Below are 144,179 nucleotides of genomic sequence, written 5' to 3'. Positions count from 1 at the left end.
AAAGTTGTCAGCTCATACCAAATCCGAATCCGACAATAATTATTAAAAAACCCAAAAGATTAGAATACGAATTTAACTTTAACTTGGTATGTTAGGACGAATTTATCTATATTATCTTTTCCTTTTTGCCAAATTGCACCTTAAAATTTAGTAATTTTGGATAACTTATATTAAATCAAATAAACAAAATTATCAACATCCAAAATCTAAAAATTGCAGCTTATTCTCCAAAACAAAATTTTCAACCAATACATCAATAAAAAATAAATTAATTCAGATAAGAAATTGATTAATTCTGTGTTAATTTTCTCAGTATAAATAAAAAGATATACACTTTTTGAGTTTTTTTTTCCAGTAAAAGATGTAACAATTATGTGAGCCTATAATTACAAATGGATATGGGTTTTATAGCTACCGGATGCTATCCAATTTTAATGACACTACTTAAATTCTATAAGTTGGTTATATATATAATTACATTTGAATTAATTATATATTATGTTTTCTATTAGAATTTAAAGTGTTTGAACTTTGGATTTATTTGTTAAATTTATATATAGTTTATTAATTTATAAAATATTAAACTTATGTATAGTTTGACTTGTTAATTTTAAAATTAATTTTTTAATTGATGTGCTTGCACATATATTTAGATGGGACGAAAAAGAAATTTAAGTTTCTTTAAGCAGACAGGGAGAGTAGCGACATCTAAGAGCGTGTTGGAGGCCGCCCGAGTTGGATTGGGTGAAAATCAATTCAAATGGAGCAAGTAGGGATAATTCGGGATATGCGAGCATGGGTGGGCTCATCCGAGACAAAGCAGGACAATGGAGAGGTTTTTTTTTTTTTTTTGACAAATTTAGGGATCTGCACTGCTGTGCTAGCGAAAATTTGGGATATGTATTTCAGGCTTGAAAAAGCTTGGCAGCTTGGGTTCAGGCAGATTATTATGGAAATCGATTCACATGTGGTGATTAGGCTACTACAACATAAGGAATCCCGACATCGGTACTTTTGGTTTATTAGGAAATGCAAAGAGCTCCTGGTTCGGAATTGGATTGTCATACTTCAGCACGTCTACAGAGAAGGAAATCGGACAGCTGATTGGATGGCGAACTTCGCGAGGACAGTGATTTTGGGTCATCATGAGTGTCGTATGCCACCTGTAGAGATCCAGAACATTCTTGTTAGTGACAGTTCGGGGATCTCATATCCTCAGTTAGTTAGTAGGTAGTTTTTTTTAGGGTCAGCCCACCATTCTGATTAAAAAAATTAAGATATATTTTTAAAAATAAAGGTAAGAATATGATTAGTTTTGTGTATAGTTATTTACCAAAAGATTGGGCAAATCACACTAATATCCCCCTAACTTTACATTTACTTTTATTATAGAGATAGTGTGCAAAAATACTTTTTCGTTACAGTTAGAAGTAATTTTATTCATAAAGTTAACAATCAAGAGTAATTTTACTTTTAAAATTGACAAGTTAAGTTGATTTTAGATATTATCATAAAATATGAATATTTTGTTTCTTATACTGCACCAATTGCAAAAAAAAAAAAAGATTTCATACTTTTATAGTTTAGTAATAGAACTGGAGATTAATATTTATAAATTTGGTAAGATATTTGAATTTTTTTATCTAACTGGTACAAAAGTAATTTATTTTCTTCATGTCTAATCATATGTTTGTGACCTGTTACTAATAAGTAATAAATTGACGTACGTGTGAAGGGTAGATGACAAGATTCATGATTAGAAAGACAATTTGATGAATTATTTCTCAAATTGACTCAACTTATCAACATTAGGAGGAAAACTTGCTTTTGGATGCCAACATTAGAGGTAAAATCGTATCATTTTAAATGTTAGAAATAAAATTGCTCATGACTGTAAATGTTAAAGATATCTTTGCACCCCATCCCTTTATTATTATGACAACTGAACTCCCTAAATTTTACACATTACTAATATAATAATTATTTTTAATTTGATAATGTCTAAATGATTAATGACAACTTCAAAAATGAAAAATTCCAATTAAAGTTGGCTATCATCATATTTCTTATGAAATTATTATTATCCATTTTTTTAAATCACAAGTTTTCTCTTTCTAAACAATTAATTCTCTCATAGCTAAACAACAAACACATAACTTCAAAATTTAAAATCTAAGAATTAAATTTACTTGAATATCATTTTTATTATTGTAAAGTGATTATTGTTTTTGAAGTGATCAGATGGGTAACAAGATCATTATGGTGAAAAGTTCCTATCCATACTATCCAATCTATATATAATATAAAACAGTAACGATGGAACTGAGGTGTCACTTCCTCCTTTTTTAGTGATAAAAAATTTAATATATTAATTTTAATTTTATTATATATATTTATCTATAAAAAGATTATTTTATCCGTACTATATCTAAGAGTTCTACAGAATTTAAATTAATCCCTAAAATCTCTCTAATTCTCTACACATCTATCTATATATAATATAAAACAGTAACGATGGAACTGAAGTGTCACTTCCTCCTTTTTTAGTGATAAAAAATTTAATATATTAATTTTAATTTTATTATGTATATTTATCTATAAAAAGATTATTTTATCCCATATATCTAAGAGTACTACAGAATTTAAATTAATCCCTAAAATCTCTCTAATTCTCTACATATCTATCTATATATAATATAAAAAAGTAACGATGGAACTGAGGTGTCACTTCCTCCTTTTTTACTGATAAAAAATATAATATAATATAATATATTAGTTTTTATTTTATTATTATATTTATCTATAAAAATATTATTTAAAGTAAATGTGAAAATGAAATAATAATATTTAATTTATATAACACATTTATGTCATTAATTGTAATTATTAGATTGTATTTTTATTAATATTTATATATTAAGATGAATCCGTGCATCGCACGGGCCAAAAACTAGTTTTGAAGTATAAGGACAATGAAAATAAAGATAAAATAGAGAGGTAATAGGTGTAATTTATTCTTGTTAAGTTTTGGAGTAAAATCTCACCAAGTGGATAGTGAAATTTTCAAAGTTGTGTTAAGTGTGGATGAAATTTTAATAGAAAAGGTTGATTTGGATTTGTTTATCTAAAGAAACTAGGGGTGAATTTATAATTGGGTAAGTTTCAAAAAAAACCCATGTGGTTTCACTTTTTTGCCAAAAAAGGACTGTGGTTTTTTTCGTTTCAAATACAGGACTGTGGTTTATTCCGTTACACTATTTACGGATTTGGTGAAGATGCCGTTAATTTGCTGACGTGGCTGAAGGGCAATTATGGGTTTTTAAAAAAATTGGGATAAATTTTTTTTTAAAAAACCCTGTGGTTTCACTTTTTTGCAGAAAAAGGATTGTGGTTTTTTTCTTTTCAAATACAGGACTGTGATTTATTCCATTACACTATTTACGGATTTGGTGAAGATGTCGTTTATTTGCAGACGTGGCTGAAGGGCAAATATGAGTTTTTTTTAAAAATTGACTATAAAAGGCCTTGAACAACCATGTGAGATTGCGCTCATGTGAGATTTTATAGTCAATATTGTAGCCACAAAATAGTTATAAAAAATTCATCGGTAAATATTGTAGACCCAAAATAGTTATAAAAAATTTATTGATCAATTTTTTTAAAAATCCATATTTACTCTTCAGCCACGTTAGCAAATAAACGACATCTTCACCAAATCCGTAAATAGTGTAAAGAATAAATCACAGTCCTGTATTTGAAAAGAAAAAAAACCATAGTCCTTTTTCTGCAAAAAAGTGAAACCACAGGTTTTTTTTTTAAAATTTACCCTAATTTTTTTAAAAACCCATAATTACCCTTCAGCCACGTCAGCAAATTAACGGCATCTTCATCAAATCCGTAAATAGTGTAACAGAATAAACCACGGTCCTGTATTTGAAACGAAAAAAACCACAGTCCTTTTTTGGCAAAAAACTGAAACCACAGGAGTTTTTTTTTTGAAATTTACCCTTTATAATTTTATTAGAAAACAATTAGGAGGTAGATGTGATCACGTGAGGGGGGAAAAAGATATTTTCCTTTCAGAGGGTAATAACAGAAAAAATTTCGTGAACTGGGGTACATGTGTAATTCCAAAAAGTTTGTGAGATTGAAGTAGGAGGAAGGAACACGACAACTCATCACTGTCCTTTCAGTTCTTATATGGTGTAATTAGCTAAATAACAAATCAGTATAGATTGATAAAATTATACAGAAGCAGCTGCAACTCTTCTGTTTCTGCATCTCTGTTTGAGCTCGTCAAGCGAAATCGAATCAGATGGGGGAGGTTCGAGGAGGTTGCTGTCCGCCGATGGATCTGTTCAGGTCGGAGGCCATGCAATTGGTTCAATTGATTATCCCCATCGAGTCCGCTCATCTCACTGTTTCCTATCTCGGTGACCTCGGCCTTGTTCAATTCAAAGATGTATGTATACTTTCTCTTTCCGAAACTTCAATTATTGCTGCTTCTGTATTCTTCACAATATCCTTTTAGTCTATTTGATGCTCAGCTGTTCGCTGCGATACCCAATTTAGATTTTTTATACTGTGTAGTGATCTTTGCTGTAGTACTCAATTTTTGTTTCTGAATTACGTCGATGTTGTTTTGAATTGGGAATTCTGATTGGAAACTGAAGGCAAAAGGACAACCTAGCTGGTTCCACGTTATAGCTAGGGTTATATGGTTCTTCTTTTGATTCTCTTTGGTAATGTGAACAAGATCAATTTACTTATTTGTTAGGAATAATTGAAATTACGATAAACGAAAAAATAAGCAAACACATAAGAATTGTTAACCCAGTTCGCCACTCGATTAGAATGACTACGTCTGGGGCACTACCAAGCCAGGATATTTCACTATAATGAATGAGATACGGATTACAGAGAAAGAGGTTACATTTATACTCCTGAAACCCTAACCGTCTGAAACCCTAATCGTCCAAAAAAGCCCAGTTGGGCCATCGCTTCAGTTGGGCCTATATATTTTAGTCTCCATAAGCCCAACAACTTATTGTACCCAATAGCTCAGAGAGTCGCTTGGGAACGCTGTATTATTAGAGCTGGTGTTGGTAACAAAAACTCGCCTTTTCATGGAGTGTTTTTGATTTTTTTTTTTTTTTCCAGCTCAATACAGAGAAGAGTCCGTTTCAAAGAACTTATGCTGCCCAGGTTTGTTTATATTGTATTTGAATTGCATTTATTTTATTATTTTATTTTACTTTGCTTGCATGTGGAGGTGCTGCTTATTAATAAAAAGTGAAAATATAAGTCCATTGAAGAGTAAATAGATAGATAAGCTAATCAACTTTTATTTTATACACATTGTCTTGGAAGAAACAAGTGAAATTATCAGGCGCCATTGAGAAGTAAATAGATAACATTGTCTTGGAAGAAATAAGTGAAATTATCAGGCTCCATTGAGAAGTAAATAGATAAATAGATAAATAAGCTAATAAACTTATATTTTATACACATTGTCTTGGAATAAATACCTCTGTTATAGTAGCATTTAAGAAGAGTTATACAGATATTATAGCATTTCTGAAAACCATCTTATGATATGCACCAAAGTTTAAAAGTCTTCTAGATGATTGCATTTAGTTCCTCTTTTGTTCTTCACTTGTATGAAAGTTTGCACCCCCTCAAATCATAATCAGCTCCATTTTCATGCCATCCACTTAATAATTTAAGAAAGCAGAACAAAACACAAATAATTAAAAAAAAGCTTCAGAAATAATTAAAAGTTTGTTTGAAATCAAACTTTGAAATGAGAATAATGATATTGCAAGTAATGTAGGTTGCTTGAGATGTTTTATCTGTTTGTTTTCTGTTGTTAATATTCAGAAGCACATATGATTTTTAAGAATATTTCAATCATTCAAGCATTTATCTATTTATTTAGATAAAAAGATGTGGAGAGATGGCACGGAAATTACGCTTTTTCAAGGAGCAAATGGAGAAGGCAAACATGTCACCATCATCAAAGTCCGTGACAGGAAAGGACATCGATTTGGACAGCCTAGATGTATGTCAAGCACCTGATCTGTGGCTAGGAATGCTTTGTTGTGCTTTTCTAACTTTTTCCCCCATATTTGTGGCTGCATCAGTTAAAACTTGGAGAACTTGAGGCAGAGCTGGTTGAAATGAATGCAAATGATGACAAACTACAACGAACTTATAATGAGCTTAGAGAATGTAAGCTTGTCCTCGAAAAGGTATGGTCATGTTTTCTGCTATGTCTGAGAATAAATGATGATTGTTTGCTCTTTTAGTACATATGATATTTCCATAGAGAAGCTTGAACATCTACTATCTCTGAAATCCAGCTATATTTTGTAGTTATACAGTGAAAGGTTTTGTGTTCCTTAGATAGCAGAACAAAAGAGATGCAAGGTTAGGAAGGGTAAAGAATAAAAAAGGACAAAATTCAGTAATACTTTTATTTACATTGACACAGATAAAACATGAATGAATTTCCTAGTTGTAGATGATATTTATACCATGGGTTGTGGCACTTGCCTGGTTGCTTATGTGTTTGTGGGTTCAAATTTTCACATTTTACTGTGGCTGTAATACTTTGAGTGGAAAATTTGTATTTGAAGCTCTTAATTTTGGAGCACATTTTAATGAGCCAGTGTTCTGCTGTTTTTTCCCCTTGGTACGGAATAAGGAATTTGAATGTTTTATACCAACCATAAATTTTATAGTTCCTTCAAGCATGATTATGTACTCAGATTTTACTGGAAAGTATCATAATATATTTTATTTGATTACAATCAGTAACACTTTGTGGTAATTTTAAGCAAGTCAGCAAGATACTGATATTCTTCCATTTAGGTTGGTGAGTTTTTTTCTACGGCATTAAGCAGTGCAACTGCTCAGCATAGGGAAATAGAATCACGCCAAGTTGCTGAAGAACCACTGGAAACTCCTTTATTAGCAGACCAGGTACGAATGCCAACAATCCTTTGGTATGAAAACTATAGCTGCATCTTATTCTTATTCATTGCATTTGGACTTGGTTGAGTGTCTTAATAGGAATTATCTACCGATTCATCAAAGCAAGTTAAGTTGGGGTCTCTCACTGGCCTTGTTCCCAAAGGAAAGTCTGTGGCATTTGAAAGGATTATATTCCGTGCTACCAGAGGCAATGTGCTCGTCAGGCAGGCTGCAATTGAGGAACCTGTTACTGATCCTGTTTCTGGACAGAAGGTTAATAATCTTGCTCATTGTTCTTGTAACCATTGTGTTGTTGCTTTTGAATGATATATATTAGCCAAAATTATTTGATAAACAGGTAGCCCTGCATGCTTATGTGACTGAGAATTTCAAGAATAACACAATTAAGGATTATGTTTAGTAATATTTGATTTTAATTCTGTGCCACACCACACCAGTCTGAATTTTGGTGGGTTGAGTGCATGTAACTTTGCATACTCAAATGCTAATCTAGCATACTTGGTTTATTGCACTTGGTAAAGCTTTCTGGTCCTAATGTGATAGCCTACGAGATGCACCATTTTTTTTTTAAAATGTTGTATGATTATTTGGATATCATTTTCATACTGCAATATTCATGTCTTGCACACGCATCTTGGTTTTCTGGCCAATATTCACTATCCTCTCAACTGTTTATTTCTACTACCTTATCTTATATGCTTCTGACTTGTGAATATCAATTTACAGATTCAGAAGAATGTATTTGCTGTTTTCTATTCTGGAGAAAAAGTGAAAGCCAAAATATTGAAGATATGTGAAGCTTTTGCAGCAAATCGTTATGCTTTCTCAGAGGATATCGGAAAACAAAACCATATGATCACTGATGTATAAGATTCTCATTTTACACTTCTATGTTTTCTTCTCTGTCTCTAATAGATTAAGTTGTTTTTTTTGTAACAAGTAAAAGGAAATGTTATATTTGTGTGTCTAGTTAGTTATCTTTCTAAGTTTCTATATGGAGTTTGACATGTATTTGTATTTATTTAATTTGTTGTCCTTGTTGTATGAAAACCTTTTTGATTGCTTTGATTTCTATTGTATGCTTCATTTCAGGTCTTGGCAAGACTTGCAGAGTTAAAGACTACTATTGATGCCGGGTTAATTCAGAAGACTACTTTGTTGCGAACAATTGCAGATCAATTTCAGCAGTGGAACACTTTGGTATGTTCAAAATCTTTGCACATGCATTTGCTTAACTTAAAATGATAAAATTCATAATCTCTTCATTGCTTTCATATTTACTATTTTTTATATATTATTTTCTTAATCTGGTGTCTTAAGAATCTTGATCAACACAAACACATATGTTGGGTTTATATATTTCTCCAGCTTTATGATTGTGAAACTAGATTTGTATTTCCATAAATTAAAGGTGGAAGGTATAGGAAATAAGATGAACATACAATTGATGGTGTAATTAACTTTCCACCCCTACTCTCAGAAAGGGGATTGAAATCCTAGTTTCATGTAAAATTCTTTCCATATAAGATCCATTATTCATTTTCTGATTTTCATATTTTAATTAAGCTGCACATGAAGCTATTATGTTCAGTCAGTAATCATAGTCTCTTTGAACTTGTGAAGGTGAGGAAGGAGAAATCTATATACCACACTTTGAACATGCTTAGTCTGGATGTGACAAAAAAATGCCTTGTTGCTGAGGGGTGGAGTCCAGTTTTTGCCTCAAAGCAGGTAAATCTTCTGGTTTTAATTTAAAATGGTTTAATCAAAATTTTCAAAGAACACATGCCATCAAATATATTGATTGGGATTACAAAGAAAGAAATTTGGGCTTGATTTGTGCAGATTCAGGAAGCATTGCAGCGAGCTGCATTCGATTCCAACTCACAGGTTGGAGCCATTCTCCAAGTTTTACATACAAAGGAGTCACCACCTACATATTTCCGCACAAATAAATTTACCGCTGCTTTCCAAGATATTGTTGACGCATATGGGTGAGTCTTACGATATCAATCTCATGCCATTTTTCTTTTTGGTGAATTTCTTGGATCACCGATCTAGGTACCTTAGTCATATACCAAGTGTTGAATTCATTCGCAACACATCTGCTTAGCATTATCTAGTCACATCATGATAAATCATGCTGTCCTTTCTGCATATTATATTTGTTATGATGGAAGAGTATTTCTGTAAGAATGCCACTAGCCAGTCGTTCAATGGATAACAGCATCCAGTATGTTGATGTCATTTCATGACTGTTTATAATGATGATAAATAACGGATAAAGTCATTGAGTGTTGCTTTGCTTTTTATTTGTTTATTTTTTTTATATATATAGTGGTCTTTGTTGTTTGATCTTCATTTTCTAAACGCAATTCCATCTATAAAAATCAGATTCTGTAATTTCATGTCATTGCAGGGTGGCCAAGTATCAAGAAGCAAATCCTGGTGTATACACTGTTGTTACATTCCCTTTTCTTTTTGCTGTCATGTTTGGCGATTGGGGGCATGGAATATGCTTGTTACTTGCAACGTTAGTCTTTATAATCAGGGAAAAGAAGCTTTCCAGCCAGGTGAACTCCTTTTGACTTGTTGTCATCAGCAGAAAATTTATGTATTGATGTCTAGCTTCAGTATCATTGTTTGTAACATTTACCTTATTGAGTTATAAAATTTTAAATTCTGTTTTCACCATCAGCAATTTATAAAAATGTATATGACTTGTGCCTTTGCTTCTCTGTATTTCTAATTTGATGTGCTTGGATCAGTAATACATTCAGTTATTTAGACCTTTGAATTTAATTAAATTATGTTTCTGATGCACCACAGAAACTTGGGGATATAACTGAAATGGCCTTTGGTGGTCGTTATGTTATCTTGTTGATGTCCCTATTCTCAATTTACACCGGTTTGATCTACAATGAGTTCTTCTCGATACCCTTTGAGCTATTTGCACCCTCAGCCTATACATGTCGTGATCTTTCTTGCAGGTATTAACTTAAGTGTCTGGTACATTTTATTGTTTATTTCTTACAACCTTCATGTGATGATTATTCATGCTTACTTTCCAGGGATGCCACGACAGTAGGGTTGATTATGACAGGCCCCACTTACCCATTTGGTGTGGATCCTTCATGGCATGGCAGTCGCAGTGAGTTGCCATTTCTTAACTCTCTGAAGATGAAGATGTCAATACTTCTTGGAGTTGCTCAAATGAATCTCGGAATCGTATTGAGTTTTTTTAATGCATTATATTTTAAAAATTCCATAAATGTATGGTAAGTGCGGAAGATACTACTATCTATCTTCTTTAACACCTTTCAAGTGTTCTGGATTTATGGAAGTGGTAAAGTGTTGCTACTTGACGCTAATCCCTTTCCTCGTGGTTTTTCAGGTTTCAGTTTATTCCCCAAGTGATATTCTTGAATTCCTTGTTTGGCTATTTATCAGCTCTTATTATTGTGAAGTGGTGCACTGGTTCTCAAGCTGATTTATACCATGTGATGATATACATGTTCCTGAGCCCCACAGAAAAATTAGGTGAAAACCAACTTTTTCCAGGGCAACAAACTCTTCAGGTTTGTTTTATTCTTCAGTTCTTCTTATGTTACATCTTCTGATATTTATCCGTTACATGATGCAGTATTAATGATACCGTGCTTTGTGTTCTCAGCCTATTCTATTATTACTGGCTCTTGTTGCTGTACCCTGGATGCTGCTTCCAAAGCCTTTTCTTTTGAAGAAGCAACACCAAGAAGTATGTATAGTTCTCCAATTGGTAAAACTCGAAAATCATATAGTGTCATCTTCTCATTGGTTCTGGACATCTTTATTTTTTCAGAGGCACCAAGGACAATCATATGCACCACTTCAGAGCACTGAGGAGTCTCTTCAAGTGGAGGCGAACCATGATTCTCATGATCATGAGGAATTTGAATTCAGTGAAGTTTTTGTACATCAGCTGATACATACAATTGAGTTTGTACTTGGAGCAGTCTCAAACACAGCTTCTTACCTTCGTCTATGGGCCCTCAGGTATGTCACTGGAAGATTAAATTGGTTCACTAATCTGCATTTACATCTTAGATCAATATGGAGCCTAGGCCAGATAGAGTGTGCACATTGGTTGAAATTTGTGTCATGTAAACAATTGAGCATTAGTTTTGGATATTATGCAATTTATGCATCTAAGCCTTTTAAATTCCTGTTGACACACTCAAGGCATGTGTAAATATGGAAACTCATGCAGAGTCGCAGATTGCCTATTCTGTTTGTAAATGGTCAATGAAACCATCTTCATCTGTGTATTGCTTCTGAAACAGCTCTCATACAATCTCCTAGTCCTAGAGGTTATCTGTTATCCTATCACGAGGCCTATATATCTCAACTGTTTCACATAACTGGTTGTAATGCATTCCGCAATGTTTACCATTTTAATGGATTTGCATTTTGTCATCTTTTTCTTTCTATTTTGGTTAGTATTTGATCTTTGTAATGGGAGCTAATCCTTTATTTTCTGCAGTCTTGCCCACTCAGAGTTATCAACTGTGTTCTATGAGAAGGTTCTTCTTCTTGCTTGGGGGTACGTTTAATGTGTTTTATGCTTATTATTAGCTCAAGAATCTTATATCAAAATATTATATACGAATCATACTGGGTGATCCCATATGAAGTGTTCTCTGGATATTTAAAATGCACGGATGAATGTGTAATTGATAGTGATATTCTTGGTTTGAACATGGTACAGGTTCAACAATGTGTTCATCCTTATTGTGGGCATCATCGTGTTTATATTTGCAACAGTTGGTGTGTTATTGGTGATGGAAACTCTGAGTGCATTTCTACATGCGTTGAGACTTCATTGGGTTGAATTCCAGAACAAGTTCTACGAAGGGGATGGTTATAAGTTCTATCCTTTCGCATTTGCATTGATTAGTGAGGAAGATGATTGATTGATTGATTATTCAGAGCGGAATTAAAGTCGTGATTGGCATCGGATTGAATGGTGTTAATTGTGCATAGATAAGGACTTGTATTGTTCAATTGATTCGAAAATGATGATGAAATGGAGCAGTGTGAATTTGAGGGAGCTTTATACCATATAATCACTGCTCCTTTCATTTGCTTTCCTTTCCTTTCCCTTCCCTTCCATTTGTTATTTATGTTGGAAGGAATAAGCAGTTTGTTTGCTTGGCAGGTGGGTTTTGTATGTGATGGCAATTTCTTGCCCAAATTAATAAATGAGAAGATTTAATTTATTCAACTTTTATTTATTAATATAAATTATTATTTTATGGGATTGGATTTGCATGTGTCAATAGTACAACTTTTTCCTTCTCAATTTTTTTTTTTACTTTATATACTCCTTTCTCCCTTTATTTAATTAATCCACAACTCCTACCCACCTGCTGTTTCATCTTCTCACATGCCATGCTAATTATTTGAATTAAGGGTCAAAATGGTCCATAGAGTTTGGTAGGCAAGATCAGTTTAAATGAAGTTTATAAATTTTAGATAGCTTAGTTTTGTAGATAATGCTTGATAAATTAGTTTATATTAGCTAATCAGTTTCAATATTCAAAATTTTGTTAAATTTGGGTAATTTATTAAATTGAGTTTGATATTTAAATTTCAGTTTTGGTTAAACAGTATCATTTTTTACTTTAAGCTCTACTAGTTCCATATTGAAAATGCAACTTGAGAAATTATGGATCCGAATTTAGACTGGGGTCGGTTGTTGGCCAAAGAAGAACGGGCAATGCAATGACACATACAATAAGTCAATCAACTGATATGCAAGAAATTTAGGTTGACATGGATTTGCTTGTTTGGTTCGATTGTTGTTGTTAATGGTTTATTGTTACCTGATTACTTTTTTTTTTGATACATTGAGAAGGCTCAAGGTTCAAGGCTCGGATATGGACACAAAAATTAAGAACGGGCGGTTCTTCTAAGCATTGATATTCGATATTCTGAATGCCTGCAGAAGGCACTCCAAACTCATTATGGCTCAAAGAACAAGAACCAGTTAGCAGCACAGGTAAATTTCCATAGAACAAGTTAGGAATTGAAGGACAGCTCTAGAATCTACTTCCGTTATAATCTTTCTAACCCCTTCTCCTAAGTTAAGCAAAGACCAAAATAGAGGCAGCAAAGCTCAGCAGTTGCAGTAGCACGATACCCAATATTAGCTCCCAATAGCACGATACCCAATATTAGCTCCGAAAGCCATCTTGTAAGATTCCATTTTCATCTTTAATCAGTCACCCAACAGATGTAAGATCCGGTTCCCTTATCCAACCCTGTTGCGGTTGCTGCCAGTGGAGCCAGATCCCATTTTCATCTCTAATCAGTCCCCCAGCAGATGTAAGATCCGGTTCCCTATCCAACCCTGTTGCGGTTGCTGCCAGTGGAGCCAAATCCTGCTATATACTGCAACACGGCTTGCAGAGAGATGTTGCTGGGCATGGCTAAATTCCTCACAGAGTCCGAGAACATGATCCATATTAGTGGTAACGCGACCAGATCCATTGAAGACGAAGTCGTTGCAACTCCTCCACAGGCACCAAACCGCAAAGGCAAACAGGCCACTGTATGTTCCTCGCAACTCCCGTAAAACCCAAATTCCTCATCATCTACGTACTCAAATCCCCTGCAAAAAACACGTGCTGAGGCGGACAATATCATACTAGAAAGCTTTTGCGATGTAGCAGTCCCGCAACACATGTAACTCATTCTCTCCGCACTCGGACAACGCATACACCCGGAATCAGAAGTAAGATGACGCAGTACCCAGTTGACTTGACACAGTATCCCACTCCGAGCCAACGTTCAAAGGAAACAGATTAATAAAAATAACCTAAGTAACTAAATAAAAATTAAAAAACAAATATAATAGAGTCCGTGTTTGGTTCGTCTGTTAGTCGATAGTTGTTACCTTTTATTGTTTATTGTTACCCTTTGCTGTTTGATATTAATTGATCGAATGTAATTGTTTGGTAAAATTATAATTAAATGTCGCTTGGAGTTTATAAATTGAATATTATAAACATATTTTAAATTTATAAATGTGGGAAGGAGCACCAACTTTTCAAATATAAGTAAACTTCATAAATTTAGGAACCAGGATGATTTTTTACTTGATGGGATGATGAACTGTGAGGAAACATATGACGACCAACATTAACAACTAAAACTAATGGATTAGATGCCAATTTTGTTTCAAACAAATGTGTGTCAAAATTAAAAAATGAAAACAAATCAAAATTATATAAAAAATGAATGCAAACTATCAATATCAAAATATTTGCGATGGAGCACAGTTGAATAAATTATTGTGCCGATACGTTGGCATGAAAGAGGAATTCTGCTATTTGAGAAAAAGAAAAAATAGCCAAAGCCATCTGTGAGATTTCTTCCATCAATATTTATTTTTAACAATTTTATCAAATATCATTTAAATATATTTTCTTAAAGTGCCTCATTGAAATTTTGTCTTTGTTCCGTGATGATTTTAAAGATTCTTTAAAAAACTCTTTTTTTTTTTATTAATATAATTCTTGAAATCCTCTCTTACTTAGGGGAAGCCACGTGAAAATAGACAAAAAAAACAAAAAAAAAAAAAAATCCAAATTTAAGAGAAAATTAAGTAGAGGGAACGAACTCGCCTTTTTGAAGATAACTTTTTAGGAACGATGAAGACTATGCTTCTTCAGACGAACGATGTGTACTACAAGTGAAGTCGCGACTTTGTGATTTCTCTACTTTGTGTTTTAATTTTTTCGTTCTCTCAAAAGGAATTAAAAATAGCAAAAATTTGTTCCCAAACGACTTACGTTATGTATGTGTCAAGCTAATATTTTCATACATTAAAAATAAATAACTAATTAATTATATAATATTTATAATTTTATTAAAATATACTCCCTTCATTTTAAAATACATAGGTTTTTATAAAAAAATATTATTTCAAAATACATGATATTTTAACTTAATTTACGCACATTAATTAAATTTTAATAAATATATCTTTATTTAAATTACCTTTATAAGTGAATGGTAACAAAAAAAAAACGTTAATGTATTAAACCATTAAATTATATTTTTTAATTTTTATGCATCCTCTTAAAAACTCACATATATTGGTCTTCTTTGGCAAATAGAGTTTAACTATTAGCTAATTACTAATAACTGTTTGTGTAAAATGATAAATAATGACATTAATATTTTATAACTATTATTTTATAATTTATATTCTTAACTACCTTCTAAAAAAATGTCATATACACATGCATTTAGGTCGTTATAATACATAAAAATATATTTAAACAATAAACTTATTTTTAAATTTTTATTAATAAAAGTGAGATCTCCATCTATGATCCTAAATGTTGGATTAAAACTTTAAACTTAAATTGCTAAGAGTATATTGGATATGATATGATAACTGGTTACCTAAACTTGGTCACGTGTCTTGACCGTGATGGAGTTCCGACATCGTATTCGAGACTATAAAACAATAAGCGAGTCAAACGGGGCCGGAGTCTAGCAAACCCGCTTCGATGCCTAAATCAGTTTGTGATAAAGGATCGAATAGAGGGGAATGGACTAGTTAGATATAGTAGTTAACGTACCGAACCTTGTGTCTATACTTGTGTATTTATGGTGTATGATTAGGTTTAAAGTTTGTCACCTCTTTAGAATCCTTACAAGCTTAGGATTATATTTCCCTCAAGGATTCCGGATCCTAGGAGGAATCCTTTGTTTTGTAGGATTCTAGAAGATCATTTGACGTATTGAGGCTTGGAGCCTTTGGTGATTGGTGATGGGCCACCACGTGCTTGGGCTTGGGCCACACTAATGGATTATGCTCTATCGGGGCTGTTTTGGGCCTTGGTTATACGTGAACCTGGACCGTAAAAAAGGCAGTGATGATGTTACACGTGTGATATTGTTTAACATGATATCAGATGTCCTTCCAATTTTCTCTTTAAGACATTCTTTTAGAATTCTGTAATAAACCATTAAGTGATGGGTGCACTTTATTATTTTATCCTCCAATTTGTATTTTTTCGAAATTTTTCGAAAGCCTTTTCTATTCGTGCCGATGTGTCAAATGTGGGATGGCCCTAGGATCTTGTGTTTTGGCGGCTTCTTTAATGATTTTTGTTTACTCTTTTGATGGAAACACTTCAGTTGTCTTGAGTCTTTTGGTTTTCCATTTCTTCGCTTTATCTTCCTCTCTCTTCGTCATTTTATCTTTTGATATTTCTTGCTTTCTTTTTTATTCCCAACTTCTGGTTAGGATTTGGCTATTCTCTGTGATGCTTTGCTTTTGGTTATTGTTTCTTTGGGCTGTAACTCGCGATTGTCTTACGATCTAAGTGTTTTGTCTTTACTCTTGGAGGTTGATTACGGGTACTGTGTGACAAAAATTGTTGTCTCGTCAATTGGCTGCCAAAAAAGTGTGATAAAGAGGAGACTGAGATCACCGCTCTGCTAGCTTTAGCAGAGAAAAATGCCCGTGCGGTGTCTATACGAGTTTCCCTGGTTATTCCTTCCTCCCCTTCTTCCACCACCTTTAGTAGCTCATTGAGGGCGACAAGGTAACATTCCCTCAACTTCTCATGTGTCACTCTGAAACGGTACTTTATTGTACCTCTTAATTGCATGTGTTCTCTTAAAAGCACGCCTAAATTCAAAAGCACAATAACAATCATCTTAGAGTGACACATGACACTTATATGAGCCAATAATCATCTAACAGTGCATAACGTATATTAGCTCCCAGCCTTGGCCACTACCATCTACCCTCATTGTTCGGATCTCACATTAAATGGTTTGCTCACACCAACATGGAGGGACTAATTGATGGAGAAAGTGAGTTCATAGGGCAAGCCCATCAAACCAACCCCCCTTTACATATGTCTCTAGTAATCCACCATGGTCTATGATACATGCCTAAAGACAGGCCCAACAAACAACAAGCCCACAATGCTTGATAACCAATAATTATAGGGCATAAGAGACATTCCACCATATACTCAATCTATGCAAATATAAAAGCTCATTAATATCATTATTTCTTCGGACTGCAAGCTAGCGGTGGACGTTATATTAAGGGACAACGATGTGAGTTACATTGATATTATCATTCGCCGAATAAAGACTGTAGCATCTCTTTTTTTGAACTGTAATTTTATTCATGAGAGTCGCACTCTTAATGGGGATGCACACGAGCTTGCCCAATGAGGTCTTAGTCTTAGCTCGCCTCAACTTTTTATGGACTGCTGTCCTAATTTTATCTCAACTTGTAATTATACTGATTATGTTTATGCTTAATACAAGTGCTGCTTATCAAAAAAAAAAAAAAAACTAACTTGGTCGTCAGAGTGTATTCAGGTGACTGCTCCCGATATATATGTTGTATCTAACATCAATATAGTGAGACCCAAAATCTCAATTCTTCATTATCAAATATACCAATTATCGTTGACTTAAATGGTAAGTGCCTTAATCGCTTAAACTATGTCTTAGGTTGGATTCCTAATGTACACGTTAAAATCCTAATCCTAATTAAACAACAAAATGTTACCAAGTATAGTTGATAGATAAAAGTCCATATTTTGGATAGATAAAAAGCAATCCAACTTGGAAATAAAAGAAAGAAAATTGGAAGTTGTGATCTTTCACGTAACTGCCATCCTATGATAGGATACTCCTAGTTGTCCGAAACAGAAAACACCCAAGCAAAAGCATCTTTAACCATCCCTGACCCGAACCGACCCAACAAACTTCCCACCCTAAAATATCTTCCCGACAAATTCGGAAAACCTAATTCCACTTATCTATGCATAATAAAAATAAACAAACAAAACCCCAAAACCACCATTCAAACACTCCACTCCATTCCTTCCACGTGTTCTTCTCTCATTGGCCCTCCCTTTTCCCTTCCCTGTAAGCAAACTCTATATTGTATCAACAAGACTGGTAGCTTTAAACCCAATCTCATTCCCGTTCTTCAACTACGTATTTACATACCGTATTCATACTCTTTCCTGAACTTTTATATCTGGATAAGGTATATTTATACGTATAATTCTGTCCCCCTGCTGTGTATAAATATACCTTTCTCGACCTTCTTCTTTACCTTCACCTACCTCTCAACAATGGCTTCTCCTCTCTCCTTCTTTTTTATTTTCTCTCTCCTCTTTGTCTCCGCTGTTTTCGCGGATGAGTCGTTGACGGATTCTGATGAACCGTTGATCAGGCAGGTGGTTGATGATCATGCCGATTCATCGGTGGCCGGGGATCATCTTCTTGGGGCGGATCATCATTTCACCCTATTCAAGAGCAAATTCAAGAAATCATATGATTCTCAGGCGGAGCACGATTACCGATTTAAGGTTTTCAAGGCTAACTTGAGGCGCGCCGCTCGTCACCAAAAGTTGGACCCCTCCGCTAGCCATGGAGTCACTCAGTTTTCCGATTTGACTCCGACTGAGTTCAAGAGACAATTTTTGGGTTTGAGGAGGTTGAGATTGCCTAAGGACGCTAATCAGGCACCGATTTTGCCTACCAATGATTTGCCTGAGGATTTTGACTGGAGAGAGAAAGGAGCCGTTACCGCTGTTAAAAATCAGGTATGTATTTTTGGTCACTCGTGTTTATCTTCTATATAATTGCTTATAATTTGAGGTTAGAGTTGTTGATGATGATTTACGTCTGCTGATTTAGGGTTCATGTGGATCTTGCTGGAGCTTCAGCACCACCGGTGCCTTGGAAGGTGCTCACTACCTTGCTACTGGAGAACTTGTCAGCCTTAGCGAGCAACAGCTTGTGGATTGTGACCATGAGGTTTGACTTTTAATCATTTACTGATCGAGAAATTTCCTACTGTTTCCAATTAATTATGACTCACAATCACGATTTCATTATTCATCGTCATATGAAATTCTTGTTGTTTGTTTGTATTGCAATTTTCGAATTTACATGTCAGAGTCTCGTTAATTGTTACAGGCATGAACTCTTTTGTTTCTTTACATGATGACTTTGACATGGCAGAGTCTCATTACTTACTAGTCGCATATGCCCTTCTATGCATTTTTTAGCTGTTTGATGTTACATATTCTAGTTGTTTGATGTGGATTGGTTGTTAAAACTGAAATTGCAAGTCTTCGCTAGGAACTTGCGTACAAGGTTCAAAGCAGAGGGCTTTGTATGGCATAATCTAAAGATCTTATGGATTTCGTTTGAAAACCAGATTTCATGTCAAATATTTGCAAAAATTCTTTTGGAATTACATGTGCATTACCGCCTGAGCTGATGCTAGTTTGGGGGGTGAGGTGTTCTTGGAAAAGGTTCATCTTCTGTTATTGGAGGAATGACTGAATGGATTACATGTTATTGCTGATACACATGCATTATTGCTGGTTTAGTTGGCCTGTTAAATCATCATTTCAATTCAATGTTATGTGCTGCTATTTGTGTAAAAATGACAACTTCAATGATATAGTTCCTTAGTTTGCTTCCTCTGAATCAAACCTTGTGTGAATATGCAGTGTGATCCAGAAGAAGCAGGTTCATGTGACTCCGGTTGCAATGGTGGGCTAATGAACAGTGCTTTTGAGTACACTCTCAAATCTGGTGGACTTATGCGTGAGGAAGACTATCCTTACACTGGTACTGACCGTGGTACTTGCAAATTTGACAAGACCAAGATTGCAGCTAAAGTAGCCAACTTCAGTGTTGTATCCCTTGATGAGGAACAAATTGCTGCAAATCTTGTGAAAAATGGTCCTCTTGCAGGTAACTGGCTTAAGTTTCAAATGGAGTGAAAATTTGTCTGCTGTTAATTCGTTGATATTGCTTCTAACCTTGAATTTATTTCAAATGCAGTGGCTATAAATGCTGTGTTCATGCAGACATACGTTGGAGGAGTATCATGCCCTTATCTTTGCTCAAAGAGGCTTGATCATGGTGTTCTGTTGGTTGGATACGGATCAGCTGGATATGCTCCGATCAGGATGAAGGAGAAGCCATTCTGGGTTATCAAGAATTCGTGGGGTGAAAGCTGGGGAGAGAGTGGATTTTACAAAATCTGCAGGGGACGAAACGTTTGTGGAGTAGATTCAATGGTCTCAACTGTTGCTGCTGTTCACACCACTTCAAATTAGTCCGGTGAAAATACTGCTGCTGGTTTGATTGTATATATTTTACAGTATATTATGTTGGCTTCAAAATCTAATTTACATGTTGTGTTCAGTCGAAGCACAGGATTGAAATTTGTTGGGAAGTCCTATGCTTATGGTTGTACAACAGCCAAATTATCGGATTGAAATTTCCTGGGAATTTCTTGTTTTATCAGAACGCATATGAACCAATCTTATATTATCTGATTTGTGTTCTAATTGAATGTTTTCTCTCCTTCAATGAATGATATCTATAAGTTAATTTGCTGCAAATAGTATCATTGTTTAAAGGTGGCAATATATAATTTTAGTATTGCAAAATAAAGACTAAATAGAAAAATTAGCTGTCAACAAACAGATCTCTATTGGAATCTTTCATATCTTATAAATGAGATTATGTATGTACAAGTTGTTGATATTCTGCTCAATCCTGTTGGGATTTGCTAGCCTTTAGCTGTGTTGTTTTCTTTTGGTTTGTTTCTGTATTTGGTCAAAGTTTGTCTCTTTGAGATTTTAATTGTTCTAGGCTCTCAACTTCAATTTTTATTGAAATTGTCCCTTTCATGTATAGATCACAAATGCATTTTTACACGTGGAAGGATTAATTGTGACTATCTACTTTTTTAAAAGAAAAATAGAACAAAAAAATTTCATGAATATAATATAATTATTTGATAATAATGTACAAAAATGTTGTGAATATACTATTTTATAGAAAATGATGATTAGTTTTAAAAAATAAACGTGTATATAAAATGGTTCAATGGATTGATCAAGTGTTATCTTTTTTTAAAGTATTGTAAAATTTCTAAGGTAAAACAGAATGCACCTATAATAGTGGTTTAGCTCATCGGATAAAAAATTTACAATAAGAAGTTAAAATATATTATTTGCCGTTTGTATTAGATTTCTAATTTCTACCATTTTATTTTAATTCTTTTTCATATCTAAAGGGTAGAGACCACTCTCGAATGGGAAAAAAATATATGACAAACTATATAAAAAAAATCCTCACAAATCAATCTTGATACTGTCTTTTCTATTAGAACATTAAAAAATGACAGAAGTAATCAATTATTAATACTATAGTAATTTTCAAAACAAAGCTAGTTAAAACAAGAAAGGAGAATCAAACATATGTTTTCATTGAAAAGTAAATCACAGAAGTAATCAATTATTAATACTATAATAATTTTCAAAACAAAGCTAGTTAAATACAAGAATGGAGAATCAACGTATGTTTTGATTGAAAAGTAATTAGAAATAATGTGAACTTAAAAATCACAATGATCATAATAACAAATAATAAGGGATAAATAATTCATCACGCTTGATGGAATGAACTACTAGTATCTTCCCTAAATTAATTTTTATATAGGACCCGTTACTTTTCTGTTGGAAAAAACTGTTTTCCAAAAAGCAGAGATTCTCTACTTTTGTAAAATGTTACTTTTCTGGTGTAAAAGGCAAACATGACTGAGTCTCTAATCAAACACCTAAAACTCTCTTTTTTTGAAGTGAAAATACAAACATGAGCATGAAAATGAAAATGAGCAATCAAACACCATCATACACTCCAAACTTAGAGTCATTCAGTTTACCTACTGTTTGATGTTAAAGATGTTTCGTTTACCTACTGTTTGATGTTGTTGTTTGCTGTTGAAAAACGATGTTTTTCCAAAAAGCATGTAAATTTTAGCTATAAAAGGCAAATATGACGTATCACATACTTTTCCGGAGGTTTGGAGAAAGCTAACCAAACACTTAAAGCTCACAATTTAAAAATGAAAAGACAAATGAGAAGAGAAAAATAAGTAACTAAACACCCTCTAATAACTTGATAAAGCCCTTTGGTGGTGTTTGGTACGGTGGAATGAAACAAGTAATAAATTGAATTGAGATTGTCTCAACTTGAAATTTTCTACAAGTCTCGTTACATTATCATTTCAATCACTAATTATAAAATTAATAGTTGAGATATAATTGTTAAATTTTAAAAATTAGTTATTTATTTATTGAATAAGTAAAACTCAACTATTGATTTTAGGAAAATTACAAAACTAGATCAAATTGGAGGCCCATTTACATAATTAACCCATTTACTCAACCTACTACATATCTAGACTGATTTTGTGTGACTTTCCCATAATACCCCTAACCTTCCCACTTCCCACACATCGCGAACGGCCGCTCGCTCCCCTATCTCATTGGTTACGCGAAAAGTTGCTCCTGCATTAATGATTTGAAGACTTTTGATTTTCCTTTCTTCCTTTAAATTGCACGAAATCTGCACCATTTCGTCAAAATCACAATGAATTTCTCTTTTTTCTCTCTTCATCTCTTGATTCTGCAACTTCCTAACCCTAGAAAACGAAGCCATGATTTTTCATCTTCCTGTTCGTTGCTTGGTTTTTTTCTTCTTGTTACCATCAAAGAAATGGGTTTTCTACGTTGTTTCCTTCGTTCTTCCCATGTTATCATATTGTTATTGTCGCTTTTGGGGGTAAAAGGGGCGAAAAATGTAAGTATCTGTTGTTTTTTCTGCGTTTTTTCATGAATACACTTCGTGAATCGATGGTTTCGCGAAGCTTTGCGAAGAGAAAGAGCCTGGAAAGTGACGATCTACTTCGTGAATCGATGATTTCGCAAAGATCTGCGAAGAGAAACAGTCTGAAACGTATGGATCTACATCGTGAATCGATTAGTTCACGAAGTCTGCGAATAGATCCTCACGTTTCAGACCTCGCAGACTTCGCGAAAGCATCGATATGCGACGTAGATAGACACGTTTCAGACCTCGCAAACTTCGCAAAAAAATCGATTAGCGAAGTAAAATCACCTCTTTCCACGTACATTTACATTCGCATGCTTCGCTAATCTTCATTTCGCGAAGCCAAAATCGTCTTTTTCCCTGCCTAACACGATTAATTTTTTCTGAAGGTGGTTGAATACGTAACATCCCTTTCTGGAAGGCGACGTACTGGGCTGCAGGGGAGATGATTTTCCTTCCTGTATAGGGATTAACTTCCGTTAAGATTGACACATTCACTCCTAAAATGGTTGGTTAGGAGAGATTGTGCCAATCTTGGGGTGCACCATGGGACACGTCCATCCCATGGTGCCAATCTTCAAAGTGAACCTAACTAATCCGGTGTGCACCGTGGGACACGTTCATCCCAAAAGGTCTGGACTGCCATTTTTTAGATGAGAAATGGAAGTCCAGACCTTTTGGGATGGATGTGTCTCATGGTGCACACCAAGATTACTCATCCGTTTCAAAATTGGTACCGGATTAGTTAGGTTCACTTTGAAGTGATTTGTTAAGAGTTTATTGTAAATTTTGATAATGTTATGATTTGAATGTTGTTATTGTGGCAATCTTGTTGTAAATTTTGATAATGTTATGATTTTAATGTTAGAATCCGTTGTTGTTTGCCATTTTTTGTTATATACCACTTCGCGAATTAGCTTCAAAACATATCCGGGCTTCACATCTGCGAACTAAATTCATCAAGTAAAACAAACTTCATCTTTGCAGGTTTCGCATATGCGAACTAAATTCATCAAGTAAATCCAAACATTAGCTTCACAGGCTTCGCATAATATGGAATCTGCGAAGTCAGACGGGAGGGGGCGAGACACGCGTAAATATTAAGAGTATTATGGGAAAGTCACACAAAATCAGTCTAGATATGTAGTAGGTTGAGTAAATGGGTTAAATATGTAAATGAGCCTCCCATTTGACCCATTTTTGTAATTTTTCCTTGATTTTATAGTTAATGACTAAGATGTACTAAAGGTGATTAATTTAAGAAAAATTTAATTTGAGAGGATCTAGATCCATTCAAGAATGAATCTGAATATGAAAAACTGGATAATCCAATTATTTCTTGTAGCATAAATTACCATTGAATTATTGCAATGTGTAAAGACAAAAGGGAGGGTTCAGAGAAATTTTAAGATAATATATTAGAAAAGATAGGTATTTATACAAGAATGCACAGTTAAACCAGGAATCAAAGCTAATAATTTTAGGGTAAATTACACCCATGGCCACTTAACTATATCTGTTCATTCATTTCGTTCTGATATGGCCATTGAACTTTATACTTTTGTAACACCGGTGGCCACTGTAACCATTGACCAGTGTTTTTTTACCTTTGACTCTCTCTTTTTACCCGGATATCTCTCTCATTTTCTCATTCTAATACCTAAAATATCAATTTTACCCTTCTCTTTCTTCTCCTCCATCCCCATGATCAATTCTCTCTCTAAAACCATTTTATCTCTCTAACTCTTTCGTTCCTCTATATAAAATTAAGGATCGATTATCTCGATTAACCTTTCTTACCTGATTGCCTCAAATCTATATTGGTTGCCTAAGCTTTCTCGCCTGGAAAAATAGAAAAACCAACTGTAACTTCCATTGCAACTACAAGGGTTTATCTTTTTCTGCCATTGGATAACACTTATTCAAGCCTTTTTTTACCCAAGTCATTCGGCCATTGGTATGGCAGGAGGCTATGGAACGCTGAAAATGAGATCTGGTAAATTGATTAATTGCAGAGGCATTTTCCTGAGATTCGTGAGAAGATAAGTATAGGGTTTTGGATAAGCACGGAATAGCACCGGCTTCGGGGATGATCGAACAGCTATCGGAATCGTGTTTGGTTATGTGACGGAACTGAGTTTGCATACTAAGGAACGGGTTGTTCTACGATTAACTTCCATTAAAGCTAAATTGAGCAAGGCTTCAAATTTTGTGGATTCGAAGATGTTAAAAATGGTGTCATCAGATTATAATTTCCTGAAATTATTCAAGATTAAATGTAGTGTGCAGATATAGCAAACGGTATTTTAATGGTGTTAGAGAGAGAAAGGAGAGCTCGAGAAATGGTTTTTGAGAAAGAGATTGATCATGGAGATGGAGGAGAAGGAAGAGAAGGGTAAAATGAGTATTTTAGGTTTTAGAAGGAGGGGAGGAGAGAGAGAACCGGTAAAAAGAGAGAGTCAAAGGTAAAAAACGTTGGTCAACGGTTACAGTGGTCACCGGTGTTACAAAATGTAAAATCCAATGGCCATACCGGAAAAAAATAAAATTCAGTGGCCACAATGTGAAAATGGGTATAATTCAATAACCATAGATGTAATTTACCCAATAATTTTACATCTAAAAGTAAATGGTTGACTATTGATTATATTAAATTATTCGCTATATTATTCACACACAACTGTTCACACACATGTATTCACTTTATAATTGTAATACCCCTCAAGCTCGAGTATAGATATTTATCATATCCAACAAGTTTCTCATTGGTTTCGATGTAGGTTGTAGAAGTGATGTTATTTTCTAGCTTCTCACAAACAAAATGACATCCTCCTACAATATGCTTCGACGTTCATGGAACAAAAGGTTGGAAGCAATACGAAGAGTTGTTTGATTATCACACCATAACTTTATTGGAGTAGTGATCTTGAATCCGAGTTCGAACAAGAAATGACGAATCCACATAATCCCACAAATTGATTGAGACATTGCTCGATATTCAAATTCTGCACTAGAGCAATATACACCATGTTGCTTCTTGTTTTTCTAAGAAACTAAATTTCCTCAAACAAAAATACAGTAACCAGTATTGGATCTTCTATCATCCTTGCCTCATGCACATTATGCATCAGAAAACCATTCGATCTCAGTCAATGAATAAGAAAAATATTTGATCTAGGTATGACCATGATTCTTGTAAAGTATTCATCGTCTAGAAGTCTCTTTCAAGTAACATATGATTTGTTCAAGTGCAGTCCAGTGATCAATGGTGCGTGAGGACATAAAATGGCCAACGACACTAACAGAATAGGCTATATCAGTTCTAGTCACTCTAAGACTGTTCAATTTTCCCACCAAACACATATATATTCCATGATCTTTAAATAACTCTCCTTTAGTTGTAAGACGCAAATTGAGAGTTATAGGCGCACTGCATGACTTAGCTCCAGATTTCCTCATTTTTTACAAGAAATTGAGAACATATTTTCTCCGAGACATTAAGGTTCCTTTCTTACTTCTTCACATCTCAATTCCTAATAAGCACTTTAGAGCCCCCAAGTCCTTGGTATGAAATTAGCCATGAATAAATTGTTTTAAGGATGAGATTCTTGAAATGTCACTTCTTGTAATAATAATATCGTATACGTAGATGACAATGAGAATGATACCCGATGCAGAGTTGATAACTTGTGAAAAGATTCTTGATCGGAACACTTCCCTGTGAGGCGCCGTTGGGATCGGCCGGGGACACTCCGAGCCTAAGTCAGTAATATTTTTGAGAGAATAAACTGTAATCACAAAAGTAGGGTTAGAATAATGTGTGTATCTTTGTTGTCATGTTTCAGGGGTATTTATATAGGTTTGAGTGATAACCGTAATAACTCTCTTTCAATGCTTTTTAATGAGGTGTAATGCTCTTTTAATGCAACTTAACTCTAACCTTTAACCTCCGAGTTGTTATTGCTTTTAAGGTATCATTAATGATGGTGACCCCGTCATATAACAACTATTTGTCTTTATCATGGCGGATCGTCGTACGGGACGGACCCCGTATCCTTCTATCGTGGCAGATCGTCTTATGTAACAGACCTTGGATCTAGGATGGTCAAAGGCGTGTCACCGTATGCGTATCCCTCATCTAGTTGTACGCCATATATACTAAGTTGGCGGATCTTTTTATGTCTTTTCTCCCTTTTGATCCTCTTTTCAGGGAATATTCCCAGCGAGGTCTTCATGATATCATTGCGGATGTTATCAAGAGTGTTATAGAAAACATAATGATCACGCTTGCACTTGTTCATCCCAAACTTTTCAACTACTTGGCTAAACTTTCCAAACCATGCTCTAGGACTTTGTTCAATCCATATAAAGATTTACGGAGATGAAAAACTTTGCCATACTCCTCCTAAGCAACAAACCCTGATGGCTGCATATAAACTTCTTCTTGAAGATCCCAGTACAGGAAGGCATTTTTTTATATCCAACTAATGTAAATGCCAATTAGAACAAGTCGTCGTTGAAATAAAAATTTGAATAAAAGTCATTTTACCACCAGAGAAAATGTGTCAAAATAATCAACCCCATAAGTTTGAGCGTACCTTTTTGCTACAAGATGAGCTTTTAAATGGACCATAAATCCATCCAAATTAAATTTAAATCATACATCCATCGACATCCAACAGATTTTCTACCAATAGGAAAATGTATCGAATCCCAAGTATCATTAGTAGCCAAAGCATTCATTTCTTCTATCATTGTATTCCGCCGATCAGGATGAGATAAGGCCTCCGGGACAGATTTGTGAACAATGATAGAGTCAAGAGAAGCAACAAAAAGCATGAAGTAGAGGACAATTTCTCATATTAAACAAAAGTAGAAATAAGATAAGTGCAAAATCGTTTATCTTTGTGTTGTTCAATTGGATAATCAGATTTATCTTGAATTGCTTCAAAATTTCGATCCACTAGCAAAAAAAATATTGGTAATGGACTAGTAGCATGGGGATTCTGACATCTCGAATAAACCTGAAAAATAAGAGGCTTAGATTGTTGTGGAGTTTGGTGGACGTGATAAACTAACACACTATCAACATCGTCACATGTAGTCGGTATGTTAGGTGATGTAGAAAAGAAAGGATGGTGCTCCAAAAATGTTACATCATACATAAGAAACAAAGTATTTATTAAGAGAGGGGAAAACTTTGACGCCCTTTTTGAAGATGAAAATAACCAAGAAAGACACATTTTAAAGTTTTAGGGCCGAGTTTATTGACATGTGGTTGAACATTACTGAAAAATCATTTACTCCTAAATATTCGGGGTGATACATGAAATAACGGTTTGTTAGGAAAGATGGTACTATAAGGAATCTCACCTCATAAGATGAAAGAAGGCATTCAGTTATAAGAAAACATGTTATTGAAACTGCATTCGCCCAAAAGTGTTTAGGAACATGTATATGAAGTAAAAGAGCTCTGATTATTTCAAGCAAATGACAATTTTTGCAATCAGCCAAACCATTTTAAGAAGGTGTATTAACACATGAAGATTGGTGAAGAATACCATTTTGGAGCATGAAAGTTTGAAATGGTCTAGAAAAATATTCTTTAGCATTTTTGTTTTTAATGTATGAACCGAACATTAAATTTGGTCTTAATTTCAGCACAAAAGGCAATAACACAAGTAAATAATTTAGAACAATTTTTCTTTAAATATAGCCAAGTGGTTCGCGAAAAATCATCTATAAACGTAACAAAATACTTAAAACCAAGTTTAGAAACAACTAGGCATGGTCCCCAAAACATCATAATATACTAATTCAAAAGGAAAATATGACCTCTTATTGACTCGTATGGAGGAAGATACATGATGATGTTTTGTAAACTTACAAGACTCACAATCTAAATTAGATAACTTTGAAAGTGAGGGCGTATTTTTTTGAAAAGATGAAGAGAGAAATGTCCTAGTCGATAATGTTCATCAAAAGAAGTGGAGATAATGGGATAGGAAATACATCTTGGAGTATCTAACACGTAGAGACCTCTAGTTTTTCATCCTCTAATGGCACATCAAGGATCGAGTAAGTTTACTCTTAGATATCAAACTAAAAGCAAATCCACATACATAAAGGACATATGAGAAAGAGAGTGAATGAATTGGAGTAATAGTGACAAAACCAATGACAGACGAAGATGTTTCATCATCTATGTTGATATGTGATGGAAAAGTTTTAGACAGAGAAGAGAAAATATTAGGATTACTGTCATATGATTTGTGGCACTAGAATCAATGATCCATTTTGAAGATGATTAATGAGGCATTTAGTTGAGTTATCTAACTTAGCAGTGACATTGATAGACGGAGAAGAATGATGTGAAGCTAATGTGTCTTGATATTTAGTAAATTCATCTACAGAAAGAGTATATGTTGATCCGGTTTTGGATTATTGCTTCTCATTTGGCATATAAACAATGCTTGGTTAAATGAATAACCTAACAATTTCATTATGGAACAAATCTATGACCAATTAAATTAACCAAACAAATCACCCAACAAGGCAACAAATAATCACCACAACTTTGAAAGCGTAACTAAAAAAACTCACATCCAAACTGAAATGATCATCAAACCTATCAACCAAAGGGATCCAAAAACTTAATCATAGACAACAACAAATAAGAAATAAAACAAGTCTCCTGGAAATTGATTGATTTGTCACTCCCCACAAGAAAATTTTCTGACATAAGAAATTGATCGAATACTCCCATTATAAGAAGAGACGAAGTCGGAGAACTAATCAGAGGTTAAATGGATAGTGGATGCAATCAACCATCGATGCATGAGGTGACTCACAGCTGTTGGTGGAGGCACATTAGGCTCACTCGCAGATCAGATGGTCGCCGGACTTTGAGGGAACGCCTATTGGAGCAATGTGTAAAAAAATAGACGAAGAATGAAAAATTAGAGAAAATATGAAACAAAAATAAGGAGAAATATGGATAAAAAAGGGACATTTTACGTGAAAAACATAATTAGTTATAAAATTATAATTAAATCATATTATTAAAATTAATTTTCACCACCATATCATTATTTTTTATATATCATATATAAAATATGTTTTATATCCTAATTTAAAAATTCTAAACTCCACTTCATAAATTCTAAAATATATTTTCTAATTCTTAAAATATATTAAAAATAATAATTTACTAAGTTTAATATTAAAAATATATTCAAATTATTACTTATTTTTTTAAACTGAATTTATGTGTAAATTTTTCAAAGAAAAAATGGTAACCCAACAATTAATGGGCTTTTGATTGACATTTGCACCCATTACATATAGGGGTATCAACATGTTCTTTTTGTTTTTTTTTTGATAAGTTACACGATAGTCATAATTAATTAAATTATTTATAAGTATTTCATACTTCAAAAATAATTCTCAAAATATCAAATTCTTAAAATTTAAATAAAAAACTGTAACTATATTTGACAAAAGCAAAAATAAAAAATGAAAGCTTGGTAACTTGGAAAATGATAAAAACCATAAAAAGAAATTGCAAAACTGTAAAAGAAAATTAAAAACTGATTTGTAACGTAACTTCCTCTTTTTTTTCCGCAAGTCACTAAAAGATATTCTTACTTTACTTTAAAAAAGAATTCATTTTAAAATATTATGATAGATTAAGATTTTTTTTTGTTGAAAGATAATAAATTAAGATTATAATTATCAATAGTGAAAAATAAATAAAAGTAATTTTTTGCACAGTTGTAATGAATATGCTGGATCAATTAAGCTTTTTCAAGTTTTTTTTTTTTTTTTTTGAAATCAAGCTTTTTCAAGTTAGATAGTTATCTTGTTCGGTTTGAAAATTTCATAATAATGAAATGGCATTTTATATGCAATTATACATTTAAAATGTTTTGTAGTTTGTAGAAATTATAATGTTGACCTATCATATATCTTCTATTTTTTTTTAGCCTTAATACATTTGCCTCCTGAACTTGTCCAAAATGGTTGATTGGCCCCCTGAACTTTCAAAGTGTCTCAATAGCCCCCCGAACTTGCATAAAATGTTCAGTTAGCCCCCTGAACTTGCATAAAATGTAATCAATTAATCACTCGGTTGTAAAAAAGTAAGTTAAATGCGGAAGATATATTGCACGCATCTAAAAAAAAGTAAAATGACCAAGATCGGGGTATGCGATTATAATATTAGAGAAGAAAATGTTTTATAATTGAATAAGTAAGAAATTCTTTTTTAACATGTTTTAATTTATTTTGTGAAGTATATAATAACATTCTAAGGCACGTGTAACATATCTTCCGTATTTGACTTACTTTTTTACAACCGAATGATTAATTGATTACATTTTACGTAAGTTCAGGGGGCTAACTGAACATTTTATGCAAGTTCAAGGGGCTATCGAGACACTTTGAAAGTTTAGGGGGCCAATCAACCATTTTGGACAAGTTCAGGGGGCAAATGATGTATTAAGGCCCTGTTTGGCAAAGAGCGTTTTGGGATAAAAAGAGCGTTTTTTATCAACTTTAGCGGTTTGACCACTGAAACCGCTGATTGGAGTGTTTGGTGGAGAGAGATTTGGAAGAGCGTTTTGAGATGAAAACGCTAATTTTGAAAAAGCTCATTTTAGGAGCTTTTTCAATTAGCGTTTTGGGATATTAAAATTAATGGACTTTTTTAACCCCAATAAATAGACTCTCTCTTCTCCTGCGCTAAAATTAATGCCCTTATTCGTCTTTTTGCACAAACCGCTATTATCAATCAGCTAATTTTTACCAAACAGGTCTACACAAACAGCTAATCAAATCAGTTAGTCAAATCAACTAATGTAATCAGCTAACAGCTAACAGCTAATGTAATCAGCTAACAGCTAATTCCCAAAACAGGCCTAAGCCTTTTTTTTATTTTGACATATTTCAAAGGTGACATGATATTTTAAAGTCAAACTTTCACTTAAGCATGTATAATGCTACATTGTACATATGAGTGTGGGAGGTTCAAAATTGGCAAATTTAGACGTGTGATAGGTCTAGGTAAGGATGCCAACTGACAAAAATTTATGCATTAAATATATTTTGAAGATTACTTTTGCTAAATTTTTTTTTAAGGATAAGGTTCAAATTTACCTATGGTTTTTTTCAGAAATGCAAACTTATCCTTAACATACAAAATGATATAATTGTACTCTTATATTGTCAAACAATATCAATTTTACCCCTTCCAAACACAAAAATTGAATAGACTGATTTGATTGTTACATGGATCATTCAAAGAAGTTTGCCAATAAATTGAAACACACATTCACTGCGGCTACCCCCTCCCAAATACTTTATTAAAGCATTACAGGAAGACCAATTCCTCCAAAATGAAGCACCAAAGTTACACGATCAGTCACACTCTGATGTACATGATCAAACATGAAAAAAAAATTGAACACAGAAAATATACATACCAATAATCACATATAGAACAATATATACATATACAATATAGATCCAATAATCACAAATCTCAAACTCACAACATGCAGATATCACATGCAAATAATAGGATACTGACATAAAATCCAAATTTTGTAACGAAACAGACACAAAAACTTAGAGGAATGATTCAAGAACAGTAATGAAAAAAAAAAAAAAAAAACCCTACCTCACACAACAGTAACGAAAATGATGAACTTTTCCATGGATGGTTTTCCTACCTCGTATGACATGTAAAACGAAGTAAGAAGAACAAAAAATTGTTACGACATTCTCTCTTTGCGAAGCAAAATCGAAGCAACTTCTACGCTTTGTAACTCCAAATTCTGGCTTCACAAGTTTTGTTTGTAACTCTTTTGCTAGTTGGTTGGTACTAGTAACATGAATAATGTAGAGATTTAAGTGTAAATTAGGGTCGTATAATCATTGAAGGTTGCTACTTTTGGAAGAAGATAAAGAAGATAAAGAGTTTGAACGAAAGTTTAAGCTGATTGAAGTTCTTTTGTGCTTTTATATAAACACGTTTTTAATGACTAAACTACCCCTGTCCACGTACGCTAGGGAATTTCCGTGTTTTTTCTAACGGCAGAAACCACATGATTTGTTTTAGATCTGCGAAAATGTGAAACCATAAGATTTTTTTTTTTAAAAATTAACCCTAAGAAATAAAGTAAATGAAATAAGAAATTATATTTAACGTTTGTTCTCATTTAACTTTGACTTTTTTTAACACCGTTAATTATCTGGATTGTTTTTGTTAACAGAATGAACCTCAAATCAATATATACCATGTTTTGAAATATGAGACTCTATTTAAAAACGAACGAAAAACTACAAAATTTATATTTTTTTTTACACTTCAATACTTCATAGACTGTGAGTTCATTTCAAGTAAGTAAATTTTTTTTTATTTTATTTAGGATTTGTTTAATTCCAAAAGTCGTAGACACATTCAATTTAAAATACCACAATTCTCTTACCCATTTACATATTTAGAAGAAGAGCATAACAAGTTGAAATGCAGGGAGGGAGGGAATCTTTAGGTGTTGTTTGGAATTGGACTTATCGTGAATTCACCATCACTAACAGGGTTTCGATTTTATTCTTTGGAGTGGAGCTGGGCTTCCTTGGGTCTTAGCTTAGTGGGTATCTTCTCATCACAACCAAACAATGCGAATATAAACCCAAAAAAAAAAAAAAAATTATCCCAGCCAAACACCCTCTAACAAAACTTCAATTATCAATCTTGCATTAAAGAATAGATGGTTTTAACACCCACACAATTAAAAGAAGTATAATTTTATTTTCTAATGTTTTTATTTTAGAGATTTAATTAATCTAATTTTAATTGATAATATTCTGAATCTAATTAAAAGTTATTAATACAAAATAAATATATTCAACACAAAGTAAAAAAAATATATATTATGGTTTACTAAATAAGCATAGCTCAATTGGAAGGTTGTGGGTTCAAATCGAACTCATCTATTTATAAATAGCCGAAATCACAATCAGGGTAGATCCATAGAGGGTGGGGAGGGTTGGCCGACCCTCCGGTCCTACTAAAAAACTCACATTTAATTTTTAAAAGTAGTATTTACTTTTTTTCTTATACGGTCTAGCCTTCGATATTTAAGTCTTGATTATCACAATTACATATATAATAGAATGGACTAATAATATTGGTTCGTATTTATTGTGATTTTCGGAAGTACCAGCATAGTTGGGATGTCTGTTTTTTACACTCTCGTTAACCGACCTTCAATCAAAAATATATATATAATTGAATGGACGGAACCATTGGTATCAATTTTATCATTAAAGAACTTAATACTAATCCTCAAAAATCAAAACACAAAGATTTTTCTAAAACTTTTTCTATATATTCGAATAGGCTCGTAATTAGAGAGAAAGAAAGAAAGAAAAGAGGCAAAGAAATTATTTGAGGGGGCCGCAAAAATTTAATAAAATAAAGAAAAAAAGACTTTGATCGGTGAAGGGAAGACTTTGACTTTTCAAAAAGTAAATATAGCTTCTTTATTGGACCTTTACGATACCATCCAATAATCTTGGTGGGTGGATATTAAAAGGCTCGGCGGCAACCCCGAATTTTTTTCGTTATATGTCTCACACAGAATTTTTTTTTTTTTTTAGAAAAGGAAAGGAAAGCAAATGAAGCAAAAGCAACTACACCGGGACTAGCCTAGGAAAGCTAACTACAATCCTATCCTTTAAAAGAAGAAGAAAGAGAGCGATAGGGGAACAGTAAGGGTAGAAACACCTAACACCCCCTCATGGCCAGCCGTCGCCAAGTGATCTGCAACACGGTTCTGCTCCCGGAAAATGTGGCTGAACTCAAGGATTTCAAATGAGGAGCTAAACCTCTTAATAGCTTTAATAAGGTTGCGGCTATGAAGACCCATGATATGATTACCCAAAATCATTGTGATGGCCTCCATGTTATCTGACTCCACAGAAAGCCTCTTAACACCCAGCCTTATCGCCAGCTGGATTCCAAAGAGAATGCCCCAGAGCTCCGCAGAGAAGGAAGAACCCAAACCCAAATTCTGGGTAAACCCAGAAATCCAGGCGCCTCCCGCATCCCTAAGAACACCTCCGGCAGCAATCTTACCATTACTGAGGCAGGAACCATCAGTATTCAGCTTCACAACCCCCTCTCTCGGCCTGCTCCAACTCACGAGGTGGACATCACTACTCTGGGAAGATCTGGCAAGGGACTCACCTTTGAAACTATCAATAATAGAGGAGAGTTTCTTCAAGAAGAACTCAGCTAAGTTAGGCAAAAGCACAGCTTTATTATCAAAAATCTCATCGTTTCTCCATTTCCAAACTTGGTGACAGATAATGGCAAAGAAAATGTCCCCATGCTCCATATAAGACAATAACTTTCCCCTAATACCATCAAAGAACCAGTCGTTCACTGAATGGGTCATGAAGGAAGAGAAAATGTGTTGTGGGAGAATTTTCTTCCAAACCTCTTCACTCTTAGGGCAATCCCTAAGAGCATGGCACAAAGATTCAACATGGCCTCTACATCTACCGCAAGCTCCAAAGGTCGCCAAATGCCTTCTGTACCTATCTGAGTTAGTAAGTAACCTGTCTTTAACGCCCAGCCACAGGAAACTCCTCATACGGTAGGGGACTTTAAGGGTCCAAATGGTCTTCCAAATATCCGAGGGATTATCAGTCCTGTTAATGGAAAAAGCTTCAAAGGCATATTTGCAAGAATAAACTCCATTGTTAGTCAGCGCCCAGCAATGCCTATCCATGTCTTCCTCTTGATTACTCACCTTCACTCCTCTAATTCTAAGGAGAGTCTCAAGGCTAAAGAAAGAATCAAACTTAGGCCAAATCCAGTCCCCTTCAGAGTCCACCACATCGGCTAACCTCCAGTTGTGGATATCACTAGGCGGGGGGGGGGGGGGGGGGGGAAGTACACACATCCACTAAAGGTTTATCCCCAATCCCGGTATCGAACCAGAAGCTAATGGACTTACCATTACCCACCTCTAGACCAACCCCCGAGCATAACTCAGCAAATACAGCGCTAAGCCCTTTCCAGAGGAAGGAACAATTGATAACTCTCTCTTTAGGGCCCCCGAAGATCTTATCTTTTCGATACTTACCACAAAGAAGGCGAACCCAGAGAGAGGAGGGGCATTGCCACATACGCCAAAGGAGTTTCATTAATAAAACCTTATTACTATCCTTAGCTTTCATAATGCCCAAACCACCTGAATCTTTGGGCTGACAAACCTCACTCCAAGGCACCAGATGGATCTTTCTTCCCTCCGCCGCTTCCCCCCACAGGAACCTTCGGTTGATCTTATCAAGATCATTAAGCATCGGATCCGGAAGCTGACAAGCCTGCATTATGTGGTTGGGAGCCGCACAATTCACATATTGAATTAAAGTCAGGCGGCCAGCGAGGGAGAGAGTTTTGGCTTTCCACGTGGCACACCTCGTATTGGCTTTATCCAAAGTATCTTTAAAGGAAACTTTAGACACTCTCTCACTGTGGAGGGGAATACCTAGATAATTCCCAAGGGATTAGTAAGAGGAATACCAGACAAATCACTTAATCTTTTACAAATTCTCGGATTCAAATTCTTAGAGCACATCATCCTAGATTTCTGGATGTTAAGTCTCTGACCAGAGGCCGAACAAAAACAATCCAGAATATCCATAATTACACTCAACTGCTCCTCATTACCTTCAAGGAAGATAAGGACATCGTCAGCAAAGAATAAGTGAGTCACCTGGGGATAGAAGCTGTTGATGGCCACCGGGTGGAAACTCCCAATATCAATGGCATCTTGAATTAGGTGGGAAAGCCTCTCCATAGCAATAACGAAAAGGAAGGGGCTCATAGGATCACCCTGACGGATGCCCCAACCCGGAGAGAACTCCTCCGACATATCCCCATTTACCATAACCTAAAACACAGGAGAAGTAATGCAAACCTTAATAAGCTTTCTCCAACTGTCCGGAATCCTAGCTCTCTCCAGACTCTCCATCAGGAAATTCCAGTTGATTCGATCATAGGCATTCTCCAAATCCAGCTTAAGAGCCACAATGCCTTTCTTCCCTTTCCTAATCTTCATAGTATGCACCATTTCTTGGGCAATCACCACATTATCCATCATTTGCCTACCGGGTACAAAGCTACCCTGATTCTGACAAATGATCATTGGAAGAATTTCCCGGATTCTATTAGCCACAATCTTTGTAATCGTCTTGTAAAGAACATTACAAAGACTGATGGGTCTCATATGCAAAAAGGAAGAAGGCTTATCAATTTTTGGAATAAGGACCAGGAGAGTTCTATTAACCAGCTCAATATCCTTAGACCCATTGAACACTCCTATGATAAAATCATAGATACTCTCCTTCACAACACCCCAGTGCTTGTGGTAGAAGCCAGCAGGAAGACCATCAATACCAGGAGCTTTAGACGCCCAATGCTGAAGATGGCATGGTCAATCTCTTTTCGGGAAATAGGAAGAAAGGCACTCTGACTGTCACTGATCAAAGGAAAGGTAGAAACAGAGTGAGCCCTCTCCAGCTGGACAGGATCCTCTTTGAACAGATCCTTATAGAACTCTAGAGCCAAATTCTGAATCGCGTCATCTTCATACACCCACTCCCCATTAGAATCCTTGATAGCCTCAATTCTATTCCTCTGCCTCCTGATCATAGTGGACAGATGGAAGTACCTGGTATTACGATCCCCATCTTTAATCCAGGATTTCCTAGACTTCTGGAACCAGAGAAGCTCCTCCTGCCCAAGCACAGCTTCCAGCTCCTTCTGAAGGGTTCTAAGGAGGCCATCTAAACTGTGATCAAACCTCACATCCAACCTACGCTGAACGCCCTCCATCCTTTTTAACAACTTATTCTTTCTTCTAATAATGTGCCCAAAGACATTCCTATTCCAACCAAGCACATTATTCCTGAACCCTTCAGCAGCTTGCAGGACATTCGAATGAGGTTTCCAATTATCTTGGACGAACTCCTTAAACTTAGGATGGGACTCCCAAGCCAGCTGGTACCGGAACGGTCTCTTCCCCCTAGGGCGGTTGCCTCTCAAAAGTCTAAACAAAATAGGGCAATGGTCCGAATGACGGAACGGAAGATTTAAAATAGAACACTCAGGGAAAGAAGTCAAGGCAGACACATTAGCATAGACCTTGTCCAAACGAACAAAGGTACTATTGCGTTTCCAAGTGAATCTATGACCCGAAGCCCCCAAGTCGGAAAGCCCACATAAATCCATATTATTTTTGTGGTGAAGACAACGATTAACATAATGATTGGAACCTCCTCTCTGGTCACTCATAAAGGCGATATCATTAAAGTCACCCGCAATAAACCAGGGCTCAGAGATGCTGCCACTCATCGAAAAGAGAACCTCCCACAGCCGTTTGCGATTAACTAAGATAGGATCAGCATACACAAGGGAAGTCAAGAAGGGTGTAATACCAGAAATGCTCACTTTACAGTGAATGAACTGCTTATCGATACTAATAACATCAAAATGAATCCGATCTGGCCTCCAGAAAAGCCAGATCCCACCAGCTCGGCCAGTAGCCTCCGATCTAACACACCTCCAGTTCTTAAACTTATTAACCACCTCATCTGCTTTCTCTCCACTAATCTTAGTTTCCAGTAAAGCAAAACACGAGGGGTTAAACTGTTTAATAAGGTCATTAATATGGATACGGGTAGCTTTGCTAGCCGCACCCCTAACATTCCAGCACAACAAGTCCATAGAAAGGAGGAGACTGACCGCACCAACCTACCTAAGCCAGGTATTTACTAGGGGCTCCTGAGAGCCTCACCGAGGTACCCGCAGGGCCCCTCTTCTCTGAAAAAGCCAATGAATTCTGGATGCTTTTTTGTTTACTGATAGGGGTATTTTACCTCTATCTTTTAACGTGATTTACGGATTAATTTTGGATGAAATAAATAAGTTTAATTACAAAAATAGAGTGTTTTAATAAAATAACAAAATAAAAATAAATTCCGTACTTTCGGTTAATTTTCCTTATGTTTGATTAATATTAGAAAATAAAATGTCAAGCTAACTCGACTCTCGAGAATTGTATTTCAGGTACGAGCAAGGAGTGGAAATCTACCAAAATACGCGGGGCGTGGAACACTTAGTCAGAAATAATTGCCTTATCCGCAGACTCCACGTGGGATCCAACCACTGATATGCGGGGCGTACCCCAATCTACGCGAGGCGTAGATGCAATGATGAGCCCAATCATAAACGTCAGACTGCATTGTCTCCTAAGTCAACCATCGGTACGCGAGGCGTGTTTTAGGATACGCAAGGCGTAAATGGTGTATTTCAAGCAATAAAACGCCAAGAGCTCAAACACGCGCGGCGTATATCACTATACGCGGGGCGTGGTCGAGACAACAAGACCCGAATTAAATCCACATGCAGGAAATTATTGAAGGAATGGGTCATTATGATCATGTTGCTCCATGCTTGTAGGAATGGGAAATATGCACAAAATCATATTGCTCCATGCTTTGCTCCATGCTTGTACTTTGTAAAATTACAAATCTACCCTAGCTTGTTGTGTATAAATAAGAGTGACTAGCACTCATTTCACACACCTCTTGATATAGACAAGTTTCATATTTTGAAGTTCTTGCTATTTTAGTTTTAGATTCAGATTTTATATAGCAATTCGCTATCACCTTGAGAGCTTGTTCGTTGATTCTGGCATTCCGTCGAAGTTCCGTTCCACCTCCGTTCACCAAGCTCGAAAGTTCCACCTCCAAGTCTTAAGAGACGGCCTTGAGTCCGGTTAGCTAGTTCCGAGGGTGAATTCTTCCCTTTTCACTTGCTAATTAGCTTGTACTCTTCCTATGTACTAGGCTTGGTTGTATTTCATATTTATATTCTCCATATTTATAACTTATGATTCATAATCTCTTTCTTTATATTTGTGTTGATGTTTGCTACTTGTTTTGATATTCGTAATTGATTATTGTGTAGGAAGAACGCGATTTCCGACGCCATTCGGGCTATCTTTAGGGATTCATATAGGTGTTGCCTTACCGGAAGTGACGCTCCGGAAACCGTAGGAATTGACAAACCACGGAACTTACGGGCCCTAATTTCTGGTCCCAAGCATTAAACACGCCTTGACTAGGAACCAAGTAGTCTAAGTACTTCACGGGTCGGTCACACTACACGTAGTCGTCATTGCAAGAGTAAATCATCAACCGTTTATATATTGAGAGTCATTGTTTGTCATATTTATAACTTATCGCCTTCCATATCATTTCGTAGAGTTTTGTTATATAAATTTGTCTCACCCGTAGTTAGGAGTAGTTTGTAGTTGGTTACCACATCAACCTCAAAGTATTCACCGCTTAAATAACGTATAAAACTGAGTCGTCTAATCCTTGTAGTTATAAATCCCGTGGATTCGATACCCGGTCTTAACCGGATTATTACTTGATACGACGGGGTACACTTGCCCCTAAGTAGTGACGTCTAGGAGAGTTAGAGCATTTAAAAGATCACATCCATATTCATAGCGCACTTATCGTAATATACATTTTGTCGTAGAAAAGCTCTACACCTAGATTTTACGCATCATTTACCCTTTGGCTTTTTCAAGCCAGGTTTAATAACCCCCATTGGATTCCCAATTCCAGGATCACCACTAAGAATATAAGACCTACCCTCATTAGTCTCCTTCATCTTTCGGGCCGCCTGAACCAGGGGGCCCCCTGAGCTTCATTCTTGGAAGCAAAGAGGGGATTAACAGAATCAACCACTAGCTCAGAAGACACAACAGACTCCAGACCCGGCATACTGTGCTCCATAAGCTCATCTCCCTGGACAGGCTCATGAACGTCTTCAATAGATAGGGCACCAAACCTAGAACCAGACCTAAGAGCTAAGCTGGTACCAGCCTCCTCCCTAGCTTTGGGGATAGGCTTCTCCTTCACATTAAGGGCAGCAATAGGCTTAGTAAGAGAGGAATTCCCCTTCTTGATAATATCAGGAGGAAGATTCTGCACAATAGGAGGCTGAGTTCTACGACGAGTAGTCCGTTTAGCTACCATCCAAGGACCGAAGTTTCCTTCATTCCCTTGGTTACCTACAGAATTACTCCCACTCTCCATAACAGTCTCCTTCAAAACACTCTCCCTTTTGGGGCAACCTTCCTGAGAATGACCATAAATGCCACAATCATAACAAATGTTATGTAAGCCTTCATATTCGATAAAGAACACCTTGTTTTGAACACGGAACTTAGATAATAAGGGTTTCGCAAGATCCACATCCACACAAACCCTAGCAAACTTGCCCCTAATGGCACCAATAGTAGTCTTGTCCACATGGTGGACCTTCCCAACCATGCCTCCTATTTTGCTTAGGAATTTCTCACTGTAATACTCAATGGGAAGGCCCGGAAACCTAACCCAAGTCAAAATCCTGTTAACAGTAGAATCATGAGGATTAAAATTTGGAACCCAATGCCGTAAAGCCAAAACATGGTTGGAAATAATATATGGGCCCCCCTTGATCACAGTATTGTAATCCTCAACTCTAGTAAACTTGATGACATAGAAGTCATTTTCAAGGTCAGTAATACTGACTTTCCCTTTCTTAGCCCACTGGGCTTGAATCCTTTGGGCAAAATAATTAAAGCTGATCCTCTTCCCTAACACCTTAACTATCAAAGTACCCTTCCACTTCTCTCTGAGTTCCCTCTTATCTTCTGAGGATAGTCTAATAACCGGACAAAGAGGATCATCCTGGACACCATCCTCCTTGTCAGAATCAGAGAACAGATCCGCAGAATCCCCTACCATCTCCACTTCCTCTAAGCAGAGCTCCTCCTCAACCACCCCCATAACTGTGTCTTTCCAAGACCCTTTACCTATCCCGTTATTACCAACTGCAGTCCTGGGGGAGGCCATGTTCCCCTGTCCCTGAATATCATGCCCAGCCTCTAAAGGGCTCTAACCCGAGGCAACCTGCCCCCCAAATGCTGCCCCAGCCTGCCCAGCACTGCCCGGAATAGGACAACCAACGCCAGGCACAGTGCCGAAAATTCCAGGCCAACGCCCAGCCCCAGCATCGGCAGGCTCCGTGCAGTGCCCGGCGCCTTCGGCAGGGATGACAGGCGCCGCGCAATCCGCAGGCGGCATTTTGCCCACCCGGCCATCCGGGACAATGGGGAGCGAGGCACGGGATACATTACCTACCGATCCCGTGCGCCCACCCCCCAAACTTCCTGCAACCAATTCCCCAGGCCCAGGGCGCCGCTCGTCCAAACTCCCTGCCACGGAATCCCCATCCAACAGCGATGCATGCGCCCCAGGCGGATCCGCAAGCAAAGCACCGCCCCCAATAGATCCGGGCGCCGCGCCCCTGCCCCCGCGATCCCAGGCCCTTCCTGCCCCCCCGATCCCCTAAACCGACGCCGCAACCTGCCGGATCTAGCCCCTCGACCCCCTGCCAAGCCCCCCGACCCCGCTCCCGGGAGCGGTCCCTCACCCGCTCGCCACTCCCCCTTTTCTCCCTAGCATCCCCTACCGAAAACACAACGCCGCCAGCCGGCTCTCCTTCCGGCTCCAGATCCGAAGCCCGCCCTTCCCCAGCCGCACGATCCGCCTCTCCAAGATCTGATTTGCCGCCATCGCCGCCCCCTTCCAAAGTCCGCCCAGCCCTAGGTCTCTCTCTCTATGTCTTTCGCCATTTTCAATTGTCTCACACATAATTTAATACTTCATCATTTCAGAAATTTTTAAGAAATCTTTTACTACTAGCATTAATTAAATTTTATCAAAAACTCCTTTAATAATATGGCAAAAGCATATAAAAATAACAAATTCGTTTATACTATTATAACTTTTTGGGTAATTAATTTATTAGTCCTATATTTTGACAAAACACACTGTTTAGTTTAGTTCCTGTATTTTTAAAAACACACGGTAAATCTCTAACCTTTTTCTCAGTGAACTGTTTAATCATTCCGTCAGTTTGTTAGATTTTTTACCGTTTATGAATTCGGAAATGAATAAATTACCCTTTACTATTTATCAGTCAAAAGCAATTCACACCTCTATGTCTTTCTCTCACAACTTGCGCTTACAAAAAAATGGAGAAATGATTGAATCCCTAACCCATAATCGAATCACTCATGCTCACTCTTCATGTTTGAATTAAAGGTAGAAATCGACTCAAATCTAAATCGACTCAAATCTCTCTCGCTTACTCTTCCTGTTAGAATTGAAGGTGAAAATCCTCTTACTTTCAATGGTGAGTTTAATTTCCTCCATATTCTCAACTCGGCAGGGACTAAACAGTTCATCGAGAAAAAGATTAGGGACCTTACCGTATGTTTTTGTAAATACAGGGAATAAACAGTGTATTTTGTCAAAATATAAAGACTAATAAATTAATTACCCTAATTTTTTTAATTACTTATACCATATATACTCTATCTGTTTCACGATAAATCTCTTTTCAGATAATTTTTTTTCTACAATACATGATATTTTGATTCAACCTATACACATTAATTGACTTTTACTCAATATATCTCTATTTAAATTGCCTTTTGACTTTAGGAATAGATAAAAAAAAAATTAATTAGTAGATGCAATTAACGTAAGAGTAACTAAATATTTTAGTTAAAATTAATTGTATTTCTTAATTCTTGTGTCTTAACCTTAAAAGACATCTATTGTGGAATAGATGGAGTATTTTTCTTAAGAATAAATTTTTTTTTTTATTGAAAGTGGGGAACAAAGGAAGAAGACACAAGGATCCCAACAAGGTTGGCATCATCCAAGCTTCCAAACTCAAACCTGAATATATTAAAAGATAGAAAAAGTTACAAAAAGTCAATAGAATGAAAGAAACAACCCACAAACTAAGCGAACCGATACAAGGTCCGACCATTAAAATTATCCCAAAGAAAGCTAGAACAAAAAATCGAAAAAGAGTCCCACTACATAGCATCAGAGCAAGTCCTACCAAAGTTTTCTAGGCGTTAGCAACCTGATTCCCTTCGAGTTAGTCGTGCGAAACCGCAAAATGCATTTCAGAAAAAATATGTCGACACTCGAACCAATCCTGATGTAATTCCCAAGGAACCGTGATACTCGTGTCACAAAGAAGAGCAACCACGCACCTGGAATCACTCTCCAACCAGAGGCGCCACCAACCAAGGTTAAAAGTCGTGTGGATCGTGTAAAGGATAGCATAAAGCTCCACAACGTGCACCAAACGCCAAGATGAAGGGAAAGCAAAAAAACCAACAACGTGGCCAGAATGATTTCTGAAAACACCCCCGCAGCCAAAATTCACCAAGATAACTGATGCATTAGAATTGGCTTTAATCCAACCACGTGGAGGTGCAAACCAACGAATAGGCAGAATCCGAGGAGCTGATGTACGATAAGGCAATATATCAAGCGTCTCCAAAATCTGCAGCTCCACTGTAGAGTTCCAAACAGTGCGAGATGATAATAGATCTGTCTGGCGGACTTGCAACCACAACAAGTGCAAAGACGAATGAATGCAATGAGTCATATCCGAGAAAGTGGCATTATTGTGGGTCCACCAGATAACCCAAACCACATGAAAAATAGCGTTGCACCATAAAACATAAATTTGACCGCTAAAACACTGGGCCACAGCCCAATAGAGAAAATTTGCAAGTGAGATAGAAATGTCAATTCGAGGTCTAAATAAAGAGGACACACTATGCCAAAGAGCACGAGCAAAGCTACAATCCATAAAAATATGCTGCAACGACTCCATATGATCAAGGCACAAGCAGCACCGTGAGGTCTCATTAATGCCGCGAGCCTTGAAGGCATCATGAGTGGGCAAAAAGCCAAGAAAAGTATGCCAACACAAGAGTGAGCCGGAGGAATAAATTTCTTGCAAAGAAAGCGATAAACCGCCAATGAGGAAGGTGCTTGCCCCATCCATGAATAAAATAGTTTAACAGTGAAATTCCCTTTTTCAGACGGGCGCTAGATGCAAGTATCCGAAGACTCATTACTCCTTCGAATAGAAGTGACTGCGCTATGAACATCATGTGGGAGATCAGGTAGCCCCGTCCAGTTGTCACTAAGCACAAAATTAGCAACCGGATCCAAGAGCCGGCGCAACACTAAAGGAGAGAGGCCAAGATGATCTGCAACAGTTGGAATAATCCACTCGGAAGACCAAAAATTCAAATTCATTTCAGTTCCAATCCACCACATATAGTGTTGACGAATGAGACTATACATAACATGGACCGATCCCCAAATGGAAGAACTAACAACCCTGCCACGAGGTAAACCAGAAGCCTCCAAAAAACGGGTGCGAAGTAAAGAGAACCAAGAAGAGGAAGATGAGAGCAGGCCCCAAGCTAATTTACCCATCAAAGCAGTATTAAATCTGAATAAATCCTTCACCCCCAAGGCCCCATCAGAGACCGGCCGAATACAGGTATGCCACATGACAGTTATCAATTTTCGATCCAAAATATCTCTAGTCCAGATGAAGTTTCTAATCTGGCGAGTCAACTGCTTTAAAAAACTTGAAGGCCATTTGTACACAATAAAAGGGTGAGTCAAAGAGCTAGTTATCATAGCATTAACCAAAGTGAGTCTACCAGCCATGGAGAGCGACTTGCCTTTCCAACGCGAGAACTTCCTGAAAATACAATCTGCAATACCCGCCAGAGAAAGTCGCGAGGCACCACAAAAAAGAGGAACACTAAGATAGCGAAACAGTAGCGAACCAATTTGAATACCATAGATATCAATAAGCATGGAGTGCCTCCTGGCCGTGATGGCACTACTAAAAAAGGACTCGGATTTCTACCAATTAACATGCTGACCAGAAAGAGATCCATAGAGAGAAAAGGTCTTATGAAGAATATTAACATTAAAAATAGAGGCTTTGTAGAAGATCAGAACATCATCAGCATATAGGAGATGTGTGGGATATTGTAAGGAACGTGAATAATTCATAGGCACTAAAGTACACGAATTCACTAAAGAAGTAATCAATCTACTAAGATAGTCCTCGGCAATCCCAAACAGAAGTGGGGATAATGGGTCCCCCTAACACACACCTCTAGAGCAGGAAAAGTAACCCCACAGGCCAGAAGAAGTCATAATAGAAATACGAGCTGAGGAGAGAAGGTTGAGAATCCAATCCCGAAACTTCAGAGAAAAGTCGAATGCTTGAAGAACCTCAAGAAAAAAATTCCAATCCATAGTATCAAAAGCCTTATGGATATCAATTTTTAGAGTCATATTCCCCCCAAAACAACGCTTATCAATAGAATTCACACCTTCAGAGACCACGACAATACAGTGATGAATATTATGACCTTTCATAAAACCAGAGCGATCCCACTAGCCACCTAAGCTAATCTGTCCGTAAGAATTTTAGCAATGACCTTATAGTAAACATTACTCATAACAATAGGGAGAAATTGGTCAATTTTAATTTATCCATTAACCTTAGGAATCAATGCCATGATGTTTGAGTTAAGACCCGAGGAGATTGAACCATGATCAAAAAAGCACAGCACCATATGACTAACATCTGAACCAACAATATCCCAGAAAGTTCGGAAAAACTGACATGTAAAACCATCCGGCCCTGGGGCGCTACTCGGATCCATTTCCATGGCCATTTCTTAAATTTCAGAAAAATGAGGTCGACGTGTAAGGAGGTCATTCTCATTGTCAGATACAAGGTTACTGACAATGTCACAGACACAAGAAAGATTGGGATGATCTGTATGATTGGAGAATAAATCAGAGTAAAAGGAGACAATATGCTCAAAAATTTGCTCAGGATCAGTAAGTAAATCACCGTCAACAACCAGTTTTGAAATCCCGATGGAAGCTTTCTTACAGGCGGTCGAACGATGAAAGAACTTGCTATTCCTGTCCCCCACCTCAAGCCAATGCACATGATTTTTCTCTTTCAAATAGGCCTCCTTTTGTGAAAGATAATGGTCTAGCTTTGCGTGAGTAGAAATTTCTTGATCATGAAGCTCTTGAGAGAACCCGACTGAAGATATCTCAAGTTAGATGCTGTGCAATTTTGTTTGACAAATAGAAATGTTAGTGTCCAAATTTCCAAAAACCTCCCAGTTCCACTGCCTAAGAATTGGATGAAGGCCCCTTAACTTATGGCATAATAACTGCATCGAAGCAAGCACCGGATGATCACCCGTCTAGAAGTCATGAATAACATATTGCAGCCCCGGGTGCGAGATCCACATTTTCTGAAATCTAAACCTAGAAATGCACGGTCTACCCTTGTGAAAATGGAATAGGAGGGGGTGATGATCAGAATGGTGCCTGGTTAATATGGGGCTGTTATAATTCCAAAAAGCAGCAAAATGTTCCGAGACCAAGGTTCGATCAAGTCGACTATCAACCCGAGCAGCGCACTGACGGTCATTACTCCAAGTAAACCGAGGTCTTGAAGCTAAAACATCCATCCAACTATCTCGATCCATGAAAGAACGAAAATCACAATAAGGATGCAAAGCTGGAGGTCTTCCAGTTTTTTCTTGCGCACCAAGCAAGACATTAAAATCACCCATAATAAGCCACTGACCCGGGACTCGCCAAAAGTGTGAGAAATACAATCAAAGAGCGCAAGTCGATGATTGGCCTAAACACTATCATAAATGAAACAAACAAACTGTACAGAACCAAGAACAAAGCAACGGAGAAGCACAAACTGATCCTGACATAAAACGACTACAGAAGGGAGAGTAAAATTTACAGATTGAAAAACCCAAAGAGTCTGACGGTCCCTCTGATTTCCCGTAAGAAAAATCATGTCGATACTATCCCAATACGACTGATGAATAGAAGAAAATCAACCATAGGTTCGGCAATATAGAGAAAGTTCGGTTTATGCCTAGCACACAAAGAAAAAAAAGGTAACTTTGGGTATCCAAATTTTGAATACCCATGTAGTTCCAGTAAAGAATATTCATTTAAAACGGGCCAGAGGCTTGTTGGCCCGCTTAGAGCGAGATTGCAAATTGTCAGAAGAATCTGGTAATGAAGAAAGCTTTTTATTCTGAACCACCGTCTGCCAAACACCTTCATCCAAAACACCATCCTCCAACTCAGTTTGATCAGCCCAGGATAAAGGAAGCTTAACATCTTGCATTCTTTTTCATGATGATTTCAAATTGATATTATCATTGCCAGACGAATCCGGCCTAATAGACAAATCAAACACAGGCTCGACTCCCTGCCTTAGAGGACTACCCAACAAAAGACTTATAGAATCCAAATCTTATACATATCGTGTTAATAGTATTAATAAAAAAAATGCTTTGATGGGAACATGGCTATTAAGATTGACATCAAAAAAGCCTTTGACACACTGGATTGGAATTTCTTACTTGAGGTTATTGAGTCTTTTAGTTTTTCATTGAAGTTTCAGGACTGTTTTCTTAACTTGTTGTCATCGGCCAGCCTCTCTATCATGACTCCACAGCGCCCTAAGGGATATTTCGCTTACTCAAGGGGAGTCCATCAAGGAGATCCTCTTTTTCCAATTCTGTTTGGAATTGCTGAAGATTATCTCAGTAGGTCACTCTCACGCGCGGTTTCTGATGGTCTCTTAATCCCAATGCATTACTATCGCTCAGGTTTATTCCTTTCTCATTTATTATATGCGGATGATGTGATTGTGTTTTGTAGAGCTACCATTTCTAATACCACAGCGTTACAATCAATTGTTACTCATTAAGGGATGGTTTCAGGGCAACTGGTCAACTGGATGAAATCAGAGACTTTTTTTAGGGATTCAATTATTGTTGCCCGATGCAATCGACTGCGGATTGGCTGTCTCCCGTTTAGATATTTAGGTGTCCCCTTATTCCGGGGAGTGCCCAAATGTGTTCATTTAGAAGCCATTTGTGATAAGATCTCTAGGAAATTTGCTAGGTGGAAAGGCTCCTCTCTGTTTATGGCGGGCAGACTTGCTTTGGTGAACTCAGTCATTACCAACTCTCACACTCATTCATTTTCAGTTTACAAGTGGCCTGCGAGTCTTCTGAAGCGTTTGACATCCCAGATTCATAACGTTGCGAAGGGCTTGGGATTAAAGATTTGACCCGATTTAATCTGGTGCTAGTTAGCAAGATTGCCCGGGAGTTACTTATGGGTTCATCACCTTGGTTATCTTTTCTGTAATCTCGATTTTTAGGTGTTGTGGGCCTGCCCAAGCTGCGCTTATATAACCCTTCTATTTGGAGTTAAATTCGAACGGCTTATAATCTCCCCAGAAATCACTGTATTTGGTTTATTGGTCGAACATCGAGGCTAAATTTTTGGTCATTCGAGTGGTTATGCTCGACGGTGGCGGATCAGATGGGATGCTCTACAGTTACTTGACATAGTCTTCGGGATAATGTGGAGGATTTTCTTACTGGAAACGAGTGGTTGAACCTTCCCTTCCCTTCCGGATGCAATTGTGCAAGCAATTACGAATGTAAAATGAAGCAATGAGGTAAATGATACCTGTTTCTGGAAGCCTGTTGATAAAGGTATGTGTTCTGCTAAACTTTTCTATCGCTGGCTAGGTTTGGAAATGGTGCAGGAACTAGTCTTTAAGTTCTTTTGGAAGAATTACATTCCTCCAGCGCATTCCTTCTTCTACTGGCGTGCTTATTGAGGTTTTTTGCCGACTCATGAGGCCCTTAGGAAGCGGGGACTTCCTATTGTGTCAAGATGCTGTCTGTGCCAAGAGGATGGAGAAACTTTTGATCATTTACTTGTGGACTGTAAGTTTGCGCGGAATGTCTGGATGGTCATCTCCTCTTTATATGCCAGACGGCTGATTGGCAACATGACTTTGGCTGAACGAATTAAATGGGAAGCTTCTCAATGCTTTAGTTCACAAATCTCACCTCTTTGGCACAAGGCAATAATACATGTGGGATGGGTGCTTTGGACAACCTGTAATGACTGCTTATTCAATGATAGGCTACCTAATATTCACAACGCGCTAAGACTCCTCTGGAAACAGATTTGCGGAGCGGACTACTTTGGAATTTGACATATTTGGAATTCAGTAACAGAACTCGGCTTGCTGGAGACTCTGCATTTACCTCCCAGGCGATCAAGGGCTCCTATAATCTTGCACATACGATGGCAACCTCCTCCACTTGGTTGGGTGAAGGTGAACTCTGATGCATCGATCACAATGGACTTGGCAGGCTGTGGAGGTATTTTCTAGGACGAAATAGGGCAGTCTATTGGATCCTTTGCTTTCCCGATAACTGATAATCTGGTGCATTTGGCAGAACTTAGAGCAGCACTTCATGCGATTCAGCAGGCGAGCACTCGTGGATGGTGTTCACTGTGGCTTGAATGTGGTTCAACATACGCCGTGACCATCCTCCGTTACCCTCAGCTTCCTGTCCCATGGGTTTTGCGGTCCAATTGGCTGGACTGTTTGTCGAGGATTGCATCCATACGGTTTGTAGTCTCCCACATTTACCGTGAAGGCAATCAAGTAGCGGATTTCTTGGCAAATTATTACTACCACTAATAATTTGCCCTATAAAGAGTATAATCTCACTAACCTTTATTAAACTGCCCTTTATAATGTGATTGTAAAAACTAAAACTTATAAAATTTTCTTTTTATATAGCATTGATATTACAGTAAAAGCCTTGCTGAGTTGACATGGTAGTAAAAATCTTTGCAAGCATCGCAGATCGACATTGGGTAATCAAAACCTGTCCCTGTCCGTAATTTGTGCGTCTATGATTGACTTCAATCATTTTCTTATTCCAATTTTCCTCGAAAAAATCAATTCCTGTCAGAAATCCAAATCCCAATTTTTTAATTCATACAGTTTTCACAGTTTAAAACCAACAATACATTTCAATGTGCACTTGTCCTCTCCTCTCATCTAAAGAATATCTAAACTTCGTTGACAATCTTTCTCTACATTTGGTATAAATCCCTGAATATTCCCCTTATGTGAACCCATTTCTCATTTCTTTTTAAATCTTCAGATTATGCAAATCTCTGTCTTTACATCAAGGATAGGATTCGAATACTGTTAGCCAAGATGGCTTCTTCTTCTTCTTTGTTCTTTTTTCTGGTTCTGAATGTGGCAGTGATATGTAATGGAGGCAAAACCAGTGTTTATGTTCGTCAGGTTGAGAAAACTATTGATATGCCTCTCGACAGCGACGTTTTTAGCGTCCCTCCTGGCTACAATGCTCCTCAACAGGTTTCTTTTCTTAATTTCAATAAATTCTTTATCAGATTGGAAGTTATATTAGTTTATCAAAAAGGGTCATGTTCCTGTTTCAATTTCAATTTTAAATTGTTGTTTATTGATGGAAAAAGTAATGGTGGGTCTTAATCAATCTCATTACTTGTTTAATTTATTAATGAATTTGTGCTTTTTTGAAGGTTCACATAACACAAGGAGATCATGATGGAAAGGCCATGATAGTATCATGGGTGACTCAGGATGAACCTGGTTCAAGTTTAGTGGTTTACTGGGCTGAAAACAGCACAGACAAAGAAGAGGCTATGGGGAAATATAATACCTATGGATTCTACAACTACACTTCTGGTTTCATTCATCACTGTACCATCAGAAAGTTAGAGGTGAACTTGTAATTCACTTGGAATTTCAATTCTCAACTGAAAATGATTTTTCTTTTAGGGATTGAATTAGAATCTCTCTTCTTGCAGTACAACACCAAATATTACTACCAAATAGGAATTGGTAATACTACTAGGCAATTCTGGTTCTTAACTCCTCCTCCTGTTGGCCCTGATGTTCCCTACACATTTGGTCTCATAGGTATGTTGATGAATTTCGTGTTTAATTTGATAGAGTTCGCTTAGACGGGATTGTTTTTTTCGCTTTTAAGGAGTCGTTTATGGTTGATTTTTGTGTTAGCATATGACGATGGGCGCAGAAATGAACTTGTGTACTTATGTGATTGCTTATTGGTGACCATCTGCAGGGGATCTTGGTCAGAGTTTTGATTCGAACAGAACGCTTACTCACTACGAAAACAACCCTCTAAAAGGAGGGTCGGTGTTGTTCGTAGGAGACCTTTCGTACGCTGATAACTACCCGAATCACGACAATGTGAGGTGGGATACATGGGGAAGATTTGTAGAGAGGAATCTTGCTTATCAGCCTTGGATATGGACTGCAGGAAACCATGAGATTGATTTTGCTCCTCTAATTGTAAGCATATCACTGAATTACCAAAACTTAGCTGAAAAGATGTGATGTATAACAGAAGAATATGTGGTTTTTGCAGGGTGAAACGAAACCATTCAAGCCTTATACTAACCGGTATCATGTGCCGTATAAATCATCAGGCAGTACTGCCCCTTTTTGGTACTCAATCAAGAGAGCTTCAGCATACATTATTGTATTGTCTTCATATTCAGCATATGGTAAGAAATTATCTTTATTTCCCCCAAATTCAAAAAGCACAAACATAACATTTATGTAATATCTAGTTCTGATTTGTCAGGTAAATATACTCCTCAGTATAAATGGCTTGAAGAGGAGTTTCCAAAAGTGAACAGATCGGAAACACCATGGTTGATTGTTCTTATGCATTCTCCATGGTATAATAGCTACAACTACCATTACATGGAAGGAGAGACCATGAGAGTTATGTATGAAGCTTGGTTTGTTAAGTACAAAGTTGATGTAGTTTTCGCCGGTCATGTTCATGCTTATGAAAGATCTGTAAGTATCCATATCCTGAAACACTAGAGTTGATCAAACGGATTCTGATTAATTAGGTTCGAGGTTGATTAGGCACATACATTAGGAACTGAACTCGGAAACATAAGTAAAGCGAGTAGAGGTCTTTTCCTCTCGAGCCAACATTAATCGGTACAACATCAATACTTTTGAACTTGGTGGTTGAACTCTACTGCAGTGAAGATACTATACTAGAGTTTTGCAGAAAACTAGCTGGAAGCCAGGATGATAAAAAGTTTAACACTCCTCATTCTTTCAATATGAAAAAAAGAACGAAAAGTTCGTCTTACTCAAAACCCCAATTATGAAATCTCGTTTCTCCCGCTTCACACCTAGGAACGCACCTAGAAAGAAAGAGGGAAAATCAAACATGGAATTTCTTGTTAGCACTTTTCATCCACAAAATGTTGTAGAAATCCTTAACTTCTTATCTAATGTTTCATGAGGTGAAATTGAGTGAAATTGGTGTGAAAGTGCATTGAAATTGAGTGAAATTGACATGAAAGTGCACTTTTTTTTTAGTTTTCAGAAACAGTGGTTCTGAATTTCTTTGGCTTTTCAGGAACGGATATCGAATGTTGCATACAACATTGTAAATGGAAAGTGTAATCCAATGGTTGATCAATCAGCCCCTATTTATATTACAATTGGGGATGGAGGAAATCTCGAAGGCTTGGCGACCGAGTAAGATTATGTTACAGTTGCAGTATAAGCCTATGCATATGTGATGTGATATTGCTGAAAATATTGACTTGTGTTGTAACTTGTAAATGTGATGCAGCATGACAGAGCCACAACCATCATATTCAGCATATAGGGAGGCTAGTTTTGGGCATGCCATGTTTGACATTAAGAACAGAACTCATGCTTACTACAGTTGGCACAGGAATCAGGATGGATATGCTGTGGAGGCTGATAAAATGTGGTTCTTCAATAGACATTGGCATCCAGTTGATGATTCAACAACTGCTGAATCATAACCCCAACAAAAAAAAAAACTTCTCTTTTCTTTTGAAATTGCAAATAAAATAGCATATGTACTAGTTAATTGGAATATAAAGGAGAGCTAAATATTTTACCATCAAAACTTGTCTTTTCCTCTCTTTAATTGGAATTTTATTTGGAGGATCGGATCCTCTCAAAATTTCCCATACAAAAAACGACACTTGTTATTTGTTATGGGGATCCTCTTAATAAAAACTCATATTTACTGATCCTCCGTACCCACTATCCAAACAAATCTACGCTTTTTTAACAAAAACAAATTACTTTTGAATCTAGCTTATCCCTCTATTTTTCTTCTTATCATACTTTTAAATATAAGTTGCTTGTCTAACTTACAATATATAAATGCTTAGAACCTTTTTCAATTGAACCACTAATGTACAGAAATTTAATAAGAACATACAAATTTTTAGGGTTTAAGAATTAATACTATTACATTGCTAATTCTACAGCAGTCGAAATTGTCGGAAATTCTGTATACCGACAGAAATTTTATATTCAGTGCAACATTTCCCATTTTGTTTTTTTCTTCCAGAGTCGGAGGAGTCGACAGATCTTCTGCAATTCTTTTATAGTTCTGCCTCTGATCAGGACTGAATAAATAATCTCCAATACAGTTAAATTTTAAGCCTTTATAAATAAATAATTTGTGGCAATGAGAGTTGATCCGAATAATAAAGAGTTGATGTCTCTACTTGTTAGTTTTAAGATTTGATTTTTCACTCCGTTCAAATTTAACTTTTATTAATAGATAATCTATAAATTTGAGTGTAAATTCTCATTGAAATCTACTATTATTTATCCTGACCTTTAAAAGTGAATATTCTTATCTTTACCTAAACTTCTTTTCCACAAAATAATAATAATCTGTTATATATATATAGATTTTTTTTTATAAAGCGATTCCAAACTCGCACGTAACAAAGCACTATTAAACACCTGCTTATAATCACACTTTGCATCCAAGAGCAAACCATTGTAAGATACAAACCCCAATTTCTAGAATTTGACTGCTCATAGCACCTTCGTTTCAATCCGTGCAAATTTATCTTTTTTTTTTATGAGTTGGGTTTGGATTTATATCTTAAAAATTGATTCAGTCTGATTCAAATCTATGATTTGTATCAAAAGCCTTAAACCCAATTCGAAACGACCCCCTTATGTTATATATATTTTATATTTTTTTATTATATTTATTTTATTTGTATTATTTTGTTAAATATTTTTTAATTATGTGCAATTGTTTTTGTTGAAATTTATTAAACTAATTAACTAATTTTTTAATTTATTGGATTTTTATTTTCATATTTATAGTTTAATTAATTTGTTTAATATAATATATATTAGTCGAACGGGTTGGGCTGGTCTTGAAATTTATTGTCTTACCTTGGTCCAACCAGACTCGAGCCCAATATAAATATTATGTGGACTGAGCTGGACTTGGATAGAGTAGTTTAGTATAAAATCCAACTTCATATACATTGAGATCCACACTAACGAATTTGTTAGCTTAGTAAAAAACTCAATGTGTGTGAAAATAAAAAATCGGAGACTTAATCATTTAAACCTTAAAAGTTCAAGGTTTAATCATATCTTTTGGCATTTATTTACTTAATCATTTTATTATTTTTAGAAATAACAAATAATTAGTTTTTCAAATTTTTACTAAAATTTGAATATATGTGCAACGATTAAAGAAATTGAAATGAAAAATAAAAGATCAATGGGGTTCGCGGTAGTGGAGTAACTGGATCGGAAAAAAGAGGGATTCTAGTTGTAGGATATCTAATAAAACCGTCGTTGAAATTGGGATCTCATTCAAAGAAAAATATATCAAATATCTGGAGTTTCTTTTTGTATATTATATAGATGATCTGATCCGCAAGGATTTATATGTATAATTTTAAACAATATGATTTGAATTAATTGAAATTAAACACTTTCCAATTAATACATAAAAAGGACTAAAAAAAATATGAGTAAAATTAATTATGCTAATTGACATCATGTATACAAACACCTTTGTTTTATTTTATTTCAGGTTCACCGTCTTTTGATTTTAATGGTTGAATAAATTGATTTTCATTCTTGTATTTACATATGATTAATTTATTAATATAAACACATGTATGCATAGAAATTATTGTTAAAAACACAATTCTAGTTTATTACCTCATTTGTACCAAACAGACACAAAAGGAATCATGGATATATCATTCCTTTTGTGGAACTGAACAAACAGACAAGGGAATTCAGGATCATTCTATCTTTTCTCTTTGGTTCCATTTCGTTACCATTGTGCGAACCAAACGCCTTCTTAATGTTTTGGCTTTGTATTCAAAATCCCACATCGCTAAGAATGAAAAAAAGCCACAATAGAATTCTATATAAAAGGACAAAGGGTGCTTGTCCAACTACATCATTGAATGAGTTGTGTGCCTGCTTTAGAATCGGTTTGATTCCGACTCACCTGTTTGAACTGGTTTTCATTAGGTCAATAATTGATACAAAAATATTTTTAAAATAGTTTAAAAAATTTTAAAAGCGAGTTGTTCAATAAGTTTCAAGCTCGAGCCAAACCTATATCGAGCTCAAGCCGAGCCTGATTTCCAAACTTCTCGAGCCGAGTCGAGCCTATCCATGTTTGGTCTCGGTTCGACTCGGTTGCATCCTTATTCACACCGTTAATTGTTTAGGGGTATCTTTGTCCATCCACTTTTAAACAACTATTAGAATGTAGCCTATCTCCATCAAACCCTTTTCTTTTTTGTTTGTATCTTAAAGCTAATAGAGTAATTCTTCATCCTACAGCCTGATTATTCATCTTCTCAATTCCATTAAATAGTAAAAGATAGATTGACTCAAGTTCTTATAGTTCAGACATGGATATCGTGATTGCAAGGAAAAGTAAAATTTCAAGTTGGAGGACACGGTTCCACCAATTAATTTGGAGAATACGATAAGTTTAATAACAACGAAAATCATGTTCAAGTTTCATAGATGAAATTGTGAGTGCTTGTAAGGTTTGAAACTCAATTCTTGAACCTATACCTACGAAGTATCAATTGAATTCTATATATTTAATAATAGGAAAAAGTACAAAAATAAACCTTGTGATTACACCTGTTTTTGATTGCAGCCTTGTGGTTTAAAAATTTACAAAATGGTACTTTGAGGTTCATTCTGTTAGTAAACACATACTAAATTGACCAACGGTGTTAAAAGTCAAAGGAAAACGAGTTAATTTGGTCTTTATATTTATTTATTTTATAAATTAACACCCCTTATTATCTAATTATCACAAACAAACCCCAAAATTAAAAATAAAAATCAAATACAGCTTCTTCTCCATCTTTCTCTAATTTCTTATTTTTCTTCTTCTTTCTATCGCTTCTCTCTCTAAAAATACAAAATCAACTTTGATTTATATAATAGGTAACATAATCTGAATATTAAGTTAAAATCATAGCGTCTTATTCTTATTGATGATAAATAACAAATCTATAAAACAAAAAGAGATGGAGATAACCCCATAAGCACATCAAAAATTGTACCACACAAAACAACAATTCAATCATCACGTTTACCATGTTCATTGTCGAATGCAAGACAATATGCTTTCAACTCGCGATCTGTTTCCCTGTTCATATGTTGGCCAATTAAAAACGTTGAAAGCAAAGACTCACTAACTCCTGCGCAATCATTGTCATCAACTTTCAGGGGAAGGACCTCCTTTAGAACATCTTGGGCTTCTTCATATCTAAGGTGACCTCCAGCCAAAATCTCTCTAAGAGCTCCAACCAATCTCATTTCGCTCGTACAATTGCCAACATACTGAGGTCCAATTGAGTACTCCCAATTCCCATGAATATTACATCAGGCGGTAGAGCTCGAACTAACAACAGCCAAAAGTTATTCATTGCCTTTCTTTCCCCTTCACTCCACTAGGTCGCTTCTGGAAATGCATTTGCATGAATTGTCATTGCCGCAAAAAAAGGCACCAAGTTGTGCTTTTCAAACTTTTTCTTCATCTTTAAGCTCTCCAGTTGCTGAGATAGAAAAAAATTGATTTTGTATTTTTAGAGAGAGAAGAGTGAGAAAGAAGAGGAAAAATAAGAAATTAGAGAAAGATGGAGAAGAAGGTGTATTTGATTTTTATTTTTAATTTTGGGGTTTGTTTGTGATAATTAGATAATAAGAGGTGTTAATTTATAAAATAAATAAATATAAGAACCAAATTAACTCTTTTCCCTTTGATTTTTAACACATTTTGTCAATTTGGTATGTGTTTGCTAACGGAATGAACCTCAAGGTACCATTTTGTAAATTTTTAAACCACAATGCTGCAATAAAAAACAAGTGTAACTATGAGGTTTATTTTTGTACTTTTCCCTTAATAATATATATATAGTTTTATTTAGGGGTAAAGCAATTCAAATGTGATTTAAGGTAAACTTGGAATTAGAAAGGAAGAGAATAACCATATAATTAAAACATCAAACATACAGTTCTCTCTTTTAGCCTATACATTTTTCATCCTCTGTTCTTATTTGAAGATGAGGTTCTTATTTACATTTTGTTATATTATATAATTACTATATATTGAGTTTTCAATTTAACTTAATATTATTGTTTATTTTATTTATTTTTGGGTTTAATGTATACATTTTAATTTTTTCAATGTGCTTTTTTGTTTCCAGTTAAATGACTAATCTTGTGGAATTATTACTTCATCATGGGGGTAATTGGCTAACTAATGAGAATTCATTAGTATATAAGGGGTGTGAATTTGTGACTATTACTCCAGATATTGATGTTATATCATACTTTGAGTTGTTCGGACATTTCAAATATTTAGGGTACAAACAGGGACCGATCTACAGTGGGGGCACTTGCCCCCACTGAGATCTAGCAATCTATAAAACCCCAGGTGTTAATTTTTCAATTTTTTAGTTTGCCCAGATATAAGAGACACCATTGTTGAAGCTTGCTTTTGATTGTGGCTGCTGAACGAAGAAGAAGGAGATAGATTTGTTTCTGCTTTCTGATTTTTAGTTCACAAAGCGACGTCGTTTTGTTTATTGAGAATAATAAATTAAAATTGACCTAAATCTAATTTGTAGCAGCACAAAAGGAGCCCTTTTCATGTCTTTCTCCGATGTTTCTCCATCCCTCTCTATCTCACCACAGAATCCCTAATCCATGTCTCTCTTTAAATTTAAAATTCAAAACCCTAAAATTTACAGGAGGTTGGAACAACTTCCACTTTTGTTTTGGGTAATTTCCGAATGGGTTCTTCTTCTTCGATTCGAACAACAAGTGGGATGTTCTGGTTTGATTTGATTTGAAATATGGTTTTAATTCCTTTTTTGTTATGTATTTTGATGTTCTGTTCTGTTAATTTCTTATTATCTATGAAGTGTTATTTACTAATTTTTATGTATTTTTCTTTGATGTTTTACATTCCTGAATGAAAATTGTTTGATGAAGACAAGAACAGATATGAAAATGTAAAAGAATTCATAAGAGCAAGAAAAGAACAATTAATGATGGCTGACATTATAATCAATACACCTCTCTAAACTAGATAAGAAGTTGAAGCCCAAACCTATAATATTTGACTGTGAATAATTCATTTACATAACTTATTTTTGTTCCTGCACTTTGTAAATCGTAAGACTCACATGAGTTGCTAATTTTTATTCATGTATTTTGTAAATTGTCAGACTTCAAATTGTGAGATATTTCACATAATGCCACTTTAGTCTCTTTAAACTTGTTTGAAATGCTATTATTAAGTTCTTAAATCTATAAAAACACCAGCAAAATGTATAAAACATAAAGTTAATTTGTTTTAAAAATTTAGAATCGCGAATTAGGTATTTATTTTTGAAGTTTTGATTTTTTTAATGGTTTAGAAAAATTGCAATTTATTCACTTTAAACAAGTTTAAGGCGTAAATGAATCACTATAAGCAAATTCAGGGGCCAATAGACCACTTTAAATAAATTCATGCGACCAATAGTTTATTTTAAAGAGCTAACGAGACACAATTTAAATCCAGGGGACTAATCAAGCTTTTTGGATAAATTTAAAGATTTTTGTTGTATTAAGCCTATAAAATATAGGCGTAAAACCTTCTAGAATGAGAATTTATTAGATTCTTAGTGTAAGTAAGACTTAGATATTTCAATTATGAATAATTTGTTTGTGCAATTTTTTTACATGTATATATAGTTTGCCCCCATTGTGTATAAATCATGTATTCGTCCCTAAGTACAAAGATGGATGTCGAATGTGGTATCAAAAGACGCATTATGGTCAGGTAAAGTATGAAGAAATTTGCAATGATAAGAATGCCCAAGACATGTTGACTTGCCACAATAATTGCACACAAATACACATCTGTTGAAGAAGTGGAAAGCAATGCAAAAGTTAGGATGCCAATGATATAATGGATTATCAGAATGGTGATGAGTGGCAAGATGTTATAGGAGATAATCAAAATGCTGATAAGAGACAAAATATTGGTGATATGGAAAATCTCACTAATTTGAGTGATGATTCTATAGATAGTGATTACAATGTTAGCGAAGATCAATTTTCAGAGGTAGAGACTGATTCAAATTTGAGTGAGGCAAGTTGGCTGTATGATGATTTTGAAGGCTCAGATGATGACATTTTTGGTGTCAACAAAACTGGTATTGATGGTGAAATTGGTGTACTACAAAATGCAGCTCAGCCTAGACCAATAAGGAACAGAGAGCAACATGGCCAAGATCTGAATGAAGATGATATGAGAGAATTTAATGAAGTTGCCAAGGACTTAGATGATGATTTGTTTAGTTTGCAAGGATCTGACACTGAAGGGCAAGCATAAAATGTTGAATATAATGAGCAAAATATTGAATTATGTATTGGAATGAAATTCACAGTGTCAGATGTATTTAGAAAAGTACTTAGAGAATGGGCTATTAAAAAGGTTTCGACTATGTTTACAAGAAAACTTGTAAATTTGTGATCAGTGTTGCATGCAAGGATAGCGAGAAATGTAGCTTCAAAGTCCAGGCATGTGTCCAAGGCAATACATAAATCGTCTTGTTAATTCTGAATATATATTTGAGAATTATATGGAAGATTTAAGAGACAATCCAAATTGGGGTGTAGATGCAATGGTGAAAAAAGTAAAAAGGGATGTTGGAGCAGAGGTAACAATGTCAAAATGTTATAGAGCAAGAAGACGATCTTCAAGAAAAATTCAAGGAGATGTAATAGAATAATATAAAAGGTTGTATGATTATGCAGAGAGAATTCATGTAACAAATCCTGGAAGCATGGTGACATTAAAAACTGAATTGACACTTGGAGAAAGTGAGAATGTAAATCAGAATGAGGATGAGCTGGAAAATATCTCAAGGCTACGAAAGGAGATTATTGTATTTCAATACATGTATATGAGGCTTGCTGCTCAAAAATAGGGTTATTTCTCAGGATTAAGACCATTAATATGTTTGTATGGGTGTTTTTTAAAGAGTTCAATGGGAGGTCAACTTTTTTGTGCCATTGGAAGAGATGGAAATGAGAATATGTTTCCCTTGGCAATGGCTTGTGTTGATTTAGAGTGCAAAAAATCTTAGTCCTGGTTTTTACAGTTGTTAATGGATGACTTTGGTAGGCCAAAAACATGGGTTAGATGTTACTTCTCCACACACACTAAGTCAGATGCCTTGCAAAATAATTTATGTGGATCTTTCAATTCATACATAAGGGCTGCAAGAGATCTACCTATTGTCGCAATGTGTGAATGGATAAGGAAGAGGCTGATGAAACAACATTATAGTAAGCTTACTGGAATGCAAAAGTACAAAGGTAATATATGTTGAAACACCTTTCCACATAATTTTGATTTGACAAAATTGTTTAAGTGTAATTAAAAAATATTCTAAACACACTAAGTTTAAATGTTTTGATTTATTCTACTAATGTGTTTGTTCAATGTTGAGTTAAATTGTTTATAAGACACAAAGATTAAAAGGCCCAAAGCCTAATACGGAAGTCAAAAGCCCAAGTCAAACAGTTTAAAGCAACTCGGCCCGCGTATGTCAAAACGTTGTCGTTATGTACAAAACGCAGCTCAGCGGAAGAAGGATCTAGAAGACCTTCGTGGAACAACTTCAGGACGAAGCTGCTGAGTTGATTCGACAAAGAGTACAAGACAGCAGCTGAGCAAGAACAACTTCTAGACAAAGTGTTTCCACTTTGGGTAAAATTCAGAAGACACAGAATGCTGTCTAGTTGACCTTACCATAAATGGAGAGACATTCTGCCGAGCTGACCAAAAGCTGACCGAGGACAGAAGATACTCAAATCTGATTGGCCGAGAGCTCTGAGCAAGACTGGGTGACAACGACAGGAAGCCGTTTCCCTCCAACGGTTATTTCGAAATTCGAAATGACCGATGCCTCAGACGTCTCTATAAATAGAGCCCTTCAGTTGCTTCATTCAACACAGAACTTGATCAAGCCATTACGCTGACCAAATTTCTACGCAAAGTTCTGCAAGAAAAAGCAAAGCAATCTTACACTAAATTTCATATCTTTTGTGTAAAAGTCTATAGTGATTATTCAATCATCTAAGGTGTCTTAGCAATCGTTGTTTATGACAAACACTTATCATTTCTAGAGATTAGAAAGGAGAGGCTGAGTACTCGGTTATAGTACTCAGCGAGAGATTAGGATTGAGTAGAGGTATAGAGGAAGGTACTCTTGTTATACTCAGTTTCTAAGATTGTAAAAGGTTTGATGCTCTACCATTAAAGAGCTCAGTAGAGAATTTGAAATCTCGAAACGTGTTCCGGGGACAGGACGTAGGCTTGGAGGCCGAACCTGGATAAATCTGCTGAGTAACATATTTCTAACCTTAAACTCCTTTATATATTTATTGCTTGCTTAAACAAAAACTGACCAAGTAAAGAGGTCAAGCTGAGTTGTGCGCATTGAATATCTGAGCTCAGGAATAGACTCTAAGTGCTATCTCCTGACTCAAGTAAAGAAACTGACCTAGTCACCAGTTGACTAAGCCAGTATCTTGCTATTCACTCAGCGCCGCTGTTAAAACCTTTTTCTCACGAAAAAGAAGTCTGCCCTAACAAATTTTTTTTTTAAATTGTTCCTAACCCCCCATTGGAACTATACTTGTAACGTTATAAGGGACCAACAATATATGCCCAAAATATCAGGAATTGCTTGAGAAGATCAAATATGCTAGTAGAAATTGTTTCTGTACACCGGTATGTGAGAAAATTTATGAAGTGGTATGTGGTGACACAACTGTGGCAGCGAACCTTGCAACAAAAACTTGCACTTGTAGGTTATGGGAGATTTCTGGCATCCCTTGTAAGCATGATGTTTCTGTAATTTATACTAATAGGGAGGAGCCTGAGGGATATGTTGATAATTACTTCTTGAAAAAAAAACATGTCTAGCTGTGTATAACCATATGTTCAAGCCTATACCATCAAAAGAGGAGTGGGAGAAAACTGAGTGGCTTGATGTCAATCCTTGGATTGTGAAGAAACCACCTGGTAGACCTAAAAAGAAGAGGATGAGAAAACCAGATGAACCAAGAAATCCATATAAGGTTTCCAGAGCAGGAGGAAATGTTGTTTGTGGAAATTGTAAGGGAGTTGGACATAATTCAAGAGGGTGTAAGGCTGTTGTAACATGGAAGACATCATGGCAGAGGAGGCTTCGGAAGGAAAAAACTAAGAAGATGGATCAGAATACGTCAAGCCATGTAGAATTATTGTTAAAATTGTTATGTTTTTTTTAAATGATAAGCTCTAATCAAGTTATATTAATACAGGAGAGTCCTAAACGAAGAAGGGGTGGACCAAGGAGTACAAATAATCTTGCTTCAACTAGTCAACCTAATCAGGTGACATTTGTTATTATGTTAATATTTAGAGTTGTATATCATTTAACTGTATTATTTTTCATTGATATAGGATGTAACAGATAATATAAGATCTTCACAAGCTAATCCAACAATGCATATGCAGTTTCAGTGTGATGATCATATTAGGATTGTGTAGAGCCAACATGTATCCAACATGGTAATTTGGTAATTTATTATAGCGTTTTTTAGTTTTTCTTATATTACTGTGTTTTTTAGTGTTTACTTATGTTGACAGGGAAGGAGACATATCAATAGTGATAGACCAAGAATGACTCTAACTCCACTAGTGAGGCCGACTCAAAATCTACCAATGAGTCCAGCACCAGTGGCCCATAATTATAGAGCACCAAGTGTCTCAACCTCCCAGACAAATAGGTCCTTCAATTGATGCACCAGAACCTCTCAACTAGCTGGATTAGCTTTTCGTTTAGGAGTCTTTAACAATAATAAGAAATAATTGTGTTTTGGAGGGATGAATATTTTGCATTTCCTATTAACAATGGAATTTTTTTTAGATTGTTCTATAGACAATAGCAGATAATAACATCATTTAGTTACTTTTAATAGACAATGGCATTATTTAGATTGTACAACCTATTTACAATGGCATGTTTCGGTAATGCTATATTGAATGGCATTAATTTGGTTACTTTTTATTTTATTTTTTGAGTTTTGAAGACACAGACAAATGATTGACCTGATTATGGGTTGCTTAACTAATTCTTTATTGCTTTGGATTTGATCTAAATATGGAGTTTTGAATAATTGTGTGTAAATTAGTTTTTAAAACGTTAGTGTTGATACAGTTTCTTAATTGCCGAATATAACAAGGTCAAAATTTGTTTTAAGGAAAATGTTTTGTGGTTTTTGGTTTCATGGTTATTATTGTTTATATAATCAGTTCCGTTATAGCAGAGTCTACAACATTTACTCGAATGTTTCAGTGCTAAATGTCTTGAGATCTCATGGACTTGAATTTTTACAGAACACTATTGGAATCCAGATGAATTGTTTTAAATTGTCAGGGGATCTCAATTGAGGATTGTTAAAATTGATGGTGTCTCGGATAGATGATAGACTTGAATGTTATAAAAAAATTAAGTTCTAAAAAATGGCAAAAATAAATTAGATTTACAGTGCATCCAAATCTTGAGAAATAATGAAAATGTGTTATATAATTAGCATTCTATTTCAGAAGTCAAAATGATTGCAGCTAACATAATAGGTTGCTGAGCAATTTTTAAGTTGATGGGATACAAGTATGGACGGATTTTTCAGTTGCTGATATAAACAAGCACATCCAATATTTCCTTATGTAGTATGTAGTATGTATGCAGTTAAGAATATATACAAAACCAAATATGTACAAGTGGCTTTAATTGATAGAATGAATGAATGTTTAGATGCATAAACTTGATCACAAAGATGAAGTTGAGAGAAAGAAAGTTTGTTTGTGAATTTTAAGTTCCTGGAGTGTAATTTAGGACAAAATTTATTTACATATAATACTAGAAAATCAGTAAAATGTGGTTAAAATTTAAGTTAATCAGACATTTCAACAAACAGTTCACATGCTAAATCCATATTACATAATAGTTACATTCCAAGCAAACCAAATTTGCCACCCATCATCCTATTATACTTTATACAACACAACTATTCCAACCACGATCAAGCAACAAATTAGAGAAAATTTTAACAATAAAATAAGCAATCTTCTTGTTCCTTCCCACTTCACTGCTCAATTTTGCAATTTTTTCTTTGTAACATCCATTTGTATAGCCAATATTCTTTCTGATTGTCTCTCTAGTATTGCTTAATTGGTTACTTGATTCAGCACGAGCTCGGAAATAAGCAAATTTCATCCAACAAACCTTCTTCAGATGTTCTGCTTTATCCATTTTAATCTGACTGGAGATATTAATCCACATTGACATCTCATCCCTTTTCATTGTCAACTATGATTTGCATCCATGTTTGAACTGTGAGACAATTCTCTATGACTAAATTAAGTAGAACACAAAAAGAAGAACAATTACTTTTTCAAAAAAAAGGAGAACAATTATAAAAAAAGGGTTAAGGTGCAAAAATACCCCTAACGTTTTGGACCAGGAGCAATTTTACCCCTAACGTCTAAAATGGTGCAATTTTACCCCTAACGTTGGAAGCCAGGAGCAATTTTACCCCTAACATTAATAAATTGGGTCAATTTGAGAAATAATTCACCAAACTGTCTTTTCGGTAATGAATCTTATCATCTACACTTCATACGTGTGTCATTTTATCAGTAACAAACCACAAACATACATTGGGATGTGAAAAAAATAAAAAAATAAAAAATATACTGTCTTTTTGTACGACTTAGACAAAAAAAAAATTCAAAAATTTTACCGAATTTATAAATATTAATCTCAAATTCTATTATTAAATTATAAAAAGCATAAAATCCTTTTTTTTTAGAACAAATTGTTATGCAATTGGTGCATAATAACGAATAAAAATATATGTGTTCTATAATAGTGTCTGAAATTGACCTAATTTATTAACATTAGGAGTAAAATTGCTCTTGGCTTCCAACGTTAGGGGTAAAATTGCACCATTTTAGATGTTAGGGGTAAAATTGCTCCTGACCCAAAACGTTAGAGGTATTTTTGCACCTTAACCCTAAAAAAATCATATTGGGAAGACATATTTATAGGTTAAGGTTAAGGTATTGGGAAAAGCGAAAGAGTGAGATTAATTGTTTTTTGAACCAAAGTTTGAATTGTTCGTAAGGAAAGATAAGAATTAGAATATTAACAATCGATTGTTTAAAAAAAAAATCAACAACTGATTTATTAGAGGCTATTGTAATTGGATGGACAAAAATTCCCTTAGTCAATTAACGATGTGAGTAAAAAAACTCTAATTTGCTAACGGATCAAACCTCGGGTACTATTTTGTGAAGAAAAATACCACAGTCCTTGAATTGTCTATACCTGAAACCACATGGCATTTTTTTTGTATTGTTCCTTTTTTTTCTAGGAAATTGGAGAATAACCAAGCAACACTAGCTACCTAGATAAAGATTCACATGTAAGAAGAAAAATCGCCCAATACGCATCACATCAACCTTCCAATCTCAAATCACTTTCTCCTCAAAGTAAAATGCCTTGACCCAGATTTTTCTTCAAATAACACACCACCCGAAGTGTTGCTCCCCAATGTTCCTCTCGAGGTTGTTGCATGAACTGAGATAATATATAAACCGAATAAGAAATATTTGCATCACATCAACCTTCCAATATCAAATCACTTTCTCCTCAAAGTAAAATGCCTTGACCCAGATTTTTCTTCAAATAACACACCACCCGAAGTGTTGCTCCCCAATGTTCCTCTCGAGGTTGTTGCATGAACTGAGATAATATATAAACCGAATAAGAAATATTTGCTCTGGTAATCGACTTATATACAAGCTCCTAATAAGTCGTTCATATTTCTCTAAACTCCTGTGCACTCATCGCATCACTAGTGGTAGTCTTATTAGTAGGAACGGGCGTTGCCAACACCTCGACCACCATGACTTATTGCACCACCTCCACAAGCCACGTCCAACATCCCCTCCTTCATGACTATGACTTTTCTCGCCTTGTGGTCGATCTACCCACCATTCGGAGAATCTACGAAGTTCAAAGTAGGTACTCACTTCATGTCCTTCGCGATTGCAATGGGTATAACTTTTTTTTATTAAAATTGTCAATGAATTGAGATTTACCTTGCCCATCTGATTACACCGTGAAAGCCATAATAGAGTCACGATATAATAGAGTCACGATTATCTTTGGTGGAAGAAGATTCTCCTTTGAGTAAATGTTCTTCCTAAATGATTCATTTGTAAGCCTCCATAAGACTTGGAAGCGGATCTTGGTTGAGTAATCACTATAAAGACCACTCAGGAACCAATGAACTGTTCACACAATTTTTTGAACTTGATAGTAAGATTGCATTTGCAATCGCCTCATACAAAACCCAGAATCACGATTAAGGAGTGTAATTCGTCTTCCAGTTTTGAAAAATGACCAAAGTAATTCACAACACTCTCATTCTTACAATGCTTGCAATCTTCCAAGTAAGACTTCAATTGACATGATCTTGTTCCATTAACAACACAAGATCAATCCTTCAAGTGTTTGCACAAAACTTGAGCATCATCACAGTAGGATAAGGTAGATCACAATTTTGGGTTATTTACATTGAGAAACCATAATATCAACGTGGAATGGATTGCAATCCAATCCTTTCATTTCTCAAAGGATGTAGGCTTAGAGATAGTCCTTTCTACAAAGCCACATTTCCTTTTTTATATCAACGATATATGGATAGCTCTCACCCACTCATCATAGTTGTCGTCGCACAATTGCACTAGTGTAATCATGATGCTTGGGTGCTCGTTCGAACCAAAGAAGAAAGTCATGTCTACCTTATGTCTACCTTATTCACTCCACCATCAGTACTGTTGGTCTTCTTCTTGTTATTTTCGTCGTGTCTCACTAGGTCGGAAAGAAAAGAAGTTGTTTAAGAGTCAATGAATCATAATTAGCCCTAGAAAGCCTTGCGTTGATGCCATGACAAATTTCAAATCACAGTATATTATTAATCACAAAAGCACCCCAGTATATATAAGGGGGAAAATAAATTCTTACTAAGCAAGAATACGAGACGATATCAATCGCGCCAATCACCCAAGAAAATACCTAAAATAAGACTCATAATATAAGAAACCTACCAAAATACAAAATATCTCATTTACACATATTAATAACAAAATAATATCTCTAACACTAATACAGCTGTTAATAAAGAACTCAATATGTGTGAAAATCAAAGATCAATTTAATCCTTAATATCGTAGAAGTTAATGATTTAATCTGGAAAAATAAACAATAAATGACTTAATCTTTAAAACCCTCAAAGTTCAAAGTTATTATGCATTTTGCCTAAAATTAATGACGTGATAATTTCCTTATTTGGATTTGAAATTGAACTATATGATAAACACTAAATAGTTCTCCACCGAAACATAAAGCTATATATAAATATTTAGGACAATATATATATAAAAATATGTTTGTGTTTGCTTTGCTAATAAAGTTGTACTTTAAAAGTGTACTTGTGATATTATTTTTACAAAACAAAATATTTTAAATTACATCATAAAGTTCATATGACAATCAAATATATTATATAATAATAAAACACATACCTTAAATCAAATTGCAGTGTTGTAAAATAAACTTAAAAATTAATTTAGTTTATAAACTATCAAATTAATAAAAAAACGTAAAATATCTAACATATAATTTATTGTTTCAATTTAAAGGGTTGTATTTTGGAGAGACCGTGTTTACTAAATATGTAAATATAACTTATATATATAAATAAAAGTCTTTTGGTTGTAATTAAAGTTAACATTGCGTGGAGTCCCTGCATACAGCCGCCGCCGCCGCCTCACCAAACCCTATCTTTGCATCGCCGGTGCTCCGGTTCTCCCAGCCAATCTTCTTCTCCTTCCTTCGTCATGGAAGCCATCACTGATCTCTGCGGTCAGATTACTCTTGAATCGGAAAACGGAACGGGGCTCGTCCTAAGAATTTTAGACTCTCTCGCTTTTGTCGAGCCGCCGCCGCGGCCCAAACTCTTTCCCAACCTCACCTTCATCTTCACTGAAACAATGAAATCCTTGATTGATATGAGTGCCCATATTACCTTGGAAGAGGAATCCGCCACGGGTCTCATCCTCCAGCCAGACGACGCCGCGACACAACCCAAACCAAAAACATGGAGCTTGATTGTTTCCTTCCTCGCGGATCGCCCGATGAAAATCCCATTCATTTGTCGGGATAGCTCGGGGTCATTTGTTGCAGCTGGAAACGGGCTGGTATGCTGCCGATTTGATCTGTTCCTCGCCGAAGCCCTCTCCTTCCGTGAGGCACTAAGCTGGTTGAAGACAAAGGGATGGACTAGTGCTGTGTTGGAGTCGGATTCACAATTGTTAGTGTATGCCCTTAAGCGAGAAAGGACATTTGCTGCGGCCGAAAACGGGTTGTTACGCTGCCGATTTGATCCGTTCCTCGTCGAAGCCCTCTCCTTCCGCAAGGCACTGAGTTGGTTGAAGACAAAGGAATGGATTGGTGATGTGTTGGAGTCGGATTCACAATTATTAGTGTATGCCCTTAGGCGAGAAACTAACGGCAATTCGGCTTTAGATTTGATTATCGACGATTGCAAATCCTTATTACAGGATATAGCAGCTTCTTCTACCTGTTTTGTTCATAGATCAGCGAATTTTGTAGCCCATGCTCTTGCTCGGGCGGCAGTTTCTAGTGCTGATCGTGGGGTGTGGATAAATGAACCACCTCTTTTCATTTGTAATGCTTTAATTACCGATTAATGAATTAATCTTTTGTTGTCAAAAAAAAAAAAAAAAAAAAAAAGTTAACATTGCAATTTAAAATAACAAAATATATCATGTATCTCAATTTATATTTTTTTAGAACGAGGATCAGAAAAAAAAAAAAAAAACTCCCAAATATTTATATATTTATAAGTTGTACAAGTTAAGGTCAACCCATCACCAAAAGTCCAAAACCAAAACCAAGCAACATACCTTGATTTCTTGCCCACGGAACCAGTAAATCTTAACATCGCTAGGCATTTTCTTAATCACCGGGGCTTTGCCATTTTCAGATATCAATAAAGTTCCACTTCACATCAATTCACGCTTTTCCTTTCTCATGAAGGATCCGCCCCAACCTTCATAAAATGTCGGAGGAAGCTATTGATGATGAGATAAATAACACCTCTACTACACCAAACGAAATCAAAGCTGACGACACCAACAAGGATCTAGATCCAGAGTTGTTCAGCTGCTTGCTTCAGCCTGCTCCTGCTGATTCTGATCCTGAATACATCGGCATTCGCCGCCTTCTTCTCTATCGAAAAGCCGAGTCCGGTGTTCGCCGCCGAATTGTAAGCTCTCTCTCTCTCTCTCTCTAGCTGAGCAATTTGAGCTAGTTTAGAGAGCTCAATGAAGCGCTATGACGTTGTGTTTTTCCTTTAATGTTTATCGCGACATTAAACTTTAAGTCTTATGTTAATAGTGTATTTGAAAGAGGATCAGATTGGAATTTGTGGCAATCAATATATATGATTTGTAGCATTTTTGGTGATCGTAGTTTCAGCTCCAATTTATGGATTCCACGAATGGAAGTTCACTGTCGTGTGCAAACATTAAGCTCAATGCAATCATCTGGATTGATTTTTGAAATTGGCTTGCATCTGTGCATATCCATCGAAATTTTTCACTGTTACGGAAAAGGACATGATCCTAAACAAATTTGAACTTAGGATTGCATCCTTGTACAGAGAAATTGCGTCTGAATTTATATAATAATTTTCAATTATTTTTTGTTGAAAATGTTTAGCAAGGAGTGATGGAAGCATGTTGGCTGTTCAATCTTGAACCTAGGAATTTCAGAACTGAGAAGAAAAAGAAAGATAATACTTCAAATGATCTTATCATTTGCATTGTTATCTAGTGAAATTCTGATTGGTTTGACTGATGCAGGAGGTTCCATGATTTGAACCCTGACGAACAATTTTCTTGAAACCCATACACAAAGAAATCAATCACAAGAATGCTAGGAAAATCTCCACCTTTGTTAAAATCACTTGGTTACCTCAAGTGAAGTTTTGATTAGGTTCAATGCGGAGTAATTTTCTTAAATTTTAAAAATTTGATTAAAATCGGTAGCATAACTTAGAAACATGAGTTCTTTTACAAGCCTTTTATATGAGGCAGAAATATAACTAAAAATTAGTTTATAATATCCAGAAAGTCCTTAAAAAATAACAAAACATTGCCTGAAACTCGTTGAAGTCAATGTGAGCTGTGCTTGCTGCAGGATTGGTTGATGACCAGCTTCCTTTCGACTCTTTTCATAAAAAAAATAAGAAGTTAGTATCATAAACATAACTAATAAGCTTCGCTAATAACTGTAGAATTCTGAGTGCTTGTTTATATGTGATTACTGTAGTAATTATTTGCTTTATTCCATCATCTTTGAAAATGTAAACAATAGCTTGTCACATTGATTTATCTTTGAAGGATTGGAGATGCAATGGAAAAGGATATGTCAGCTATCGTAATTACATTCGCAGGCCAAGGAATTGGCAAAGCCAACCAATGCTTACTCCAGGGAACAGGTAAACATACTTTGATAAGGAAAACATCTTGTGTATTATCATCAAAATTAATTATGTTCACATTGTCCAGTAAGAACTTGATGTTATACATATACACAAAGTTTATTGAAGATATATAAGTAACAATGCATTTAGATAGAAGAGGAATTTAAATGATTAAGTATTTGGATATTATATAGGGGTTTGTAACTTTTCACTTGAAACACTATTCCAAAAAAATTTCACATCAAATCCATGTTTATACAAGTGTACTCTAAAGGAATTTGAATTTCTCAACCCTTGAAAGCTGAGAAAATTGTGATAAAAATGGGATTGCCTATTCTTCCTTGTTCAATTGGATGTTGGACTCCTTTTGAGTGATAAAAATCTGTCAAGACTTAACGTATGGGTTGATGTTGAAAATTCTACAACCTCTGTGTTAGTTTCTAATATTTTATTATCTGTCATAGTTTTGCATGCTTAATATGGGATCATTTAATTGTATAGGGTTGATATTGAAATTTCTACAACCTCTGTGTTTGTTTCCAATATTAGATTAGCTGCCATAGTTTTGCATGCTTAATATGGGATCACTGTATGGTATGATCTATCTATGCATACACTGCCACAGTTTTGCATTGTTATATGGGATCACTTTATGCTATGATCTATGTATTGTACATTGAAAATGAAGTTGCTTATGAGTTTGACATCCCAGTATTGTCAAAAATTGTACTAAGATTCAAAATAATTCTCCTTTTTTTTACTACCAAGTAGCTTCAGAAGTTATCTAGGAAACCATATGACTACTTAAACAAAACAGATGTTTATAGGTTCTTTAGAATTAAGATATGCAATAGGTAGGAGACAAAACTTGATGGCAGAATTTAGTTTTCTGGCTTAAGATTAGCCGATCAGGTTGGCTGAAGTCTGGAAGGTCGACTATATTATATTAGCATCATTAGTTACATAACTATTTAGATTATTGACACTTGGTTATTGTATGGAAATTTTGTTCATTTGCCATATAATGACTAGAGAAATTTGAATCTTTGTGTCAGTATTCAGTCAAAATACATTTGATAGTTTTTGTCTATGATTTAAAAACCTCCTTCCTCTCTCATCTCAGAGTTTGTATGTTCATTGCCATAACTCATTTGCATATTTGCCTAAGAAACATTTTTTTTAGATGCCTGCACTTGTGAATAATTGAAGCATCTTAAATCAAGCAAACTCTTCCTTTTGCTTAGATGAGTTGCAGATGCATAATATATGTTGTTTTACTTTGGTCTTTTACAACCACTATTATTATCTTTTCATTTATTTTAAGAACCACTACTTGTTTTTATATTTCTTAGTGCTATTTAAAATTTTTGCTTTTATACAATTCTGACATCAGGGTAATTTACTGGTTGATGCATCAGTGGGCGATGGCCTCAATGTCCAAGTCCACTGTCATACTTGTTTGAGACAGAGAGCTGGAGTTCGAGCAGGGTATGTAGTTCAAATTTTGACACTCATGCTCTGGCATAATGTATCAATTCATTGTATTAATCTGATATAAGAAGTCTCTATATAATTGAATTTTCTTAAAAAATAGTCAGTTTATGACCTAAGTTTGCCTGAGACTTAATATGACAAGTTTTTAAAGAATATATTCATGCATAATACTGATGACTTCCCTACTTTTTGTAATTGTGAACTTGCAGCTGACTTTTGGAATTATTTCCTTTGTTTCTGCACTTTCATCCTTACACCAGAAATCTGATCATAAATAAAAATCTGAAATAACTGAAATCAGTTGCATGAGAATGAAGCAGCTTTACATCTTTGATTTATTCTTCTTCCTTGCAAATGTGAATTTCTTTGCAGAATGTAGCTGGCAATCCATCCTCTACTCGCAGAACTAGCTTCAGCTCAAGTGTAAGTGATGGTGATCGTCCACGTCGTCGAGGGGTCGTTGAACCAGCATATTCTTTTGTTGGAATGCATTGCATCTTTGATCAATGCAAATCTGCTGGTACTTGTGGTTTACCTTTTGAATATTTCAACTCTATGTTACTTTATGGTGGAGTAAGTGTAGGAAAGTTGACTTCAGCTGCCTTTTTTTAATGTTTTGAAGTATGATTCAGCAAGGAAGGCAGTGCCTTTTTCTTTTTTCCCGTTTTGTCCTTGTGGGGCCATTTTGCTTGTATTGATCTTATTTTACTCCTACAGCTCTATGTTGTAATTTCTTTTCCTTCTGAATGTATTTTCTGATTCTTAGAAAAAGAAAATAAACCTGATTGGTCCTGTATGCAGTTACGGTTTTGAAGTTTGGACACACCAGTTCTGATCTACTTGCTTATGGGGCATCAGATGGAACCCTGACAGTATGCACTGTCTCTGATCCACCTTCAGTCCTCAAACATCTAAAGGGGCATTCAAAAGATGTCACAGGTTTGGTTAACTGGTATTGTTTCTGTGGTCTTTTCTTGTGTCCTAGACTGATGCAGTTAAACTCATGTCTATGTATCACAAAAATGCATCATGTGGTTTGGCATGCCAGTTGTTCTTGATGTAAATGGTGGAATGTGTAAATTCTAGTTAGCAAATACCAATTTGATAGTGATCTTTGGATTAGAGAAGGATATCCATATATGAATTCAGCAAACTACAAGAAAGAGATGGAAACATGATCTTGAAAAAGTTCAAATTTTCATCATAATGTAACAGGACAAACACTGTAATTTGACATTGGGCACTGATATCAAGCTTTACGTAAACGTCTGCGACTTATATAACGAACATTCAGAAATCTTTTTCTTAGTTAATAATATTTGTATTTCTCGTCTCTGCATTTTTTTTTATAAAATAAAATTATATGGCATTCATTGAATCATTGCCATTTTTTTTCCCCTTTTAAAGGGATTTTAGATGGATCTCTTGGGGATTTGGTTTTAGGTTACATAAGTCAATATGACCTTTGTATATCTCACATAAAAACGAGATAACTCAAAGATTAACCAATGATTAAAGGGACAGTTGAGACCGCCATATATGATAATCTTATTTCCAGACTGCTGTTAGTTTTATACTCCATACATTCTAAGCTTTTATTTGCTGTAATGTCTCAAGGTCCAAATCTGGGCACAGAAACAAAGAGCAAGTAACAGATACACGATACAGATAGTTATCATTCTACAGATTAAGATATTGGTCACCGAGCTCTGCCCTAAAATGTTTATTTTTTTAAATTATTGACAAAATCCAAGGGAGGACATTAGTTATTGAAGGAATAATATTGTGCTTATATTCCATATTATAGAGAGAGGACTTGAGAAAACTTAATTGCTGGAGAGACATAGAAGTTGGGAAATTGTACCATATAGATTAAAGAATGCTAGACTGGGTGCGTATTTGACCGCAAAGAAAAACTTGGGATATCGAGACTGAAGGAGGCGGTTCTCTTGACAAAAATAGTGAGTCTTTTAGGAAGGCTTATGCCAGCCTCATCTCTCTTGCTGATTTCAGTGTCATTGTTAACATTGTGATGTAAAAGTCTAAAATAGTTTCGTATCTTTGATACAGTAAGGTTCCATTGCACAGAAGGTACCTCTCCGAAAACCTTGAGTAGTGCAATTATCTACAGGCATCAAAATCTGTAATTATGATGTCTGTTCTTGATACAGCACGCTCCTTAATTTTTATCTGTTGTATATGTTAAATTGTGATTACATATGAAATCAACCTACCAAAAATTACCTTAAAAGAAGAGATATCAAGTACTTTAATTTACATGTCTGGCTCCATTCTCTCTGAACCGTTATAACATATGACCTTTTTATGGCTAGTATGGGATTTTGACTGGGAGCTTAGTAGCATACTGTATTGGCAACGATAAGAGTTGAATATAAATGGAATTCATATGAAGCAAGCTTTTCCGTATTCCTCCTTTAAACTAGTGATCTAAAGTATGTTTTATGCCTTTGCCATGCTTCTAAAGTATAAATTTACTTTCAGATTTTGACTTCTCATCGAACAATCAGTACATTGCATCTTCATCATTGGATAAGACAGTAAGAGTGTGGGAATTATCACAAGGTCTTTGCATTCGAGTTATATATGGAGTCTCTTCACAATTGTGTATTCGTTTTCACCCTGTAAGTAATCATAATGTTATATTTTCATTTATTTTAATGTTCAATATTTAGTTAGCATTTTCACATAAAACATTGTGTTCATATGTCCACAGCAATGATTCGGTCCATCTGAATTATTATTGTCAGTTCTTAGTGTTTTGTAAAAGCTGCAGCAAAATATATGTTCCATTTTATTTTTAGAGGTTTTTAATCATATTTAAGTTCATTCATTCTTCAATAAATGAACTGTCTATGAAAGTGTTGTATGCTTTTGAACAAGTTCCCTTGTCAATATTTTCTGTTACATTGATTTTATTCTTTGTTTCTATGTGGTGTATTGAGTGCATCAGTAGGGTTTATATCACTAAAAAAGAAATATATTCTTCTATGTCTTCACCATTTGCGATTTGATTGGTCACTAAAAGGTTTGCAATTTCTTCTCTGATGCAGGTAAATAACAACTTACTCTCGGTTGGGAATGAAAACAAAGAAATTACTGTAACTACCTTAAACTTTGCTTTGCATATTATATTGTCATGATTTTGGGCAATGTACGGAAATTTTTACTTCAATTTGTTATCTGATGGTGTGTTGATTCTGACTATGTGGTCATGCTTAACAATCTGATCTTTAATTAAATCGATCTATCTCACTTCTCAACTAATAAGAAATGGATGCCAACTTTTTCCTAAATGTTGTTTTCCTGCTCTCATATCTGATCTGTAACAATTATTTTTTTCTTTTAATGTTGTTTGCCTGAGCTCATATTCGAGCTATAACAAGTTAGGAACTCAGGATTTGTAACTATGAGGGTTGTACTTAGTTCTGTAACAACTAACTGGTAATTCTGGCTTGCTCTATATTGATATATGAAATGGACCATTGACTGACCTTCTTTCTTGGTATCCAGGTATTCAATTTCAGTACTGGCAGAACCATTAGCAAGTCTGTCTTTGATGCTAAGGTTACTGCTACGGATCATGATCATACTGGTCAACTCATTTTCTGTGGGGATGCCCAGGTAGCTTTTAGATGTATTATAACCAATTTTTCCTATGCACTGCTATTTGAAACATTGGCTTATGGAGTAGCACATGTAGGGTTGTGTATACTGTGTAAGCATGGATTCACACACTGGTGCATTATTGCGTTCTCACCGTCATCGAAGTAGTAGCAAGACTAAATCTCCTGTGACAACTGTGAAGTACCGAAGCTTTTCTCTGCTGGCAGGAGGCCCTGTATTGCTGGCATGCACTCAGGACGGGAGTCTTTCTTTCTTCAGGTTTGTTGATATCATGTTTAGCTACTTTAGGCATTATCGAGCCTTTAGAATATTATGCTGGTATTTGCAGTGTGGCGTTGGAAATTCAAGGTTATTTGACTATTCGGTGCTCACTCAAATTGTCGCCAAGAATACATAGCATTCGGGCTTCTTTCTGTCCCCTGCTTTCTCTTGAAAAAGGAGAATACATAGGTTATCTCGAATCTAATGTCATCGTATCCTTTTTATGAACCTGACTAAGGTAACTGAGATTTTCTTTGTTGACATTTTCTTTCGTAATATGCAGTCGTTGGAGGTGAGGATTCTAATGTATACTTCTATGATTTAACTCGGCCCAGGCATACATGTGTTAACAAGTTACAGGTGATCAATGCTTTCTTAGGCACTAGGTTTTATTAGCTGAATATATTCATGAGCATACTCTCATCAATGGTGATTTGTGACGGCAGGGTCACCGATTTCCAGTTATTGGTGTTGCATGGAACCACGGGGAAAACTACTTAGCTTCATCTGATCTTTATGGCGTTGTTATTGTTTGGAAAAGAGCAAAAGCAAGTTCCAACAAACATACATGGTAAAGAAATCTCCCACATACACATCCCACGACTGAGGAAGGAATCAGTATTCAATTTCATGATTTGTTCATCTCAAGTTCGTACGAAAACAAAGTAACCATTGTTTGTATTGAATTTTGTACTTATCAATTCATTGTTTAGTACATGTAATGAAATATTGAAAATTGAAGAGGCGGTTAGATTAGAATTATTTACAATTTCTTTGTAAACATTTGCGTGAGGTTAATCTGTAAAATGCTACTGGTCAATTTTGCAGCGTGCCAATTGGATAATCATCGCATTGTATCCAACCTCGTCCTAAGATGCAGAGTATGTGTATTTATTGAAATGGACAAGGAAAAGGTTTGAGCTGGAGAGAGTAAAAATCTAATCCAGATAGGGCCTTTCGTTTTTCCATTTTGAGTTTGGGTTAAATATGACCCTAATGTGAAAAACAATTTAAGAGCATCTTCAATGATGGAATATAATGAATTCAGGTTATATTCTTTCATTAAACTCTACCCTCTTGGGCAACTATCAACCACTATAGATATTTAGTAGTTTATTAAGCTTTTAGATTATTTTTAGGGTAAATAATTTATTAGTCTCCTAGTTTTTACTTAACACACTGTTTAGTCCCCCTATTTTGAAAAATACATTTTAAGATCTCTATCTTTTGCCAATATTAACCTTGTGGTCCTTTTATACATTTTTTTAGATTTTTAATCGGACATATCTTAGCTTTTAGGACAACCATGGTATAATACAAGTTGACCATGTTACTCTGTTATTTTATATATATATGTTTATGCTAAAATATAACGATTGTAAATCTAAAAAAACTAGACAAAAGGACCAAATGGTTAATATTAGCAAAACTTAGGGATCTTATAATGTGTTTTTCAAAATAGGGGGACTAAACAGTGTGTTAGGTAAAAACTGGGGGACTAATAAATTATTTACCCTTATTTTTATAATATATTTTTAATTTTTAAAATAATATAATAGAATTTAATTAATTGGTGGATCTCGTGTGATAGAATTTAACCATTGAAGTCAATGTTAATAAAATGAAGTTTATTAAAAAAACTTTTTTTTAATGAAAGATTGGGACGCGATTAAGAGGTTAGACATCCCAACTAGGTTGACACTCCTAACGCACTTAACCAATCCTGAATATTATTAATAAAAAAAATAGAAAATTACAAAAGATGGAGAAAATTAAAGGAAACGAATATGAGCAACATTACAAAGGTCATCGAAAACATGAGCTTGGCAAAAATAAGACGCAGAGTGCCACTAGTGGAGCGCTGACGCAGATTTACCAAAACAGGCAAAACGATCCACATCTTGATTACCTTCCCTGTAGATATGAGTGATTCCTTATATGCGCGATGGAAATAGATCGAGTTACGATCCCCCGCTTCAAGCCATTTTTCTCTACTTTTATTCCAAAGGAGAAGCTCCTGTCTGAATAACTGAAGGTCTAAATCTTGTTTAGCTTCCACTTCTAAATCCGGATGATTTATAATGATGATGTCTCATATATATTGAGTGGTAGAAGGTATCAACCATTGAAAATACTTAACATCGTGTAAGTTTGATTTTTACAGATGGAATAAAAGAAATGGCTCGTTGATATATTAGTGGCAGAATATGTTCTTTCTTAATTTCGTGAATGAAATCCAAGATTGCACCATGTCTATAAACGTAGTCTAATATTGCTTTATTTTTCATGTTATAATCATTTTTAATCTTTCACAATAATCTTGAGTCAGTTTAATTTGTGGTATTTGAACTTGGTGTGTTTTACATTTTGGTATCTAATTTCAGTTTTGTACATAAAAAAATATATAAACCTAGGGGTGATATAACATTGAAGTACATATAATCTGTTATCAGGGGTTACATAAGGTTATGTCAGGTGTAATAACAAAAAGAATTTCACTCTCAAATTTCAAATTTCAAATTACGTACCAGATAAAAAATTAGCATGAAATATGTTAAAAGGAGAATTTTAAAATGAAGAGGTGACCTCTACATCGAGAAACTATACGATGCTACTGTAATTCCAACTATTGGAACTAGTAAACACATGCCATGTGTATTCATTAATACAAGTTAGAAAATAATAGAGAAAAACAATTGCATTCTCACCTCTGCGTTTTTCACTGGATCACATTGAAAATTAAAAACCTAACACTAAAATCAGTCTTGTTTCTTTCGCAGTGATTCTTCCCCCCACCTTCGCATTTCCCTCCCTCTACATTTATCCCTCTGCGATCAGTCTTGTTCTCAACAAAAAGAGAAAGGCTTCTTAGGTTTCTCAACAAACTAAAATCTGGTTGGGAAAAATTCACACGTAAACAACGATTTAGACTGACACACAGGAAAATAGAAAGAGTATTCACTTTATTTTACTAATTTGGTATATTGGACGGAAGAGTTGTTATAACGAGAGCAGGGAACATCAAAAATTATGCTCAAGTACCAAGAAATATTTGATGTCATACTGAATTTTTTTTAATTAACCCCCTTTTTTTGTATGTATCAATGTGTGACTGACGTGTCAATTCGTTTGAATTTTTTAAAACGCGTGCAATACACTTTCCAAGTATAATTTATTTCTTTATAATTGATAGACTACATTTTAAACAAGTTGAGGAAACTATTAAGATATTTTAACCAAATTGAAAAAGTTATCAATCCTTTAAAAGTTTAGGGCAACTAATTAACCTTTGCACAAGTTCTCAAATATCACATGATTGTATTAAATCCCCTTTTTTTCTAGAAATAAATGTTTCAGATTGTCTTTTAAACTGGAGATTTATGATTTAAAACCCTTAACTACTCAAAATAACCTTATACCAACATGAATTCGATTTCATTGAAGTAACAATTTAACCCCACATCCAAAATAGCACCAAGGTCACACATTTATAAAATGATGCCAGTTAACCTCAATCGTTTATAAAATTATAATCACTATTTCATAAACATCAGTTATTTTATACGTGGATGTCAAATTGACACTTCCTCAATAACCTTAAAGCAATTTCGATACCTTATTCCATTACTTTAATACAAATTCTTTTTTTTTTTTTTTGATAGTAATGCTAATATATCATTAATTCATAAAATTGCAAGTACAAATGAACCCAATAAGGAATAAAACCTCACATACATATAAGCTAAGCCTAATACATAGTCCACTAGGACAAGAAAAAGACTATTAAAAGCAAAAAAAAAAACGCCATTAAAGGTACATTAAACATAAACAACATTTGAACCATATATAGATCGTAACTCCAAATGCGCCGCAAAGCACCTGTAGTCCTATCTTCAGCATTTGAACCATTCTGAACCTTCGGATCTAAGTCATTTCTTTTGAAACCACATAGATCCAGTGATCTACGGATAAAATCTATCGTTTCTGCTCTTGCTATAACAGAAAATGTTACAAATACAAAGATTTTAACCAACAGATATAGTTCAAGCGGATCCAGAGATTCGATAAACTAAATAGGATCCAACTAAAAACCGACACCAAAACCGATACAAATTCTAAATTCTTTTATTTAGGTGCTTTAAAACCAATCTTTTATCTATGATATTAAACTCTTGATGTTTTAATTTTAATCATATTAAAACCTCTATTTGCTTTCCATTCACTAAAAAATCGTTATTAATTTCAACTGCATCTGAAATCGTAAGTTGTATTGTTTTTTACGATTTAAAACAATGTGTTCACAGTCTTTTAATAGCAACATTAAAAATACAAATTTTGAAATCACACGAAATAAATAACATAATGCTACCGAGTTTAAGTTTAAATGTAACTTTTCCAATCATCTGCCGTTATGTGTTGAAATACATAATCGACCTCAACAAACCAAAATCAAAATGGTCGAAGTCGCATGATATTTTTTGCATAGATAAATCACTGGAGCTGTAAATAAGCTGAGCAGCTCATAAGTGGCTCGATAAAAACTCGATTGTGTATAGCTCGATTTGTAAATGAGTCAGCTTAAACACAAATAAGTTCGACTCGAAAGCTCGCGAGCAAGCTCGATTATAGATTATGAACATACTCGTGAGCAAGCTTGGTTCAATTATTATTTTAATAATATTAATTCTATAAAATGGTGAATGTAAAACGTAATTTTGTAGATTTCAAAACTATGTAGTTTTGTATTAAAAGAAATTTTAAATCAATACGCTTAATTTGGTTGTTCGTGAGCGAAATTCATGACCTGAATTAATGAGTTGCTCGTGAGCAAAACTCATGAACATACTCGTTAACAAGCTTGGAAACAGCTCACGAACAGAATGTTGAGCTCAAGCTCGACTCATCAGTTTCTAACGAGTCGAGCCTGAGCAAATCAAAGTTCAACTCGGCTCAATTACAGCCCTATAAATCACCGGTTATTATTATTTTTCCACAAAAAAAAAAAAACCTAAAATGAAAAAACATTACCAGATATTAAAACCTATACCCAATCGAGCTATTAGGATAACAGAATCTGAGTTGAAATGTTATCCGTATGTCTTAAATAATAATAAACTGTATGCATAGTCGTGAATAACACCATGAAGACTTGTGTAATACAAAAGAAAAGAAAAGAAAATAGTTATGTTGCTCTCATATTTATAAACATCTGATAATTTCAAGCATCAAAGATCAATTCCACCAACTCTCCTAATGTTTCTCCTAACTACCATCTATTTGCTTTCCAATAAGCTAATAGAGCTCTGATTTATACATCAACCTAATAAAAAATATAAATAAGAAACAACCAAACAAGTCAAGTCATGGACTTCCTAAGGAAAACAAGTTGACCACCCTCATCTCAAACCATATATAATATATATATGTATATAAACATCACAAAGGCTTTCAAACTAGTTTCCCTCATCTGACTCTCAGATATTACAGCTTCGCCTACCCAAGTTCAACTCCCGTCTTCTTCCTTCTACTATTTCTAACTGCATGTTTTCCTTATTTTCTTCGTCACCTCCGCCGCCTCTTTGTTTCCACCTGAAACAACACGTAACACCATCAGATCACCGCAAATACACGATATCTATTTAATACTGACTTACTTCTTATTCTCAACTCAGTAGGTAGCAGGTTTCTTAATGCATTGACCCTATCTGACTAAATAAACTAGGTGTTCATCCGAGTAAATATGCAAACACTGACCACAATAATATTAAATACAAGGACCTACTAGTGTATTAAGTCAAATGCCAAGGAGGTTTAAATTATTTACCCTAAACGAAACCTCAAAATGAACTCTATTAGAAAGCAATAAAAAAGGAAACAGATTTGCACTACCCACATTGATTTGAGATGAGGTATTTGACATCGGAAACACAATGTCAGTTTTACACAAAATATAGAAACTGAGAAATATAAAATGTCAAACAAACCTTCTCCAATACAAACTTGTCTCATAGGCATTTCATTTCACTCAATTATCATGCATATAAGTCCAGATATACTGAAATGCTAGTTAATGTGCAAGCGCAATTTTGGCATTGATGTTATAAAAATACTATATTATATTACACATAATGGGTGATAGTTTTCTTTGATGACTTTGTTTTTGGTGTTCTGTTTCTTCTTTTAATCGACTGATCAATTTAATTGTAAATGTTCACTACATATTTGATATTGCATCGCGTTTGGTTATTTTGAGGGGGGGAAGCAATATAATCAGGATTTTTGCACATCCAATTAATAAAATCTACGTCCTTAATTCTTAACTGTTTTCATATATGATCATCACAATCACTGTTATCAGAATCTTACAATTCGATTCAGCTCTATTTGACCCAGAACTATAGGACGTATCTAAATTATAAATCAATCGGATGCGAATTGGATGCGAATCAGTGGTGAATCGGCCGAATAAGTCGACTCCGCTGATTCCACCGATTCAGGAAATATGTTAAAAAAATCGTGATAATAACTACTGCAGCAGATTCCAAATTGTAGTTTAGGAAAACTATAAGTCTCTAATGAAGGAAGGAAATAAATTAGTGGAAAAGAACCAATCAGAAATTAAAAAAAAAAAATAGGAAATAAAATTAATTATAATTAATCCTTTACAAATCAAAACACATTAAACATATATGACTTTCCAATTTCAAATCAATAATATGCAAGTCCCAACTCATCCCATTCAGAAAACGTCTTAGGCACTTTGCTTTGTCGTGGTGCAACAACAGATAATCAGAAGCAAATTATCTTCATCCCTGTTCATCAAAAACTCCAACAACACTAAGTACTGAACTCACCTTCCTCTAATCCGATTGTTATTTATCAAGTTATCAACTCAAACTAGTTCCATTGCATCATTATCAAGTTGACAACAAGGCAAGAAAACTGAGTCAGAAACTCAAACTCTCCATCTCCACAAGTTACTAAAGAGAGTCTGGTTTTTGTGAATTAGTTTTATTAGGATTACATTTGCATTAGATTTGAATTGCAAATACTTGGTTGATATGATTTCTTTTTTCACATTAAAATTGCTTATAGTATTTTAAGTTCAACATGGTAAATATTTTTATTTTTTTGTAATATTATGAATTTGATTTAAGAGTCGAATCCTCATTTGACAACTATGATCCCAATGGGCAACTAACTTGAATTTACGAAAGTTCAATGATCAATGTAAGAAACAGGACAATAAAAGGCACTTCAACATCAACATACTACTGATTCCCACACCTTGATGGCACATCTATTTGGAAAAAAGCATTTTGAGCCCCCCTTATCTATATTATTTCTATACATTAGCCATAATCTTTTGTTTTGACAAATCGAGTCTTTAATCATTTATAAACTTATACTCTGGTCATTCATAAATCTACACATTGAATCCATTAAAAACCTAATTGAGCCCGTTAATTAAGGGCTCAATGTGATATATAAACGATCAAGGGCATAAATGCATAAGTTTATAGGAGATCAAGGGTCAATGCGTCAAAACAAGAGATTGGGTTTTTTTGTAATTTCAAACAAAAATCTGAGTATATTTTATTCTTATAATACCATTACGTTGTTGCGACTTCTCCTATACTCATTACAAATGTTCTTCTGGTAATTTCTTTTATTAAAGTCATTCCCCTTTTGCTACTTGCTTTATCCAAATGACTAAAATCAAATGTCCATAGGTCTCGTTTGGTATGCTTTAATGCAATGTAATGTAATCAATGTTGTAATGTAATCAAAGTTGTAATGCAATGTAATATAATAGTGATTCCATTACAATGTTTGGTTGGCGAATTTAAAAAAAAAAAATTGGTGAAATGTAATTACTATTTCAATACTTATTTTTGTTTCGTCAAATATAGTTAGAAACTTAAATTATTCTCAAATTCTCATATGCATGGAAACATAATCGATGTATGATGGTTAAGAACTTGTTAGTTTTTGTTCGTTTTTCCCGTTTTCATATTTTTTTTCTATTTTTTGCATTTTTCATGTTTTTCACGTTTTTAGTTTTTCACATTTTTTCATTTCCGCATTTTCACCATCTTTCGCGTTTTTTTCTCGTTTTTTCGTTTTTCATGTTTTTCTCGTTTTTCACATTTTTCCATTTTTTATGTTTTCGTGTTTTCCGTTTTCATATTTTCCCCATTCTTTGCATTTTTATGTTTTTCTCATTTTATGCTTTACCGTTTAATAAGAATGGTGGATAATACATATAAATAATAAATATATATATTATGGCTAGTCGTAATGATCATCCATTGTAATGGGCATTCCATTACAACGTTCATTACAGTGTACCAAACGGGACCATAGTTCAATTCAAGAAAGCAAAAGAAAATACAGTTTGAGATCATGGCATTCGCATAAATTTAGCACCTTCTCCAGTAAATTCAAAGCTAAATGTCCATAGTTCAATTCAAGAAAACAAAATATAGTTTGAGATCATGGCATTCACATAAATTTAGTACCTTCTCCAGTAAATTCAAAGAGATGGATCATGAACAAATCACACATCTAATGTGACAGTGATCAAACAATTCCAGTCAGTATATACAAAATCTAAGATTGATTGATCAACTTGAGTCCATATAAAGGAAGAGGTGTTCGTATCAAAAGTAAATGCTTCGATATTAATTAACACCTTCGATGTACAGGAATTACCTTTGTATCAGGTTGTTTTGAAGAAGCATTGGAATTCTGAAGCTTATTTTGACCTTCAGATGAGCAATTCTCACAAAAGAAGTGGTCAAGTCTTTGAGCTTCCTCTGCCGTCATTTCTATACAAGTTGGATGAAACCTGAACCGAAACTAGTAATTAAATAGCGTATTTCATTTGCACGAGTGAATTTTCTCTGTAAAACATGCTGAATTAAAACAATAATGTGGAAATGCAAAAAGTTCCAATGATATTTCTCATGAATATGACATATTTCCGTTCATAAGCAAGAATAACTTGTTGTAGGGTAAGAACAAGATCTTACAGTATTATCTTACCTACATTAGAATACTACCGTTCAACTTGCTTGACAACTAATGTCATACTTTCAAATACTGAGCAGATGAACAATGTGATAATCTAGTACGGGGAGTTCTAATAATAACACACTACACAAAATATCTTTTCATAAAAGAGGTGACTAATCTATTAGATGTCAAAATATGAAAGAAAATGGTTGCCTAAATGAAACATCTAAGCAACAACAAACTAATAACTCACCCAAACGCAAAGTAATAGCTTGGGGGCTATCACACTCCAAAAAGGAGCGTGGGTTGTGGACTCAATCCAAACAATCTCCAAAAAGCTGGCAAAATGCCCCGTTTTTTTGTTTGTTTGTTTGTTTGAAAAAAAGAAACAAAAACTAGCTCACTGCCTTTTCTAAATTTTAAACAGAGTAAATTTCAAACTTCAAACACAAGTTTGAAATGTAAAGTCCACCATAAATAACACGCCTCTCTCAATAAGGTTGTATAAGGTTCTCTGAGTTACTGAATATAACCAATCAAGTGTTCAATAGGAATTCTAATTGCCGTTCAATATGAAAACAAATAATATGATGTAAATTCCACAAAAATCTAGGTTATGTACATAAATTAGTCCACAATTAATTTTGACCAACGCTATATAGTATACAATATTACAATGTTAATAACCTGTAGAAACTCACAAGGACAATTCAGAGGATGATCATGAACAGCTCGAGTTTCAAGAATGTCTGACAATATAAAACATATAGTTGTCTTACAATTTCAAATTTTGTTTAAAAAGACGCTTCTATTTTTTATAGCTAAATGAAGGAACACTATTTTCGAAATAACACCATTTATGATCGCTAAAAAAGGAAACTTCTATTTATGATAGCTAAATAAAGGAACACCATTTTCCAAATAACCTATCAATCTCTAAGTAGCATTTCCATCAGCTACATTAATATGAACAAATACAACTTCCTGTTTAGGAACTCATTAACAAGTAATGCACATCCTTAACTCGTCCAAGGATCCATTTATTGTATCTTTAAAATGCACATAATGTCCAAGGCTGATTCATAACTACCCCTTAAATGCTATAGTTATCATTCTTGTAGCTAGAAGATTTCCTAGAAATTTGATGAAAATCTACTCATGCAGCTTGCATGCATTGTTTCCATGCCAATTTACCCTCTCTAAACTTGTAAAATCTCACACCTTTCAGTTAGGCTAGTAATATGATGAAAACTGTGCAAGCCAAACTGAGATCAATAACAACCAGAAACATTTATTTCAAGTCTTTCACCAGAAAAATTTCCCAAAAAATAAATGTTACTCCACATAGTTTCATGCAAATTTCAATGAACACGTGAAAGGGGTCAAATTGAACCAAGTTCAAAGAGGATTTTTTACTCGAAACAAGCTCGAAGCTCGAGCTCGTTTATTTTCTAATGAGCTGAGCCGTGCTTGAGCAAACCAAAGCTCGGCTCGGGCTCGGGCTCGGGCTCGGGCTTGTTAATTTTATAGCGAGCCGAGTATGAAACTGTGCAAGCCAAACTGAGATCAATAACAACCAGAAACATTTATTTCAAGTCTTTCACCAGAAAAATTTCCCAAAAAATAAATGTTACTTCACATAGTTTCATGCAAATTTCAATGAACACGTGAAAGGGGTCAAATTGAACCAAGTTCAAAGAGGATTTTTTACTCGAAACAAGCTCAAAGCTCGAGCTCGTTTATTTTCTAATGAGCTGAGCCGTGCTTGAGCAAACCAAAGCTCGGCTCGGGCTCGGGCTTGTTAATTTTATAGCGAGCCGAGTATGAAACTGTGCAAGCCAAACTGAGATCAATAACAACCAGAAACATTTATTTCAAGTCTTTCACCAGAAAAATTTCCCAAAAAATAAATGTTACTCCACATAGTTTCATGCAAATTTCAATGAACACGTGAAAGGGGTCAAATTGAACCAAGTTCAAAGAGGATTTTTTTACTCGAAACAAGCTCGAAGCTCGAGCTCGTTTATTTTCTAATGAGCTGAGCCGAGCTTGAGCAAACCAAAGCTCGGCTTGGGCTCAAGCTTGTTAATTTTATAGCGAGCCGAGTTTGAGCAGGCCAAAACTCGGCTCGGCTCGATTACAGCCCTATTTAAAACCTTAAGACGATAAAAAAAAAAAAAAAAAGGGCGGCCCGGTCGCATTACGCGTCCCCGCTGAACGAGGGTCCGGGGAGGGGTCCCACCACAAGGGTGTATTGGGGGCAAGCCTTCCCTTGCCAATTGGCAAGAGGCCGCTCCTAAGACTCGAACCCGTGACCTCTGGTCACACGACAACAACGTTTTACCGTTGCGCCAAGGCTCGCCCTCTTAAAACCTTAAGACGATAATGAAATAATAAGCTCTTTCAAACCTCTCTTCACCAAACATCACTGTTAGAGGTTTTTGACTAGTCAAAACCTCTAAAGTGTCTCAAACCTCTAATTTTACTCCAAAAAGCTCTTTACCAAACAGGGCCCATGTCTAAGGCTGATTCATAACCACCCCTTAAATGCTATAGTTATCATTCTTGTAGCTAGAAGATTTCCTAGAAGTTTGATGAAAATCTACCCATGCAGCTTGCATGCATTGCTTCCATGCCAATTTACCCTCTCTAAAATTGTAAAATCTCACACCTTTCAGTTAGGCTGGTAATATGATGGAAACTGTGCAAGCCAAACTGAGATCAATAACAACCAGAAACATTTATTTCAAGTCTTTCACCAGAAAATTTTCCCATAAAATAAATATTGCTCCATATAGTTTATGCAATTTCAATGAACATGTGAAAGGGGTCAAATTGAAACATAAATTAATTTCAAAAACATTTACCAATCGCTGCAGCTTTCACATTGAACCATTAGGTCATCAGGGTTGTAAGGCATCTCGCATTTGCAATACCTGCAATTGCAACAATGTACCATAAAAATATAACCTTAGTTACAACAGAAATAACAAACAACCATCCAGCTGCAAAAACTCTAAAAACATCATTCTTACATCAAATGAATGCATAAAATGTGCACATAAAATGGACAAACCCTAAAAACCAAGCTCATTTGCAGTAAAAGGTACTCTCTGAAATATGCATATGTCATTATATATGCACATGGATACATGGCGGAGTAACAAACATAACATAAACCAACAAGCATACAAAATCTTGAGTTACTGAAGAATTAGTTACATGACTAAAACCAAAAAAAAAAATCAGATTAACTAAACCGGTACCCAATCAAAATTAGAGATTGAAAAGGAAAATAAACATGCACAAGGAAATCCAGGAACAAACAAATTTTTTTTTTAAGAAACAGTTACATACACGGCCACTCTATCAGGATCAAAAGCGCCGGTGGAAGAATTGTATTCAAAACGACAAAAGAAGTCCTCGTTTCCCACAGCATCGAGCTTCGTGTAGCTCTTGAAACTATGAACCGTGCACTTGCCTTCAATTGTGTCGGTGCTCTGAGTATCGTAATGGTCGGATAGGAACACCTCTTTAGAACCGTGAAACTGCCGGCGGCCACCGATGGACTCCTCCGGTCGATAATACCAGCGGACGTGAATCCTGACTTGAGCACCTCGGCCGTTGGATTCGATCTGCTCGATCCTGGCAACGTAGGACGGCTTAGAAGAATCAGAAGGACGCATCAAGACGCAGTCGCCGGCTAAAAGAAACAGAAAAGAAGTCGGTGAGTACGGCGCAGTTTGTTTCCGAGGAAAATTGAGAAGAGAGAAAGTGAAGGGAAAAAAAAAATACCTTTAATGGTTTTGTTGATATGCTTGACTGTATAAGAGTCTAGAGCGCGTCTGGGTGCCTTTGGTTTGGCCATGGAAGTAGTGTTTAGTGTGGCTTCGAGGATTACAATGACACGCACAAAGACAAGAGAGAGATTGTCTAGAGAGAGAACAGAGACAACAACAACGGGTAAATAAATTACTAATTAATAGTACATAAATACGTATATTCTTGTTTGTATATTTGTATATAGCTAATAATATATTATTATTTCATATATAATAAAAAAAATATTGACTTGTATATAGGAAATAATAAAAGCCACTATCATGCTAAAAAGGTAAAACAAGCTTATATGTCAGAGAGAAAAAAATATTTAATGTTTTTCTTATTTAGATATTTAAAACTAGGCTGCAAATGAGCTGAGCCGCTCATAAGTGGTTCAGTGGTCGGTTCGATTTATAAACAAACCATTTATGAACACAATTTACTGGTTTGGTTTGTAAATGAGCTGAGCTTGAGCATGTTAAAGCTCGGTTCGAAAGCTCGCGAGCAGGATCGATTAAAACATTTATGAACAAATTTTAGTTTTGTAGAAAATTATATAGTTTTATGTACTTCACAAATATCTAAACTTAATATTATTTAATTTGCTACTAAATTAGTTCGTTCACCATAATATTAAATGAGTAATAGATGAACTATTTGTAAGCATCTTGTTTATTTATTCACGAAGCTTGCTTATAAACTTATTTATGTATACAATTAAAGAGCTATTTGTAGGCAAACTTCATAAATATAATTAACGATTTACTCACAAACAATTCATGGTTAGATAAAAAAAATTTAATGAACCAAGTTCAAAGAGAATTTTAGGTTCGAAACAAGCTCGGAGCTCGGCTCGAGCTCATTTCTTTTCTAAAACTGAGCCGACCTTGAGCAAACTAAAGCTCAGCTCAGACTCAAGCTCGAGCTCGTTGATTTTATAGCGAGCTGAGTTTGAACAGGTGAAAGCTCGGTTCGATTACAACCTTATTTAAAACCTTAAAACGAAATGAATTCATAAGTAAATGAAAATAATTTTTATCAGGAGCATAGCTTTAAAGGTGGAATGTTGGGTTGAACTCGTTTTCTTAAAAAGATATTAAAAGAATGAAAATATTTTTATAATTTAAATTGAAATATATATTTTTAAACACAAGAAAGGATAATGCATTGAAAATCAAATAAAGGTCCATTTGGCTACTTGCTGTTTATGGTTTCTGTTTGCTAGTTGTTGTTCTTGTTTATTGTTTGCCTTTAGAAAATGTTGTTTTTCCAAAAAGTAAAAATTCTCTACCTAAAATTCTCTAAAATTCTGTCTTTTAAAGTGAAAAGACAAACAGAAAGTAAAAAGTAAGTAAACAAATACCCCTAAAGTATATGAACAATAGACAAACAAGAGCATCCTTCCAAATCTTAAAAGTAAGAGAGAGAGCGAGATGCTCTTACAAGTATAAGTATATGAATTATTTGGTTGGCTTACCTTCTAAAAATAAAAAACGTTAGACGTTAGTCGGATGGATAGTACCTTCGGAAGTAATTGGATTTGTATTTTTGTATTTTTTATTTATTAATCAATAAATTGTTATATTAATTCAATTAAAATATGTATATTAATTATTTAATATAGAAAAACAAATATATTTGTAACATATATCTTTAAAAATGTGCAAACATCAACAATTCGACAATAATATTATTGAAACAACTCAAGAGTGACTTAAATAAATAAAAAATGTTTTTGTTTATCATCACTTAGACGACACCTAGACGGAGTCCAAACGGCTAAAAATCGCCTAGGAGTAAAAAAAACGTCTAGACAGACTGGTTGGAAAAAAATCGGGACGGATTCTCGATTTTGAGTGCCAAAACGGTCTAGACGGAGTTTATTTTTAACAGTGCCTCCTAATAAAATATACATTAAAGTATTGAAAGTGAACATTATTCCTCTATTAGATTTCCTATGATATTAGAAGGCTTAATACATATATACACCCTTAAACTTGGTACGTTTTGTCCATTGGCACCTTGAACTTTTAAAAGAATCTATCACACACTTATAGTTGGCTTAAAAAATCTATCACACACTTATAGGCCTAAATGGAAAAACAACAATATTATGGTGGCAAAACAGTAACTAAGAGCAAGTAGGAATCTGACAGCTTTGGTCTCTTGTTGGTTAAGTTGCCTCACAAGGCGTGTGAAATGTTGACACACCGTATGGCTAATTTCTCCGGCCTTGTCCGACGATGCATCTCTCAATGCCTCTCTACCAAGTCACACGTCGTGTGAGTAAAGGCCACACGCCGTGTGAATTTCACTCGAAATTCCAGGAGATTCAACCACCAGCCCATACGTCGTGTGCCCCCATGATATGTCGTGTGGGTTCTTTCTTTCCACATCTTCATACAGTACCTGTCTCACATGTTGTGTGGCTAGTTGCACACATCTTGTGAGACACCCCTCCAACTTGCCTTTATCTTTCACTAGAGATGTGTATCACTCTAAACTTTTTTAAATTAATATGGTTAACCCTTTAAATCCATGTGTAGAACAAAAAAAAGATTAAAAAAATAAAAATTAAATCATTTTAATCAAATTGTGTGGACAACTGATGACTATATAAACAAGTGGTTTAGGAATCAATAAATATCTTTAAACAAATTCAAATATCTAATAAATATTTTGCGAGATCTACAAAATACCTGATAAAATATTATGTTATTGAGACACTTGTGAGTAAAATAAAGATTGATAGTATTCGAAGAAAGTTTGGTTTTAATAGTAGTTTTTTTGTTGATTGTCAGGGAAGGAGCGGAGGGTTAGTCGTTCTTTGGTAGGAGTCAGTTGATCTTCATATTGTAGGTTTCTTAGGTCATCATATAGATATGACTATCCGAGACGCTGTGAATGGTGATTGGCGACTGGTTGGGTTTTACGGATACGCCGATAGAGGACAACACCAGGCATCCTAGAGATTGTTGGAAGATATCATTGTTGTATCTACATTACCTAAGGTAATCCTGGGCGACTTTAACTATATCCTAAGCTAGGAGGAGAAGAGAGGGGGGCCAAGTTACCCAAATCATCTTATTAGGCATTTCGCTGCTAGCATTGGAGCAGCGGATGTCTTTGATCTCGAGCTGCAAGGAAGCCCATTTACATGGGAGAGGGGTAAAAGGACGCATCAATAGGTACAAGAGAGGCTAGACCGAGGGCTTGCTTCTATGAGTTGGCTACAGAAGTTTCCTGAATATAATCTACATAATCTCATTTCCGATTATTTTGACCATGCACCACTACTGCTGACCACCTCTAACATGAGACGACAACAGCGTTGGGTCAATTTCAGATTTGAGATGGCATGGCTCTAGGAACAGGAATTTGTGAAGATGGTCAGAGACACATGGGCGGTTAGTGGTAGAAGAGAAGTTATCGGTTTGCTCAGCTTCAATGGAACAGTGGGGCAAGGGCTTCAAACGTCGGTTTATGTAAAAAAATCGATAGAGCCAGGAAGCTACTGATACACCTGAAAGATAAGGAGGATGGGGAGTCTGTTAAACGTTTCCTCAATCAAAAAACAATTAAGCTTTCTGCTTGAACAAGAAGAAGCATACTAGCGGTAGAGAGCCAAGGCTTTCTGGCTAAGAGGAGGGGATTCCAATTCCAAATTTTTCCATACAAGCGTGAATGCTCGAAAACGCCAGAATAAGATAAGTGCCTTGCTAGACGAAGGGGGCAACAGGGTCGAGGATGCAGCAGGTATTCAAGGGATTGCAGCTGAGTACTTTCAGAACCTTTTCCAAAAGGCCCAAGTTTATCACTTGACTTACTCAATTCTCTCCCACCTGCAATTTCTGATAACATGAATGAGTTACTTATTGCCCCTTTTTGTTAGGGGTGCACGTGGTCGGTTAACCAGTCCATTATGGTTAATTCGGTCAGTTAACCATTTTATCGGTTTTTTGAAAATACTAACCATACACTAGTCCATTAAATTTGGTTAACCACTAATCGGTTAACCTTTTATTTCGGTTTCTAACCATTCGTAAATAAAATAATAATAATAATAAAGCTTTTAATTTTTATTGTGAGTGGAACGATGGGTTAATGGCGAGTTGAAGAGATTAACAACAGAGAGAGATATGTGTGCATTATGTACGTGTGGACTATGGATTGGACACTAGATTTTTCCCTTACAACAACTCTTTAAGACATTAAATTACTATGTTTTTTGGACTAGAATTCTTATCATCTGTGCTTTACCAACTAAGCCCTATCCATTTACATTAATTTCACTAATTATCTACTTTATGACAAATTTGATAGTATACGACATTTGGGATGAAATATTCCATCATTGAGTCTTAATCACCGAAAATAATTAGTGTTTCTTATTAAATTTTACTATTGACCCTCATATTTATTTTAAGTGGGATAATGTTTAATTATGTATAAATATAAATATATTTTTATATATTTAATTGAATTCGGTCGGTTTCAGTTAACCGCGGTTTTTAGAATATGAAAACCGTAACCGTAACCATTAACCACTATTTTTAAAATTAAAAACCGTACACTAGTCCATCGATTTCGGTTAACCTTATTTTCGGTTTGGTTTCGGTTTGGTTTTTCGGTTTTTCGGTTTTGCGGATTTTTATATGCACCCCTACTTTTTGTTATGAGGAATTTAAAAAGGCTACTTTCCAAATGCACCCGGATAAGTCACTTCGCCCGGATGGCTTAAGCCCAGGATTTTTTCAATATTTCAGGCATGAAATTGGATTGGAGATTTCAACGCCTGTAATACGTGGCTACAAAGGAAATCTTTTCCTGAGCATTTGAATGACACAATTATTGTTTTAATCCCTAAGTGTGAGAACCCGGATAAGATGACCAATTTAAGACCCATTTCCCTTTGCAATGTTCTGTACAAAATCATAGCAAAAGTCCTTGCCAATAGGCTTAAATGTATCCTACCCAATGTAATCTCTGAATGTCAAGCAACCTTTATCCCTGGGAGATCTCTGGTTGATTGTGTGCAGGTGGCTTTTGAGACCCTAAACAACATGCAGAAAATGGATAGAAATAAGGAGGGAGAAGTTGCATTGAAGATTGATATAAGCAAGGCATATGATAGGGTGGACTGGGAGTTCCTGAAGGGAGTTATGGTGAAGTTGGGCTTTACTAGTATCTGGATTGATTGGATTATGATGTGTATCACTACAGTTTCATACTCTATGTCTGTTAATGGTTCGTTAGTAGGTCCAATTGTTCCAGGTAGAGGAATTAGACAGTGAGATCCACTTTCGCCTTACCTATTTATACTTTGTGCAGAGGTCCTATCTAATTTGTTGGTGAAAGCTGAAGCGGAGGGGAGGATAAAGGGTGTTGCAGTCTGCAGAGAGGCATCGAGTGTGTCCCACTTATTTTTTACTGAAGATAGTTTTCTGTTTTTCAGGACTACACTTGCCGAGGGACATGCGATTGCTGAAATCCTTAAAGATTATGCAATTGCTTCAGGCCAGCATATCAATTTTGATAAATCAGACATCTTCTTTAGTAGACATGTGGCACTGACGATCGTGAGGCTATTAGCAATCTATTGTAGGTGCACTCCCCACTTAACACTGGTTGATATCTTGGATTATCATCCCTAATTGGTAAGTCTAAGAGAGTTGTATTCGAATTCCTCAAATAACGTCTGAGGAAAAGATTCAATAACTGGAGTTTTCACTTCCTGTCTATAGCTGGTAAAGAGGTTCTTTTGAAATCAGTAGCACAAGCAATGTCCATGTTCTATATGAGTACCTTACTCTTACCCAAAACACTCTATGATGAGCTGCAAAGGATGATGAACTCCTTTTGGTGGGGTAAAAAGGATAATGGTAACAGGAAAATTCACTGGGCAGAATGGGGAAGAATGTGTATCGCGAAGGATAAAGGAGGATTGGGATTTAGGGAACTTCATGATTTCAACCTTGCCTTGTTAGGGAAGCATGGTTGGAAATTGCTACATAATCCCCACACATTAGTAAGCAGGATTTTCAAAGCTAGATACTACCTGAGGGTCGCTTTTCTTTCCTCGAAATTGGGGCACAACCCCAGCTATATTTGGAGGAGTGTGTGGAAATCTATTAAGGTGTTGAAGACTGGGTTACGATGGAAAATTGGGAGAGGTGACATGATCAGAGTCGGGCACGATCCATGGATAGTGGATAGTGAGGGGTTCAAGGTGGCGGAGCCTAGAGATGGGATGCCGGAACAAACAACAGTAAGGGATTTATTCTTGCCTATGGGACGCATATGGGATCAGGCAAAAGTCAATGCATGGTTTGGGACTAGGGACGCTACTGCTATTAGTAGAATGTTCATTCCGCTGCATGAACAAGAGGACCAAATGGCCTGGCACTTTACAAGAGACGGGGTTACTCGTCGAAGTCAGGATATAAAGCACTTGAAAAAATACGAAGTAGCAACAAGGCACCTATAGGCTAGAGGAGATTTTGGGGCCTTTCTCTTCCCTCTAAAATCAAGTTCTTTATTTGGAAGTTGTGCATGAACTTTTTGCCAACTAGAAGTAATTTGAGTGCTAGATTTGTACCTATTGACGTTGTGTGTCCGTTGTGTAATGCTGAAACTGAGACTAGTGGCCATCTTTTTGTTGATTGCGAGTACGCTAGGAAGTGCTGGGAAGAAACAGAAGTCGATTGTCCGGTTAATGTTGAAGGGTCGGTAGTAGGGTGGCTCAGCGATATCTATCATACAGTGCCTGATGAGAAGCTTGTCACTATAGCTGTGATATTATGGACGATCTGGTGCCAGCGGAACAACGTGGTGTGGAAGGATCAGGGGCACAGCAGTGCATTGGAATCACTGAGAGGAGAAATGCAACATTTAGTCCTGCTGATAGAGGCTCAGGTACAACAAGCGAAGTTCTCGACAGAACTTCGGAAATTAGCAGCAGGTACAGATGGCAACGACCTGCTCGAGGGAGATTAAAATGCAACATTGACACCTCACTATGGGAAACCGAGGGTGTATGTGGTACCGGATCTGTTATCAGGGGGGAAGATGACTCTTTCTACGCACTTTTCAGCTCTCAAATTCCTTGTCGAGTTGACCCAAATACAGCAGAAGCGATCGCCCTACGAGAAAGTTTGAGATGGGTTAAAGCTATGAGGTTGCGGAATGTTAGCTTTGAAGTTGACGAGAAAACCGTGGTGGACGATTAAAGGCAGTTAGCATAACTGAGTATGGATATTTGATCTAGGAATACCGGATTTTGTTGAACAACCAAGTAGATTACAAGGTTGAATTTGTTTCTAGGTTAGCCAATGGAGTTGCGCATGTCATTGCTCGCAACGCCAGATTACACGCTAACACATTTGTTTCATTTATTGAGCCACATTGGCTTACCAATTTGTTATGTTCGAATCTTGAAATTTAATAAAGTTCTTTATTCTCAAAAAAAAAACAATAACGTAATCATAAGAAAGCTAATAAGTGAGGATAGTTGCTCCCCTCTTCCTCTAAGGGCATGTGTGGTTCAGCTGTTAGCTAATAGCGGTTGCGGTTGCAGTAAGCTGTTAGCTGTTTAATTACTAGTGTTTGGTAAAATTATATTGAACTGTTGCTGTTCGGATTTAAAATGTCTAAAATGGACATGTTTTAAATTAATCAATGATGAAATTATAAAAGGAAAAATGTGAAAAAATACACATAACGTTTACAACTAGGAATAATTTTACTCATAGCGTCAAAAATGGTGCAATTTTACTCACAACATTGGCAGCTAAAAGTAATTTTACCCTTAACATTGGCAAGTTTGGTCGATTTCAGATATTATTAGAAAATATAGATGTTTTATTTTTTATTTTATGCCAATCGCACATATCAGTAGTTTCAAATAAGAGATTTCATTTTTTATGTGATTTAATAATAAAATTTAAAATTAATATTTATAAATTTCGTAAAATATTTGAAATCTTTGTCCAACTCGTACAAAAGACAATATGTTTTTTTATTTTCTTAAAAAAAAGCACGTCTAATCACATGTTTGTAATCTGTTAATAACGATGATAAAATAGTGCACATGTGAAGTGTAGATGACAATATTCATGATCAAGAAGACAGTTTGATAAATTATTTCTCAAATTAACCCAACTTGTAAATGTTATTGGTAAAATTGCTTTTGGCTGCCAAAATTAGGGATATAATTGCACCATTTTACACGTTAATGGTAAAATTGCTAATAGATATAATTATTAGAGGCATTTTTGCACATTATCCTATTATAAAATAAAAAAATGTGTTAAATTAATAAAAATAATCTATATAAAAATAAAAAATTTATTGAATGCAACAAAACTTTGTTATTTTGGTAATTATGTTGTAGAAATATAAACAATGTTAAAGAATAAACATATTTTGTAAACTATAAATAGTTGTTTATGAAAAATTCGAAATAGATGTTTTTTGTGAAACGCTCCAGAATGCTGCAGTTTTTAGAGAAAAGATTAAATGCTGCAGTTATATAAACCTAACCAAACGCTATATTTCTCGCGGTTTGGAGCGAAACACTAAACGCTCCCCTGAAAAGCTGAAACAAATATAAATCTGCACCTATTAAAATAGACCGGTTAAATCAACCAAACATTAACCTGTGATAAAAAAAATTAGGAATATATATTTTTTTTTTGAAAGTAGGAATTTTTTTTTTATAACTCATATTTCGGAAAAAAAAAAGAAAAAAAAGAGTACAAATCAAATACGAATTCATCCTTTTGTTAAAGAATATATATAAAAAATAAGAGCAGCCGTGTGAATAAAATAAAGGGAAAAGGACAATATTATGAGCATAAATATTAGGAAATGCTAAGTTGGGTTAAGTAAGGAGTAGGGTAGAACTAACGGTAAGATTGCGGCTGGAGGTGTGCTTAGAGATGTAGGGGGCGTTTGGTTTTCTGGGTTCTCCCAGAATTTAGGGTTGGGTTCTTCCTTTTCTGCGGAGCTCTGGGCTATTCTTACTGGAATCAATCTTGCTAAAAGGCTGGGTGTTAAGAGGCTCTCTGTGGAGTCTGATAATTTGGAAGCAATCAAAATGATTTCTGAGAATCATTCTATGGGTCTTAACAGTCGCAACCTCATCAAAGCTATTATAAGGCTTTGCTCCTCCTTTGAGTTCGTAGAGTTCAGACACATTTTTAGAGAGCAGAATCGTGTTGCTGATCGCTTGGCGGCGGCGGGCCATGAAGGGACGTTAGGCGTTACTACCCTTCCTGTTTCCCCTAGTTTCATCTCTCATCTTCTCTTAGAAGATAGGATTGGGGTTAGCTTCCCTAATAGGATTGGGGTTAGCTTCCCTAGGCTAATTCCTGGGTAGTTTGTTGTTATTCGTTTTTTTTTTCCTTTTCTATAAAAAAAAAAAATAAGGAGTAGGGTAGAAGTGTAAATAGGGTAGAAAATAGTGGGGAAATAGGGATAGAAAGGAGGGGATAGGAGAGTATCCACGTCAGCAGAGTATAGATTAGGTTAATATTGGTGAGGTGGAGGGTAGGATTGTTGTTACGCTATTTAAGGAAATTGTGATAGTGATATTATACAAATACAACTAACTAGAAAGCAGCTTAAATGGGTTTGTTGACTTGGAGATTGCTACTTTATCAGTATTTGACACGTTCATTTCATATCTTGTCTCCCTGCTCGCCACCGCATTCTATTTTATTTACTTTTCTTATTTTTTCTATTATTTTTACTTTTATATAAAATTTAAATTTATCTCGAGCATTCTTTATATTTATATTTATATTTATATTTATATAGAGTACTATAGGTTATCAGTCCTAGTTCCTCCTCGATGGACTGGTATAACTTTATTTGGAATGCTCACATTCCCCCTTCTTGTTCATTCACTTTTTGGAGAGTTTTGCATAGACGGGTTCCAACTCATGACCTCCTGCAACGTCTAGGATTCTCCATTGCCTCTCGTTGTGCTCTATGTGGTAGGATGCTGAGTCCATTAACCATTTATTCATTAGCTGTTGTTTTGCAGATTCTCTTTGGATGGTCCTTGAGATTCATTTTGACTGCTCTTTGCCTCGTCATTCCCAATTCATCCACTTCTTCAGCACTCTTCGTAACCTTCATTTTAGCTCACAAGTGTCGATGATCTGGCGTGTTGCCCCTGTCACTTGCATCTGGTTAATCTGACATTGCAGGAATGAAGCAATCTTTAAGGATTTCTCCTTCTATTCAGCACTCGAAGATCTCCCTTTTTCGAATGATTCGAGAGTCCTTGGCCATCTCTAAAGGTTTTTGCTCTTCTCGGAGAGATGCTGCTATCTTATCCCGCTTTCTGGCTTCTCCTAGGCCGCCTCCTGCTCGCAACATTATTCCGGTCCATTGGCTTAAACCTCCTTCGGACTGGGTTAAAGTCAATGTGGACGTCTCTGCTTTTGGCACTCCTGGCGAGGCAGGAGCAGGAGGCATTTTTTTTACAACTATCGAGGCTTTTCTCAAAGGTTGTTTTGCTTTTTCTACCCCTCCTTCTTTTGCTTATATGGCTGTTCGCAATTGAACTTGTTTGGAAGAAAAATTGGCATCAGCTTTGGGTTGAGTCAGACTCAATGTATGTAGTTAATCTACTTAAACATTGCTCCATGGATGTTCCTTGGAGTATTCGACAAAAATGGTTGTATTGTCTCACCATTTGCTCTAGAATGAACATTGTCTTTTCTTACATATTTAGGGAAGGAAATAAAATTGCTGATGCATTGGCAAAGTTTGGAGTCTCTTCCTCCGTGATCAATTGGTGACCTTCAGCTCCTGCTTTTTGCCACATGTTTATCAATGATGACATTTTTAGTATTTCATAATTGCGTTTTTCTTAACTTTTTCTATCTTTTCTTCCCCATTTTTTGTTTGTTCTCCTTCCTCTTCTCTTGTTCAAACACGCACTTTTTTCTTTTATTTATATATTGTGGATTTGTCAATTCTTGGATTATGGATGCTTACCCCGTCCAAACTTTATCTCGTCCCAATTTCTATAAAAAAATATTTATATATATATATATATATATATATATATATAAATTTAACAATTTCATTGTTTTTGATAAAATAATAATTACTTTATTTATTTTTATCATTAGATTAATTTTATATTCCATTATTGAATAATAAAAATAAATATCTTTCAAAAAAAATAATAAAAATAAATAAAGTAACAATTATTTTTACAAAAACAAATAAATATAGTCTACCTAAATTCATGTGTAAATTCTACTAAATAATATCGTTATTTAATTAAAAACTTGAATGATTTAATTTCATCGTGATAACTATTGAACTTTTTCAAATAACTTTATCCATAAGTTAAAGCAAATTTTTAGATATATATTAATTGGAATGTATTAAATATTATATTTTCTTCGTTCAAATTATATATTATTTTAGAGATTTTTTTGTTTTATATTAAATGTCATATTATATGATGAATACACATTAAATCACATTCTGCATGCTATAAAACATAGATTTATGAAAATTAATTAAAATAATGAATTTATTATATAATAAATGAATAATGGAATCAATAAAAATAAGGAACAACAAAATCTTTTTTATAATATTCTTAAATTTTATACAACTCTTTAAAAATACATCTAATAATATAAAACAGAAGAAATATTTTGTTTTGTAATCAATTGTCAAATTTAATTGCTTTTATCAAATAATATTTTAATTGTTATAACATAATATTTTTTTTTAAATAATACATAACAGATCAAACATCAATAAATTAATTTATTCAATTTTTATTGAATAAAAGAAAAATTGAACTGAAAATATTAGAGTAAATTTTTATCATTTCATATATTAGATATAAATTTGTATTTTTACAAAAAAAAAAAAATATTAAAGACAAATTTAGAACTTATCCTTTAAAATATCAACAATGGAAAAACTTTTAAGAGAAAGGTACAAAAATAAATTATATGGTTTGATCGATTTGCAGAGACAGTTTTCGTAATTTAAATATTTACAAACATGGACAGTTTTCGTAATTTAAATATTTACAAACATGGATCTACGCTTTTTGCAGTTTACAAATTTAATCATTCCATAAAAAATTATTGTCATGATTATTTACTTCAAAATGAAAGATTTAGAGTTATTAAAAAAACTGACTTTGTAAATTACCACAAACAAGGTCTGACTTTACAAATTAACTAAAACACAAACATTGTTTCACCAAAAACTTCAGTCACATATCTTTTAACTGTAAATTTCACCAAAATACATACCTCTATTTACAAACTACGATAACTGTCTTTGCAAATCAGTCAAATTACATAATTTATTTTTATATTTTTCTCAAATGCAAATACATTTAATTTTGTTTCACTTTCTTTTTCTCACAACCCTTTTATACTTTTTTAAATATAAATCAATTTTTAAACAAGACCATTGAATAAAAATTAAAGTTAATTAAAAAAAACTCTATATGGTTTAATATTTTTATAGATCGGTATCCGTCATTTTTTTTTCAAAACAAACCATGTGGTTTGCTTTGATTCTGCTAACAACGCAACTCACAAAGTTTGTTTTAAAGCAAAAAAAAAACTCACAAATATCGATCTACAAAAACGTAAAACCATATTTTTTTAAATTAACCCTAAAAACTAAGCAATAAAAAATTTAACTTTATAAAAAAAACACCAACAAAAAACTTTAACATTATTAGCTTCATCATGTAAACTTCAAAAGGGACCTTGCCATGTGGATACGCCACGAAGGTTCGACAAGCTAAAAAGAGACCTACGTCTGCCAGGACGGGGGGCAAATACGCCATCCAAGGCATATAAGCCCATGTTACCACTGAGCCGTTTTTTCAAGAAACTGTTATGACCAATAGCATTAAACAGCTCATTAAAGACCCTAACGGCCGAACCTGAAGAATGTATAATTAATACATTAAAAGGCATTAAAACCAAGATTGTTCGAAATACCATCTATATGGTTACAGAATCTAATATAAATGCCCCTACTATGAGGTATTCGAGGTATGCTTACTAATTCTTTACTCAGTGGTTTTCACCTAGTTAGTGACTGACCACGTGAATTTGGTCAGTCACCGTTAGATTTAGAAGGTGTAAATCTGAACCGTATAATTGTTTTAATCTCCACCATATGATTGTAATAAGGTTAGATTTAACGGTGGCTGACCAAATTCACTTGGTCAATCACTGACCAGGTGAAAATTACTGATTCTTTACTATAGTACTTTCATTTTATCCTTGGAATTATTACTGATTTTGGCATTAGAGTGTCCCATGCCGAACCCAACGACACCTCATAGGGAAGAGCTCTGATCAGAAGATTTTTCACAAGTTATCAATTGGTGCGGTGAGCGTGGAACTCTCAAATTTATAGAGTTTACACCATGAACACAATGACGTCGGAGGGACCAAACCCTCCCACCACTGGAATCGATAAAACAACTCAAGGAGTCAAAACTCCACTCTCTAGTAGAACCACCACCCTCCCAATGGCACCTCTTATTCAAGACATGCATGAAACCTCTTCCTTCCATGAAGAAGTCCAGGCCTTAGTGGCAAATCATATGGGCTTTATAGCAAGAGATTGTGTGAGAATGATGATGGAAAATCAACCTATAGGAGGCCCTACAGTGGGACGACCCTCGGCCCATGAGCATGGAATAAGATATGGATCAGGTAGCACCAATCAAGGACCTTGGGATGATCTAGTTATCCCTAACACATCAAGGGCCCAAGACAGATTGATATTAGGGCCAGATGCATAATTTTCTGCCTTCATGGAATGAGGAAGGACGGATCCTCCTCACACCCACAACGTAGCCGCAATGGTCAGCCATACTAAGTCTGGGCCCACCATCTACGAAGGCGATTATTCCATGATCCACAAGAAGAAGTCCTTAAGCAGGATTGGCAATTTGACCCAATATATGATACCTCGGAGATAGAGAATGTCCAGGCTCTCGACCTAGACCTCAATCCCAACCCTAGCATGGTAGAAATCAAGATCGCCAGCCTATTTCACCGCATCGATTCGAATTCGAGCACATGAATGACAAAATTGATAGGCGAGTGCAAGCTTATATGGACATGTAAGGAAATAATGATGATAGATACGCCAATCCTGTTATTAAGGATTCACTGTTCACAACACGGATCTTGAGATTCGAAGGAGATAGAAGGTTCAAAGCCCCAAATCTCCCCCAATATAGAGGGGAAGATAATCTTGAAGCACATGCATGACAATACAAGGAGTTGATGGACATCTATGGTTCCAATGAAAGAGTTATTTGCAGAATATTCTAAAGGGGCCATCTTATGATTGGTTCCAGTTTCTTACTACAGGATTAATTGATAGTTGGGAACAACTAAGTCAAGAGTTCTGTGCAAAATTTGTAGGAAGTATTCCTCTTATCGTATCTTATCGAAGATTGTATGACCTCGCACAGAAGGAGGGAGAACCCTTGAGGGACTATATTGAGAAGTTCAACAAATTATGTATACAAATCACACATGTTGACATCAACACAGCTATAGAAGCAGTGATAAAAAAACACGCGATGTGAGAGATTACGGTAGAAGCTGGTAATGCACCGACATAGAAGCCTTGTGGAGCTGATGGAGATATGCAAAAGGTACATAGAAATAGATGACATTAAAAGAGACACAAGATCCTCGTAGAAGAAAGACAAGGGCGAATCTAAGAAGAAGGAAAGCTCTAGAGATCCACCGTCTAAAAATAAGAGGAGTGCAAGAGAAAGACCAACGTACACAGCTTTGAACCCCCCTAAAAGAGAGATCCTCTTGTGGCTCGAGAAGAGTCGGTGTCAATGGGACATTACATATCCTAAAACCAAAGGGGGAAAGCATGTAAATGTTGGAAGAAATGCCAAAGCGTATTGAAAGTTCCACAGGAGGAATGGCCATGGTATTGAAGTTTGCTGGGATCTGGCAAAAGATAAAGAAGTTGATCGAAAGAGGCAAGCTAGACAAATTTGTTCAGGATATCAAGGATTAAGAGAATGACAAGCAGAAAACAGAGCCTAGAAAGAAATCTAAAGGTGTCATTAATTTCATAGTAGGAGGACCAGAGTACCAGCCATCTGTGAAAAAAGAAAAAATATCCGGCATGGATAAAACATCCCTCAATCACCCTTTTGCAGAAACTGGTCCAGTGATCCCTCCACATGCAGATGCCACTGGTGCTAACAATGGCGATTGAAGGGTGGGAGATGAAACGAGTCATAGTTGACACATGCAGTTCATGTAACGTGATCACCAGGGGAGCTTTCGCCAAGGTGAAAGTAGATCCGATACAAGTAGAGACAACGACTATAGATATCCTAGGAGTAACAAGACATACAATCCAAACCAAGGGCTAAGTGACATTGGAGTGCGAAATCATCGATGATGATCAGATTTGGACAGGCGACCTAAAATTCTGCATTATGGACGGACAATTGGCATACAATGTCATCTTAGGAAGACCATCCCTCTCTGAAGTACCAACTTTGATTTCCATTTGTTTACAGTTTTTACCAATTTTTTTTTCCGTTTCTCACGTTTTTACCAATTTTTACATTTTTATCATTTTCGCTTTTTTATATTTTTACCATTTTTCACGTTTTTACCATTTTTATTTTTTCGCGTTTTTCCACTTAAAATATAAAACAAATTATCAGTAAATATGAGAAGGATAATTTTGAAATAAAAAAAAATATTAGTTATGGAGATGAATAAAAAAGAAGAGATTTTTTTTTCTTTTGCTATTCTGAAATCACCCTATTCTCTTGCGGAAAGATCAGTTACCGATCCAAAACCTATCTTTTATGCGATTATGCGAATCAAAACCTATTTTCTACCTATCTAGTAAATCTAAAGCAGCAACTCTGTATTTTTATTGTAAAGTGGGTAAAATAGTGGATTTCTTTCATTCACATCTAACAACTGTCGAAAAAAGGTTTTCTTTTAACTTAAGATATTTTCTTCATTTAAATTGAATTTTTTGAAGATTTACATCCAATAAAAGAGATATTGTTCCGAGAAGAAATAACAGATAATCTGAATTTTTTTAATTTTTTCTTTTAAATTCGAAAATCTTTTTGCTTTATTTCTTATTTCAAGAGTAACTATATTTTTATTTTTAGGATAAATTAATATTTTTAGGATAATTTTTTTTTATAAAGTTCTAAGATAAATTAAGGATAGAGAATCAAACAGTAGAGTAATTTTTTTTAAAAAAATAATGATCTTATTTCATGAACCAAATGATATTTTATAATTGATATTTTCGTGAGAGTCTTCAGCCATCACTGACTCATGTTCTATTTTAGACTTCCGAGAATTATTATTTTTCTTCAAATTTTGGGTAAAAATGTGAAAATGTTATGGGTATTGCTATTTACCGCCTTTAATTTATTTTCACCGCCCCCTCTGTTACCCTTACCGCCCCTACTAAAACTCAAAATCCTCTCTCTCCCTTTCTCTCCCAAGCCAAAAAACCCGACTTTTACGAAAATGGACCCGAGAATTCTCGAAGACTATGATTTCGAACACAATGTATTATTACGATCCTAAATTTAAATGAAATCATGTTTCTGTAATTTTTTTATTTTTTTTTTGAATTTGGCCTGAACGGGCGGCGCATGCTGCCCGTTCCATAGGCTGAACGGATGAACCACCCGTTCGACCTATGGAACGGGCAGCATGCGCCGCCCATTCCACCTACGAAACGAGCAGACTGCCCGTTTAGCCTAAAAAAGGCCCGAAACACCCTCGAATTTAAATTTTTTAATTTTTCCAAGTATTATTAATACCTGTTATGCATTTTTTGTATATTCAGGAACCGTTAGAAGATTGGAATCCCGACGGCATTGATTACAGTTCTCGTTTCATAACGGACACCATTTTCCCTTCGTGTCAAGATGCTGTTGATTGGGCAAAACAAGTAGCTATTCAAAATGGGTTTGAGATTATAATATCTTCACACAAACATGGGGGAAAGCAGAAGCTGTTGAGATGTTTGTGGGTGAACGCTACAGAGGGAGAACTTCTGAAGATACTTTAATAAGAAAAAGTAAAACTAAAGCGTGCAAATGTAAATTTCAGATTAAAGCCTATCAACATTCAGACCTTTCTGGTTTGGGGATACAAACTAAGGCTGGGTTAATTGGTCAGCACAATCATACGTTACGTGTGTATCCAGAGGGAAGTCGGCAGATGAGCAGACTCAGTACCGCATCTAAAATAATTGTGCATGATATGAGTTCGGCTCAAGCAAAGCCCTGTGCTATTTTAGCAATCGTTAAAGAAAAGCATCCCATAGACAACCCAACAATTAAACACGTCTACAATTATAGGGATAAGATGAGGAAGGATGGGTTCGAAGGTAGAGACCTGGCTAGTCAGTTCTACCATATTGCTCTCGAGAACAAGTATGTTCATTATACGCAAGCTGATCCTCATTCTGGCATGATAACACATGTGTTTATGGCACATCCAGAATCAGTAGATTTATTCAGGACCTATTACTGGTACATCGGTATTGATTCAACGTACAAAACTAACAAGTACAAAATGCCATTTGTTGAAATTGTTGGGATGATGCCATGCAATAACAACTTTAAGATCGTGTATGCTATAATTAAAGATGAGACTGAAGGGAGTTATCGTTGGGTCCTGCAGCGGCTGAGGGTTTTGATGGGGTTTGATCTCAACCTGACTGTTATTGTTAGTGATAGGGAGTTGGGGTTGTTGAAGCCGGTCCAAGAGGGTTTTCCATATTCAGCACACTTGCTATGCACTTGGCATATAAATAAGGATGTAGAAGATTGGGTGTACAGAATAATGGGAGATAAATCATTTGCCGCTAAATTCAAGAATGGAAAATGGAGAACAATAATACAATCCTTAACCATTGCGGAGTACGAGAAAAATCTGAGCAAGATGAAAGATGCGATGAATAGGTACCAAAATCTTATCTCGTACATTGAGGAGATGTGGTTGGTGCATAAGGAGAAGTTTGTTGTTGCTTGGATGAAAAATTTCCTACATTTTGGCAACACAACTTCTTATCGTGTGGAGAGCGAACATGTGAGTCTAAAGCAATGGCTCAATACCGCCACTGGCTCCCTCGATACGGTATGGGAGAAGGTTCACAAGCAGATAGAATCTTAAGCAGCTAATATCAGGTATTTGCAATATGTTCTAATTCAGTTAAGTAATTTGCATTTATGAATGTATTGTATAACTGATAGTATGCTTATCTTCTTATCAGGTACATGCTTGAGCAGTCCAGGCTTCGTAAAGGAGTCATGTACTCTAGATTCCCACTTAACTACCTGGTCTGTAATGTCTCCCACCACTACATGCAGTTGCTCAGTGAAGAGTTAGAGCGCATGAGAGGTTTAAGCCATGAAGTGAACGTGCTTTGCGGTTGTGTATTGAGAACCTCTCATCAGAGACCATGTGCATGCGAGCTTAAACAAGCTTATGATCTTAACCGTATAATCAGTATTGAGAGGGTTCATGTGTTCTGGAGAACACTTTTAATTAATTATAGGCAGACTAATGAAAATGCAGGGTGTAATGATCAAAAGGAGGATCAGAGATATTTTCAATCCTTAGTTGACCAGGTCTCTAAAGGTGACCCAACCTTGCTGCAGAACATTTCAATACTTATCCATGATCAACTGCACCCTGATGAAGCACATTACACCGAACCCGATGTAAAAATTCACGTTCGAGGATGACCTAAGGCGAGTAAATCCAAAAAATGTACGCCGAGTGCCTGGGAGTACAATGACACTCATCGTGGACGTGCTCGTTCTACTAGTTTGTCTATGAGTCGTGGTAGAAGAAGCTCTTCATCATCTGTCCATAATGTTGCATCATCAGGTAATGTGTATTTGATCAACCCAACTTGTTTTTGTAATACAAATTTGCAATATCTAATTCATTTACACTTAACATAAGTGCTGTGAGGGTTACAATATCTTATTTCACTTAATGTAGATGGAAATACGTCTGACGTTTGTGATTTCGTACATTCTGACAAAATAGCTGGGATCATTAAGCCCTACGTCGAATCATATTATGACGTCATCGGTGATGGAAATTGTGGATTTCGTGTTGTTTCTACCTACATTTTTGGCATCGAAGAATCGTGGCAAACAGTTAGGCATAACCTTAAAAATGAAGTAATTGCTAACCGTTTTCTGTATGAACACGTGTTTATTGATGGTGTTGATGCATCAATTAGTAGGATAGGTTGGGACGGTAGAGGTTGTTCGCATGACCATTAGATGCTCGTTTGGGATGACTTGTATCCGATTGCTACATTGTATAATGCTACTGTCATGTTTTTCGGCTTTGTGGGTGGGCAGACATTTCAGTTTTATGGTACTGTGTTACCATTATATGCCACATCCACTGCTACAAGACCAGAACGAGAGATATGTATAACTCATTTGGGTAATCACTGCCGACACTATATCCGTTTAAATTTATCTCCTAATTTTTCGGTACCCCCTATACTGGCATGGTGGTTTCAACATTAGGGGCAATTAGCTGTTATTGTGTATTTTTTTAGACTTTGAGTATTAGTTGTTATTGTTATTTTGTGATAGTTGATTGTGAAAGAGTTCTGGAATGATCCGGTTCTATTTCAGTTAGTTGTATATATGTTACAACTTACAAGTAGTTTGTGAAAGAGTTCTGTAATGTTCTGTAATGTATTCAGTTATGTTATAGTTAATTGTATATATGTCACAGGTTGATTGTGAAATACTTCTGTCATGTTCTAGAATGATCGAGTTATGTTACAGTTAGTTGTAGTTATGTTACAGGTTGATTGTGAAATACTTCTGTAATGTTCTGGAATGATCCTGTAAGTTACAGTTATGTTACATGTAGTTTGTGAAATACTTCTGTAATGTTCTGGAATGATACAGTTAGTTACAGTTATGTTACAGTTATGTTACAGGTTGTTTGTGAAATACTTCTGTAATATTCTGGAATTATGTAGTTAGTTATAGTTATGTCACAGGTTGATTGTGAAATACTTCTGTAATGTTCTAAAATGATCCAGTTATGTTACAGTTAGTTGTAGTTATGTTACAGTTATGTCATAAGTTGATTGTGTATGTGTTTTATAATGTTCTGGAATGATCCAGTTAGTTACAGTTATGTTACAGATGGTTTATAAAATACTTCTGTATTATTCTGTAATGTATTCAGTTATGTTACAGTTAATTGTATATATGTCACAGGTTGATTGTGAAATACTTCTGTCATGTTCTGGAATGGTCCAGTTATGTTATAATTAGTTGTAGTTATGTTACAGTTGTGTTACAGGTTGATTATGAAATACTTCTGTAATGTTCTGGAATGATCCGGTTAGTTACAGTTATGTTACAGGTTGTTTGTGAAATACTTTTGTAATGTTCTGGAATGATGTAGCTAGTTACAGTTATGTTACAGGTTGATTGTGAAAGAGTTCTGTATTGTTCTGGAATGATCCAGTTATGTTACAGTTATGTTCAGTTGAGTTATAGGTTGATTGTGTATGAGTTCTGTAATGTTCTGGATGTATTCAGTTACAGTTATATTACAGTTATGTTCAGTTGAGTCACAAGTTGATTGTGTATGAGTTCTGTAATGTTCTGGATGTATTCAGTTATAGTTATGGTATAGTTATGTTCAGTTGAGTTACAGGTAGATTGTGTATGAGTTCTGTAATGTTCTGGATGTATTCAGTTACAATTATATTACAGTTATGTTCAGTTGAGTTACAGGTTGATTGTGTATGAGTTCTGTAATGTTCTGGATGTACTCAGTTATAGTTATGGTATAGTTATGTTCAGTTGAGTTACAAGTTGATTGTGTATGAGTTCTGTAATGTTCTGGATGTATTCAGTTACATTTATATTACAGTTATGTTCAGTTGAGTTACAGGTTGATTGTGTATGAGTTCTATAATGTTCTGGATGTATTCATTTATAGTTATGTTACAATTATGTTCAGTTGAGTTCTGTAATGTTCTGTAATGTAAGTTATGTCATATTTAGTTACAGTTGTGTTACAGGTGTGTAATATCCCGTATTTTATGTTTAATATATATATATATATATATATATATGTTAAAAAAATTAATTAAAATTATTATTATATATATATCTTTGAAAAAGTGGTGGTAATTATCAATCTTTATATTTTATTAGTTAATAAGTGTTTGTTGTTTAGGAAAATTGTGACTTTGAAATTTAATGATATTATATAGAGATAAGTATGAAAGTGGAAAGTTAATTTGTAAAACTATTTTATCTATTTATTTTAATTATATTCTATTTATAAAAAAATCTACCTAAGCTTAAATAAATCCTATATTTAAGTTTTAGTTTTCTATTATAATTCTTTAAAGAAAAACGATTATCTTTTCAATTATATAAGGTTAGGTTTATTTTGTACCATTTTCCATCAAACTTTTGGGCAGCCACTGCCTGGAGAGAGAGCTTTCACATACTGGTTTTCTCACAAATGAAAAAAATGGTAATTTATTTATTTGTTGTTGTTCATATATATATATATATATATATAGTATTTGTTTTTTTTATAGTGTTATACAATTATTCTTTACGTATTAAAATTCAATTAAGCTCGTATTTTAACAATATTTATCATATAAATCCACTTACTTTGATCCCCCATTAGTGTAATTTGACTCAATTTTACTTGGCTTGTAGATTTGATTAAGTATGATAGAAAATTTTGAAGTAATTTTAGTTGGATTGGTTGAATAGGAAATTTGACGGTATTCAGATGGATTGGGAAAATTGATACCTAGGCTTTGGATCTGGCTATTATTTGGAGTTCGAGGTGAGTGGTAATTATGGTTCATGACACTATTTGTTTGATTTTGAAATCTCTGGTATGAAATCTGTTTGATAAAAGTATTTCGTTTAAAACATCTTTCTGTATTTTGTTTAAAACATCTTTCTGTTCTTTAGTGATTAATATCAAAACGTTTGATAAATATAGTTCGATCCGATTTTTTAAATTTATCTCCTATTTTTGTTCTTTTAAAACAGTTCTGATGAACTTTTCTAAAAATGTTATTTGTTCAAAATAGTGCTTAGTTAGATGATAAAACACTTTCTTGAGCTTAAATTTATTTGTCAAATATTCTCTGCATTAGAGCATGGACTTCTGGGAACAGGCCCTTGATACATTAGTTTGTCTGATATCATTTATCTTATTTGGAAGTAAAAATTCTTTGAGATTATACTTAATTTATTCTGTTAATCAATTGATTTAACTGTTACCGTTTGGATTGAAAATCTGAAATTTTTATTCGAATTCTGTCATCTGGATATTTAAGTTATTCGAAAAATATTATGAGATATAAATTATACACTTTGAAATCGGTACATGTGCTCAGTATTATCTGTATCTGTTTTCATGTCTCACTGACCTTCATATTAGGCTTGCATTATTTGTTATTGTTTTATCTGTGTATCTGTTTGTCTTTGTGTCAGTTGTATTAGAATCATGCATAAGGTCGGTGAAGACATTCTGTATCTGTATCTGGTAGCGCTACCATCTGTATCTGTTATCTAGCCTTTGGTGATGTGGAATATCATCACTCTAATGTTACTATACCGTGATTTTGATAGTTTCTGTAATTTATTATTATTATTCGATTTACTTGATTTGAGTAGATATCACAATATTATTTAATTTCTCTGCACCATCATGTTTGATAAATTCTGAAAACAAATTTGAAACTTATCTGCATATCTGCCTGTTCCCCGTCTGTTGTGCTATGATTATCACTCACTGAGATTTTCGTTCGCATAGACGGAAATCTTATACCACGTTGACTTTATATTTTTTCAGATTAAGATCTCTATAGCTGGACAGACATTTGGGTTCAATATTGAAGGAGGATATTATTAGTCAGATGTTGTTATTATACGTATTTGGAGACATTTGAGTATTATGTGGTATATATTTTCTTTTTCATCACATTATAAGGTTTTATCAGATAAAAGAATAGTATTTTGTAATTTGAATTTGAGGTTAGCATAGGTTAAGATAGTCTTAATTTATGCGCCGGTCATGGCCAGGTTCGGGTCGTGACATGTTGATTGTGAAAGACTTCTATTAATAGTTTTATAAAAAAAGTACTAAAGTACGTACTTATATAATTAAAGTACTAAAATACCTACAAATATAATCCGTACAACTATAATAAAAAGTACTAAGCTACAGTCACAAATCACTTGGCTGAATGCCAAGCATCCATAATCTGGTCGTACGACTGTCTCCACTTAGTCGCAACATCCTCATCAAGAAGGTTCATCGCCTCCAATGCACCTTCACCCAAGTTAGCTAAACGACTAATCCACTAACATAAGAAAAGCTAAAAACTTAATAAATATCATTTTAGTAAATGGAAACCCGATATTTGTAGATCAGTTGATTAAAACTAAAATCACTTATAACTTCACTAGTCCAACGAGTATGAACAGTCGGTGCGGGTGCAGTCATCTCCGACAGTAGATGAGGGTGTGAATGACGGGTGTACCAATGCATGTGCTGCTCCTCAGAGTCCGAAAGAGTCCGTGCTAGAGTGAATCGAGACAATATAAGCACGGCCGACTCGGGAAACGAGTCCTAAATATCCTGCACCATGTCGGCGGGCACCTCTACCCGATACTTCAAGTTGGACCAGGGACGTACGGCCTTGTACGGCCTCAAGATCGGTCTGGGGATGGTCTGCATGAAGGAAAATAGGCTAACGTTTGGTAGGGGAAATATACAAATTTTAACCTTTTTCCATTAACCAAGATCCGTAAATCGTTATTTCATATAAAGAGGGATAGAAGGAAATACCTTTTGAAGATCTATCTACCGTTGCAATCGTAGTGCCCACAACTCTTACTCGAGTTCCCGAGCACAAGACAAAAACACAATTAAAAATATGATTAGAACTCAACCGTATAAAAGCAACCAAAGTAGATTGCCTCTAATAAATCAACACAAGATCAAGGATAAGAGAAAGAGATTAATAATCAATTGAAACGGGAGGACGTGGTGGATTATTTCGTCCTCAACTGGGGGTGTCGAAATTCTCTCTCTTCGGTTAGCTAGGGTTGGCCGAAATTCTCTCTCTTCGGTTAGCTAGGGTTGGCCGAAATTCTCATGTAAGGGGGGTATATATACTCTCTTGTATGTAAACCCTAGTTAGATAGAATTAGGTTACTGAATAAGAATTTAATTCGGAATAAAATTCTTATTAGTTATTATCTATAATTATATCTAAATATAAAGATAATAATAATAACTTGACAGGATAATAATAGAAGCAATTTAATCTCATTAAATCTCCTAACTTATTTATCCTTTAATTAATATAATTCACAATCATAATCTAATTAGAATTGTTAAAAATCAAATTAATTATTTATGTATTTTATATACATAAAATCTCCACCCCTATGTACTGGGCCTTAGTGGACTCAGTTGGGCTTCTATCAATTAATTAACATCTGTTTCTCTTTTGGGCTCCAAGTCTTATGTGTGACCCATTAGGTTCTTATTGCTTCTAGCCGTATGCAACCATTAAATTAATTTTCTCAGAATTATATTTAATCTTTGCATAACGGAATGAGTACGTGAAATGTGATTGGCAGATCAGAAATATTCCCCCAGAGCTATAAGAAGACAAGTTGATTCTGTCGTTGACCTTTCCGTATTAGTTACAATATAATTCGATCATTTATCAACTACATCCTTGAACAGAATCTTATGACTATGGATAATGTCAAGTCACATATAGCGAAACATTCATTTTACTTGTACAGGCCGAGTTAACTCCAATTAGATAGGTTAAGTGAAATCTGCATTTCAAGTCTTAAGCTATCACCTTGCAAGGATTTAGAGTCAAGTCTTCCACAAACGATCCTTGGACTTATCTCCCATTTATCAGGAGTGACAAATGCTCAATCCAATGTATAACTATCCTGCAATTACTTCCTGTGATACCCAACGTCTGCCGTTCACACGCCAGAGTCATCTCTGTTACGGATCGTGTTACAACAGGATCAAAGCATCACATTCCATAATCCAGAATCACTAATTAACATTCCTTTGAGTCTTAGGATTACTTATACCTATTAATACCAATGAGATGAATAGGTGAAAAGGATAAATCTACCCATCCTGTTATCTCAAGTCGGGTCCCCAATCCTAATGAACTCCCTTTCATCGGATCCATGTAATTGTCCAGATATCTGCATATCTGAAGCTTGTGAGATCAGCTCTCTGTCTCGATAGAAGACATTGTTACATGCAAGTCTCAGCAGTGATATGTCAATCCTATTTCTAAACATATTACTTGACTTGGGGTGGTTTTAAGTTTATTAGTTTATTATAAAGTTTCGTCTCACTTCATGCTTGTATGAACACTTTATAATCACTTTAAACAAACTTAGGGATTTCCTTTTATTAGACTTATTTAGTTCTTAAAAGAGGTTGCCTTTATATAGTTATGAAACCATATCTTATTAAAACAAATGATATAAAGAACATTTCATTTACATTAAGTTTATATCTTAGAACAATTATCTATAGGACACTAAACCCCAACATACTCCCACTTGGACTAAAGCCAATTGTTTCTACAACTTATCCCAGTAGAACTTAGATGACGATTATGTACTTTCTGGGCTAAGGGCTTTGTCAACGGATCTGCAATGTTGTCCTCAGTAGGTACTCTTTCTATTCTCACATCTCCTCTTGCAATAATCTCTCTTACAAGGTGGTATCGCTTTAGGTAATGCTTGGATGCATTATGAGACCGTGGTTCCTTTGCTTGTGCAATGGCTCCATTGTTATCACAGTACAGAGTAATGGGATTTACAATGTCAGGCATCACACCAAGTTCTATAATGAACTTCTTAATCCAAACCGCTTCCTTTGCTGCTTCCGCAACAACGATGTACTCTGACTCGGTCGTAGAGAAAGCTACGCTTCCCTACTTGGAACTCTTCCAACTGATCGCGCCCCCATTCAAGATAAACAGGTATCCTGATTGGGATCTAAAATCGTTCTCATCTGTGAGATGACTGGCATCTGAAAATCCTTCTATTTTCAGATCCCCTTCTCCGTACACTAGGAACATGTCTTTAGTCCTTCTCAAGTACTTAAGAATGTTCTTGACGGCATTCCAATGCTCGTCTCCCGGATTACCTTGATAATGACTCGTTATGCTTAACGCGAACGCTACGTCAGGTCTAGTGCAAAGCATAACATACATAATCGAACCGATTGCGCTGGCGTATGGGATTACAGCCATACGTTTCTTATCATCTTCGGTTTTAGGACATTGATGATTGCTTAACTTTACTCCATGTACCATGGGTAAGTTACCTCGTTTCGATTCAAGCATGCTAAACTGCTTTAGCAACTTTTCAATGTATGTAGCCTGTGAAAGACTAAACAGTCTTCTTGATCTATCTATATAGATCTTTATACCAAGTATATAAGCTACTTCACCAAGGTCTTTCATGGAGAAGTTACCTGATAACCATACTTTCACCGACTGTAGTAGAGCTATATCATTTCCCATTAGTAATATATCGTCCACATATAATATGAGAAATGCAACTGAGCTCCCACTTGCTTTCTTGTAAATTCAAGCTTCTTCGCAGTTTTGTTCAAAACCAAACTGTTTTATGGTTTTGTCAAAATGCTTGTTCCAGCTTCTCGATGCTTGCTTGAGTCCATACATGGATCTCTGTAGTTTGCAAACCTTGTTTGCATCCTTTGATGTGAAACCTTCAGGCTGCATCATATATACATCCTCAAGCATGTTTCCATTTAGGAAAGCTGTTTTCACATCCATTTGCTAAATCTCGTAATCGTAGTGAGCGGCAATAGCGAGCATTATTCTGATTGATTTGGACATAGCCACAGGAGAGAAAGTTTCGTCATAATCAATTCCTTGTTTCTGACGATATCCTTTCGCTACTAACCTAGCTTTGTAGGTGCTAACCTTTCCATCCATGTCAGTCTTCTTCTTGAAGATCCACCTGCACCCAATGGGTTTTATCCCTTCGGGTGGATCAACCAAAGTCCACACTTGGTTGGTGTACATGGAATCCATTTCATAATCCATGGCCTCGAGCCATACTTTAGAATCTGGACTGGTTAGAGCCTCTTCGTAGTTTTTGGGTTCGTCGTCTAACACGGGAACCTCATCATCATCTCCCACTAGAAAACCATATCTAACTGGGAGTTCACGAACTCTTTGTGATGTACGAGTAGGTGGCACTTGAGTCTCATCCAATGGGACTGCTTCGGGTTCCTCAACCGCCTCTGTTGTTTCAGTCGGTGTTTCTTCTTCTTGAACTTCATCAAGTTCAATCATGCTTCCCTTTTCTGTTTCTTCGAGAAACTCTTTCTCCAAGAAGGTTGCGTGCTTGGATACTATTACTTTCTGATCATCTGAATGATAGAAGTAATACCCCATAGTTTCCTTAGGGTATCCAATGAAGAAACATTTATCAGATTTAGAATCTAGTTTGTCTGACGCTACACGTTTGACAAATGCTGAACAACCCCATACTATCATGAATGAAAATATGGGTTTCCTACCAACGAACAATTCATATAGTGTGGAACTGGCGAATTTAGTTGGTACTCGATTTAGGGTGAAGAGGGCAGTTTCTAAGGCATAGCCCCAGAATGTTTTTGGAAGTAATGCTATGCTCATCATAGATCGTACCATATATAGTAAGGTACGGTTCCTCCTCTTGGATACACCATTGCGTTGTGGTGTATAAGGAGGTGTCCATTGTGAGCATATCCCACATTCAGTTAGATAATTCAGGAAAACATCTGAAAGATATTCACCACCTCGATCGGATCGAAGTATCTTTATTTTCTTTCCTAATTGATTTTCTACTTCATTCTTGAAGCATTTGAATTTCTCAAAAGCTTCGGACTTGTGCTTCATCAAGTAAACATAACCATATCTGGTATGGTCGTCTATGAAGCTTATGAAGTATCTGAATCCTCCTCTTGCTTGGACTGACATAGGACCGCATACATCTGAATGTATTAATCCTAGAGTGTCTGATACATGCTCACCTTTATTGCTAAAGGGTGTCTTTGTCATTTTACCTTTTAAACATGCTTCACATGTTTCCAATGATTCAGAATTAATTGAATCTATAAGCCCATCTTGATGTAGCTTAAGCATGCGTCTTTTGTTTATATGGCCTAAACGACAATGCCACAAGTAAGTCGGATTATCTAGCTTATGTCTTTTGGTATCAATCGCGAATACAGAAATTTTGTCATCTAGCACATAAATCCCATTTTGTGATATTCCTGAAAAATAGAAAATCCCATCTCTATAAAACTCGCAATGTTTGTTCTTTATTGAAATATGAAAGCCGTCATCAACAAGACAGCTAATAGAAATAATGTTTCTAGAAATTTCTGGAACACACAAACAGTTCCTTAATTCTATTACAAGCCTAGAGGGCAAACTCAAAGCATAATCTCCAACAGCGAGGGCGACAACTCTTGCTCTATTTCCTACTCGCAAGTTTACGCTTCCCTTCTTCAATTCCTTAGTCCGATTTAGTTCCTGCATATTCGTACAAATATGAGATCCATATCCGGTATCAAGTACCCAAGATTCAGACTGTGAAATTGTATTTATTTCAATATAAAACATACCAGATGTTGAAGCACCGTCTTTTCCCTTCTTGAGGGATGCTAGGTACTCCTTGCAATTCCTTCTCTAATGCCCGTCTTTACCACAGAAGTGGCACTCTCCTTTGGGCTTCTTCACTTCCTTTCCCTTAGCTCTAGTGGGCATGGCCCTCTTGCCTTTCTTGGAATGTTTAGGATTGGGAAAATTCCCTTTCCTCTTCTTTGATCCCTCCATGACAAGAGCCAGTATTGCCTTGTCTTTCTTCATATTAGGCTCAACTGTCTTGAGCATGTTTGCAAGCTCTTCAAGAGAGGTTTGCAAGTCATTCATCTGGTAGTTCATGATGAACTGTGAATAACTCTCTGGGAGGGATTGCAGAATTAAGTCCACACTTAGTTCGTTATCCATCGCGAATCTAATATTAGAAAGCTTGGTAATATAGCCAATCATCTTGACACAATGTGTCATCACAGATGTGCCCTCTTGCATCCTGCAATGATATAACAATTTTGATATCTCGTAGCGTTCGCACCTAGTCTATTTCCCAAACAACTCCTTTAGGTGCATGATGATGGAATAGGCATCCATTTCCTCATGTTGCCTTTGCAAATTCCGGTGTCATCGATGCAAGTATGATGCATCCCGCATGATCATCATCAGCCTTGTGCTTTTGGTAAGCATCGATCTCTTCGATGGGAGCATCATCAGCCGGGTTAGGAGGTATCAGTGTATCAAGTACATACCCTATCTTATCGAACTTCAAAACGATTTTGAGGTTACGATACCAGTCGGTGAAGTTTGAACCGTTCAACTGGTTATCGGTAAGTATATTTTGCAGATTGGTTTTAGTCATGATTTTAGGAGTGTTTTAATTTAACCTGAGAGTGAGAAAGAGTAAACGCATGTTATTCATTTGCTTTAAAGTACATCAATCTAAAATTATAGGTCTTTTAATTTATTTTAAATTGCTCCCACTATTTTGCCAAGCCCTCCATATTAATTCGAAGAATTTCACAAATCCTTTAGTGAGCTAGGATCCTAACTCCTGAGATTTCACATTGAGTTTACTCAACAAGCTAGTCTCATTTGTTAGGTAGATTCATGCAATCAATCACATCAATAATGTGATTCCTAGGTTATTGGGTTACTAACCACATTATTAGTAACTAATATGTTATTCATATTAATCCCAACCATATTGCCCATTAGTTTATGATAACATGAGTTTACCCATCCAATTATCATAATCTAATTTAAGTATTACCCCATATTCATGAAAAACGATTTTTCGATAATTCAGGTGTTACCATAAGACCCCGAGCTTCAGTTTACTCAACAATCCAAAGGCCCCCAGTACTGCCGGCTGAATTATAATATTAACAAGGGGCAACCGATTTTAATAACTTGCTTATTTACTTAACTTTTAATTAGTGAGGGATTTTTATTTTAAGTCTCATAATCTAACCTAGTCTTGATTTGCTTTAGCATACATCAGACACATACATTGGTGTTATGGACATATTATCTGAATTATGCCGTTGAGCCAGAAACGGAATAAAAGGCCAAACCTAGGAAAATACTAACTATTACATATTTCTCTTTAGGTCCTCCGTCTTCTCCATGGCGCCTTGAAATTACATATTAATTTCTATATTACTAAAGAAAACTTCAATTATCTTGAAGGGAATTAGATGAGAGGAGAAATTACAATAGATAGTAGATAGGCAGGACACGCAGACCCCATTTCAAAAATACCAAAAGACTAAATAGATGGTCCAAATATGTCCATAATTCCAAACATACATAGACTCAATTAAATAAATTTAATTGGTTGATTACATAAAATATTTATGTAATATTTAGGTTAATCGCATTAACTTATCAAATTAACTTTCATCCAATTTTAATTCTATCAGTTTCGTATCTTCTATATTTAATCTAATTAAATGTAGCAATTACATATTAGATTAATACAACTATACAAAGCCTTATATATGCATATCCCGGTTATTTTGATTTTAATTCATTTAATACTTTTGATTTACAAATAGGTAAAACAAACTTTTAAATAAATTCTTTTATCCGATAATCAAAAAACAGAAAACTATTAATTTCTGAAACATATATGTATATAAATATATTTAAAAACTATTTTAAAACGATTTAAAAATATGTAGGTTTCGGGCCGGGTCCGAACACGTGGCTGCTGCCGTTTGGCAGCAGCCATTGCGTCTGGTCCGTCGCTGCCTTGCGGCAGCGGCGGCCAGCCGCTGTGCGGTTGCTGCCGCGAGGTAGCAACCGCAGGACAACGGTCGGGTTGCGTCGTGAGGCGCAACCCGAGCTGTTGTACAAATTTTTTTTTAAATAATATATATCAGTTTTAAAACGGTTTTAAAACGATTTTCAGAAAATAAGAAAAAACCTATTAAAGATTTTCCGTCTTATCTTTAGAATAATAAAACTAACTTTTATCAATCTAACTATAAAACTAATAGATTTTGTTATAATGATTATCAATCAAAATAATTAGGAACATATGCATAATCTATTTTAATTAACAATTAATTAAAACTTATTTATCTTTAAAATTAATTAATCAAAACAGTTTCGTTAATTAACCTAACTATAAATATTCATTCAATCTGATTGAAAAACTTCTTAATTTTCATATATGAAATAACGGATTTAACGCAGTCTCTAATACCACTGAAGGAAAATAGGCTAACGTTTGGCAGCGGAAATATAAAAATTTTAACATTTTTCCATTAACCAAGATCCGTTAATCGTTATTTCATATAAAGAGGGATAGAAGGAAATACCTTTTGAAGATCTATCTACCGTTGCAATCGTAGTGCCCACAACTCTTACTCCGAGTTTCCGAGCACAAGACAAAAACACAATTCAAAATATGATTAGAACTCAACCGTATAAAAGCAACCAAAGTAGATTGCCTCTAATAAATCAACACAAGATCAATGATAAGAGAAAGAGATTAATAATCAATTGAAACGGGAGGAAGCGGTGGATTATTTCGTCCTCAACTTGGGGTGTCGAAATTCTCTCTCTTAGGTTAGCTAGGGTTGGCCGAAATTCTCATGTAAGGGGGGTATATATACTCTCTTGTATCTAAACCCTAGTTAGATAGAATTAGGTTACTGAATAAGAATTTAATTCGGAATAAAATTCTTATTAGTTATTATCTATAATTATATCTAAATATAAAGATAATAATAATAACTTGACAAGAGAATAATAGAAGCAATTTAATCTCATTAAACCTCCTAACTTATTTATCCTTTAATTAATTTAATTCACAATCATAATCTAATTAGAATTGTTAAAAATCAATTTAATTATTTATGTATTTTATATACATAAAATCGCCGCCCCTACGTACTGGGCCTTAGTGGACTCAGTTGGGCTTCCATCAATTAATTAACATCTGTTTCTTTTTTGGGCTCCAAGTCTTATGTGTGACCCATTAGGTTCTTATTGCTTCTAGCCGTATGCAACCATTAAATTAATTTTCTCAGAATTATATTTAATCTTTGCATAACGGAATAAGTACGCGAAATGTGATTGGCAGATCCGAAACATTCCCCCAGAGCTATAAGAAGACAGGTTGATTCTGTCGTTGACCTTTCTGTATTAGTTACAGTATAATTCGATCCTTTATCAACTACATCCTTGAACAGAATCTTATGACTATGGATAATGTCAAGTCACATATAGCGAGACATTCGTTTTACTTGTACAGGCCGAGTTAACTCCAATTAGATAGGTTAAGTGAAATCTGCATTTCAAGTCTTAAGCTATCACCTTGCAAGGATTTAGAGTCAAGTCTTCCACAAGCGATCCTTGGACGTATCTCCCATTTATCAGGAGTGACAAATGCTCAATCCAATGTATAACTAACCTGCAATTACTTCCTGTGATACCCAACGTCTGCCGTTCACACCCCAGAGTCATCACTGTTATGGATCGTGTTACAACAGGATCAAAGCATCACATTCCATAATCCAGAATCACTAATTAACATTCCTTTGAGTCTTAGAATTACTTATACCTATTAATACCAATGAGATGAACAAGTGACAAAGATAAATCTACCCATCCTGTTATCTCAAGTCGGGTCCCCAATCCTAATGAACTCCCTTTCATCAGATCCATGTAACTGTCCAGATATCTGCATATCTGAAGCTTGTGAGATCAGCTCTCTGTCTCGACAGAAGACATTGTTACATGCAAGTCTCAGTAGTGATATGTCAATCCTATTTCTAAACATATTACTTGACTTGGGGTGGTTTTAAGTTTATTAGTTTATTATAAAGTTTCGTCTCACTTCATGCTTGTATGAACACTTTATAATCACTTTAAACAAACTTAAGGATTTCCTTTTATTAGACTTATTTAGTTCTTAAAAGAGGTTGCCTTTATATAGTTATGAAACCATACCTTATTAAAACAAATGATATCAAGAACATTTCATTTACATTAAGTTTATATCCTAGAACAATTGTCTATAGGACACTAAACCCCAACACTACACGTAACCAAACTGGCGAAGGCATCTCCGCGGCATGTACGGCTTGATCAGATCCTGGTATCGTATCCATCCAGCATATGTTGTCCTCAGGGTACCCGTAATGGCATCAGGCCCATATGGCATCCACATCACCTACAGATGTATACAACTACATTAACATACAAGTAATGACATCGGTTTCTTTAATTAAATGGAAATTATACCACATCCGCAGTCAATCTATCAAGTCGGGCATGATATGATCTCAGTCGATCATCAGTCTTCTCCAATGCTATAGATGGCCACATACAAGCCCTAGGAAGATCGGGGTCCATTGTAAGTCCCTCCCGATGAGGCCTGAAGCACGAGAAGTACTCATAAATCCATGCCTGAAGCAGTGTCAGACAAGCCGTGATCTGCCCGCAGTCTCCTCTGCTAGCAATACCTAGATGACGGTATATATATGCTAGTGCAGCCGAGCCCCACGAGAGTCCAATGGCTCCAGCTGCCGAGTCCTACACCTCCAACAGACAGGAAGGTCGGATGCGGTCACCACTCTTGTCTATAAACAACGTGCAACCGAGTATAAGGAACGTCTAAGTTGTAGCCTGGGCATCAGGAATCCGATCTCCTCGACAAAACTCCATGACGGAAGCCGCTCGTATACCGCTGGAAAAGTAGTGACCGACCAGCAACTCAGGCCGAGTCATCTCAAACAACTCCATCATATAAGACTAAAGCTCATCCGTACCCGCCTCAGCAGTCACTATAGCCCCATCTACGGAGATGCGCAAAATCTGCCACACGTCATGCAATATAATGCTCATCTCACCGAATGGCATGTGGAATAATGATGTGTCTAGCTGCCACCACTCCGCAAAAGCCGTAATCAGAGGCGCATCGATGTGGGCGTACATGATACCTGGTAGATGGGACAACCCAGATGACTCTATACGCGACTGGATCTCCCTAGAAGCACCACTGTACCATAACTCCAGCTTCCCGCAATAGACTGAGCGTGTATGACACCTGAGGATGCCCCTATCCTACCCGCTCCAGATAGCATAGGCAATATGACCCAGAAAGCTCAGGATCACAACACCATCAGCTGGACCCCCGGGTACCGAGGCCTTCACGACCCAATCATCCTCTCTAGCACTCCTCGAGCGCTTGATGCTACCTGAAATTACAGTAAACGAATTTCAGAATATTCGTATATTTCCTACTAATCACGAGTAAAAAACCCTAAACCCTAAATTTAAAATTCTCACCAGAAGACGACCCTGCTGCAGCAGAAAAACGTCCGTCTCGACCCCTCGTCACTACGCTAGGAGGTACTGGGATAGAATCAACACTCTGAGGAGGCATAGAGTCATCTCCGTCCATCTCTACATCATCCTCCACCTCCTGACAGCCAACACGCTCGGCCTGTGCAGCATGTGCCCTCTAGGCGTCCGTCATCATCCTCTGCTCCGTCCGCATCCTCTGAGCAGAGGCAGTAACAACACGTGAGGTTGTATGCCTGTGTCCAGAATGCGCCTCAGCAATATCATCCTGTAAATTAACCAAAAGGCAAGTAAATACATTTTTTATACTAATTTCTCGTTTTCGGTTTGTTTACTATTTCGGGCCTGCCAACGTGCAGCCCGAATAAATTTTTTTTGAATTTTTTTAAAAAAGGTCCGTTTTTTGCCTGGGCGGGTGACTCACACCAATCAGCCCTAGGGCCGACTGGTGCGCCGCAACCGTTTGACCCTACGGCCAAACGGACGTGGCATCTGTTTGGCCGTAGGGTCAAACGGGTGGCTCACCCGTTCCACGTTCCACCATTAGGTGGAACGGGTGGAGATCTCGTTCCACCTAATGGTGGAACGGATTCTCCATGCGTTCCAGCTAATGGTGGAAGCATGGCGCTCCCGTTGTCGCCATGGGCGGAACGCGCAGTTCGTGCGTTCCGCCCATGGCGGCAATGGGAGGCGCACCTGTTTAGGCAAAAAAAAAACGGGTTCCGCTTCCGATTTCGGAGGCGGAACTCGTGATTTCGTTCAATTTTTTTTTAAAAAAAACTTACCGGAACCTTCATGAAGCCTTTCTCAATTCCTTGCTTTGGTGTGATGTCGTTTTAAGTCGGGTTTTTGAAAATCTTAGAAAGGTAGAGAGAATTTGAGAGGTTTTATATTTTTAGTTTAAAATTGTGAGAAGGATAAAAATATCAAAAGGGAGCGGTGAAAAGTATTTTAGGTATTAGGAATTAAATGAAGTATTGGATCATTATTCTGATAAAAGACTGCTTCATTTTTTTTATTGATTGGGTTGGGCAGCATAATCATAGGACATAGGATAGGTACTAGTTAGCCTAGCATTAAACTAGGATAGGATAGATATGAGTTAGCTTAGGTACATAGAAATAGCCTTTTTAAAATTAAACTCATTTATGTGAAAATAATGGACTTTTATTTTTTTTTATTTTATTTTTATAATGGACTTTTATTTATCCCCACTATCTTTATAAAGATTTTGACTTTTATCGTTTTCATTTGCCTTAAATTAAAGCTTATCTTAAACTATCAAAATCATCAATGTTTTTAAACTAAACAAAAATTATCAATTGAATCCATATCCTATCTTAAAATCAGAAACTGTGACTATTTGATATAGATTGTAATAATTTCCGTGTTAATAATTTTAATAGTTTAAGGTTCTAATTGATCTTAAAGTCTTAATTTAGAGAACCAAATGGATATTATACCTCTTTCATTTCATTGGTGTAGGAGAAGTTTGTGAGCTCAGCACTCACTAATACTAGAAATTTGGCTTTTCTTGTAACTCAAAAATCAATACATAAGCTATAAATTTATTATTATTATTATTATTATTATTATTATATGGAGAACAGACTTAATGTAAAAATTCTTAAATTTAACATTTATGGAACATTACAATTTCAAATCTAATTGATAAAAGATATTTTTTTTTTCTGGAGCAATTTATGTTCTAGCGACTTTTTAATCTAGAGTATTTTGGCTACTCATAAATCCTTAAAATCGAACACCTGATATTAATAAAAAGAACTGATTTTGGTAATGAGATTTGAAATTATAAAATTTAATAAATGTTACAAGTAATATTTAAAGACGGTTTCAGCATTATTGATTTATAAACTTATAAATATGAGTTTGTGGTTTGTGTAAATTCAAACATTCTGTCAACTTCGTTATTGTAGCTATTTATATCAATATGAAGCGATTTGGAGAAATTAAAAAAATCTGATTTTCCAAATTACTATGTATAGGGCCTCATTTTGCAAAGTAATTCAAAAGTTAATCGGAAACTACAATTATTATTATTATTATTTTTTTTTTTTTACTTTGCCCTTATTGTTAAGAGAAAATTTATGAAGTAAGTTTTGTAGGCCCTCTATTGTACTATTGTTGGTGAGAGACATTGATTGAAAAAAATGACAATGTATGCTATTGTTACCGATTTTCGATTTCATTTTAGTTGAATATATTTTTATTTTCTAGATATAATTACTATTAAATTCATATAGGAATTAAAATTTATTTATAAACATATATTTTAACCATTGCGTATTGAGATCTCAATAATGTAATTGAAATATATTTTCAATCGGAGGCCCTAGGTGACCGTCTACGCCAGCTCATTTTGGAGCCGACTCTGATAAGATTCCACTGTTTTATATGTAGAATATAAATCCGCTCCCCCTAGTAAACACGTGCCAAAATCAAATAGTAGTAGCTAATCTTTTTACAAGATATATCTTTGATGTATCTCCTCCAATTTCTTCAAATAGTACCAACAAGTTTTTAGTTGGTTTTAACCATGATCTTGGAACATGGTACCTGTAATGCAAACATATTAGCTAGCTAGTATTCTCAATTCATTATTAAATAAGAGAGATAGAAGAAATGAAGTAGGTACCATTTTTGAGTGGGTTGACCACAACCAAATTGGCAAGTAGCAGGCCTATAAGTTCCATTATAATTACAGCCATTGCAATTCCCATTTGCAGAAACACTCCAATATCTTCCTATGCTATTCCCATTTATCCATACTTGACCCTTTCCCATACTACTCATGTCTAAACCCACGGGATCATTTCCTTCTGGTGCATCAAAGTACGCCTGCATTTTGTACAAGTTAAAACGCGTATCATAAAGGTTAATTGAACATTTTAAGCAAATTTAGAAGGCCAATATACCCTGTGCCAGGACAATGGTTGTTGCAGTGGTATAGTGGACTTCTGCATCCATTCAGCTGAATTTGGACTTCCCAAATCCATTTCTTCCCCTTTAAGCCCAATCTACATACCCACAAAATCAAAATCCATACACCAAAATAAGCAAAGAGAGGAAATTTAAGAAAATAATAAATTGAAGGACCTTGTAGGACCATCTATGCCAAGTCAAGTCACTCTGCCCATGATCTAGCCCACTAAGAACCACTGGCCCTAGTATTCCTGTGTTAAATGTCTCAAATCTGGGACCATTGTACTGCACCACCACAACCATATATGTTCATAATTTTCTATAACTTCATTAAGGAAAATTTGATTAACTAAAAGTGGGAGATTATGGAATTACTAACTGGCAATCCAACAGCAACACTGAGAAGTGAAATTCTGTTTCTTCCAGCATGTAATTTCACTTGTCCTTCAAAACTACATCTTCTGCTTTCCCAACTTCCATAACCAGATCCTGTCATTACATAATCACATCTTATTATCATAATATTTTATCTTAATCATAATATAAATTTCACTTTAACATTCAATTAGTTACCTGTTAATTGTCCATTGATGAACACATGCATAGCATGGCCTGCTGATTTCACTGTTAGAGTTGGATATGTCCCTTTTTGCAGAAATGATTCTGATGAATTTATATGAACACTGTAAAAAAGGATCAATGTAATTTGAACATTAGTTAATCATAATTAGGATAAGTTAATTTATATTTTAAAAAGTAACTTAAACTTACCCAGTTGAGTACCATAGGTAGTCAGTTACATCTCTGGTGATATTAATCTGCTCTAAAAGACCTGAAACTGTGCCTATTTTATCATCATCAACTGATGCTATATCTTCACTTAAGCTTTCCCATGACTCAAATTTAGTACTTGTTGGCAACATTTGGACTTGGGATGTTCCAACTTCAACCTGAAACATCATATATATATGTAACAAATTATAAACCGATTTATTGAAATCGCGGTAGCTCAATTGGTACATCTCTACTTACTTGAGCAGTGTTGAAAACAACATTTTTGCAATCAGGCAGAATGCTGATAGACCATGGGGGCAGGGTGTAATGCATGTTCTTAAATGTAACTTTAGCAGTAGCTTTTGGATGGAAGTTTGAGAGAAAAGCTGCACAATCTCCCGAATCGGAGGAGAACACGTGTGCCTGTTCATAACTTCCTAATGGTGTAACAGTAGGATCAGCTGAAAGTAAAGCTTTCTGGCATGACTTAATAGCAGTATGAAGATTCTTTAGATGGCCATATTTGGGTTGCCTAATCAATCCTGAAAATTTAACATGAAGATTTTATTATATGGTTCAAATGGATTAATTAAATAAAAAAAGTATAAAAGTGTGTCACACCATATTCATCAATAGGTGCATCATAGTCATAGCTAGTAGTAATAAAAGGCCCTCCAGCACTTCTTCCAAAGTTTGTTCCTCCATGATACTGCATAAACCATAAAAAGATCAAATCCTACTTTTGATAAATGGTACATTTCTTCAAAACAAAGTAAACTTTTGATACTTTCACTTCATATTTCCTTAGAATACAAGAAGAGCATAAAGGAGATTTTCTGCTTTTGCTTTAGCATATTTAATCATGAGGCAAGATGATTAATTCTGTGAAGTATACAAGTGAAATGTGCCAAATTTGGCCTTTTTTTGTACAAAAACTAAATGCAATGTGAAAGTAGAAAAGCATCTTCTTCTGATATAAACAGAACAAGTGAGGCCTTTTTGGAGCAACCATCTATAGCTACAACTTTTACAGCTATAGTAAACTAACCATGTAATAGTTAATAAAGGATCCGCCTTTCTGAATGAAACGAGCAACTGCGAATGCTAAATCCTCTACGGGACGCTGGTGATTTGGACCGCCAAAATCTGTAAACCTATACAAACATATCAAATCATTATCCAATATAACAAACAGCTATGTTGCACGGACACTCCTACTATTCGTGTCCGTGTCCATTTTCTTTGGCTATTTTATGAAGGTTATATTTTAAAAATGACTTTTATTGTATCGTGTCCGTGCAACATAGACAAAAGTCATTGGTATATGATATACAATACAATTACCAGCCAGTCCATGCCTCAGTCCACATTGTAGGTTTGTATGGTTTGTTTGGAGTGAAATAATCACAGTAGAAGCCGTTACATGTGTTAATCTGTCAACAGAAAATATTGTGAATAGGATACTTGGTTCCTTTTGATAATAATAATAATTAGAGGGAGTAATTTGGATATATACCAGAGGGTCAGGAGCATCAAATTGCTTGCACATAACCCAAGGAACACCAGTTTTCATTGAGAGAGCCATGTTTGCAGCCCATGTCATATATGCATGACCAGCAGCTCCAAATATTCTGTCTTCTGGTTCATACTCATTCTCTATCTGCCATTAATTCAAAAAATAACACTCAGAAATTGTTTCTTTAAGGGTAAATTACATCTATAGCCCCTCAACTTTGCCTTACTTTCATTATGGCCATTGAACTTCAAAATCCGTCATTATGGCTCTTAAACTTTGCACTTTACTACATACGGACCCTTTTTACTCTTGATTAAGATGACCACTCCACTAGCAGGCAACTCTCCATTATAGAGCTAATGAAAATGATATTCTAAACAACTATAATATTTGAACTTTTTTTGGTTTGATGTTATTTAGGTGTTGCTTGATTAGTAGAGAGAAAATGGTTATTTAAAGAAAGAATGATACGAAGATGATGATTTGAAAAATCGAAATGGTGGTTCCATAAGAAAAGTGATCCTAAGTAATTTTAATTCTTCAACTATTCATTTTCGAAGTTGTCATTAGTAATTTCGATTTTATCAATGAAAAAAATAGGCCATTGTATTAATAAAGTGCAAAGTTCAAACTTTACACGTTCAGTTTTAAAGTTTAAGGTCCTGTAAAGTTCGGGACCATGGGTGTAATTTACCTCTCTCATCTACCTTGTTAGGAAATAAAAAAATACCTGAGATAGGATGATGGGACCACCTTGAGATTCAAACAAATTTTCCTCCTTCATCATATCTACAATTTTTTGGGTGAATTTTTGCATCTCCATCTGCAACACAATGACCATGATTTCTAACATGATTATAACATGATACACACAAATAAATAACTGAATAGAAGCTACTCTAAAAAATGACAATGAGACAATATATATACTCGTTATTGAGCTAAAACGGACAATATCTATATTAGCTAAAACGGACAATATCTATATTAACACAATGTAAAGAGAGAGAAGAAGAGAGACCTTGAAGGGCTGATTGTCTGTCCTGAAGCTAATGCCTGGAACATACTTCAACCAAACTGGAAATCCTCTAAAATATACAGCACATAGTAAATGGTTCAACCATAATTTGATAAACATAAAAACAAAAACAAGCCTAAATTTATAAGAAGAACAGCAATTGTACCCAAAATTCCACTCTGCACATACATAAGGTCCAATCCTTAGATGCACAAAAAGACCTGCTTGATGAACTAACTTGATAAACCCAACCAAATCATTCCTACCCTCAAAATTGTACTGCAAAATTCATCAAAACAATCAATAAAACATAAACAAAAACATAAAAACAGAATTAAAAGGAAGAAAAGTTACATTTCCAGGAGAAGGTTCATGAAGATTCCAGAAAACATAAGTGTCAATAACATCCAAACCACCCTCTTTAGCTTTCTGTATGAGTCCTCCCCACATCTGCATTATCCATATAGGAAATAGAAATTGAGTGAAAATGGTTGAAATTGAGTGGAAAATAGAGAAATGTAGGTAGGTACCTGAGGGGTGCTTCTTGGATAGTGAATAGAGCCAGAGAAGAGAATTTTTCTGTCTCCATTGATGATAAGAGCCTTTCTGTCATATGTTACACTGCATTCTATGTGTTGGAGACTAATTAAAGAGAAGAATAAGATTAATAGATTTATGATAGATGAATTAACTTCCATTTTTCCTCTTTATTTTGAGTGAAAGATAGGAAGGGACCATAAAAACATGAAATATGGGGAAAGAAAGAAAGAAAGAAAGAAAGAAACAATGGGAAGAAAAGGTGAATTATATGAGTAACCTAGAGTATGAGTAGTGACCCTCACACTTTTGTCTTTATGCTTCTTGTTACTATTAAAGTGTATATAGCCAAAGTTTGTTTCTACTTTAAATACTCTACCTTTAACTAAGGCCTTGTTTGATAAACCACTTAATTGCTTAAATTAAAATGTTAAGCACTTATTTATTTTAAGTGCGTTTGATAACAGTTGTTTCTCCACCACTTAAATTAATTAATTAAGTTAAAAATCACTTATTTTGATAAGTAAAAATATTTAACTTAACATTTTAAGTTAAACATTATCAACTAATATTTTTATATAAATTAAATCATTCAATATTTTCAGCACTTATAATATTCAGTACTTAAAATTCAGTACTTATTTTTTCAGCACTTAATTTTCAGTTTTATCAAACAGCACCTAAGTTAAACAACACACCTTCCTCACAATAATTTATGGATATTCACAAAATACATTGGCTTAATATATCTAGAGTCCCCTGAACTTGACTCAAAAAACCGACTAAAGTGAAATGATTTATCTGTTAAGTTCACGTGACGGAGCAAAAGATATCATTTTAAACAAGTTCGAGTGTCAATAGATTAATATAAGCAAGTTTAGCAGGTTAATAGTCACTTTAAACAAATTCACGTGGTTAATAAGTCATTTTAATCAAAATTCAAGAAGCTAAGGGCAAGCAAATTGTTTTTTTTTTTTTTTTTATTATCAAGTTCAGGAACTCTTAACGTGTTAGGCAAATATATATATAGAAGAGAACATAGATATAGTTTCATCCATATAAACTCCAACAACGATAAAATCGAATCCGAATAGTGTCACAAGAGGCGATTCTTTCCGGATGAGTTTACCTTCATAGGCTTATTCAAATATAGAAAACAAGATTATGGTCTACTAATTGAATTCACACAAAATTTATAAGAAAAATAATTGGAAAACAAAAGAAATATGGCATCAACTGACATTTTTGAAATTTCGTGTGAATGAAAATAGTATATATGTCATAATGAAGTGAAATTTAATTGGTTTTAAATGAGTAGGATAAGAAGGATATTTATAATATTCACGGACAGATTGGGCAAATTAATTATGAAAATATAACTCTATTGAATTTGTCTATTTAGTTTTCTAAGATGAAAGACTAAAAAAAAAAAACCATGTAAATACATTGTTACTAAATCCTAGATATTGAATTGAATTATATATATTGATGTCCGCTCATCTACATAATACAATGATCAGATTGAAGAATGAACAAACTGTAAAGAGGTCCGACATCCTTCTTTGCTTAAGCCAGTAGGTTACATGTGTTGACAGTTGATTGGTTCACATTCCATACACTTTTGCATCTGTCTCCCTTTTACTGCAAATCATGGCTTAACTTAAGGATCAGGAGCGTATCTTTGGAGTCCATATCTTGTAATGGATCCTGATATACATATGGTTACACTTTATGTCTACCGCTTTTTATTAGCCCATGTATCTATCTAAGCCTTTATTCCATACGATATCATATATATAATTGAATTCATTATTTAAATAAGTTTCAGCAATTTGTATATGTGCCTAAATTTCTGCAAACCTAATTATGAAAATAGGTGAAGCAGTGCAAACACAATCTGGGAATGGGGATAGTAGGACCATGCAGATAGAAATGACATTGCAAGAATATCATGTGAATGATGAAAGGATAATATCTTATTGCTTTCTGTTAGTGGTGGGGAATGTTTAATCATAACTCTAAATAATGTGTTTCATCCTTTACAATAATAATCCTACCCTATCTCTATTTCTGTTTTCCAATGTAATATACAATATACAATATCCTTTTCGTTTTTATTTTCCAAGTAATTTAAATTCATAATCTTGTAACCTCAAATGTTTGATTGGATAGGGATCGGGTTAGGGTGATAATTTTCAATGTAGATTATTAAAGATATTCTCAAACTAAATTTGAAAGAGCTGTGAAACCTTCAAGATTCACGAGCTAAAACCGTAGAAATTGAAAAACCCACATTGTTAAAGAGATGAACTCTAATAAAGCTCTCAAAGAGAAAATTATATTTGATTGATAAAAAGTTAAGTTCATTACAAGAAAGAAATGAATTTAGATCATCCTCTAATAAAAAAAAAAATAATTACATAAAAACTAAATACACAAATAATTAAAGAAATAGGATTAAGAGGTAAAATGGGCTGAGGATAAAGGCTGTCAAAATAAAGGGTTGAGGTGCAAAAATACCCCTAACGTTTTGGGTCAGGAGCAATTTTACCCCTAACGTTGGTAATTTGGGTCAATTTTAGACACTATTATAAAACACAGATATTTTTATTCATTATTTTGCGCAAATTGCATATCAATTCATTAAAAAAAGGATTTCATGTTTTTTATAATTTAATAATAGAATTGGAGATTAATATTTATAAATTCGGTGAATTTTTTGAATTTTTTTATTCAATTCGTACAAAAGACAGTATATTTTTTTATTATTTTTTTTCACATCCCAACATATGTTTATGATTTGTTACTGATAAAATGACGTACATGTGAAGTGTAGACGATAAGGTTCTTGACCGAGAAGACAACTTGATGAATTATTTCTGAAATTGACCCAATTTATCAACGTTAGGGGTAAAATTGCTCTTGGCTATAAATGTTAGGGGTAAAATTGCACCATTTTAGACGCTAGGGGTAAAATTGATCCTGGCCCAAAACGTTAGGGGTATTTTTGCACTTTAACCCCGAAATAAATAAGCTGATAATATGAACTGTAAATAAAAATTTGTCGATAATTAGAGTGAACATGATAGAATAAATCTGAATTTGAACACAAGTGAAGCTGTTCATATATTGGTTAATTTATTGAGTAACAAATGCAATATCCAATCTTGTAAATCCTAGATAAAGCAATCTACCAACAAGCCTTCGAAATTTGTCCCGTTCAGTGTAAGGTTCTGATTCAACATCTAACCATTTGGAAAAGGATTTGTGACTATCATAACATCTTGTAAACCTATATCTTGTATTAAATCTTTAATGTATTTAGCTTGAGAGATCACAAGACCATGTTGACAGTGAGCCAACTCAATGCTTAAATTGAACTTGCCTTACCCATGAATCAATGCCGAAATTGCCCATTTGTTTGCAAATCTCAAGGAGAAAGTAAGAGGTTGTGAGAATAAGGGTATATTGGGGTAAACAGGTTGAGTATACGTATAATTTGATAGCATGTGTTGAAATGAGTCTAAAAATGTACATAGACCTTACATTAAGTTAGTTTTATAAATTTCTCTAAAATAAGAGATGTTTTGTACCATTTGAAGTGCATTTCACTTTAAGCAAGTTCACGAAAATTCAATAAGTCATTTTAAATAAGTTCAGAAGGGTATTAAGTTGCTTTATTTAGAGGTTAATAGGGTTTAACCTAAGTTGAAAGGACTAATGTGATGTCTCTAAATAAAGTGAATGCGTTAATGCAACATATTTGATGAAATATGAATAAAAATAAAAATGATATAGATAACGGTGAAAGATTGTGATGAAATAATATTTTACTCAATTACCAATACTTAAATTATGATTTGAAAAATAAAATGAATATTTACATGGCATTAAAATTAAAGCAGTTTATCTCTTAGATAAACATGAAAATAATAAGTGTTTATTTTTTATTTCTATCACATCCCCATTTATCCCACTTCATGCACCTCAGCAGTGATCACAGTGAATTTGGTCATTCACCATTAGATGTAGGCTTATTAAAATTTTAAGGTGAAGATTCAAATTATGCTAAAACGTAGATTTCACGTAATGTCCAACACCCTCTAAGTTAAATTCTAATGCAGCTAATCGAGTAGACATAGGATGCTCAGATTTGATGGGTTAGGCATCAAAATTTCACATGTACAAAACAAGTGTGAGCTTAGTGTGACCCACTTGCTCATGTCATGTCACCCATTTTCCTTATTGACTTTCATCTTTCACTATATACCCCATGTGAAACTCGGTTTCCTCAATTACATCTTCTTTTATATTTTTAGAAAACATTTTTCAGATATTCTACAATTTGTGACTCAAAATGAAGTTAACTCAAACAAAAATAAGTTCTCAATTTTTTTAGTGATTTACTAAATCCAGCCCTAAATTTATACTTCTAGTCCCGTGAATAGACCGAAATACCCTTTGCACTAAATTTCAAAAAACCCAAAACCTTTCGAGAAGCCGAAACGATTTTTGCTCAAATCCGGACAAATTAGTGAACCGAATCATGGATGGTGATAGAAACCGTAAAGGAAAAGCTAAAATGGTAAGATTTACCGCTTTATTTCGTTGATTTTTGCATCGAATTGAATCTGTTGTGGTTTTTAAAAATTCGGCCGGAATCGCAGTCGGGCGTATGAACATCACGCCCGATCTGCGGTTCAGGCGTATGAGCATCACGCCTGACCAGTGGTGCGGGCGTGATAGCCACATGCCCGAACCACTGGTAGGGCGTGATGTTCATACGCCCTAACCACTGGTCGGGCGTGATACGCATACGCCCACACCGCTGATAGGGCGTGATGCGCATACGCCCGACCAATGGTTCGGGCGTGATTCCCTTACGCCCACGTTTTTTTTAATAAAAATTAATATTTTTTAAAATTTTAGTAATTTAGTGTAATTTTAGTTTAATTTTAGTAAACATTTAGTATAAATTTTAGTATAAAAATTAATATTTTTTAAAATTTTAGTAATTTAGTGTAATTTTAGTAAACATTTTAGTAATTTAGTGTAATTTTAGTATAATTTAGTATAAATTGAGTATAACTTTAGTATAATTTATTATAATTTTATTAATTTAGTAGTATTTTAGCATATTTTTATAAATTTAGTATAATTTACACTATTTACAACTTTATTAATTTAGTGTAATTTTTTTTTGTAGATGGAGCGGCCTACTAGGGGTGGGAAATCCATCCTGTCATCTGCTCGTCGTCTAGATATGGACGACGAGGATGATACACCATGGCATACGAGATTGCGTGGTATAGATATATCTGGTCGTAGGCGGAGAGGGGCTGCGACGGAGCAGGTGAGGAGGGGGTCGATTGCGGATCAGGCCGATATTCATGGATCAGAGGGGGCGACTGATTTTGATGACAGAGAGCCCGATAGCGATTCTTTTCAGGACTACCTGGATGTGGCAGCCCGGACAGTGCGACAGTCCGCTGTTGCACATGATCGCGAGGTTGAGGAGAGCGATGAGCAGCCGACCCCGGGGAGACAGCCGACCCAGCGCGTAGGAGGTCGTTTTGCGAGTACAGGTATTTTAGTATTTTTTAATATTATTTAGTATAATTTTAGTATAATTTAGTATTTTTTAGTATAATTTTTTAGTATTTTTTAGTATAATTTAGTATAATTTAGTATAATCTAGTATAATTTTAGTATAATTTAGTATAATTTAGTATTTTTTAGTATTTTTTAGTGTACTTTTAGTATAATTTAGTATTTTTTAGTATTTTTTAATATTTTTTAGTATAATTTTAGTATAATTTAGTATTTTTTAGTATAATTTTTTAGTATAATTTAGTATAATCTAGTATAATTTTAGTATAATTTAGTATTTTTTAGTATACTTTTAGTATAATTTAGTATTTTTTAGTATAATTTTAGTATAATTTAGTATTTTTTAGTATAATTTTTTAGTATAATTTAGTATAATTTAGTATAATCTAGTATAATTTTAGTATAATTTAGTATAATTTAATATTTTTTAGTATTTTTTGGTATACTTTTAGTATAATTTAGTATTTTTTAGTATAATTTAGTATAATTTTAGTATAATTTAGTATAATTTAGTATACTTTTTTAGTATTTTTTAGTATAATTTTATAATTTTTAGGGACAAGCAAACGTCCCAAAGCGAGTGAGGACGAGAGCTGGGTAGTTACTGCACCGGTTGATGGTGGTCCCGTTGATGGTTCCGTGATTCCTAGTTTTCTAGGACATGTTGCCTCACGGATGTTGGGAGGAGAGATTCGGTCGTTTCTGAGATGCTACAACAGATCAGCAACATGCCGAGATTTGTGTCAGTGGTTTTCTGGTGCGTCAGCCGAGGTAAGAATAATATAGTGTGTCAACATTTATTGTAATTTGTATTTTTAACTATAAACATAAAAAAACATTCAGTAATTGTATAAATTGTATATGTGTCATTTTACAGCTGAGGGAGATGATCGAGAGGACTGGTTTGTCTCACCTTCCACATGCCATGTTCAGGAACCTCGACACTCCGCTGTTGACTGCGTTCGTGGAGCGGTGGAAGCCTGATACGAACTCCTTCCACATGCCGTTCGGGGAGATGACTATCCAGCTGCATGATGTGTGGCAGATTCTTCGGATCCCGATCGACGGTCCGATGGTGTCCGAGTCTCCCCCTACTGACTCGCTTCATGCCATGTGCATGATGATGTTTGGGGTGAGTCAGGCTGAGCTTCTGTTGCCGACTAGTCATTTATGGGGAGGTGGAGGTGTATTTGTTGGGGCTGTACAGGGGCTTCTCGCCGAGGGTAGGGATGACGCTATTCGGGCCACAGCGTGGATGTGGCTTATGCTTGGATCCACTCTGTTTGTTGACAAGAGTGGAGATATGATTAGGCCGGCCCATCTTGCTGAGGTTTACAGCGGTGTCAGCGGGGCAGCTGGACTATCATGGGGGTCTGCTACACTAGCCATGTTGTACCGGCAGCTGGGGATAGCGAGCAGAGGAGACTGTTCAGATATATGCGGATGTTTGACCCTACTGCAGGCATGGATATATGAGTATTTTCCGGTTTTCCGGCCGCATAGAGGAGCTCACTTGATCCCAGCTGACCATGCCCGTGCACTGAGATGGGAGGTCGGGGGTACCAGGCAAGACGACCACCCGACTAGATACCATACACGGGCAGCTGGACCGTATGACGGCGGCAGAGGTATTTTAATAAATTTTAGAATTAATTTGAGTATTATTTATAGTATATTATTATTTTTTACTGAGTATTACTTTTTTTTAGGTTACGTGGTTGCCTTATGGTCCTGTCGCCGATGATGATCGGATTCGAGTGTCCTACGCCGGTTGGATATGGTGTAGAGACATCGTCGAGCCGTATATGCCCGATCGAGCGCTGCGACAGGTCGGATATACTCAGACTATCCTAGCTGAGCGTATTAGACCTGATAAAGCAGTACGACCATGGAAGTCGTTATCGTACAGGCTCACGCATTCCTTAGTCACAGTTGAGGACACCTGGCGGAGATTTCCATCGGCTCGGGGCATTGATCGGAGGAGATGCCGACCAATTGGATACGATCCCACTGCCTGTGATCCTGCTTATATGGATTGGTATAGGCGATATTCGCATCCCCATCTCCTTCATGCACCACAGGCTGGACCGGTACAGCATGCTCGCGCCAACAGCGAATTTGTAAGTTTATTATTATTTAATATTATTATTTAGTATTAGTTTATATGTGTTTAATTTTTAATATTTATTTGTTACTTTTTTTTTTATTTTTTTTGCAGTGGGTTAGCTGGTTGTGGCGTGTCACCCAACTATCGGCTACCTACCGATCTGACGAGGATGTTCCACGCATTAAGAGGGAGATGGATGAGTTTATGGATGCGTGGCGTCGGGCGAGCTGATTTTTTGTTGTAGACATTCATACATTTAAACACTTTTTGTTGTAGATATTAAATTTACTCTTTTACGTTTATAAATGTTTATGTTTATTAATGTTTATTTTAATTTTTATGTTTTTAAATTTTATTTGTTAAGTACATTTATGTAGTTACGGGCTTAACGGACTATTTACGGGTTTAACGGCCTATTTACGAGATACAGAAGCTATTTTTTTGCTCTCTCGATACACGGGCGTGTGAACATCACGCCTCACCGTGTGGCCGGGCGTGATAGCCCCACGCCTCACCGTGTGGTCGGACGTGATAGTCCCACGTCCGACCACACGGTGTGGCGTGGGGCTATCACGCCCGACCACACGGTGAGGCGTGATGTTTACACGCCCCACCATGAGGTGAGGCGTGATGTCCATACGCCCGTGTATCGAGAGAGCAAAAAAATAGCTTTTTCCACCCCAAAACTCATGAAAGGGTAATTTCGTCCTTTCACGGGGCTAGGAGTGGGAAATTGGGACTGGGTTTAACAACACCCTTTTTTTAATACGAAAAAAATAATAATTTTTCATCTTACAAAGAGAAAGTTATTTCCTATATAGATGAGAAATCAAATTAATGTAATTTCTCTTTCCCTACCTTTTTACAATTATACTTTTATACAAATCAGAAAAAAACAATAATTGTTCCAATTACATATGTATGAAGGGAAATTATTTTGCTTGAAACAAACAAAATACTTTCCGTGTTATTTACTATAGTTTTTTTCTGGGTTAAGGTGTAAAAATGCTCCTAACGTTTTGAGTCAAAAGCAATTTTACCCTTAACGTTTAAAATGGTGCAATTTTACCCGTAACGTTACAAGCCAAAAGCAATTTTACCCCTAACGTCGATAAATTGGATCAATTTCAAACACTATTATAAAACACAGATATTTTTGTTCATTATTCTGTGCCAATTGCATAATAATTCGTTCAAAAAAAAGGATTTCATGTTTTTTATAATTTAATAATAGAATTTGAGATTAATATTTATAAATTCAGTGGATTTTTTGATTTTTTTTGTCTAATTCGTACAAAAAGACAGTATATTTTTTTATTTTTTTTTTCACATCCCAACGAATGTTTGTGATTTGTTACTGATAAAATGGCACACGCATGAAGTGTAGATAACAAGATTCATGACCGAGAAGACAGTTTGATGAATTATTTTTCAAATTGACCCAATTTATTAACGTTAGGGGTAAAATTGCTCCTGGCTTCCAACGTTAGGGGTAAAATTGCACCATTTTAAACGATAAGGGTAAAATTGATCCTGACTCAAAACGTTAGGGGTATTTTTGCACCTTAACCATTTTTTTCTTTATGTTTTGTTAATAAATTATTTAACCAAAAGTTTAAGATGATTACTAATATCTTTTCACAAAAAAAAAAAAAAGATGATTATTAATATATAATATGATAAAATATTTTTGAATGTGTTTTCCAGTTAACTAGTGGTAGAAGCAATGATGGTAGACCCATTCAATATTTCTTACTTGCACAAAACAAAGTGTCCTAATTAAATTTAGGGTTAATTAACTCTCCCCTTTATTCCATTACCAAAAAAGAGCAGAGTGATAGCGTTTGGATTTAGATGGGCTTGTCAAACAAGGAAAAAATTTGTATATTATTATGGCATAATACCTATTTAGCTCCCCAAATTAAGTTTTAAAATCAATTAGGATCTCAAACTATCAAAATCATCAATCTGGTCTCTGAATTAAGCAAAATTCATCAATTGATAAACAAAAATCATCAATTAAGGCCTCGTCGATAATCATCCGATTGAACAGTTTAAGATCCTCTTCCTCAAACTCATTTTGAACCAACACAGAGATGATTACAGTCTATATCAAATAGTCGCAGTTTCTAATTCTATGATAGGATAGAGACTCAATTAATGATTTTTGCTTAGTTCAGGGATTTGATTGATGATTTTGATAGTTTAGAGTCCTAATTGACTTTGAAGCTTTAGTTTGAAGATCAAAATGGATGTAATGCATATTATTATTATTATTATATGTTAACAAAAAAAAAAAAAGTTTGACAAGTTCAGCAAGTAATGAATCTCTGGATTTCCTCCAACTAAACTATCAACATTATTATTTCTATTAATACCATTTTAAACAAATACAGAAGACCAATGAGACATTTAAAGGATCAATGAACTTTTGGACCAAGGCCTAATGTATTCAGCCCAATCTTTTTTCTTTTAGTTTTTGGCCATATATATGTGATTCAAATATGAATAATGACATTATTATCCCCGAGTAAATTATACCTATGGTCCCTCAATCTTGATTTTACTTTTTTTTTTTCCTACTCTCTAAACTTTAAAATTGAACATAAAAATTCCTGAAATTTACCCTTTTTACTAACATAAAACCCTTTATGGAAGTAAACAACCTCAAACTTATCATCTACAACCACAAAATAAAAAATTTCAAGAATTAAAATTGTTTAAAAACATAAAATCATATTTTGCATGGAATCAAATTTTTTATTTTTTAAATTATTATTTTTTATGATTTCTCTATGTAAACATTAACTTTCTATCTTCTAATCACACAAAACCTAAATTGCATCACAAAAAAAATCAAGAATTAAAGTTAGTATTTTTTTTAAAAGAAGAAGTTAAAATGCTTTTATGTTAGTAAAAGAAAAAGTTTAGGGACTTTTAGGTCAGCTTTTGAAGTTGAGGGACCATAAAAAAAAACTAAAGTTGAAGGGACAGGTGTTTAATTTATTTACTCTATTATCCCCTATTAAACAATTATAACATGAAATATAACATATGAACTAGATACTTTAGGAAATAAATGCATGTACTGTTAGATTTATATACTTGTATTACACTTCTTTGAGATGGAGTTTATTGATAATTTGGTTAGGGTAGAGGCATGTGAATAGAATAGGCTATGAGGACAGTGAGCATGAGTTTAAGTGTGGTGGTGTGGAGGAGATGAGATGGGCTAGAGGTGGTTAAATTTGGGTAAAAGTGAGAAAGGTTACAAAAGGCTTGAGGGAATGGTGGAGTTTCGGTTGACACCACCGGTATAACTTGTTCGTTGTAACTTCAAATTGAGTATGGCCCGTTACATTGGAATGCTCACAGCTTCGGCATCGCTTAGCCCCATTCGTTTTCGGTGCAAGAGCGCTCAATCAGTGTGCCCTTACATGATGCTTCTAGACAATAACATAATTCAAACTCGATAAAAGCGTCAGAATTTTAACTAGACACGATTGACTGAATTTTTAGATTCTTATAATTTTTCTTCCTACAATGTTATCTAGGAACTTTTCATATCTCTTTATTTACTTGAGTTTTCATCATAGGAACCTCGGCTCTAATATTTACAATGGTAGCACAATGGTGGAGCCACAAAATGTCTCCAGATGGTGGGCTTTTAGTAAGGGTGTTCAAAAACCGAAGCGAATCGAAATAACCGATCGAACCGATGAATTTTAGTTTTTTTGGTTCGGTTTTTAGTCTATTAGGTTCGGTTTTTTTTAATATTTAATATCGGTCGGTTCGGTTTTTTATGATAAAATAACCGAATTAACTGAACCAACCGAAATAGAGATGAATTAGATTTATAATTTAGGTAGAGACTTTATATGATCAAGACTTTGCATTTTCCTCCGACTATCCAAAGAACGTAACTATTTATAATTTTTTTTTTTTTTATCAATGTTAAATCTAATACATTAATATTGTTCTACTAAGAAAAATACATTAATACTGTTCAAACCTTGTCCTAATACTGATCAAATAAATAACATTAGCGCAAATTATGATTATAATGCGAATTATAGTCGTAGAAGATTGGAATTCAACTATTTATATCTTAAAATTTGAATCACTTTGATTTGAAATCTTTTTTTTAATTATATTTTAATAAAGTTTAATTTTGAATTTTTAAACTTTGAATAAATTTTATGTTGTATGCTATTCAACTTGCGTAACTATTTTTAAATTTTAGATTAAACTAAATTAATTAAAACTTATAAAAACCCCTTCTGCGGTAGGACATAGCGAAGTAATAGGCCTAAATAAGAGTGTATTGTCTTCTTCCTCCTTCCCCTTTTTCTAGTGGAAACTCGGGGTAATCAGAAGATTGAATATTAATTTTTTTTTTTATTATTTTAACTAGTTAGTATATGTTAAAACCGAAAACCGAACCGAACCGAACCGATCGAAATAATCGGTTCGGTTTACTAATATTATTCGATTAGGTTCGGTTCTCATTTTAGGTGTTATTCGGTTTTCGGTTATTTTGATTCGGTTTGGTTTTAAGACCGAACCGACCGATAAACACCCTTAGCTTTTAGTTATTTGTTGCATGACTTAGGTAATTTTTTTTTTATTTCTAACATCCGATTTGGGTTTGGATAGTATACCGAAGGTATTCGAGGTGGATTTCGAGGCTCATGAACAAACATATCCTTTTGAATACCGAAGGTATTCGAGGTGTACAGTCGTGTTCATTCATGAACAAACATATCATTTCGAGTTCTATTTATACAGAATGGAACTGTCAGAAAAAAAAAGGTTGCTGAAAAAAAATTATTCTCTGAATAATTTCTACTATTTGTACGTTATATTGTTATTGTTTTCCTACTCCGGTAATAACGAATCTACACACGGAATCTACACACGGTAAGAGTTCATGAGAGACGATCGTCAATAACGACGAAACATGTCTTAAGGAGACTACTAATACATGCCTCAGATTTATCTAACTTTATTCTTTTGATTTTTATTTACTATTCATATACTTTTCTATATATTGTTTTTTTTTGTTTGATCACATCTAACG

The 144,179-nt window shown here is 35.1% G+C and overlaps 6 protein-coding genes across 7 annotated transcripts; 4 read left to right on the top strand and 2 right to left on the bottom strand.

The window, feature by feature from the left end:
- The first annotated feature begins 4,177 nt into the window (after window positions 1-4,177).
- On the top strand, window positions 4,178-12,300 carry LOC136222133 (V-type proton ATPase subunit a3). Its single transcript, XM_066009623.1, has 18 exons — window positions 4,178-4,462; window positions 5,161-5,205; window positions 5,939-6,061; window positions 6,144-6,251; window positions 6,874-6,984; window positions 7,075-7,248; window positions 7,723-7,860; window positions 8,089-8,196; window positions 8,620-8,727; window positions 8,842-8,990; window positions 9,416-9,569; window positions 9,826-9,986; window positions 10,068-10,274; window positions 10,391-10,574; window positions 10,670-10,753; window positions 10,838-11,031; window positions 11,519-11,578; window positions 11,744-12,300. Exons 1-18 carry the CDS (start codon window positions 4,316-4,318, stop codon window positions 11,946-11,948), a joined length of 2,460 nt encoding a protein of 819 aa, XP_065865695.1. The 5' UTR covers window positions 4,178-4,315; the 3' UTR covers window positions 11,949-12,300.
- A 5,736-nt stretch (window positions 12,301-18,036) lies between these two features.
- LOC136222301 (probable cysteine protease RD19B) lies at window positions 18,037-20,410 on the top strand. The gene is made up of 4 exons (XM_066009903.1): window positions 18,037-18,638; window positions 18,733-18,852; window positions 19,557-19,803; window positions 19,894-20,410. The coding sequence occupies exons 1-4, from the start codon at window positions 18,165-18,167 to the stop codon at window positions 20,169-20,171; spliced, it is 1,119 nt and encodes a 372-aa protein (XP_065865975.1). The 5' UTR covers window positions 18,037-18,164; the 3' UTR covers window positions 20,172-20,410.
- Window positions 20,411-50,642: 30,232 nt separating this feature from the next.
- Window positions 50,643-53,873, top strand: LOC136223811 (purple acid phosphatase 2). The gene is made up of 8 exons (XM_066011983.1): window positions 50,643-51,055; window positions 51,241-51,441; window positions 51,529-51,640; window positions 51,807-52,036; window positions 52,113-52,251; window positions 52,332-52,552; window positions 53,133-53,254; window positions 53,352-53,873. The coding sequence occupies exons 1-8, from the start codon at window positions 50,891-50,893 to the stop codon at window positions 53,548-53,550; spliced, it is 1,389 nt and encodes a 462-aa protein (XP_065868055.1). The 5' UTR covers window positions 50,643-50,890; the 3' UTR covers window positions 53,551-53,873.
- A 16,277-nt stretch (window positions 53,874-70,150) lies between these two features.
- LOC136223022 (uncharacterized) lies at window positions 70,151-77,991 on the top strand. Of its 2 annotated transcripts, XM_066010802.1 has the most exons (12): window positions 70,151-70,540; window positions 71,679-71,776; window positions 73,180-73,249; window positions 73,628-73,775; window positions 74,057-74,194; window positions 75,758-75,897; window positions 76,327-76,374; window positions 76,787-76,897; window positions 76,977-77,158; window positions 77,229-77,350; window positions 77,445-77,521; window positions 77,608-77,991. In XM_066010802.1, exons 1-12 carry the CDS (start codon window positions 70,334-70,336, stop codon window positions 77,734-77,736), a joined length of 1,470 nt encoding a protein of 489 aa, XP_065866874.1. In that variant the 5' UTR covers window positions 70,151-70,333; the 3' UTR covers window positions 77,737-77,991. The 2 variants fall into 2 exon arrangements, 1 of the variants encoding a protein (XP_065866874.1); XR_010685789.1 differs by lacking the exon at window positions 77,608-77,991 and having other exon boundaries at window positions 77,207-77,350; window positions 77,445-77,522.
- Window positions 77,992-82,330: 4,339 nt separating this feature from the next.
- On the bottom strand, window positions 82,331-90,143 carry LOC136222534 (chromatin remodeling protein SHL). Its single transcript, XM_066010302.1, has 5 exons — window positions 89,975-90,143; window positions 89,537-89,882; window positions 89,047-89,115; window positions 85,877-86,012; window positions 82,331-82,750 (listed from the first exon to the last, which is right to left on the bottom strand). The coding sequence occupies exons 1-5, from the start codon at window positions 90,045-90,047 to the stop codon at window positions 82,724-82,726; spliced, it is 651 nt and encodes a 216-aa protein (XP_065866374.1). The 5' UTR covers window positions 90,048-90,143; the 3' UTR covers window positions 82,331-82,723.
- A 36,725-nt stretch (window positions 90,144-126,868) lies between these two features.
- On the bottom strand, window positions 126,869-131,635 carry LOC136223626 (beta-galactosidase 3-like). The gene is made up of 17 exons (XM_066011738.1): window positions 131,376-131,635; window positions 131,200-131,295; window positions 131,012-131,124; window positions 130,849-130,915; window positions 130,558-130,650; window positions 129,828-129,971; window positions 129,656-129,744; window positions 129,360-129,465; window positions 128,933-129,020; window positions 128,570-128,853; window positions 128,309-128,487; window positions 128,111-128,220; window positions 127,917-128,026; window positions 127,712-127,822; window positions 127,531-127,632; window positions 127,251-127,453; window positions 126,869-127,171 (listed from the first exon to the last, which is right to left on the bottom strand). The coding sequence occupies exons 1-17, from the start codon at window positions 131,541-131,543 to the stop codon at window positions 127,054-127,056; spliced, it is 2,181 nt and encodes a 726-aa protein (XP_065867810.1). The 5' UTR covers window positions 131,544-131,635; the 3' UTR covers window positions 126,869-127,053.
- Window positions 131,636-144,179: the final 12,544 nt, after the last annotated feature.

Source organism: Euphorbia lathyris, chromosome 3, assembly GCF_963576675.1.
Source record: "Euphorbia lathyris chromosome 3, ddEupLath1.1, whole genome shotgun sequence".
NCBI lineage: Eukaryota > Viridiplantae > Streptophyta > Magnoliopsida > Malpighiales > Euphorbiaceae > Euphorbia > Euphorbia lathyris.
This window is presented reverse-complemented; position numbering and strand designations above follow the sequence as displayed.

Coding starts and splice junctions, on each gene's coding strand:
- LOC136222133 (XM_066009623.1), top strand. CDS start 4,316: ATGGGGGAGGTTCGAGGAGGTTGCTGTCCGCCGATGGATCTGTTCAGG. Junction 6,985..7,074: donor CTCCTTTATTAGCAGACCAG/GTACGAATGCCA, acceptor GTGTCTTAATAG/GAATTATCTACCGATTCATC. Junction 11,579..11,743: donor GTTCTTCTTCTTGCTTGGGG/GTACGTTTAATG, acceptor AACATGGTACAG/GTTCAACAATGTGTTCATCC.
- LOC136222301 (XM_066009903.1), top strand. CDS start 18,165: ATGGCTTCTCCTCTCTCCTTCTTTTTTATTTTCTCTCTCCTCTTTGTC. Junction 18,853..19,556: donor TTGTGGATTGTGACCATGAG/GTTTGACTTTTA, acceptor GTGAATATGCAG/TGTGATCCAGAAGAAGCAGG. Junction 19,804..19,893: donor GAAAAATGGTCCTCTTGCAG/GTAACTGGCTTA, acceptor TTTCAAATGCAG/TGGCTATAAATGCTGTGTTC.
- LOC136223811 (XM_066011983.1), top strand. CDS start 50,891: ATGGCTTCTTCTTCTTCTTTGTTCTTTTTTCTGGTTCTGAATGTGGCA. Junction 52,553..53,132: donor TTCATGCTTATGAAAGATCT/GTAAGTATCCAT, acceptor TTGGCTTTTCAG/GAACGGATATCGAATGTTGC. Junction 53,255..53,351: donor CTCGAAGGCTTGGCGACCGA/GTAAGATTATGT, acceptor AATGTGATGCAG/CATGACAGAGCCACAACCAT.
- LOC136223022 (XM_066010802.1), top strand. CDS start 70,334: ATGTCGGAGGAAGCTATTGATGATGAGATAAATAACACCTCTACTACA. Junction 73,250..73,627: donor AGAGCTGGAGTTCGAGCAGG/GTATGTAGTTCA, acceptor ATTTCTTTGCAG/AATGTAGCTGGCAATCCATC. Junction 76,375..76,786: donor ATGAAAACAAAGAAATTACT/GTAACTACCTTA, acceptor CTTGGTATCCAG/GTATTCAATTTCAGTACTGG.
- LOC136222534 (XM_066010302.1), bottom strand. CDS start 90,047: ATGGCCAAACCAAAGGCACCCAGACGCGCTCTAGACTCTTATACAGTC. Junction 86,013..89,046: donor TGTGAAAGCTGCAGCGATTG/GTAAATGTTTTT, acceptor GTTTCGGTTCAG/GTTTCATCCAACTTGTATAG. Junction 82,751..85,876: donor CAAAACAACCTGATACAAAG/GTAATTCCTGTA, acceptor GTGTTGTTTCAG/GTGGAAACAAAGAGGCGGCG.
- LOC136223626 (XM_066011738.1), bottom strand. CDS start 131,543: ATGGAAGTTAATTCATCTATCATAAATCTATTAATCTTATTCTTCTCT. Junction 128,854..128,932: donor TGCACCTATTGATGAATATG/GTGTGACACACT, acceptor TTAAATTTTCAG/GATTGATTAGGCAACCCAAA. Junction 128,488..128,569: donor TTGTTTTCAACACTGCTCAA/GTAAGTAGAGAT, acceptor ATGATGTTTCAG/GTTGAAGTTGGAACATCCCA.